Source organism: Xiphias gladius, chromosome 5, assembly GCF_016859285.1.
Source record: "Xiphias gladius isolate SHS-SW01 ecotype Sanya breed wild chromosome 5, ASM1685928v1, whole genome shotgun sequence".
Taxonomy (NCBI): domain Eukaryota; kingdom Metazoa; phylum Chordata; class Actinopteri; order Istiophoriformes; family Xiphiidae; genus Xiphias; species Xiphias gladius.
Window position 1 is genome coordinate 17565478 of NC_053404.1, and position 139863 is coordinate 17705340.

The 139863-nt window shown below is 40.4% G+C and overlaps 1 protein-coding gene across 3 annotated transcripts; it reads right to left on the minus strand.

Moving 5' to 3' along the window:
- Positions 1 to 6934: 6934 nt before the first annotated feature.
- LOC120789803 (cadherin-7-like) lies at positions 6935 to 91420 on the minus strand. Of its 3 annotated transcripts, none has more exons than XM_040126840.1 (11): positions 91184 to 91420; positions 61306 to 61600; positions 51647 to 51766; positions 40174 to 40341; positions 38139 to 38326; positions 35396 to 35649; positions 34182 to 34318; positions 31853 to 31974; positions 19192 to 19309; positions 15204 to 15452; positions 6935 to 7717 (listed from the first exon to the last, which is right to left on the minus strand). In XM_040126840.1, exons 1-11 carry the CDS (start codon positions 91418 to 91420, stop codon positions 7203 to 7205), a joined length of 2403 nt encoding a protein of 800 aa, XP_039982774.1. In that variant the 3' UTR covers positions 6935 to 7202. The 3 variants fall into 3 exon arrangements, with proteins under 3 accessions (XP_039982774.1, XP_039982773.1, XP_039982775.1); XM_040126839.1 differs by having other exon boundaries at positions 15204 to 15506; XM_040126841.1 differs by lacking the exons at positions 51647 to 51766; positions 91184 to 91420 and having other exon boundaries at positions 61306 to 61333.
- Between the last annotated feature and the right edge of the window lie 48443 nt (positions 91421 to 139863).

The window sequence follows — 139863 nt, forward strand, 5'->3', positions numbered from 1 at the left end:
AGCAAAAAAGAAAAAAACACTTATGCCTCCCACATATTCACTGCTATATCAAGCCAGGCTTTGCTAATGATGATAAACCTACATAAAAGTACAAAGTGCTGCTAATTAAGCCTATGTCGATTATGGCTCATTAATGCTGATGTTGCCCTGACATGTTTTTGCCAATCATCACTGGTGAGGGCTTCGGTGCATCATTTTCTAATTACTTTAATTCATCATTGTACTGATGCTCTAAGTGTTTATGGGAATTTGGGGGGGAGAAAAAAAAAAATGACCCAACACGAATGAAAGCTGGGGCTGTCGCTCGCTCTTATTGTGTATTGTGCGAGACTTTGCGGCAAAAGATTTTCTTTCAACTTTCCGAGGCAAAGACATTTGATGATGTAATAAGGTTGTATACTCGTCTTGGGTGAGATTTCAAGGGTCAAGTCTTTAACAGTCAGAGAAAGAGGGAAAATAAACCAAAATAAAAGAGTTCAGATACATCCTAAAATTTAAGAGTCACTTGACCAAGGAAAAGTATACTGGAAATAGTACAAGGCATAATTTAAATGACTGTATTCCTCTGGTATGTCAGGCCATTAAATCTGCAGATAAATTTGTATGAACTTCTTTTACACCCTATTGCCCTAATCTTGCCACGTTGACCTACTTTTCCACTCCTTGCGTTCCCCAGGCGCCCAAGGAGCGAGCTGTTGCACTCCCACTCACACATATACCTCTCAAGAGAATTATTTATATTGCCCAGGTCCAGGACCAGTCTAATTTGGGTGGAATTTAGAGTACACAAACCTCGGGTCTGACATTTCTCTCGCTGAAGGCAGGCGAACTGTGAGTGCTGCTGAGAGAGACAGAGAATAAAACATGCCGCTGCAACGGCCTTTGATCTTCCTTTCCCTCCCTTTTTTGTTTTTAAAGGGGACCACTGAGGAGTCGCCCAGCTGACGCCGCAGTAGGGTCCCCGTCTCTCTACGTCAAAAACAGGCACCCCGGGATGGACAACCAGCGGATTATTTATTTTCATTTCTGTTCTGTGTGAGAGCAGGAAACCGGAGATGGACTTTCTTTGGAGTTTTGTTTCATGCTGGGTAATCGCAGAAATAAATATTCACCTACATGCATAAATATGCAAGGACTTAGTCCCCAGTTGGCTTAGAGTTAAGCTTATATTTCAACTCATTTCTCAGCCACAGCGCTAGATAGGAGAGCATCTTATACTTGAGGTGAACGTCTGCAACCCCAGCAGAAAGATATTCCTAAATCACATTTTTACACCGTAATATCAATAATGAATTCGGCTCATGATTAACCGCCTACACATAAAAATACTTCTGTTTATGGTTTTTATTTAATGCATTATATTCTGGCACAGACACAAACATCACACGCTCATTTAATCTATGCCTATTTAGGTTTAAATGATGATGCTTTTAATCACATGAAAGTACGAACATTGCCGTTATTAACAGAGCACTATAAAGAGAAGAGAGTAATTGTATGATAAATGATCTCAGACACCTGTGTTGCACATGCAGCCAAAAGGCTACTGCAGAGAATAATTTCTTTCACAGGCAGCCAAGAGGTCAGACTCTATTAGTGGTGTTCCAGCAGACAATCTGCGGAAAAGCGTGTTCTTCATCTCGCTGAGAGTCTCTGAAAATGGGCACCCCTTTGTCAGGGCAATTCGTTGATGATGCATGGTTATGATAAGAATTGAGTGAAGTGTCTGCAGTTGCCCAGGGCCTTCCCTAGCCAAGGCACCGGGGCCAACACAAGTAATCAGCCGATGTCCAGATTGAGCCCCTGATAGCAGAGGGTCCCTGATTGCTCATAAGTATCCCCGGGCAGCGGGCATTTAAGACACTTTCTGCTGATTTTGACTGACAGCTGGTCAATCAAAATCAGCATCTTGTCGCAGCCACTATCAACGCTGGACTTTATATCAGATGTCTGTGTTCAAGCCACTAGCTATCTTCCTGGATAATAGAAATCTCATGAACTCTATACGTAATCTGCAAACTGTATCTAGCTATAGTATCACTGAAATCTGTATTGAGTTTACTCGTCTTGCTTCCTCATAAAACTCAGAAAACAAATGGCTTTCAAGGAGGTAGAGGACAACTGCATTTGAGTTTCGACACAACATTTTTAGAGTATATAAGTTTTAAAGCGAGGCTATGTAACTTTCAATAAACCGCAAGTGGTAGTTATGGGTTTATGCTAAGTGCTAACTACTGCTCAGCATTAGCTAAAATGCTGAAGTATCGTCACAGTAGCATAAGTTTTAAAGTGTAGAAGTTATAAAGCGAGACTACGTTGGCTGAACGGCAGCCGCTGTGCCTACATGTGATAGTTATGGTGCAGTAATGCCAGTCGCAAAGCAGTATTGACGTAGAATTTTTTCACCATTTGCTAACATTGGCCATCATTAGCTATTGGTCATACCAGACCAAATAAGGCGTTAGCAGGAAAGCACATGAGCATACTGAATTAAGAAAACATGCGTTTTATTGCTTATAAATCAAAGTTGTCCCGTAGAGTTTTCTTGCAACTTCTGCTGAACGGCAGCCGGGGATAGCTATGGGATAAGGCTAAATGCTAAACTACTGTTCAGCATTTAGCTAAAAATGTTAAAGTACTCTGACACTTGCCCAAGTGGGAAAGAGTCCATTAAGTCAGAAAACTGACTCAATAATGTCCATTATAAGGCATTACATAACTAAAGTTTGGTAACATTAGCTAACATTATCCACCATGAGCAACGTTGCTGCTTATCCAACTGAACCCATCACTCCCTTTAGCGTCCCACCACACTTCAGGTGTAGCAATACTCGCTGCATGTGTTTTGTGTATTTGTTTGTTTTTTTCATATATGCGGCATTTCTGGATTTGGAGCGTGTCCCCTTTAATGTTTGTATGTCCTTTGTCCTTACTAGCCACCGCACATAGCAGCAGTATGTTTTATTGCATATGAATTCAACTTTTTAATTTGAAAGCGAAAGAACGTGTTATATGTGAACAATGTCAGTTTAAATTGTAAAAACATAAAAATGTATTAGGCATTTACCTTTTTTTCAGGTCTCTGGGGGTGTATTTTTTTTTTTTTTACAGTTCACTCCAGAAATGATTGTATATTCGAATTTCAACTGATTGCATATCTTGTCCAATTCCCCTACAAGAGTTTTTCATTTTACTGATTTCCAAAAGAGCCCCTCTATTTGCTGTGTCTAGCTCTTGCAAGTGATCTTTATGGTTATGAATACTCAATGCAAGAGGCTATCATGTATGGTAACCCATGAACTTGTAAGAAAGAACACTCTGCGTGTCTCCTCCTGTAGGTTTGTGTGAACTGCATCATAATGAGCACACTTGGTGACCTTGATTACTCCTGACTCACACTTAAAAAAATCTCAGATGTTTTGTTTTTGCCAGGTTCAAAGCCTTAGAAACTGTGTCAATACCTGTAAGGAGGCGAAATATTTACCAAGCAAACATGCATAACAAGTTCCTTGCAATCTCTTGCATCACCACGAATTATACTGTCAGTTGTATTCATGAACCTCTGAGTGCTGTTGAAAGGCAGCAACAGCAAGAGACGCTAGTTGGTTACTTTTTAACTAAAATCTGACAGAGTTCACAACAACATTACAAGCGCTAGAGCCAACAAAGGCTTTATACTTAGCCAATAATTCAAAAAATGTATTTTCCCCTAAATTTTTCCAAACAAGTGCTGTCCAATCGACTACGTAGAAAGACCAGGGCCCTCACCGGCTTCCCGCCAGGGAACAACTTTATTACGTTGTACGCTCAACCACAACAAAGGTACTACTTCTGCGACCAAACATTTACCTTGTTTAAATCAGTTACTTACGAGTAAACTTCAATGTAGAATCACTGTTGTATCAGCAGCCTTTCATTTCAATTGTGGCTGTAGTACCACTTGTTGTATTAACACGGTCATCAAATATTCATTGTCAAAGGCCCCATTTTTCTGTCTTCTTGCTCTCATCTCAAAAGTGTTAGTATTACAGCTTTATCGACACCAAAAATGGTACAGAAACTGCTTTGGGAAGCAATCACCAGGCAGATCATGACCAGACCAAAATTACAGATACAGTTTAAGCAGTTGCTTGTATATATACAGTATATATCACATCTGGAATCCACATGTTCTACATTGTTGTCTGCAAGTGTAGTTAGGGCTGTAGTTGCCATTAAAGATACCAAGGACATGTCCTGTTGTCCGTGGGATCTGGGGGATTTTACTGACATGAGGAGGAGGTTACATTCTGCAATTACACACAGATTACGCATGGTACGTTTTTAAGGCTGATGCAGATATTTTTTAGAAACAGTATTCTTAAATTTTCATGTTTTTAGGTTATGATGAGGCCATTGGATCGGTATAGGGGGATAAAATTTACACAAAAATACATAATAATTTAAAAGTTGAACAAATATAGGCTATAAAATGTTGAGAAAAAAAGAAGAAGATTAAGAACATTTTTGCAGTCAGGGCCGTAGCTACACTGAAGACACAGAGGACATGTCTTTTTTACGGGAGTTAATCCAATGAGTAAGAGTTTAAATTTTGCAATCACACACACAAATTATGCATGGTTGGATTTTAAGGCTGATTCTGCAATGTTTTAGTTAATACTCTTAAATTTAACAGCTTAGAAGTTAAATAAGGCCTTTAAAAAAGCATTTAGTGCACTGTGGAGATCAAATTTACAGAAAATATAATTTAATAGTGAATCAAATGCATAAAATGTGAAACAGTGGAATATTAAGAAAATCCGGTGTGTAGTGAAACGTTTCTCACGGAGGGTGCTGGTACTGGAGAATTTTGAAATCCTGGCCCTGGTTCCAGTCAGATCGTTGATATGTTTTCCATACCACACACGCACCCTACGTACATGTTGCCTTGACAGTCGCCACAAGGTGCAGTATTTGAGCGCGCCTATGTCGAAGCTTCCTTTTAATGCACAACGCAGGCCTGGCTAACTGGAAAAAGGCTGCTCAGATGGCTGACGGTGAGCCCCGGAGTCATCACACACGTGACGAGACTGTCTCGATCAGGCCTTTCAACTACAAAAGCCTCATCAAAAAGGGATATGAAAAGAAGAAACAAATATTTTCTCCTCCTTCCTTTTCCAGCCCCCTCGCTGGTTCCGTGAGTTCCCTAAATGCACAGAGAACAAAGCACCCCTTTTTGAAATCATCGATCATTATTCTAAGATGTTGGTTGTAGTTTATTGTCAGGAATAACCTCTTTTTATTTACTTACTTCTCTCCCCATGTTCAGATGGACTGAAAGAAATCCCTTCAGAAAGACCAGGGCCCTCACCGGCTTCCCGCCAGGGAACAACTTTATTACGTTGTACGCTCAACCACAACAAAGGTACTACTTCTGGGACCAAACATTTACCTTGTTTAAATCAGTTACTTACAAGTAAACTTCAATGTAGAATCACTGTTGTATCTGCAGCCTTTCATTTCAATTGTGGCTGTAGTACCACTTGTTGTATTAACACGGTCATCAAATATTCATTGTCAAAGGCCCCATTTTTCTGTCTTCTTGCTCTCATCTCAAAAGTGTTAGTATTACAGCTTTATCGACACCAAAAATGGTACAGAAACTGCTTTGGGAAGCAATCACCAGGCAGATCATGACCAGACCAAAATTACAGATACAGTTTTTTGAAATCATCGATCATTATTCTAAGATGTTGGTTGTAGTTTATTGTCAGGAATAACCTCTTTTTATTTACTTACTTCTCTCCCCATGTTCAGATGGACTGAAAGAAATCCCTTCAGTCTTTTAAGGAACTGAATGTCAATTTTATTTTCAGCAAAAGGATAAAAACATCATTTGGACAATTCTGCCTCTTCAAAATAAATAATAATACATATCGTTTGTACATGTCGACACCCAATTTTAACATAATTCTGTTTAAGCTAGAAAAAAAACTGGCACAATATGATTATCATACAGGGTGTCCTTTCACCATCAATAAACAAACCATGAACATTATTGGTTTCATTTCTGAATGACAATATATGCTGGACTCTGCAAACTACAGAAGCAAAATCATTTACTTACAAACTGCAACTTCACGCAGGTAAGGACTGTCACTGTTCAGAAAAGAATTCTTTTTTTTCTAGAGTCTAGGTGGTGTGAATTTCGCAATCAAGCACGACGAGGATGGATCCTTCAGCGAAGCTTTCTGATGTAGCAGACGCAACCCCCCACACCCCACCCCCAAGCCTCGTACAAAAGCAGAACTCAGCTCAGAAATCATACATTGGACTTGGCAATAGAGAGGCGGAAGAAAAAACAGACTCAGACAAACACTACATTGCAACATCTGCAAAATGTATTGTTAGGAGAATAAGAGAAATTATATGCTTTCCCGTTTCACGCAGTGGAGACATCAAACTGACAGGAGTGTCATTCTTTTTATTATTTGCACAACTTATGTCTTCACATTACTTCCTTAGCACATCTACTACTTGTTTATACTGTATGTGTGCAGTTGCACTTTTCATAATTGGTTGAGAGGTACGACTGAGTCCATGAATAATGTGGCTCTGTATTGAAATGTTTATGAAAAACAGCCCCTCATTACCCCGCCCACCCCCCAAAAAAGAAGAAGAAAAAAAAAAAACGACATAAAAAAAAATCATCAATTTTCATATGAGTGAAAAGTGACTACTGAATAGTTAAGTGACTACTGATTAGCCGCCAGGGACACAGCATTTCATGAGAAACTTTCATGTTTTTTTCATAGCACAAAGATAGCAAAGGAATGCATCAAAGCAAGAGTGCTGGGCCCGAGCCCATCTCTGGAATGAAAGGACAGGTGCCTCCCCGTAAAAATGCTCCAACATGTATGCATTCTGCAGTCAATGGTTGGACTCAAGCCCAAAATCTGAAACCTTTAATGTCTTTTGCACACAAGGTTTCCTCCTAACTCAAGCCACTTTTGAAGTCTGTGTCAAAACTCACCATGGCACGCTTTTGAAAATCCATACAAGGAGGTAAACAAACCAAAAACCTTTGAAGTCAAAGTGTTTATCTTTCAGTCTCTCTTGTGTTGTCTTTGAATCTCTTTTCCTCCAGCACACAAAGGCAGACAAAATCATTTCTTCTGACAATAAATGACTCTTACCTAAATGTTAAGAGAGACATTTAGGGGCTATGAGAAGACACTGGTGCCATCGCTGTTGCCGTACAGGTCGGCCAGCTTTTTGAAGCGGGGCCCCCAGTTGCTGAGATAGTCATAGTTCTGATCTGAGTCTGTACTTAGTGACTCCAGTGAGCTTAGTGATTCTGCTACCGAGCCACTGCCCTCGAAAGCATATGTCTGCAGGGAGTCATACGGGGGAGCTGACGGGTCCACATCAGCGTCCTTAAGTCGCTCCCAAATGAACTCTCGAAACACCACGTTGTCCGGCAGGGACTTATAGGACGGGCGAGTAGCTGATGGGTAATGAAAGAAGGTCGGTGTATCTGGTGTGACATCCCGCCGTACGTTCGGGTCTCTGATGACGTTCAGGTTGCGGAGGGTGACCATGTCGAAGGCCTCCGTGTCCTCTTCTCCCCCGCCCTCGTCGTCGTAACGGACAATGTTCTCTCTGATGTCCCTCTCCTCCTCAAGAATCAGAGGCTCCTTCCTCCTCCGACGCATTGTCACAATTAGCAGAACCATCACTGCGGAGAAAGGAAAGGATGTCTGAGTCAATAACCTGACGACAACATCGCTTTCTGTGCTAGTCTGCTGAAAAGACGCAGAGAGGCTTTTCAAAGAGCCGGATATGACAGTGATTCCCAACCAGGGACACTTTGTACCACAGAGGGTACGTGCACAGTGGCTTAACTAAATGAAAAACATCTATAAATCACACACTATATTGCAGTTAAAAGTGTTTAAAACCTAGTTAGCCAGTGAGCAGAGGTCTAAAAAGTTAGCTAAGAGTAATGGATAAATGGTTGAGACATCCACCTTCAGCAAGTGGTACAAATGCAAACTTGACCAAACCCCCCATAGACAGTTTAAACATTATTGTACGCTAACACTATCCACTATTACATAATCAAAAGTGTTAAATAACGTCCAGTTTAAAATCAGTTAAAAAATCAGTCAGTGTCTGACAAAAAAGGTTAACTAAACCTGCAATGTAATATATTGTGCCCCTCTGTGATTTCCACCACCTGTATTTTGCTTCAGGACTTGTGCAAAACTGCACCAAACTGGAATCTGTGGCCCTCTGAGAGCTTACCAGAAGCTCTTCTCCAGCCCCTGCTCCCTCTGCCATACATTATTGCTGAAAATAACTCCACGCCCAAGCAAACTGGCAAATGTCTAATGATCCTCTATCCATCAATGTCAAGCCGGTGCCAGTGAAATATCGTTCCGTGGGCCCATATTTCTTTTCCCTCCCGGCGTTGAGCTCCTGCAGGCAGCAGAGAAAGGCCCACGAACCAAATTCAAACACCGCTTCACATTCTCTAATAAGGGAGCAAATGGAGGAGATGGAAGGGAGGAAAAATTTCACATGGAAAGGCCACAGGAAATGAATGGGTAGCTCTCTGTTGGTTATTTGGTGCCTGCTGGTACCCTTCAACAGCAGCACTGGTATCACTGCTCAACAGTTTCTTTGTTATACTTGGAATATTGCCTCCACTCTACTGATATCCATGACGCTTTTTCTGTGCTTTGAGATTGAAGATTGTTTCCTCTGAATTTAGGAACGCGAGTCCCTCTAAATTCTTTTCGATTCAGTAAGGCTTCCACAAAGTAAATTAAAAAGTGGCACGTTGAAATAGAATATTCTCAGTGCTTTCCAGCAAAGCTCTTTAGGGTTTAATGCCTAGAAGGCAGCCACAATGCATCACCGACTGGAAAGGGGCCAACATCCAATCACGTCCTGCTAGAATGAGCAGGTGGATGGCCGAGCATACAAATAGTCAGTCTATGTCACGTACCAAGTGTCCTGTGAGAAATGCTTTCCAGCCCAGACAGTTTAGCAAACACATAACCGTGATGCAACAGGAGTCCCACTCTTCATAACACACTTACTGATGATGTACACTAAATGAAAACCAGAGGTGGATCAGTTTAGTGTCACAAAGGCTTTTGCTGTAATTGAATTGTTTAATTGATCTATCCCGCACAGTCGATGGTGAACGAGGTGAGATTTCTGTGCCGCCGTTTCCTTACCAGCATGCTTCATGGAATTCACTTTCTCATTAGAGTGTTTTTTTATGCACTGTGTGATTCTGGTGAACCTGGGACTTATTATACACTCATTTTGTCACCCACACACTTCTAATGGCTCTGTGCTACAGTGCCATTTCTAAGAGAAGTCTTAATCGGCAACTGCGACGTCTGAACTGAAAGGAAGTTTTATGTGTAACTACTAATTCCCTGCACAAAGATCCCGTTTAGAAGGCCCTAGAACCTATTTTCTGAATCAGCTTTTAGTATGAGTGATAACTGGTCCTACAAAAACACAATTTTCTGCCAAATTTGGCACAGTTTGGGTTATTTTATTTGATTGTGAGAAATTCCAGTATTTGTGGTCTTTTCACTGGTTGCAAGTGGTCAGGGCTCAGTCGGAAAATAAATAATAAATAAATAATACTTATGGATGACAAGTAAACAGTTAAACATAGCTAGGAGTCTTTCATTGTATTCTTGTGGATATGACTGAGTTGTGAATATTCTTTTGCTCTTAGTGGCTTTGTCTACCTTTAAAAGAATATAGGCTACACAGTGTCATATGGGAATGATTTGTAAAAAAAAAAAAAAAAGTTCCTATCTAATGTCCCAGAGGGCCCCTTTGTATAATGTGAGCCAATTTTCTATAACATGGGCACATTTATTATTTATGTTTACAACTGTAAGAAGTCAGCATCGCTTTTGTTTTTGTAAGTGCGTAACTGATTGACCTTAATTTGTATGCATACCAGAAAGTGTTGCGGGCGTCCTCTAATTGACAGATTTTTCACGGCTGAAGGCAAACAGCCTTTATGTTTATGGTGCTGTTAGCATAGAGCTGTTTGTCTGTATGAATTTCTGCCTGATAAAGGTCTGAGGACCTGAGTGTTGGACAGTGTGTGGGATTCTTTGGTTTTTTTCTTAAAAGCCAGGACTTTGAGGTGTGCAAGAACTTTTCTGAAATTACGACCCTCAAAGTGCAACGACTAAATTTACAGTCTTAGAAATTGTAACAAGGATGAAGAGAGAACAACACGCATGGAGGAGAGCATGTACTGTGAGAAAATAAAGGTGTCTGGACAAATGAAGGTGTCTCGTGCCTCCTGAAGAACATGACAGATATCACTCTCCTGCAAGGATGTCATTGTGCACCATGACTTGATAAAGGGCACAGAAACAATCAGAATCAGAAAACACACAAAACCTCCATGTTACTGGCTACATTTTATTCGTTATCAGTGCTGTTTTATGTTTGCTTCATGATTCAAATAGCTGTTACGGTGTCTTTGGTGTTGCTGATGTTATCTGTCATACCGTTGACTGTGTATTTGTCTAGTTTCTGTCTCAGTTTGCTGTCTTAGCAACATTTCTTTTTTTATTTTCTCTGTATCCTTCTGCAAGCAGTTTCCCCCCATATCCTTTACAGAAGGTCTTTTTAGCTTTTGCCAGACTGTCATTATAACAGACAAATTTGCTCTTAATTGACTAGCTCAGTTAAAAAACCAAAAGGCTGATTTCCCTTTTCTGCTTTCTTATTTTTTCGCACATCAACCAGTTGTAGGGATAGCAAATAATTACACGCAAATCCGACTTGGCCATTCGAAGGTTACAATGTGCACAGTCGAGCTTAAAGACCGGCTACGAGGAAGAAATTGTCTGCCGTCTGAATACAGACACATAAATATAGACACAGACAGAGGGCTAACACAGGAGACAGACAGTAAAATAAGAGACAGATGAATGGATGTGGTGATTTATAGAATGAGTCTGATAAGCAATACTCAGACAAAAATGACTGTCTGGGGATTTGGAGGGCTACGTAATGTCCTAATTGGCCCTCTGGAGGATTGAGCAACATCTGACCTGCACTGTGGGGAAAAAGGCACTGGATCCTAACAAAGTAATGATTGTGTCGGTAGTTTGGATGTATCATCCAAAAGTGACTGTATCATTAAAAAAAGGTTTGAAATGACATTTACACAAAAAAAAACTTGCGCGTAGGCATTTTCTGGAATATTACTGCAAGGAGTAGGGGACACGCTCAGTAATTAAATCTAAAAATATCAAGCTATGATTAATGACCACTTAGCTTATGAGTATGTACAGCCAAAGCTAACAAGCACACAGCTCTGTGTGGTTTAAAGGCAGGAAGGTGGAAACTGCACACTTCGTATCATCTGTTGTGACTGAAGTTCTCAGACGCAACTGATGAATACTATTCAACATGCACTGTAATCATTAGACAGATATCTGGGAACTCTGTTCCTCTCACCCCATGAGAAATAGAGAGACTGATGGAAGAAGGGGGGAAGAGAGAAAAAGGAGCAAGTCTAAGGGGGCTTTCACATCAGGGACCCGGGCCTGGATCCAAGTACACTTGACCCCACGGTCCAGTTCGTTTGGTTAGTGTGAACACTGTGTACCGTACCCAGGCACGGATCAACGAACCGTGCCCGGGTCCAGTGGATAAGGTTGTCTCGAGTACGGTTGATGTGTGCACGGGTACACTTTGCATCAGGTGTGAAACATACTGTGCCAAAACACGGAAGTGGACTGCTATCTCAGGATGTGATCGAAAGTGTACTCTTGTTCTTCTTTGCGTTTAATGGCAGATTGCAAACCAACTAGGTGCATTACACCACCTACTGTATTGGGGTGCCTAGATATGCAAGTCTAGATACGCAAGCGTACTGGGGTACAGAACAAGATTACGGATGTGAAAGCTGAGCGGCGGGGGAGTGGAGGGGGGAGGGCAATCGTACTTAATATAAAAACACCTAAAAACTGACAGCACCTGAGGATGCCAGCAGTGAGAAGCTGCTTGGGTCTTATTCCAGCTCGTTTCTCATCCAAAACAATGTAATCACACGCAATGACAGCCTCAATTGCTACCTGCAGATTGAAAGAGGTCTTGAAGGAGCACCATCAAGAAAGATGAGAATACAGGATTGGGCGGAGTGGTCGCACATGGGCTGTTAATACAAGGGGAAATGGGGGGGTTGCCCTCGGAGAGTGGGAGAACTAATATGCACAAAGAGGAAACAGAGAAAAGAAGCAAAGAGGCTGATCCAATTGAGCAAAACAGAATGATGGGGACAGCTCAGGACACACACACTCAAACAAACAGAGACAAGGCAACGTGGAGGTATATTAAACTGGAGGCCATTAGTTCTAAGCCTGTGGCCGGAGGCAATGCCAAGCAGAATTGAGCCAGCTTTCATTAGCGGTGCCGGGTTCAGGGTTGCGCAGCCACGTATTTCCCCCTGTTGCTCTTTTGAAGTTTTCATTTATCACTAAAAGTATTCTCAGTCGCAATAAAGGGAAGGCAAACTTCAAGGGGACTGGAATAAAAGCAAAGTTTGACCCCATCAAATAACTAATTTCAGTTATTGTATATGCTGCTTAGATCCTCCTGAGCTCACAATGAAGATCACCTAGGCGTTAAACTGTGACTGTGCCCTGAAGGGGTAACGCTTTGTCTGTGGGTTTTATGAGCACTAATGCAGCCTGGAGGTGATGGCTCAGTGCTGCATCATCTTTAAGGGTATGTTAATGAATTCTCATTTACAAGTGTCTTTACTAACATCTTAACATATGGTGTAACACTACAAAACAGAAGCAGTGCCTGTCCTTGAAAAGCAGTATTCCATAAAGTACTTATCACCCCGACCTCCATGAAATATTGTAATTCGGTTAATAAAATACACTGACATTTTTTCCTGAGAAGGAAAAAAAGAAAAATCTAAAATCTCATCACTGACGCAGGCTGCCTTCAGACTCGGCTTTCTCTCAACGAAAATGCAAATCCGTGCGCTACATTTTTTAGTATAGGGTGCTCAAAACGCAGGAGGGGCTGGCCGTCATGTAAATGACACATAATCATAATCGGCAATAGAAGGCTTTTAAAAAAGTTCCTGGAGAATTAAACATTTGACAAATAATGTTATTTCTATTATGTCCCTGTAAGGTTGGAAAAACAGAATTAAATATTTGATATGAAGTTAAATTAACAAGCCTTGGGTGACCACATATTCAATCTGTTTTACTTGTAAACATCCCTGCTGCACACATGTATTTACCAAAAAGGAAATACAGGGTGAAGATACCTCCTCCCAGGTTTGACCCGTGCAAGGCCTCAAGATACAGCTCTGTTGTAGCAAAGCTTCTCTCAGATACCCAACTGCCTGAAGAATGCAGAACAGCGAAGACAGGTGTGAATGGGTTGTAAAATACCGAGGTGAGCAGTGTCACAGTGTTGTATACCTGCATTACCTCCACTTAAATCCGAACTTAAATCAGCGAACTGCATAAATAGGGTGTAAACCCAGATACGTCTTTGCTGCATCAATGAAAAAAGACAAACAAACAGAAAAACCCAATGGAGCAAACAGTTATTTATATAAAACTAGCCGAGAACTATCTTTGGTAAAAGACCTAACAACTCATTAACATCTGAAACATGACAAGGGGCCCCAGGTAGACACTACCTTTCTAAGGGGTGACATCTTCCAATCTCTAATCTTTAACAATGTGTTGCATTTTATAAGCATAATCATATGATTTAATGTAAAAATCATAATCTGCAAAGTAACAAGTTACTACAATGTCAGATAAATGTAGTTCAAAGTACAATATTTGTCTTTAAAATGTATAGTGAAGTAGAAGTCTAAAGTAGCATAGAATGACAATAGTCAAGTAAAGTACAAGTACCTTAAAATTACACTTCAGTACAGTTCTTGAGTAAATGTCCTTAGTTACTTTCCACCACGGACATGTTCTGCTCGCTACAACAAATTGCCAACACACCTTTTGCATTAAGCTGGTCCATTTAAGTTGTCAGCGCCATGTCCATTCTGTTGATCTGGTAATGTCACGCTGCTGCTGCTGCAATACTAAGTTGCTAACCCATATATAACACGGCTGCTGGTTATATATTCTACGGCCGACACGCAAACAGTTCAGTCATAAAAATTCACTAGAGCTTTTCCAGAGGCATAACCATATTTGTGCTGTGCATCCTGCCGCTACTTTCCTGCCTTCAGTGACTTGGTCCGCTTGTCATTTATCACATTAGCAGTTACGGCTAATCAGCTTGGCCACAAACGCAAATTTCAGACTGAAAGTGTGGTTTCCCTGCTCTGTTGTCAGACGCTTGCGGCTGCAGTGACTCTTCCAAAGGGTTTTACTCTTCACTAAGATGCTTTCCGACTGATCTGCTTTTTGGATTGGATGTCTTTCCTTTCGCTTTGTGCAAATTTCTGCTTTTATATGCTGCTGCCATCTACCTATGTACAGTAACTGCATCGACATTAATTGAATTAAGTTCTTTTACCGAGCTGAGGTCATTTCATTTTAGTTTTTGTCATTTAATTTTGTGAATTAATTTGTTAGTTAATTGCTAAGAAGTACATTTACTCAAGTACTTAAGTAACTTACATGAGTATTACTATTATATACTACTTGATGCGCCTACTTTACTATATTTTAGTTACTTGTGTCAGTAATAATTAATCAATAATAGAATACAAAATAATATAACACTCATGGGGGTCATTTTTCTGCATACTGAGTATTTGTACTTAAAGTTTTGATACTCTAAGTACATTTAGCAGATGATACTTCTGCACTTTTACTCAAGTACAATTATGAATTCAAGACTTTTACTTGTAATTGAGTATTTTTACATTGATGTATGGCTACTTTTGCATAAGCAAAGGATCTAAATACTTCAACAACACCATGATCAGATGAGTTGTAAACAAACCCCCAGTGATGTTGGTGAATAACCACATTTGAATTAAATAAAATGTCATATCTGATAGGATCAGTGACCAAACCTGCAAAAATAAAATCCATCATTGACCTCTACAAAAATGAGACACATCACTCTTTACATTAACATCTTCAGCTACAAAAAAACAGCAGCAATTGTTACATGGACTTACATCTGTGACAATGAGGTCATATGGGTCTTACCCAGAAGTGTGATGATGCAGCCTAAAATAGCCAGGAGGGCGCCGGTGCTCAGGCCAGTCGTGGTGTGGGGAACAGCTCCACAGGACAAGGCCACACCGTCAGAGTCACAGTCACACACACGCACTGAGAGTGTGTTAGTGCTGCTGAGGGCAGGATTTCCGCTGTCCACGATCAACACGGGCAGCCGATAAACCGGCTGCTCCCGTCTCCTGAAACCACCTCGCTTCGTCATTATGGACGCTGTGTTGTCTGCAAAATTGAGTGATAGCATACATCGGTCAGACGTGCGAGAAAAAGCCTGGACTTAGTTTGGATATCAAGTTTACTGGCTTCAAATTAACAATAAACTGCATCTGTATATGATTAGCAGGAGGATTAATTTCTGTTCTGTAATGACTGCAGTGCTCTGGTTGTGCAGTTTGAAATTATTTTACAGTATTATAAGCAGAAATGCCAACAGATGGTGTCATTAACACAATTCATTACATGACACACCGTGGCGTCTCTGCCTGGTCTTGACCACCTGTTGGCTTATAACAGCTTTGGTTTGATGTTAAGATCTTACATGGAGTCTCTTATATGAAACCTCATGATAGAGAGACTGAGAGACAATGAGGCAGCCAGAGGAGAACAATGTGCCATCACAGCAGCTAAAAAAAGCAATTTTATGACAACTATCAATAGATTGAAATGCACTTTCAAATGGAGCAGTCACAGTAGATTTTGCCTTGAAGGACAATTGCTTTGTTTGTCTGAGCGATATTCAGATTGCTCTCTAAGTCTAAGAATGTGGTGAAAATGAATATATAGAGACGGGTTCTTTTGTAAATGCCACATTAGTAAAATCAGCAAAATGTTCTTACGGGTGAAGAAAAGCACACAGTTGGTTGATAACAGCTGTGATGGGTTTCAAAATGAAACACTTAAATATGTTCTTGTACTAAGTGTGAGACATCTGGTTGTGCCTGTTTTTTGTCCTCCAGGGACATCTGTCTGCCACAGGGCAGTAAACACATACAAGTTAAAATAAGACATAAAGCTACATGGCAAAAGTATATAATCACCCAGGTGTAAAGCTTATGTGACTGATGAATAATTCATTCCAAAAACCATGGGCTGCTTTAATTGCCACCACTCTTCTGGTTTCAGGCTTTCCACAGGATTTTGAACCCTGGCTGCAGGGATTAGCTCCCATTTGGCAAAAAGAGCGTTAGTTAGGTCGGTCACTGATGTTGGCAGATGACGCCTGGCTCAAAGTCGGCGTTCCAGTTCATCCCAAACGTGCTGGGTGGGGTTGAGGTCACCAGACTCCTCAAACTATTTCTTTTTGGACCTCAATTTTGCGCAAAGGGGGGAGGGGGGTTTCTGAAACTATCCTACCATCCGACAAGCAGTTCGGACGGAGTATAAAACCGGCTTAACTCTTCCCCAATTTTCAACAAAAGTGTTTTAACCTTAAAGGCCCTAAAAACCATTTTTCTCCATCAGTGTCTTACTGTAAGTGATTAGTTCTTCCCTGAACACACTGTTTTGGTTACTCCACATGAGAGATTTCTGTCATTCTTGTTTTCACTATGCTCCTCTCATTGATGCAACTCCATAATATGTCTGTTTTACTTTGACTGTCGCTTAATTAGTCAAAATATATAATATTCTTTTACAGTTTTTTTTGATGCTTTAAGCATTTCTTTAAGGAATAGTTTGGCATGTATGGAAATACCTTTATTCGCTTTCTTGCTGAGAGTTATATGAGAAGATTTATATCACTGTCATGTCTGTCGGTTAAATGTGAAGGTAGAGCTAGCAGCCGGTTAGCTTATCTTAGCTTAGCGCAAAGACTGGAAGCAGGGGAAACAGCTAGTCTGGCTCTGTCTAAAGTTTAATGAAAATAAAAAAAAATACACCTGCAAGCACCCTAGAAGCTCACTAACTAAGACTAACAGCTTGTTTGTTTAAGCTGTACACAACCAGAAATGTCAAAAATGACTAGTTGTCGTGTTACGGGAACTGTTTCTTAAGCAGGCGCAAGGGACTAAGCTAGGTTCATACTGAACCGACAGATACGAAAGACGTATTGATCTTCACGTCTAATTCTTCACAAAGTGAATAAGAGTATTTCCCAAAAGTCTTTCAGTTGCTTAACCTTAACCATACTGTTCTTGCCATGCACGAATATTGTAGAAAGAAAGAATTTTGGCATCAAAGGAACACGAATGAACATAATCGGGGGTTTTCGCAATATCGTCAAACAGCTACATTCTTGCCCGGTGATAGGGGTATATATATGTACTGTACATACACATACTCATAGTGTAATCAAGGTAAACACAAGGTGGTGTATGTTCCCAGAGAAACTTTCCTCGACAACACAGGTCTTCACTCACAGGGATTACTGTGGCAAAACTGACTGCTGCCTATGAAATGTAACGAGGCAGCAGGGCAACACAGGGCATTATTTCAGAGAGTATGTCAGCTCTGCACATGTTCTTAAAGCAGCAGGGATACATGTAAGTAAGTGATGATGACGTCAGGCACAATTTTCCCATGTAAAGCTACAATATATGCCTAATATCACTTAAATTTTTCTACAAGAGAAGATAATTTTCTTCATCCACCCACTGCTTTCTGTGTACGTGGTGAGCAGATCATTATAGTCTTTTTTCATTTTGTGTGCTAAGGTTAAGTTATCCTGTGTTCTAGTACTCAGAGACCCTGCACTAAGCAGAACAAGGTTGTGGCGTAGGGGATTGTGGCACACATTGAGTTATCTCAGATGTGCTCCAGTTGCAGAGGAAAGTCTGTTTTTGCATTCAGTCCTGATGAACAATTACAAAAAAAAGGGTAGCGAGGGCATTGTCATAGCAGAGTTATGGTTTCATTTGGCATAGCCAGGCACGCCGGGAGACACCGGTTACGCTGTACTTCTTCTCCAGAGTCAGATTGCAGAGAAGATTGTGTCCAGATGCAGGGCAGATATAGAGAGCCAGAGTGAGCAATGGCCAATGGGTCAATTGCATTGCTGCCAGGCTCCATTGGAAAGAAGTAAGCTGCAAATACACCGCACCTAACTTGACCAACACCTTTTACAGACTCAGAGAGCCACTGGCAATGTCTCAAGGGAGGTTTTGATTTAGCTGCTGCATACAACGGGGCTGATCTTAGAAATTTAGTGTAAGTTTAAACTAGTGACTGGCCTCAGGGTTTCTGTAGGGGTCAGTATGTTAAATTTAACACTTTTGGTTTGGATCTCATTTTACATGATAATACTGCAACTTGTGCAAGAGATTTATAATCTTGTGTGCTTAAAAATCATCTTGGGGACTTCATAGTTGAACCCTACTTTTACTTTAGATACTTATAGTACATTTTGCTGGTAATAGTTTTGTACTTTTACTCAAGTACAATTGTGAATGCAGGATTTTTACTTAATATTATTTTTACATTGTAGCATTGCTACTTTTACTTAAGTAAAACCCGAGTACTTCTTCCACCACTATTTAAAGCGTGTTTCATGATCATACTGTCCAAAATATGCAATTATGTTGGAAGGCCATATCGTCAATGTTGGAAAACCAACATTGACGATATGGCCTAGAACGATTTATTATTATATCACATTTTTTCAGTACTTCCCAGCAGTATATGACAAATATTCCTAATGATATTATGAATGCGACTTGGACCCAGATAAGCAGAAGAAAATGGATGGATTAACCAATGATTTATTCATTTAACTTAAGTTTTGGCTTAAACTGACACTTGCCCATCACTAGACGATGCTTTTCCTAGCTTCTGCAGCTAGCAGTGGTGACAATGTTTGCAACTGGTCAGGTAGGTATTCAAGACCTGCAAATACCCCTGGATATACAGATTTCTGTGTGAATTTGGCTGAGAGACACTTCCTGATAACCGCAGATAATCACAGAGTAACAGTAAGAAAAGGTAGCCTGAAAGCAATGTCAAAGCATTTATTTAGAGGGCGTTGCACCTTTGTTATCTCGCAGAGTGAAGTTGAGGTTGCCGGCAACAGGTGCAGCGAGGGCGAAATAAAAGCGGTGACCGCTCAGAGGTTCATCCTTATCCACCGCACTGATGGTCTGGATCACCTGAAGACAACAGGAACACAAGAATACTTTCAGGATCAGTTACCTTCCTGATCTCTATCACATCTCACTGGCTGATTAGGCGTTAACTCAAGCTGTAAATTGTTTAATTTGTGCATGCAGTAAGAACTGGCCGTTATTGTCCCTCATGGTATCAGTTTGAGGAAAGCAATTGCTGCCAAGCCTTTTGTATATGCATTACTTTTCACTCTGTCATAGATTTATATACACAGAGGCATAAATCTTTCTTAAAAGGCCAAGCAACAGCGTGAGTAAACTGGAGAAAATCAGCTTGATTCTGATTGATGGAAAAGATTTTCTTTATAATGTTTGGCTGTGGTTTTCTGTCGTTTATCTCTTGAAGTACAGTAAGTGCTTATTTGGCAAGAGCTTTTCAAGCTCTGACGGATGAAGGTTTTTTTTTTTGTTTTTTTTCCTTTTGGGAGGTGATTTCTCCAAAGCAAATCATTGTCAAGCAGTTACTCTCTCAGTCCTAGTACCCAGACCATAACACATTTAGTGATAACGTTTACTATTAACGCTTAAATAATGCCACTCAGAAAATCTAACTGAAAAAACATTTATTTTTTGCATCTCTTAGTTCCTTTGGACGCTAACAACAAAAAGCAGTTATTATTTTTTTCAACTGACCGCACTGTTTTTAAATTCTGAGCCTCTACCAAACAGTTGAGATGTACATTTATGGTAAACGTACATCTCTACCAAATGGTGGGGATGTCCAGTTAAGAGCAAAAGTAGACTTTTAACAGTCTGCATTAATTTTCCTTTAAGTGAAATAAAGACATTTTAAAGTTACAGATCTCTTTTTATGCCTTATCTCTTGGTTTTAGTAATAACTCAGGAAAAATAAAGGATAATACATATAATAAAAAGAACCTTAATTTTTTTTAAAGATGCAAATAAAAGTAGTAATAGTCATTTGGTGCAATGGGTTCTCTTTTTGTGGCAAGTATACCCTATACAAGTCAATCGGGACACTCCCTTCGGGCAGCAGTTGCAAAACCCCAGTGATCAGAGTGAAAATTGTCAGTGTCTACAACGTTTATTGGCATAATTTTGCTTCCCTGAATCACTATTACCAACATTATCAGTATCACCCTGTATTTACTTCATTACTGACTGTAAAAGCTTCACAACAACATCAAATACACAATGAAATAACATTATATTGATCATACCGACAACTGTTTATAATCACAGAACCTCTAGCAATTGTTACAAATGCTACCTCTACCATTTATGCACATTTCTACCCATTTGTAAAGAAAGTTTTTTAAAAATTATTACAAAGCTATCGGACTATTTTGGGTGTATTCGATTTACATCATCCTGCTCAGTCAGTCCTCTAAAATCAAACAAAATATAAAAACATGTTAAATTAGTTATGGAAACTCAATTAATGTTACAGGGTGAGGAATTAATTGTTATTTAACTCATCGTTCCAGACAGCATTTTAACTTCCAGGAATTTACAGGATATGCTCTGTAATGGATGTAGACGTGGTCAGCAGGACAAAGCTAAAAGAGAAAACCAAAAGAATTCCAAAAGCAGGGTTGAAGATTTGAAGGGCAGGCGCATGGGCAAAGATACTGTGTCAGGTAAACCTCAGTCAAAAATTGCACTCATTCTCAAAGTCATAACTCAGTCAAATCTGAACACACAGACATGACGCATGTATTAATATAATTTACTATGACAAACACTTAATGGGGGTATCGTTGTCTCTGATATCCATCTTGAATAAATGTCCATAAATCCATTTATAAACAGAAAAAAGACGCTTCAGTACTTGCCTGAAAACCATCACGTTTTAAGGTTTCTTCAGCATCTAAGTCATCCAGTGATGGTTGTCTGTACATCAATGGGTATACTACAAACAGGAAATACTAATATCTAACTCGACATGCTTTTAATGGTGCCACTTTGCCAAATGTAAACAGATATAGAGTAAAAATTAGGGCTCAGAAGAGAAGATCAGTTTCTACCTGTAGCTGACATTTCGACAGCACATTTGATGAGCTTTTACGGGGTCTCGCACTTCTGATGGCTTTGATTTTTTCTGTTGTCATACCGGTTCCTAAATGGGCCTATGTGTTGGTGTTAGCGTGTTTCTATATTAACAGAAACATGTCTGATGTACTTAATTTTCACACAAAAGTCAATATTTCGCTGGCCTGATCAAAAAAAAAAAAAAAGCATAGAGAAAAGTGGAAGAACAAATAGCTCTTCCCATGGGGAAGAAAAAAAATCCATTTTAAAATACAAGTACACCACTCTGGAAGGGGCTTTAAATTACAGAAGGACCACCAAGTTGGCTGAAAAACAGTTTGTAATTACAGCTGTAATTATCACTAGAGGGAGGATGAAAAATTACCCACATATGCACTCTGGATAGGATTAAAATAACTGACCAACGCAGGTAACGTCAAGATCACCCCACTTCCCCTGGAGAAATAGATTAAGTCTGAATGTGGTGTAAACGTGGTTTCTCTGCGGATAATATCTTGGAATGCAGTCACCTGGAAAGGACTGGAGAACTGCTGTGCACCCTGGGCCTAACGTACTTCAGTCAAGTGCTAGAGAGGGTTAAATCCAAATCCATCAACAAGACATCACAAGTCAAGATGAAAAGAACTGAGAAGACCATTAAAGGGTTAGTGCATGCATTACACACATTCTTCTTATTCTAACATCTAAAATACAATGAGACCTGCCTGCTTTGACCATATAAAAAATCAATTCACAGTCAGGTCAGTCCAATGAATGTTGCACGGATGCTGTTCAAAATAAATGCATATGTTATGTAGTCAGGCAGTCCTACTTCATTATTACAAGTATGAAAATGACTCATGATAGGAACTGCTCTTGCCTGAGGCAATGCAAGATAAGCATTCATATCTCTGAGTTAAACAAGTGAATGCTATTTTTTTCAGCCCACTTTATTTTGCCTCTGAACCCAAGACAAACATAACCTTACTTCCTATATTATATAGCAGTGTTGATAAATATAAATAATGCTGAAAATCAAATGACCAAAGTAAACCAATTTATTTGCACCCACCAGCATGTGTTTTAATGATTTTTATATTCATACAAACATGTAATCTGAAAATGAAGTTATCTCTTTTCAGCAAAAAAAAACCCAAAAAAACCCACAGAGCTTTAATTTCTGCATCGTCTGTGCAGCAGCACTTAGCTGCAGCAGTTAAAAAAAAAGAGCAATCTCAATCAGTACATGCTGTTCAGGGGAAGCATATCACACACAAACATGCCATATGGACGAAAAATGATAGCCAGGACGACGGCCATCAAAGTGGGTGTTACTGCAGCAGTGTCCTTATAAATTTAGATCAAGCCTCCTGAATCCTTTGTAGGCAACCTAGAAACTCAACCCTGTGACAACTCACACCCGTGGATGGGATCCAAGGGATTCTTAAAAGCAATTCACACTAAATTATCACATATTCCAGTCCCAAACAGCTCTGTGTCTAACATCACGACAATAAACACAATTTGAAAAAATAAAAAAGGAGTGTGGAAGAAGGGAAATAGCAAATGATCTATCAGTGTTGAGACATGGATTATCAGTTGTCAGCTGTGATTAAATACTGCCGGTTACAAGCTGTCAGGTATTAGGGGTTGGTGTAGGTGGTAAACGACATCCTGCCAATTATTAAAACTGGCAGGCGGGGCGAAAAATTCATGAATATTTTACTCTGTTTCTTAACAAAATTAAAATAGTTGCTCTTTCATCAGCAAAAGTAATCACCAAGTCTGCTTTTTTTTTTTTTTTTGGTTCCTGTTTGGTATTGCAGCGCAAGGGGAAATTTTCTACGGGGAGCAGAAATGCAAAAAGGTTATCTGTACTTGAAGAACATTTAGGATATCTTGTGTATATACAGACAGAAGTGATTTTTGTGTCAGCACCAGATCAGGGACAGGTAGACGCAACAACTGAGCACCTAAACATGCAGCGCAAGCATACTCGGCTGCATATCATGAAAGCTGCCATTGATTCGGGGATCATAATAACTCACATGCCGCTCACTCTGTTATGGAAATTTCACATCTGATAGAAACCATTCTCTGTGGTTCGTACACCGATGATGAATCCTATACACAATTTGAACCTTTTGATGTCCTTTGAATATTGCAGATGGATTCGAAGCTTATCTCTAGGAAGGTTTTCATTCCTCTCTGCTGAGGGAAAGGACTAAATCATCCTTAAATCAAACACTTTGTAATGTATAATGCCTTTCATTAGTGTGGCTCTGATGCAAGGCGTTCCAGAGAACCTTTGGTGGAGAATTCTCTAATGGGCTGAGTGGGAGACAGGAGGAGAGAGGCATGGATGTAGACATAAATTCTTGCTGAATGACATTAACAGCGGCAGCAAACTAGTGCCTGTCACAAGGCAAGACTGAGGAGGCCTATGAATCACAGAATTAAAGGTTTTTTGAGTTTACACATGGCTGCGCGACAGACCAAAGGGGATATAAAATGGACAAAGGTGTCTCTATTTGTTTCCTTTGTGAGGGAGGAGGAGAATGTAATAACCACACACACACATACCTGTACACGCTCACTGGTACTGCAAATCTAGTGAGGATATATGGTCAACTTACGTTAATTCGTCAAGTTTCCATCCAAATTTGAAGCGATTTATGTAGAAAAACTCAGAAAAATGTGAATTAATGTACATTTCCATTCACTGCTGTTATGTGAATATTAGGAATTGTGCAAAATCGAGATAAACGGTTGGTGGCGCTACTTCTCCTGTCATGTGCCATTGAACCACTGCAGGAGAAAACAATGCAATGAGATGACATAATTAACAGAGCGCCACAAAAACTTTGTATTTTTTAGCAATGTTATGACTTTTTTCCCCAAAATTTCTGGTGTTTTCACTCAGGATTTTTTATGTGTAAATTTAAAATACATATGAGGATACATCGATGGAAACCCACGCATTGACTTTTGTATTTCAACTTCAATGTTACACGTAAGGAAATCTGCTGACAAACAAGCCACACAAAATCAATTTCAATATATTGGCCTGGCTGATTTATCGGCCCAGCTCCAATGTCTACCTGCGATCCCTCATCAAAGGTTGCATACTTTCACTGTACCAATTATCACCAGTTCAACCAAAAAGTTATATTTCCAATTCATGTATTTTTTAGTTTTGAAACAATCTTAAAGGGGCACTCCCCCAATTCCACACTTTACGCGTAACATGAAGAACTACTCATGCTGGGAAAACAGTTGTGTAATGTCCTCTGTGGCTCTACAGGGAGCTACCCAAAGTTTGAACAAATAACTCTGAATATGTCATCAGGGTTATCTTGTCTCGGGCTTGCGACTTAAAATCTGCATTACAAACTGGCAAAATGTAGGTTGAAATACATCTAATGAAAGACCATATTCAGCAGTATAATCTAGCGGTTTTGGAAATTTGGCCAAATATCTCAGCCCCTACTGTTTCAATTTAGACCATTTCTTTTTGGCTGGACTGCAACAGCCCGGCAAGACCTATAAACGCAAATGTCCGTGACTCGCAAACTGACTGAGTGATAAAGTTACACCATTGGTCAACCGAATGCCACGTGACTGAGTGCTGACATCACACCATTGGTTTGCCGGCCTAGTGTCGGGGTTTCCTCAAAATGTGGGGTGCAAACAGTTTTTATTATTTTATTATATTATCCCAAAAGGACCTAGCAACAAATCTAGAGCCTTTTTGCACAAACCTTAAACACTTTCCATAGAGGAGATTCACCGGTATTACCCTGCGAGTGTGAGATTGGGCTTTCCCTCCGGAGGCACACCTCTCTATGCGTCTCATTCAATTGACTGCATGGCATCTGAACCAGACGTAAATGAACTAACTTTCTCTCTGATGGATCATTTTGCAGGTAAGTACAGTCGAAATCACAGCACAGTCGTTCTCTTTAACTTATGTGGATAGTAATTTTGTCCGACAATGTCACGACAATAAAATCAGGATTTTAGCAGTGCAGAGCAGCAGCGGCTTGGAAATGGCTTGGAAGTGACTGCTGGTTAAGATGTAGTCTCAACGGGCTGCGTTTCAGTCACTATTTCATACTTGTTTCATTGTCCGACAACAGAAACAGAAAGGCATGTAAATGAGAAAAGCTTTATTGGCTGTGTTAAAATATTGTATATGTGAGAATAGACAGTAGAAGAGAACAGAACAGATAAAAGCCATATACTAGGTTTTGACCTCGTCTGGTTTAATCTGTCTCAAGCGAACCCCCCCAACTTTATGTAAGTGAAATGCTAAATCACAGGAGTAACCCTTTGAAGAAAAACTGAGAGTCATTTGCAAACCACAAAACAATTAAAACAAATTCCATAAAAGAAAATGAACATTTTTGTTTAGCAAAAACGAAGTTTTCGTTTCTAATTTACTCTCCTGTTAATCCAACGACCCCCAAGGTTTATCTTGCAACCCCTATGGCACCACTATCCAAGAACATATAGCACAACAATGATGGCATTTCGGAGCAACCTAACTTAACCGGAATATAACAACATATGGTATACCCAGCTAAGACACGAAATGTTCATTGCCATAAGCCTGTAAATAAAGTGACTGTAATACAGAAGTTTCTGCAAACGCAAACTCGAACAAAAGGGACAGCGCCTCTGGTGCCACATGTGAAGTAGTTTCACCACGTAGTGATCAACTAACGTGTAAGTTGAAAAGTGACTACACTTCTTTTAATGAAGTGATGAATAGAGGGCACTGACATTGTCAACTAGACAGGTGACACCTGACAAACAGTTATCAACACTTCTCACTAGCAGCCTAAATGCATTATTTTTAATTGTTGTACCACACTTCATCATGCCAAATGGCGTCAAAAGAAAACTGACTAATTTTAGATATTTTATTTAGGCAAAGCTCTTGACAGTTTAGCGCGTTTTGCTTAATGAAAAACAAGGATTTTCGTAGAGCTGTTTATGTATAATCTTCACACTAAGGTGCTATAATGATATCGAAGTTATTCAAATGACACGCAGCCCAAGATATGAGCTTGAAATATAACTTAAAAAAATGCCTTTTTCCTTAATCTAAAGCCAAATTCTTGGTTTGGACTCCAGTTTCAGATTCACCCTTCTCCAAAACATTGTACCATCTGGATGATTGAGCAGAACCTTCACTCGCAGTAATTCAACAAATGATGAAACTTGCCATCTAAAATGTGTCCGTGTGTTTGTTCTCACCGGTGCACAGTTTAAAACAATCAAGATTTAATTCTCCTGAAAACACACCTGAAGGATGTTAGTGAGCTACAACGACCATAATTCACAGCACCTATGAAACGTGGCATCTGTGCTCCTTGGAGCCACAGTGTGTCTGTTCCCCCACAGGCTCTGACCGGAGAGGCAGTTAGAAACGTGGCCGCTATGGTAAGGACAGCCATTTCAGCTAATGTAGCATGGCTACACTGAGACTTCGGTGTGTGAAAAAAGTCGGAGCAACAACGAGCTTGAATAACACTTTCCTCTATTTGGCAGCAGCAGCAAAGAACACACTGCACTGACTTTTAAAATCAATTCCTTTAGTTTCTCTAAAATCTAAAGTCTAAAGTGTTATACTCCACTTATATCTAAGTGGAATTATCAGGTCCGATTGTGAACTGGGTACGACTGAGTCTTTCATTTAAGCCACCTAAAGCACTGCTGTTAGATGAGTCACACAATAAGATCAAGCCAGCCACTTGAAAGTTGAACTAAGAGTATAAATAAGCATTGCATCAAATACAGTAGGTGGCACTCGTTGCCATGGCGATGTGACAGCTGTCACCAAGGGTAGTGCTGAGGAAGGAAATGCTGGCCTGCGGTTTTTCACACCCCTCGCTCTCCACTGCTCCGCCGTGGCTCCCTTCGACAGCGACGGCCCAAACATCACCCACGTGTGTTCACCAACAGATCAACAGGACGCGCTCACACATCCCAGCTTGCCGTCACAGCACACACACACGTGCACACACACACACACGCACGCACACAGGCACCTTTATAAATCTTAATGGCAATCAGTATTTGCCATTCAACAAATGTCATCTCTCAGTCTCTTTTTCGTCTTTCCCTAAGCCGGCTCTCTCATTTCTCATCGATTATCGGCATCGTTCGCTGAGATTCATCTTGTCACAAGCATGTTTTTTGGCATGATCCGGACAAGCCGGAACTGGTGAGGCTGAAGTAATCTCCTGGTGAGATGTGAGACTAAATTTGCTCCAGGTTCCGTCTTTATATAGAGCAGACACTATGATGCACCACACTCACGTCTTCCGTGTCCCCTGCACCTTGACATGTCTGTTTTACTACCACCATCTACCACCTTGATGCAACACCTCTAATGACAACTGGTGGTGTGAGGATGGTTTTTTTTTGTTTTTGTTTATGTGATTGCGACAGTTGAGGTAGTAGTTAAGAAGGGGTATGTAAGATACTTTTGACCGGGGGGGGGGGGGCATCTGAGCCTCTTGACAATAACTGACCACAAACTGTATCTTTGGATCTTTTTTCCACTTCAACTCTCACCTAACAGTTTGAAAACGTCCGTTCTTGACTACGTCTAGGGGATGCTGAGCCTCTTCGGGGATGCTGCAGGAGTGCAGGGAGGGGCAGGGTAGCAGATTGGCGGCAGTGGAATGCCAAAATCCACTCATGTATGTAATGGTTACACTGAAGTGATTGTACAACTCCCCACCATCCCCTCTGCTCCTGCCCCCTCCACCCCACCATAATATCAGTTAATATTATGGCAGAAGACAGACACACCGATGATCCGTAACAAGTGGCATCTCTGGAGAGAGCCAGTGCCACGAGACGGCCTTAATTAGGCCTGAAAAATGGCAGGTTATTCCATCCCTGCACTCCCTGTTAATCTGTGCTACAGAGCCACAGAGTCAACTCTGGCCCCGACTGGCAAATATTATTTCATCTTTGTTGCAGCTGTGAATTAGCCGATGGGCGTGACAGCCAGTGGGTGGCCTAAGATTTTTAACAAAGCTTCCAGGGAAACAGACAGAGCTAAGACAACCAACTGTTCATTGCTATTGCTGGACATACAGTACACAACGGGAGCACTTTAATTAATTAGGAATCAGGGAGGTGCTGGAGCACACATCTGACAGGTTACCCGATGCACCAAGTGTGTCTGCTAACAGACAGCCGACATCTAGTTGTAATTCAAACAGTGTTTTTGCATTCAAATGTCAACCTCTCTCTTTCCCTTTGCTCTGTATGTGTTTTTGGGTGTAAATTTCATCATGAAATTTTCATTTTGTCTGCCTTCATTATTCAATCTGAAGGTGAAATCCCGCTGGTACACTTCAGTGTTGCCTAAACAGAGGACTGTATTTGAAGGGGATGGAATAGAAATTGGAATTAGTAAAAAGTAATAATGAGGACAAGAACTTCTTGTCTGTGGTAGTCGGTCACTCTAATGCTAAGGTGAAAGATATGACAAAAAAACATTTTTCACATGTGAATTTATCCCTTGAAACAGAAATTCACCTCGGAATTCACATACGTTCATGATATTGTCACACGGAACTTTGAATTATTTGACAGGTGAATTGTAAGAAATCACATGTGAATACTGAATTTCACATGTATTATCATATGTAAAACACATCACATGTCAGCAATTCACATACAGTACATGTGATTTTTCGAAATGTGAAATATCGTATTTCACACATTAAAATTTCACTTGTGTTATTTTGCCTTTTTGGTATTTGACCATGTAATAAAATGGTTATCTTTCCTTTTGCTGATTCAAACTCTCCGTATTTTCTACAAATTTTTATAATGTGTAACAAATTTGCATTGACACGTGATTTTCATATATTTCACAGGTGAAATCACATATGGTTAAAAAAAAAACCAATGTACATGTAAAACACATTTTAAATGTGACAACTTCATATATAGACATAATGTTTTAACATTTCACATGTGAAAAAACAAACATAAAAGAGAAAAATGTTTTTTTTTTCCACATTTTCTCACCTGAAATATCATATTTTACATTTGAAAAAATACATTTTATGAATTTCACTTATGGTTTTGTGCTTTTTTTTGTATTTGACTATGTAATAAAATATAAGACATTATTGACCAAGCAGTTAGAATGCTAAATGCACATCCCTCTTTTTTTTTCTAAATTTTGTACCCTATCCCTCTCTGTATTTAATAATAATTTTTTAGAACATGTTACAAATTTTTTTATTGACATTTGTAATTTTCCAAAAATTTTACAGGTTAATGTAAGAAATTACATTTGAAAACAACAATTTCACATTTAATATCATACGTAAAAAGCATTATACATGATAGAATTGACACAGCGCATGTGATTTTTGGACATTTCCCATGTGGGTTTTGGGCATTTTTATGTGGGAAATACCATATTTTTACATATGAAAACATGACTTAATTTTTTGGGGTTTTTTTTTGGTACTGGTATGTAATGCCTCTTTTCACTTTGTGTGGCCAGTGAACCTGTCTATTTTAAATCTTTTTCAAAAACTTATAAAAAATAAGTCTGTGTATGTGGATGTTCTGTTTCTGGTGACTGTTGGTGAATTTAAGTCAAGTTCTTAACTAACTAACTTGATACCTAGCTGGCTGACTGAAGGACTAACTAAATGCCTGCGTGTAGCTCATTGGTTAAAAAGAGGAAGCATTTGTATACTTCCATCACTCTAAAATTCTTCGGAACATTTCACTTCAGTTGAATGGAAATGAAGTTAAAAAACATTTCCACACACACTATTTTGTATGTTGAAGGTGTCCTGACTGTTAGCCTGCTAAAACTAGCTCTGAGCTATAGCAGCCCATTTTTACTACACCACTTTAAGGCTATATGGACAGATTTTGAATGCAGCACGTCAGCTCGCTGGGTGGATGAGGACAGAGGCCTCGGTCACCAGCAGATCCTCACTTTACAGCAGAGTAGCTCCTAGCCACACCTAGGGGGGACCCCACAGCTCAGCCATCACTGGCATTGAGAAAGAAATCTGTCTGCTTCAGCTGAGTAATTACAGATTTGCTGTGCCTTTTCCTGCTGATGATGCTGTCATGGGCCATGGCTGTTGCTTTGTCCTGGGGGCCGGTTTGATTGTTGGGGAATGACTTTGTTTTAGTATTGTCATAGTCTCTTTGCCATAATTTATCAGGCGCTAGTGCGGAGAAAGTACGAATTTACTTTTTATTTACTGAATTTGAAAACTTAGGGTGTACTGACAGGTGATAGATAGTTGCTTGTGTTGCTCTAAATTTGACTTCACTGAGCAACAATAATCATCTGACGGTAAGTGGCAGGATCATTAACCAAAAATACACACTCTTCAATAATTACTAATATAGATACAATATTTATTCAAGCAAATACTCTGTACTCTAAAGGCTTGAATCTGATTGATTAAATTTAAATTTAGCAATATCTCAAAATACCTCAAGGTAGATTGAATTGTGTTTACTGAACTTTACTTTGATTTTTGTGATTTTAACAAAACTTATACGAGTCAAAGACAAACATACCTCAAAATCTCAACGCAGCAACCAAAGCCTGAATACTCGGAATACCTGCAAGGCACTGTAACCTCATTGGAAAAGAGCTACATTGTGGTCAAGCATCATGCACACAGAAAAAAAAAAGTGCAAACATGAAATATAGTCTCTCATTTTTGCAAATGAAATAATTTGCTATTTTTGTTCACCCTACCATGAACACAGTGACAAACAACTCCAAAATATGAATGCAAATAACATATTTAAAAGGGCCTAATAGCCATTTCCAAAACAATGCATCATTCTGATCAATTGTAGTTATTCAGGTCTGCACGCCTCCTTTACCATTCGCCTCTGATTGTATTTTCCAAATGCCAAGAGCAGATGAATCGCCGCCTCAGACACACAAGTCATTTAGCAACAATGAGGCCAAATGCTAAACATAGGGAGAATGCAATACATGGCTACAGCTTCTTTTCTTGGACCAAAGCTCCTAGCCCTGAAATCTCCCAGGTTCCCTTTTTCATGATATTGTGATGTATTTTCTTCCCTTCTGCCCTCCGTGGCGATCGTCTAATTACAAAGGGCTTCAGAACAGTAAGTCAAACCGTCGCAGAACACTACTCCATCCCAGCATGGGATATTACATTACGCTGTGATATTATTGTGGATTAAGACCACAGGCAGAGTCATGCACTATCATTAATTCAGTTGGCTTTGACAGTATGGAATGAAAGTGACACCTCTAATGAACGATAACACCTACAATAACTGCTATTAAATCTTAAGGATGTGCCTCATACTAATGATGTCGTCTCCCTGGAATGACCTCGAGCTGTGGAGTGGATATGTGCACAGTGGGCTTGTTTTGAGGAACAAGAAGGGTTAGCAGGCTGTCAAACTTCAAATGAGTGTGGGAAGAGAAAAAGGGAGGGAAGCTGGACCAGCAGCAGAGACATCTCAGGGTCTTACCTGTCCTGGCATGGCATTTTCGCAGAGGATAGTTTCATAGTCTATGGCAAAGACGGGGGCATTATCGTTTATGTCCAGCACTGTGATGAGAGTGATACCTTTTCCAATTTGGGTTGGGTCCTCTGAAAGAGAGAGAGAAAAGAGAGTCCCTGTTTATGTCACAGCAATCAGCAAATTTTCTTTTAAACACTTTAATTCTGCTTTAACTTTGCGATGATGCACTTTGCCAAATTTTGGAATATTGATCTTTCTCGTGTTTTTTAATTAATCACAAAGGAGGAGAAAAAAAATGCTGATGTTTGCTTCCAATAGCCGGCATCCTTACCCATTCTACTGTGGATAAGCCAAAGTGATTACAGTCAGTGTGGGGTTGTTGTCGGGGAAGGCCACATGTGCTAACAGTGGGCTTCACGCCCCTGTCTGCCTGACACACACTGATGGCTAAATGGCTGCGCTTGAGTGCAAGATGATGATTTAGCTTGGCGTCGCCGCCATGCCAGCCAGAGATGACGCGCTGACATTCGGGCTGGCTGATTTGATGGTGATAAAAAGGACGCGCAGAGCCTCGGGCCACAGACTTGTTGTCATTTGCGTGGTCTGGGCAGAGCGGATGAAATGTGAGTGACTGCAGCTCAAATGCACAACATCCCTCAACCAAAGCCTCCCTGCACCCTCTTCAGTTACAAAGAACCCATTTACTATAAATACTGTCTAAGGGCATACAGGGCAGTGGATTTTGTTGCCAGTCCATGAACTCAAAGATGTTCTCAGCCGAAAACAGCGCCCAAGTGTCACTATGTGTCAGAAGCCAGTACCTCATGCATGAGGGACCGTTGTGACATTTCATATGACTATTATTATATGCTGCCTTCTTTTTGTTGCTATATCCGGCAAGCGCTCACACTCGGGAATCAACCGAGTAGTGTGTCTGTGTGCCGTTAGATGTAAATAAAAACACATCTTTGAAGCAAAGAGTGATAAAAAGGTTTTGAAAAAAAAATGAATACCCTTTTTCACACTGTGCTCAGTCTGAAGATGTGAAAGCAGAGGAACTGCCAGGCTGACAGGCTGATTGTCTTTTTCAACTTATACTGATGTGATGCAGCTGTCTAAAGTGCTCAGCGGATCGGGTTCAGATGATTGTTGCCCATTGTGTTTGCGTGATGTTTGAATGCAGGGAGCAAAAAAAAAGGCACTGATGTCCTTGGAGCCATTGAGAGATGAACAAAAAGGCACCCGGCACTTCTTCACATCAAATTAACATAGTTCACCCGTGGGTGAGATCACCCACCCTTAGTCAGCATCTCGTCCCCACGGCTCAGGGACACATGGAGGTCAAAACAACCGTCCTGTGCGTGAATTAACATTCCCCGACAGCCCCACAACGACCCCAACAATTGTGTTGTCCACAGCAGAGAAGGCTATGGGACATTACGGAGAGGATAACAGAACAGACAGGATCTAAGGTTTCATATACTTTCTCAGGTGACAAGCTAACAAACTAATTGACCGTTCGCTAAACCCTAGTGGCAGATTTACAACTCTAAATTCTTAATAATTTTTGAAACCATGGGTCTTTGATTTCAGTCCTTTCATTTCTAGCTGGCAACCGTCAGTTTTGCCAGCTAAAAAGACAACTGTCTGGTGGCATGAGTCAGTTGAAAACACTGTCTCCGACTGACTTTTTCATGTTTCCAGCTGGCTTGTTTTAAAATGAGATCTTGCTTAAGGCTTAAATATGACCTTGATGGGTACAGACTTATCTTACTATACTTACTGGCAAGAAGCCAGCATCCTTACCAGCTGATGATCCATGTAGAAGACACGAAAATAAAGAAGTGTGTTACACTAGATCAGATAGATCAGGTAATGCTGGCTGGGTTTGCTGGACTGTAATCTTCCCCAAATCCAATAAAGAACAGCACAGAGTTGCTAACGTTAGCCTAAACTCGAATAGCATCAAAGAAATATGCAATAATAATAATATAATATTGTTAAATATCTGCTATTGTGCTATTGTTTTTTTTTCCTTTTTTGTGTAGCCTGACTCCTGAAACTAATGTGTTTAATGAAATACTATCACTTTTAGCTTTTAGCTTACTTTAGAGCAGATAAACACTGTCGTAAATCTGTTCCTTAAACTTTTGTACTAGTTTTTGAAAGATTAAAAAAAAACACTACCCTCCACACTTTTTAAAATCAGAGTATCATCTTACTTACGGTTGTTAAGCTATGATTGATCAGTCAATGTTAGGCAGAGGGGGTTTAGCGAACAGTCAACTCTGACTAGTTTTGCAAATTTCAGAGTGTTTGCTGTAAGTAAACTTACGGCTCTCGATAGCAAAGATGGTGAGGTTATGGACCGAGTTGGCCTCTCGGTCCAGAGGCTTGGCTGTGCTGATGACTCCACTTAGAGCGTCCACGTTAAAGAAGCGCTCCAAGTCTGTATTCCTGTCTATGGAGTACCTGGACACAAAGAAACAACCACACACCCACACACACAACCGTCGTACTTTTAAAAATTTCTTTTGGACAATGGTATTGATCAGACAATTTAGTGCTCTTGTACTTGTAAGGGAAGATTATGATAGTTTTTGTCTATCACGCTGCAACACTTTTTGTTGATACATCAGAAGCTTTAATCAATTATCAGTGAATTGTGTTAACACTTTATGTAACATGTATGATTTTTCTTTTATCAGTGTCCTAAAATGACAAATAATTAACACAAGTGCAGATATTACTTGAAATTCAGAAATGCAACAGGAACTTGGAAATTTATAACGCTGGTGAAACAAAACCCTATTAAATTTTGATAAAACGGAAGGCTGTCTACTTGTCCCTCAGCACACAACACTGATCAAACGCTTTCAATACACAGCAACTTGAAAATTACAACTTCAATTAGCCTACATCCAAAGGGTATTATTGCAATGTAATTTGACTCTTGTGGCTGCATTAGTTCCACTATAATTTTAATTTTAACAGATGTAGTGAAATATATTGCAGATGCTGATAACAGTCATAGGAGCAAAAAGAGGCAATTTACAGCTACAATGGTGCAGTAATTTGATTTCTTGAACAGACCAAGAATACCATAAAATATTCATTCAATTAATGCAAAATACGTAGGGATCTTGAGAGTGATGCCGCACAGATTGGCAACGTGAGTGCTTGTTTTGAGTCATAAATGCCATGGCCCAATTGTTGAGCCTTGACCCTCCTGCAGGAATGCCCTTCTCTTGTTCAAAACGGCATTTCACTTTTGCAAATGCTGCACTCCTTGGCCCTCCCACCATCTGGCACTGCCTTTGTGACAGCCACACCAGGGCCTTTCGAGGGGTCTACAGATTCTTTGTGATTGTAGATAATGTGGAGTAGTTAAATGGATTAACCAATTAGTCTCCTTTACTTTGGTTTTATTGGGATCCTTTGGGAACGTCAGAGTACATTTATTCTATAACACACAGTTCAAGAACAATAGTCTCATCAAAGTGGCTGAACAGATAGATTTAAAGTAGCATGTCAGCAAATCGTTAGTACCTGATGGCACTGTTGGAGTTATCTGGGTCATAGGCAGACACCCTCCCGATTGAGGTGCCCACTTTGGCGTCCTCCGAAACAACCATCTTGCTAAGTGGTGCGGAAAAGATGGGTGGCTCGTTCACATCTTCCACCGTCACCTTGACTGATGTTATGTTGCTAAATGGGCCCAAGCTCAAGAAGTTGGAGTCAATATTCCTGTTTGTGGCCTCAATTCTCAGAGAAAAGCTGCTCTTTGTTTCAAAGTCTAGAGGCTGAAAGAGACAGACAGGAAGAATACAACTTATGTGAGAGATCTTCACTTGTCAAAAAATGAGGTGAGCTATGAGGTGGCAAAAAAGGTTTTTGATGGAAATGTAAGGGCTACTGCTATAGGTACTCTACATTTTCAGACAGTCAAGCGTGAAGGAGCAGTTTATATATGTATGTATGTAAATCAGTAAACCATTCATGAAATGCTGAGATATTGATCCCAATTAAGGATGTGGACTCCAAATATCCATTACAATTTAAAACACAGTCAGAGTTAAACAAAGTGATTTGCTGATGGATTATTGCTACTTTGTGCTGTGAAAGCAATTATATTGATTTTAAGAAAGGCACAACATATTGTGAAAAGTGTTGTGAAATGAATGCTTTTGAAACATTTTGTCATTTTGTCTGTCTTATTGAACTCTCCACTGCAACACATAATATACTGCAGGAGAGCATTGATTTGACACTTTCATTGTTGGTGACTCTATCCAATGTTGTAATTGTCTGAGTTTGGCGCAAAACAAACAAAGGATCAAATTGGTCCATCTGAAAAGAATTGCTAGTGCCCAACAATGGCTCTCTCTCTCCTACAATAGAACTGCAGCAATGAAGTGTCACATCCATGTGGCCTGAGGAGACCATTTCAAGTCCTCTGACACCCTGAAAATGGGAAGTATGACCCATGAGCTCTGAAACATCCAAAAATGAGGCAAAAATGTCCAACAAATGTTTTGGCTTTGTTACAGATTTAACTTGAGAAGTTTAATTTATTAATGTAAGGTGGATGTCGATGACATTATTTATGGCATCTTGGTTCCCATGGTGAGAGGAGTTTTTTCTAAGCATTAAAACCTCTGTGTTCCCTTCATCAATCACTACAGTGATCTCTGTACTGTCTGTTGGTGCTATAGATAGTGTGAGTCTGAAGCTGTTGTGGTCGTAAACCCTTGAATGACCATGGGATGTTTACTTCGATCAAAGGTGTTGGAGATAGTCAATGCTGATCTGTCATTCGTGATTATCACTTAATCCAAATGCGCAGAAGATGTTTTGAAACACAGTGAGACAGAATGAAGAGGAGAAAGAAAAACCTGGAGAGGCAATTAGGCTACTATTCTCCAGTAAACACGCATACGCTGCCTGGTGCTTACAGATCACAGTGGATCTAGAGATACGTGAAATGATGCCAACGTTTTTAGATTATTTCTGTTTATAGAAACAATAACAACAACAATTTCTTGTGCCATTGTTTTATCCAGAACAACAAAGATCTGAATAGGCAATTCTGAAGTTCAGCTAAATGCTTCATGTCATTGTGTAGAATTCAACTACAATGTTTTTGAAGATTAAAATAAGTTTTATACCTAAGCCAGTAATGTGGTAGTCCATCTTGACTTCACCCTGTCTGTAGCTCTCATCTCCAAGCCTATTAGTTCCTACTGAAGATGTAAATCTTTAAAAAATGGCCACAAATATATAGTATCATTTTTAAAAAAGGGCTCAGTGGGTTCCTTAAACCGCTGGGCAATGTATTTTTCTGGAAAATATTACTCAAACAGTAGTAAATGGTACATTTTTCTAGGGACAATTTTCAGCTGTGGATTGATACACATTTGGTGCTCTTGTATGCATTTACAACAGCAGGATAGTGTATGTGGAACTGACTCAAAACCTACAGTGCCTGTGTTCATCTTAATAAAGTTTAGTGTCATCTAGTGCAAGGGTGTTTTTGGATAGCAATGGAGATTTTTGGTACAGAGGAATAAGGTACAAAGGGAATACTTGTTAAAAGGATCGTTTCATTGTTGGTTTTGGTCTTTTCATAGGATTTGTTGATGATAAGAAACAGAAAGTATTGCAAGTCTTATCTATAAATATTTCACCAAGAAAGACAAGATATGTATTCATCTATGGGTTAGCTACATTACTTTTTCCACAATGTAATATGTAAGCCATGCCTTCCGAATACAAATAATTAAATATAGCTTTCAACAAAGTTGGTGATGTTGCCCAAAAATATCCAAGATGTTAGAGTTGGACGAAGTGTATGTAATACTGAAGGTCTAGAATTCAGTAGGTACAGTAGTAGTGTATGAATAGTGATAGTAGATAGCAGGTATGAAAAATGTAGTGATTTGATGTTGTGGTATATTTTTCAAGCAGAAAAAGGAATCAATTGTACAGTGTTAACTGTATATTCATAGTCACACCAACTATATTCCAAGCAACATTTAATGCCATACCAGCTACTCATGTACAGGGCTTTACCCAACAGCCTGAAAATTTTTCCCTATGTCTCACTGACTTTCAAAAGGGACGGTTCAGTGCCATTTATGGGCAGAAAGTCACGGTACAAAGGTTTCATTGTCTGACAAAAATATTCACCACAGGCTCTATTCACAGTCGGACTGAACTAGCATTCTTAATTCCTTACTGGTATATTTTTTTCTATTACGTTGTAAAACCAAGTCTGTTGTTCATGCTGTACCTTTAGCAGAATGATAACCCCCTCTTGTGTATCCTCATCTGTTGTTATGTTGAACACGCCAGGCCCGTCTCCGTCCATGATTCTGTAGTCCATCTCTGCGTTGGAACCTATATCAGCATCCGTTGCTTTGATTCTGGCGACCACAGACTGCACCGGCAGTGACTCCAGCACTGTATACTGATAGATCTCTGGAAAAGGATGGACAGGAGCAGATGCTGGTAATGGATGTGCTTATTTCGCTACCAACTCACCTTCAAGCAGCTCAGCTTTTGTTATACCCCTTCAGCTTTGATTTGGCTGTATGGCTCCTCAAATTCATGTTGCATAACACAGACAGACGGCAGTAGTGAAACATATGGGATAAACCACTTTGCTTCCACTTCACACATAGACAGTGGAGAATGCAATGGAAAGGCAAAAAGTGAAAGCAAAGACCAATTTCTGTTTTTACGCATTTCAACTTTTACAGCTCAAAGACTATTTTTAGCACAATATAGAACGTCCTAAATGCTGTGTAATGGGTTATCCCTTAAACCAAAAAAAAAGACAGCAAGAAAAAAAAATTCACAGGTATCACAGTTAGATTCCTTTGGTACCGTTCACAGGATGAAATGTCCACTCAAAGATTCTATTACTCCAAAACTCTCCATTGTGTTTCCTGAGCCTTTGGCTGACCCTTCTGATTTAAAGAACTCTTATAAGAATAAAGAAGGGAATCATATTCATAATCATAATCTCCCCAATCACCATGGCAGAGCTCATTACCAGACCTTTCTGTGTTCCTCACAGTGTCTCCCTCAGCCACCGTCTAAATGCTAATCTGCCTGACATTGTTTGCCGCCATGTAATCTTTATAATGGCTTTTTAATTTGCCGTGGAATAGCAGCTCTTTAAAAGACCAAAAAATTGCTTTCCTCCCTCCGTTTTCCCCCTGAACCTACCTCTTTTCCCTTCTACCCCCACACTCCCCCCAGCCTGTCCTCTCATGCAACTAACCTTGGCTTCCTTCCCCTCGTTTCTTCCAAGGACTAGCTATAGCTCCTGGACCCCATCAGCTCTGATGCTCCATAATGGTCTATCGAATCTGACCCATGACGCTGCTAGTGCAACAGCAGGAGCAAAACCCGGAACTCCTCCAAAGTCTCTTTCTTCCCAGCTTGACAGCACTGGGTTAAAATGGCATTGATGACTTGTTGTGCGAACTTGAACCTTTCTTTCCCCCCAGGGGCCAGCAAATTGACTTGGCTTCATGGCAGTCCAGGGGTGAGCGCACCAGCCAGACAGTGGTTGGGCTATCAGCGGTAAACCGATTGGTGGCACTTTGGATTATCATGAGAAGCACTGCATGCCTTTGAATCCTAAAGCTCGGCCTGGAACCCATTAGAAGCCCGTGAAATAGGCTGACAACAAAAAACGGAGACTGATTGATCCTGGTATCCAAGGCCAAAGCAGCCCCCAGCTCTGATGAAGAGTAAGGCAGGGAAGTGCACACCTTGCAGTAAGGCCGTTTTTTAATTTGGTCATAAAAAAAGTCCAACTAAGTGCTGAAAATAAAAATTGAGGGAAGTTACAAGGAAAAAGACGGAATGGGGCTAGGAATCCGGTTAGCATAACGTTTTAAAACCGTTAATGACGAGAATTTAATGAATGTGTTTTGCTTTTAAGATTTCTAAGTATTTTCTGTTCAACTTTATTGTACTACACATTACAGGAGAAATGATTCTACAGTGTTGTTACAGATAATATAGTAGATTTAATATTTTCCAATGATTCCTGTTCAAGGGTGGAATAACAGCCCAGTCTTTTCTGTACCACCGCGTTCATTGTATGCACTCATTTGGTTCTCTTGGTTCAAGTGTTTTTTCTGCAATAATTGGTCTTTAAAAGCCCATTCAGCTGGGACAAAAAACACTTCAAATGAAGCAAGGACCTCATGATTTTATTCTGATTGTTGAGTAATTGTTGAAAAAATGGCATGTACTGTACATGACAAGCTTGATCAACCCTATAGGTACAATCAGGAGTGGAGTCTTACTGTGAGTGAACCGAGGCGGGTTGTCATTGACATCAGTGAGCGTGACAGTGACAGAGGTGGTGCCGGAGAGGCCGCCCATCTGGCCGACCATGTCTTTGGCCTGGATGACAAGCACGTACTGGTCCCTTGTCTCCCGGTCCATGTTGGGCAGAGCTGTTCTGATGACACCTGAAGAGAGAGGCAGAGGGGGAGAAAAAGATGCTTTAGGGGTTCCCATCCCTTTTTTTGTCAGACGTACCCCCCCGGCCCTGGCAGATATGAGTTTAAGTACCCGTTCATCAACACCACCTGTCATGTTCCAAATTGTTTTTATCTTAATTGCCTTTAAACTAGATGACATAAAAGTGGATAGCTTACAATAATGTTTTCATATGTAGAGTATGAACTAAGGTGTTAGGTATATGTTTCAACCATTTTTAGCTACTTTATATTTTAATCAATTATCTTGTTAGATATTTGAACTGTTTATAGAATACTTTTAGCTAACTCTTTCAACTGATTACACCTATCCTTTAGCTAACTACATTTTTGAAATGTTAACTTTTAGCATCTTTTTAAAACATTTATCCATTACTTCTAGCTAACAGTATCAACAGTTTACCTATTAGCTATTTCAAACCTTTATCCATTATTTAGCTAACTATTTCAATTGTTTATCCATTACATTTTGCTATTTCAACTGTTTACCCAGTAATTTTAGCTAACTATTTTAACCATTCATCCATACTTTAACTATTTCCATCGCTTATCCATTTAGATAACATTTTCAACCATTTAGCCATTACTTCTAGATTACAGTTTCAACAATTTATCCATTAGTAATACTATTTTTTACCATTTTGTACATTCATTTTTGTTAACTACTTATTTATTTATCCATTACTTTTGGCTGACTATTTGAACTGTTTATTCATTACTTTTAGTGTATGTTCCAACCACTTATCAAATACTTATAACTAACTATTTAGTTATAAGTAAGTTTTAGTTATTTATTTTTTCTGCTGGCCAACCAGTTTTCACACTCTCTCAACATCTAGTCCTCACAGCTGACAGAACATCTGGACTTTTTCATTATGTTTTTAATCCATTAGTAATTTCTTTTTCTCCAAATTAGTCTTTTCACATATCCACTGTCAACTGCAGAAGTTAAATTACTCTTAATGCTCTGAAATTATTTAAACTACCAAGCTATCTGGCCAGTAGACCACTCAAGTACTGGAAAGCTCTATTCATGTCAAAATGGATGGTCTAAAAATATGGATTCAGACTGGAAAAATCTGTTCATATCAACCCTGTAAGTGGCAATTACAAGAAAACATGACTTGACCATAATGACTGGTAGCTTGTTTACACAACAGCAATGAATTGTGACTCTTCTGTGCCCCCAAATGCGCTGTCACTCCAAACAGTTTAGTAGTCTGACATATGATGAGGTTAATGTTAAGACGCTGTCAGAAAAAAGAAGACATGCAATGGGACATTTTAGCCGCCAGGGAAGGCATTATCTGTCAGGATTGATCTGTATCAGAAAAGGATCAGAGATGTGACAACACTGGCATCAAATGACTGGCATTTGTCTGTAGTTGTCTTTTTGCTCCTGAGCTGCTGCATGTAACAACTAGTGTTAGGCCAAGTTGTAGTACACATGCTCAAAACACAAAAAAGCTTTAGATAAATCTTTTCATTAATGGCATTTTTCTAATCTCAATTTTATCTCTTGACTACAAAGATGATAATTCCAGAAAAATTAACGCCAGACATTTAAATGCAAAGAAAAATGTCCTAATCCTTCAAAAGCAATCACTGTTGCTTTCAAAGTTAATGACTTACCACACAATGTGTTTTCATTCATTAAATGGCAGTTATTAAAGATTCCTACAGAACATGGAAGATTACTCATTAAGAACCTCACAAAGCCACAGCGTGCAGTTCCCGAACAAATGAACGTTTTTAGTTGCTTTATCGCATCCACAGCCTGATGAAGCAGATCAAAGGAGGGCGCTTGCTTAGAGTTTGCACCTGAAGAATTTCTTATAATCCTTTAAATTACACAGAAATTTGACGTGTAATTCAGGTCCACTCTCACAAGGAAGAAAAAAACACTGTACTTATTTGCTCATTACATGTACTGCAGAATTCTCAATCAGCTGTGCCCTTGACAAGGACTGAACATTGCATTACTGTGAATGTTTGCAGGTTTCACTGACTGATTTGAAGAAGCAGAAGAAGATTTATACCTGTCTTTTTACTTAAAGCTGCGTTAATCAACATTTTCTATGAACAAAGGGTCAAATGACTCTACATATTGTGGAAGGTGTACCTTGTCAGGGCGTATTACAGACACTAATCATCCAACTGTGCAGTGTTTTAGTGGTTTTCATTTGCTTTATGTTTACGCCACAACTTTTTTTACTGTTTTGGGACATTCTCGTTAACCTTGTTTCTGGCCAAAGCGGTAAGCTGATTTCAGCGAAAAACCTCTGATAAACCCACTGTACACTACCAGCCCAGCACCAAACAGCAGCCAGACAATGTTAGTAAGTAGATGGTGAACAAAGTGGAGCATTTAGCCACTAGAGAGCCAGATACTTCCTCCAGGAGTTGGTGGAAACCAAAAGCAGAGAAAAAAGGAGGGTGACTATTGGACATAAATTCATCAGCTCGCCAGAAACACAACTCAAAAGGAATGCTCATGTGGCTCTGTATCTGCTGCTTGCTAATCTGTAAGACTTGATGACATGATATACGTCGGCGTAGTGTTACAGCTTGTTACGCTGCCTCCCAGGGGCAAAGCAACAGTCACTTGGCTTAAATACTGCTTTAAGTGTACGTATGTTTATTTTTAAGGAAACACGAGTAAATACAAATCATTGAACAGTAATACCATAAGTTGGTATGTGAGAGGTTTACGCAATTTGAAATTGTTTGGGATTTTTGCCTGTGTAGCTTTAGACTTTCAAAGCAAATATCTGTCTATGAGTAGATAACAGATACGAATGGCATTCTATGCATTAACACCGATGTTGACACATTAACGCTAATAATCAAAAAATGTAGTGATAGTTTAAAATGTCGAAAAATTATTTTCATGGATTCTGTGACCCATATTGTTTTTTTATTTCCATTTGCAAATGAATATGTTCTGAGATTTGGCCCTACAGTTCCCATACCTCGAGTGATGTAAACAATTTTACTATGGTGTCAGTGGGTTAGTTGACTGTAGGTTACACCTGAGCCATTCTTTTAGCCTAAATTTGTTTACATTTGTAGTTGTATGGCAGTATGGAAAGAAGTGCTGCATTAGCTACTTCCAGTTCCTGTCTGCTCTCAAAGCATGGATGTAAAGACAACTATAAAAAGTATTGCTTTTAATACTGAAGAAAAATTCCAAATGTGATAACTGTGGGGAAAAGGCTAATTACATTGATTTCTAAATGAGTTTATGTATGTTAATCTCCAACTTGGAGGAAGACACTGCTATCGCTAGCATGATTAAGGTTACCCCAATTCCAGCCGTATTAGTAGTGTGTGTTCCGTTTTGACAATGACTCTAAGAAGGACAGGTGCAATTTTTTATGCCCAATGCATCATTTGGGGTGCTAAGGGCTACTGTAAAATAGTCTGCTTCTCACAGGAATAGACACACACACACTCTCTTTCTCACAGACGCTCACATAGAATTCACAATTAAGCACAATCCAGGAACAAAGCAGGAAGGACAAACAAATCATGAAAAGTGGGTCAAAAGACTTCAAGAGAAAAATTAAGATGCCTTTTGACCGTCAATCACGGCTGTGCTTGAAAATAAACAATTCCATTAGGTGTTTAATTTTCTCTCTCTGCCATCATTTATTAATGTCATTACAGTCCCTCTAGCTGAAAACTGTTAATGGCTGTTTTAACTAAATGGCTCAGTTAGCTAAATGATAGTGAGCTGTCCGCTCCTTTTCTCCAAAGTCTCTGCCCCTGGGCTTACAGTGGGACGACTGTGGTCAATAAAGCAATAATCTTTTGCTGTTGCTCTACAAAACATGACAATTCAGTCCTGCATCAAATAATGAACAGTGGGGCGTTCTCATACAGCACAGAGGGAAAACACAGCTGCATTTCTGTCCTTTGGTTAAGCCTCAACGACAAAGTCAAAACACATCATCTTTTTTTCTTAGTTTTTCTTATTTTTTTTACACCTAATGCTTTTGTGCTGAGAATTCAGGCATCTATCTGTGTGCTGTGGATAGTCACACATCTGCTCCGTTTATCCCTTACATCCTTCCTTCATCCAATCATTCATCATTGCGCTGTTGCTTCTTTCACAGTGTAACCTCGTAGCCAATTAAAGAGCACCACCACTGCTCTGGTGCTTGCTGCTGTGACACCTGTGAACCTTGTTTACTGAGTTACATCAGAAAGGTTACTTCAAGCCTTCTATCCAGCATGGATCCCTTAATACAAGCTAGCCACAAACACAACAAAACTTTTCTGTTCTTTACTCCATACAGCACCACCGCAGGGACAGAGCGTGGATGTCTAGACTTGAAAGACGCATCTTTAAACATTCGGAAGGAGTAAAGCTAAGGAGGAAGCTGGATAATGGTCGGCTTATAATAACATCTGCAACGGATGGCTCCTAAAAGGTGAAATAAAAAGATGTTTGTGCAGCCAGCAGTGATACAAATGAATGCTCTCAATAAACCATACATAAGCTTCAAACACAATTGATATACTTATTTAATATCAGCTTGGTGTGCTGAAAAATAAGAGATATTGGCTGTGGCTAATGATGCCATGAATCCTGATTCTAGCCCGCAAAAAAAAAAAAAAAAAGCGTCATGTTTCTCCTCCTGCCTGGCCAGAAGCGTACACTTCTCACTGAGCGACACTGCTAATCCACACGGCGATGTTGCAAGGCTGTTGTTTGTCTGCTGGGTGCCAGCCCCCTCACTCTCTATCTCTGTTACCCCGTGCGGCGCTGGTGTCATTCCTGGGGAGAGGCGATGATTAAAATCCTTCTGTCGCTATCATGGCACAGCCTCGCATTGCGCCGTGACTCCTTGCCTCCGGTGCAAGCCAGACGCATTGTAGCCAAGCATTTATCTAGCTGTCTCCACACCACTGGCGGCAGACGGGTGGGCCATGCTCCCTGCTAAAGCCCAGATACTTGACATTTGTCTTGGGAAGATGAAATAAAAGTGCAGACTTTGGAGGAACCCTCTGGCTCTGCGTGCAGCTATGAGAGGTACTGATGAAGGTGATGAACACTTAAACATGAAGGGTGCAGTATGTGATTTGCTGAACCCCTCAGGCAGTCCACTTACAAGGAATAGATCCCATAACACAAAAACAGGCCATACAAACAGGGAATAAAACCTCCAGACCAGGTAGTTTATTACTGAGTGACATTTAGGGATCATGCTCTAATCATCGGTCACCATACCTACCCACGGATCCACGTGTGTGAAAGGACCCCTGGATGCTATAGTACAAAGGACCCAAGTGTTATAGAAAGATATCATTATGTCCAGCATGTTATAGAAAATAAGATCCATTCATTTGTAGTGTTAAGATGAAAGAAACTGTGTTTGTCCGTGCACACATCCACGTGTGTTTGTTTTTTGTGATTAGAATTAAAAAATTGAACCTCTCTATATTACCTGCCCGAGCAGCAGGAGGCAGCCAGATTTATATCTAGCCTTCAGCTGTAATGTTCTCGATTTAGTGCAGCCGCCACAACAAGAGTCTTGCACAGAGCCACAACCACACACAGCTGTAAAGATGAAGCTAAAGAAAAGCACACAATACTCTAAAAGGGCCATGCTAATATCTTAATCACATGCTGATCACAGCAACCTCGTCTTCTCTTGACCTCAATGTCAAAATTTCGCGTATGATGAGCCGGAGCAGCTATAAGTGGGGAAGGACCAGATCAGGCCTTTTCCTTTATTTGAGTGTTTTCAGTTTAATTAGATTCTCAGGCCGAGACAAAGCTCAGTCTGTCCAGCCCTCTATCACCTGGGTAGCTGTCATATTCAGATGTCATACTCCTGTCGTTTTGAGAGGCAAGCCATGTCACATCTTAAATACCCCCTTCAGAATGTAATTAATCCTCTCATTCAGGCACCTGACATTTCCTACTAACTAAATTCTTCTTTTTATTATTCCAGCCACTGAGGTTTGCAAGCAGGCACGCATGCTTAACAGTGTTAATGTGCGTGGATAATTGTCTCTTAAGGACTCGCCATATCGCCAAGGTGTATGGAGCTGGAGGCAGCTGTTCAAACCTCCTTGAGCCTGCTATCAATTAGAACACAGTCCTTAAAAGCATTACCAGTTCAGCTTCACCTTCAAACTAAACTACAAGCTATCAATCAATATATATTACAAAATGCTGTCTTAACTGAACACCTTTAGGTACTGCAACTTATGTATTTTGCCGACAATATGCATTACTTGGAAGTTATTGGAGCTATGCAGGATTAAGTACTTTTCCCAAGGGCACCTTGTAGATTCAATTTGGGATTAAGAACCAGAGTAAAGAGACTTGTTAGACGAAAGAGAGGCAGAATGCTATCCACCTAACACTGGGTCAGATGCATCCTCCTCCCCCTCTGACCATTAGCCCTCTGCCACTTAATCGCTAGTGCAGTATTGCAGTGTGGAGCTTAGAGTGTATTTGAGCCCGGGCACTTTGTCAAAGTCACCCTCTGCTATGGCCCAGGCGTGTGCTGCAAATGGGACTAATTAGTAACTTGCAAAGACAGAAGCACAATGCTCATCCCACAACAGTCAATCCTGGGCAGCTGTCTAAAAGCTAGTGTCTAGATACATGGTATTGACAATATGTTAAAAAACTCAGGGTTAACAAAAAAACACAATGTCGTCCCTTTCACAGCCAGTACTGAAGGCAGACACAATATTTAACACCTTTGGAATGTAATGCCATTTAAAGTAAGATATGAAAGTGAAAAATAACACAATCCTCCTCCTCTTTGAAAAGTAAAATTTGAAAAGCAATAAAATGCACTCTGATTCAATGTATTTCACTCAGGGGTTTTGCCGCTGCAGCCTTACTTGGTCTGGTATGACCAGGAGCTTATGGTGGCGGATGTTAGCTAATGTCAGCAAACTTTAGGCATTGTGTAACTGACATTACTAGGTCACTTTGCTGACTTTATGACTCTACTACTACTCTCACTTTATGACTCCGCTTACTACTCACTACTTTTAGACTATGTCTTAACATGCCATAGATAAACATGCCAATGGTATTAACACAAAAAGTAAAATAAGCAACTAACTCAAGAGAGTCTTGAATGACGGATTATTAAATATCTCATTATGCTGTACTGTCATTGCCACTTGGGGCCACAGTGGCCGCTGTTCAGTAAAAGTTAGTCTTGCCTTACTAGATTAGCCCTGAAACAAGCTACTTTCTGTGACTCTTATTCAAGAAATGCTCTGCCACTTTTTGAGACTGTCAAATTAACTCTGTAAAAGAACACAGGCCACTAAAAGTAAGAAATTACAACCCATTAAAAACTTTGAAATATAAACCTTGGGATTTAAAGAATCCACTTAGCTTAATGAAAAACATGTCACCAGCTCAGGTTGTTGAAGTATGAGCTCTGGTCACTGAGCTGAATGGGTCTAAGAAAAACATGATATGAGAGTAATGGGCACTTTATGGGGCAGACATGCTGTGTTAAACATCACTTGTAAATATCTGCTCTTTTTCTAATTGGTATTGGTGTCATGAAGTTTCACTTGAGACTTATCGATGGGTTCAAGTGTTCTCGCAAATTTTGTTAAAGATCATTGAACACCAAGAGGCAGGTGTTCAAATTTCCATCAGTCCTGTACCAGTTTTAGAAATTTATGCTGAGAACTACATGATAAATGAAGCCCCCTTGTTCAAGGTCTTCATGACCAAAATCGTACTTTTCTTAAAGTAAGAAGTAGCAGAAATTAGGATGTATTATCTAACAGTGGATTACCAATATTCAAATAAATATTTTCAAGTGAAATAAGTCAGTGGCAAGTTTGAAAAAACGTGCAGCAGTGTTAAATGTTGATGACACAACAGGATCATGGATTTTACAGGAAACCAGCAGAGCGTTTTCAGTAGCAAAAATTTTTATTTCCCCAAGGTAGTTCTTCTTGAGAGGTAACTAAATGAAGATGAAGACGAAGGTCACTGAGTGAACACTAATATTTCCTTTAATTACAGTTGTGTCTCATACTTTTTCAGGGAGCAATATAAGTGGAAAAAGCTAGACGGTAACAAAGCCTGCAGGATTTCCCCTTCGACACACAAGTTACTGTTCTATAAGCAGTTTTTTTACACTAGGTTGTATTAAGCTTACCCCTGTCAAAGCAGAGAGCATGTCTTCATGCTCCCCCATGTCAAGTCCCACATGTAGTCACACCTCTCTTGCGGCCATCCATGCTATTCAATTCTGACTCCAATATTGCATCTCATAACCATGAGATCCAATCACCTTCAGTGTGGATGGAAAGAGAGCCAAGTATAATCAGTTGTGGTCAGGCAGAGACGGGCAGCAGACAGCCGAAGCGCTGGCAGGGGCCCAAGGGCTGTATCTGGGTGCACATGTAGCTGTGTGTCTGTGTCTCTATGTGTGCGCTTGTGTGACAGGTTAATAAACCAGCCATTGTCCTACAGAAAAAGTACCAATGTGGGATTTATCTGTGTGCTTAAATTTTTAGGCTTAAAGCTACACTAAGCAATTTTCAACACTTAAACCTAAAAATTACTGGGCAGACACTTTTTTGAAAACTGACTTTTCCCTTCATATACACATCGGGAGCAATTAAAGGTTGTTTTGCTCAAGGACACTTTGACATGTGGGCAGGAGGGCCCAGGAATCAGCCAATTAATGGTCAAACCACTCAGTTTCCAGATTCAATAAGTTTTTAGGTGCATTTCCACCACAGGAATGGGAACCTTTTGAGGAGGTCAGTGAAAGGCATCTTACAATATGCGCGGGGAATTTTTACCCCTTGGAAAGTACCTGGACATTAGTTCTTGGGAAATTAAAATTCCTGGAACTTTTGGTGGAAAAGCACCTTTCAGTCAAAAGCTCTAAAAAACCCCTGTATACTACCTGTCCAGCACCAAACAATACGCAGACAAAGACAGTGACTAGCAGGAGAACATTGTGTCGCATTTACCAGTTAAAGAGCAAGATATTTCCCTTAGGAGTTGATGGAGACCAAAGCAGAGCTAAAAGAAAAGTGAATTTCGGATGTACACTCACCAAGTGGCCGGAAATATCACTATAAATTAAGCTGTTTTTGGCTAAAACAGCTCAAAACAGCCCACTGAACACTACCTACCCAGCACCAAACAGCAAAAGGTGATCATATGTCAGTATTGTGTTTAGAGCTTGTTTCTGCTCCCCTTAATAAATGAAGGTTTAAGAATTGAGAGGCAGAATATGTAATATTTAGTCTAACAGCTAGCTTTAGTTTACAATTTTGTACTTCACTTTTAGAATTAGTTGTCCTGTCAGGAGAGGATGTCTAAGCCAGCACTAGAAGTTCATTTGTGCAAATGCAATAAATATGTAGAGTCAGAGAAATGGGGCGCTTTAATGATGGACATACTACCAGCCACATATCATTGAAGACGAACAGGGCATTTGTTAAAAAATGTTGGAAATCGGTTCATTAAAAAGACTAATATTTTAAAAAGTTACTCAAGGGGTTACTTTAGTATGTATGAACTTCTCCAAAATATCAATGAAACTGGATGGTTTTTCCAATGTAAACATGAGGCTGTGTAAAATAGCCATACAGTATGGACTGAGATGGTCCATCTTAAATTTGGACTAATACAGTCAAATTATTACCAGCTATTTTTGGGCTTAATAATGACTACGGAGAAACAGGACTGGATTTGCCAATATACATGGATATCAGGTGCTTAATCACCAGTTGAATTCACAGAAAAGGAACTGAGGAAAAAGATTATAGATTTACAACTTTCAAACCAAACTCATCAAGGTGATCACAGCTTTTTAAGACATTAATGAGCCCATGGAAGTTGTAGCTTCTATGGAACCATTGGGGAATCCTTCACTTAAAATCAAAGATGTACAGCCTCAGAGAGGTCCCAGTGGACCTGTCAAAGCTTAAAGAGTATCCATGAGGAACTTTCTCATTTAGAGTGTATAAAACATGTAAATGTTAGCCCCATGGAAACATGGAAACATGGAAATGTTTCCTAATGAAAGCTGCAGCGGTAGGCTTCATTAGTCGAAGGTCTCTAGAAAGTGAAAAACAACATAGAAATTCGGTGATACTTTGCAGGCTTCACAGCTAAATGTGCAGAAATTTTGATGCTCACAACATCTTTCCCTCTTCAGACACCATATCCATAAGGCCAAAACAGTGTGAAGTCACTTCCTTTCTTGTGATAGACAGTACATTCATTTTTCCTGAGTGCTCCATTTTCTTCCGATGGTTAGGTTTACTGGATGTTTAGAGAACCCTACAGGTCACCATGGCGTTTTTGTCATCGAGCATTTCTCTTATTTCTGTGTCTGCCTGAGTGTGAAAAATAAACAACATAAATCCCTGCATTGCAGTCGCTTTCACCAGTTCATGAATTACAACTACATACATAAAATCCAGGTATGTGTGTATGTGTTGCTCTCAAAGCAGAGGACGAATCCTAATATTATGGGATGGCCCATATCTTTCTGTTTTCTTGCAAGAGTGCTTTACATGAAGTAGCCGAGCCTCGGCAGGGCAGTGGCTAATGAGGCAGCTATGAAGATGTGGCGAGGACTGCCGCTGTACTTCTCAGGATAAAACGGTCCACAAGTCAACAAACATCGTTAAATCTTATCTTGCAGCTTATTTAACCACTTTTCTCAGGCTGTTTTCTAATTTGATTGCTCTTATTTCTACTACACCAAGTGGCAATACTTGATAGATTTGGTTGTCAGCTGCATTTTATACAACTAATATGTCGACTGCAAAATTAAAGTGTCAGTGTTGTTTTCTTGGTACTAAGGGCAAGAAATTTTCAAGTAACTAATGTTAGGTGTACTTTCCAGTATGAGCAATGCTTAAAGTGACACTATGTAGCTTTGAAAGAAGAAACCAAACAGTTTTGAAAAACTGACAATGGTCTGGTGACACAGGCTTAAAACCCAACAACTGTCATCACATTGATTCAAGTATTGTTCAATTCTGATTGCTGCATGGAAACACAAGACATCACCTTTTGCCACTGAATCCTGCCACTTCAAACCAGTGAAAGGATACAAACACAATAAAGAAATCTATTATGTGGAATAACCAAAACTGTACCAGCTGAAGAAAATTGTGTGTTCATGTGGTACCCCATCACTCTTTGTAAAAATCTGATCGAGAGCGTTTTTAGGGCCTTTAAATAACAAATGTGCACATTCAATCACCGCTACTTTCGTCTGAAAAATGTTGCACCCACCTGTCTTGGGCTCCACTGAGAAATATGGCTGTCCATGGATGATGCTGTAGACCACCCTGGCACTGTTCCCATATGTTGGGTCATCTGCATCTGTGGCTGCCACTTGCACTACCATGGTTCCTGTGGGCAGACAGCCCTTCATTAGTTTCCAAGACAACATCCAGAGGCCAAGTCAAACAGAGCTAAATGTGGAAATAGTCATCATATCAATTGAGTGTATGACAAATTCTACTTGAAAGGGGGAAAAAAAAGGGAAAGGCTATGAAAATGTAACATCTGAGGCGGTAAATAATCTCGTTAGTCATTAGTCTTCCTTTGTTGGAACTAGTGTTTACTTTAGTTTTGTACTGATTTTCATTTTTATACACAATACCTGAGTTTAAAGCAGTTTTCACTGAAACCTTCAGCAGCACCAAAAGATCGGACATGTGCTGTGTACTGGCTCTTGGCCTCAAATGCTGCTAAACAAATGACACTTTCAGTTGTTACCATCATTTGCAGTGATTCGGCTGCAGAATCTTTAGTGATCATTTTGTTGCCATGTTACCATTTTCCGCCCGCAGATCAATTAGCATCATCTTTTCTGGTAACTTCAATCTGTTGCTTCTAATTCGGCAGCCAAATGGGTTCTACAACCAATATGTGCATGTTAAAAAGGCACTTCACCCCCTCCAAAAAAGACAAAGCTAAATTACTATGTATTTCACATCATTACTGAACAAATGCTGCAGCTTTTTTTTTTTTTTTGGTTTCAAAAGAGTCAAAGTGATTGAATTTGTCCCGTGGTGTACTAACTGAGCTCAATAAAGGTCTGTAGAGTAAAGAATTTTATGAGACAAAGTTGGGAAAACATCTTTGCTTTCCTTTCTTCCCTTTTAAAAAAAAAAAAACGCTTATTATTTTATTTTCTAGTTAAAATCTCTGTTAACATGAACAGATGGTAATCCATCCTGTTACTGATTACGAGTCCACAAACTGCTTCCGGAGAAGATGCTCATCTGTAGAAGGGAAACCATGTAAACGAAATTATACCTGAGGACAAGAGACAGGTTTGCAGTCTTTTAGGATGTTCTATTAAATGCTGGTGGTGCTAGTGAAAGGCTGATCATCAAGTTTAATGATTTGTTCCAGTCTGATGAATACATTTTTCTGCTTTTAGAAGAGTGAAATAGAATAGAATTTAAAAAAAACAAGTGCCAGACATCCCTTAATTTCTCTATTAATTTAAAAAGAGACCTAAATTCAAAAAGCCCTTGTTTAACAAAGTAAGTACAGTTTATGGGGAATGTGGCTTTCCCTTTAACTTACATATTAATTTTATATCAGTTTAAGGTGTTACTAAGATGTATAACGGGTTCTTAGAAAGCAAAAACCAAATCATTTAAAACTCCTCAAGGTGAAGACTTAATCTAATGAACAAATTAAGTGGATTTTAAAGCTTGACTTTTTTTCCTTAAGTTACATGTTCATTTGATGTTGCTAATACAAACGTTAGACTAATGTTTTATCAGCTTTCTCCTACATAGCAAATTGGCCTAAAAACGGTGGCTCATTTCGTTGGCCAGCAGACAAGTCAATAGACTAATCACTGACTGGGGTTTTTGTCCTCTTCTCCCATTGGTCAGCGCTTGTCTCAGGGTCGGCTACAAAGTTGCCACGCCATGTCTCCATAGCAACTCCCACCCTCAAGAGTGCTGCTTTCGATCTAACATGAGATATTTTTTTTCTAACTCCTCAACAGTCCGCTTAATGCCAGAAAGACACTCTAAAGATGTGGCCCGATTTTAATTCTGAATCGGTCGCCACCAAGTAGTTTTGGAGATGGGCCGAATTTCGGCAAGATCGGTTGTCGTTTAACGTGCAGTTTGAGCAGGGTCCTGATGCCCGATTAATCAGTCAAACGATCAATGATCTGGTACCCTGTCTTGCAGCGTTAGCAGTTCGGCAGCCTGATTTACCACATGACGGGTTTCAAAAGGATCTGAAACAACCTGTGGTGAGCATGTTTTACTGTTATTGGAGTAGCATTTTACATGTTGTGGCTAAAACTGTAGTCTTGAGACTGCTGTGATATAAAAAACTGAGCTTCGCTGGACAGCAGCCAAAAAAAAGCTGACACTGTGGGAACTAGTTTGAATAAACGTTGCTGGGAGTTCAGTACGAGCTCCGCATCGTGGCCAATTGATCGACACGTACAACGTGAGCAGAGACGTAGCAGCTTCTGGCCGTGAAAGGAAGGCTGATTATGTGTCCACAGCTTAAAGGGTGTTTGGATGCCAATAATGAGAAAATACAAAAACAAAATTTGTATATGGTTGAAAAAAATTACCGCTGTGGAGGAGTTTACAGTCAAATTGTGATCAGGGAAAGCAGCCCTTTGCTGCATATACTTTATCAGTATAAGCTAGCGCATAAGGTAGGAGTTAAGATAAGCTGTTGCTATAAATTAGAGTAAACAAGGCAGACCTGACATTTACATGAACACACTGATTAACTTGTGGGTGGTATCACTTGTCACATCTATGCTATACATACTGCATATACTTAAAATGAAACACTAACACTATCACACTTAGCGTATACAGAATCCAATGTGTACACGGTCATGTACAATGCATAAAAAGACATAGACACAAGCTTATGCACACGTACACACTGCAAATGAGCTTTAACTAGATTGCCCAATATGCATGAAATCTGTCACGTTACTTATCCTTATGTGACAGTGTTTCTCCATATGGTCCCTGTTAAATGATAAAGGGAAAAAAAAGTAATGATTTAGTTTATTAAAAAAAACAGGGCCAAACAAAAAGTCCAAATCCATGTGCTGGTATTACATATAGTGCACATCAGTTAGCGTTATTAATAACTTAATAATAACATAATAATAACAGAAAACAACGGCGGCCTTGGTGTGATAGAACGGGAAGGAATCCGACTACAGTGTAAAATAAATGTTTTATTTTCAGTTGACCTGGAGGAAATATTAGTTATTGTCATTTATATTACTGTAGTCTCAGGGAAAAACTGACATTATGCAGTGGAGTGCTGCAGATAAAGTTATAAAACCCAAGCTATAGAGCCTGATTTTGTTTTAGTGGCCAGCAGTCTCCCCAAATCCCAAAACGTCCCTCCAGCTTACAAGAAGGAAATTTGTTTTAAAACTCGACTGAGAACTCTGCTGACAACTCACAACTGTCGTCTCTACCTGCAGTAGAGTATTGTCCTCTTCCACTGTTCCTCCAAGGCAGAGAAGAACACATCAGACATGACTCCTTATGCATTTCTCTTTTAAAAAAAATACCGGGTGAACGCGGCTGATATGAACTGCGCTGACAGCCGCGCCTTGGAAGGTAAGGCAGAAAAGCGTTTGAAGATTTCACGGAGAAAACATAATCAGTGGAAATCGGTGCCAGATCATTTCAATAGGTCATTCATTATGGTATAAATGAGCCTTGTTGCTCCAACTGGGCTCATTTCACAGTTACATTTTTTTATTTTTTTTTTCAGGCAAAGTAATTTTAGGTCAAAAAATTTATATCCATCTAATAATAAAGAGGAAAAGCCATGTAATAGAGTTTTAAATTAACACAAGCAACTATTACGGTGCAGGCTATTTTTTGCTGTTAGACTGTACGTCAGTGGTGGTCTTAAAGCTGACGCCCTCAGTAGTCTCACACTTGGCAACAGTGAAATCATCAACAAAAGACATTGTTGAAATAACCTTGAAGAAGCACCATTTTCCATGAGTGTCTCTTTTCCACGTGGTCAGATGAATAACTGGTTCATGCCTGAATATTTTACTTTATTGGCTAGCAGCACATGCTGTATATGTCCTATCTTGAGCTTATAATGTAGCATCGGACGGAAAGTGTTGTCTCACAAGTTGGTGATATTTTACTTCGAAGCAAACATCCTAATAAAAATCTCACTTTCTAACATGAGATGTATTTTACAGGCTTTTACAGAATGAAGTGATCATGGGGAATTGAAGATTAGAGTCCTCCATTCTGGCTGTAAAGCAGAATTAACAGGCTCTGGCCCTGGATGTGAACAATATAATGGAAAAAAAAAAAAAAAAAAAGCTTGGTGAAGTGAAGAAGTTATCACCGGGCTGGTTGTAGAAGGACACCTAGATTATATCATCACCTCTTAGTCATGACAGGTTATATTACAGGTAGTTTAAAACACCAAGGTCAAAGGATGACTGTATGAAAGAGAACTCGGGCGACGTCTAAATCTCTATTACAGGTTGATAGTTAAAATCACTTCACACAAGGCGCAGCAGACGAGGCTGTAAATTAACATTCAATGTGGACTCAGATGGAGCACAGCTTTTAAAGGTGTAGTTTTTAGCTTTAGAACTACCGGTTGTTTGCCCTGTGAGTCCACCGAACATCCCGGTGTAACAACAACGCCGGAATGAAAGGTAATACCAGCGGCGTGAGCTGGTTGTCAAAAAAACCTGATGAACAATCTGAAATTTGAATAGATTGTTTCTGCTCCACGAGGCTGTCACCTGCTACTCAATTTGCCCTGTCCGTGTCCCTTCAATATTTGTCCATTTTCATTGATGTGATGGATCAGATCTTCACTTTTTTTTTTATTTATTCCCGGCAGCTGTGTACAGAACAGGTTTCCTAATCAATTCGGTATCTTGGCTGAACAACTGTCATCTGCCAGTGATGAAAATAAATGTGGCGTGCTTAATCTGAATGGGAGACAGGTATTCTTCAGCTACCGGCAAAAGACCATGTCCGACTGTCAAGTGAAACATGTATTTCTGAGTGCACACTCACAATGCAAATGTGTTTTGTTTTGAGGAATGTGAGCCTGATTGCAACTTATAACTTGTATATTAATACAAACTGCATATATTTTCAAAGGAAGTGCCATCCTCTGCATGTAGAAATACAAATAATTTTTCGTGCGACTAAAGGTGAACACATTTGAAACCAAATCTGTGACTTGAGAACTGATCTGCAACATACATATATTCTAAAAAAAAACAATATTAAAACACGCCATTTAAGCTGAGTAATTTTGCAATGCCTTCATGAGTATTCAAAGAAGGCAGCGGTGATTAAGTTGATTATATTCATGCACATTCACGACTTCTCCCCACCGTTTCAGATAAGCAGGGATTATTGCTTAGAGTTCAATTCACATTCATTTGTGACTGCAAAGCAAAAATGAATTACAACACTTTCAAAGAAAGTTACCAACTGTGTGTGTTTTAACATAGCATCTCACTGTCAGCTTTATTAGGTACACTTGTACACTGTAATACAATCCAGTACAACTGTTCCGCCATGAAGTCTTCTTTTTTGATGCCTATAATGTTTAGATTTTTCTTTTTCTTGGCACTCTCACGGAGGTGTTGAGCATCATAAAGACAGATGTTACTGCAGGACTGTTGTATTGGGTCGCATTAGATTGTACAGCCGTACCTAATAAAGTGGCCACCGAGTGTATATGTATAACCGACAATGCAAAGTAGAATCAAATTGGCACCAAAGCTCCACTTATGAGGAGAAGAAATAATGTGAATCAAGTTTCTTTTCCGGAACACCTTTTTTTTTTTTTTTACTTTCAGAATGAAACAACTATCCCCTCCTTGATCTCCACTCTCATGAATTAGACAGGAACAATGACAGCTGGCTATAGGACTCGTGAGTAGTAAATTCAAGAGCTGTGGCCTTGGGTCGACATTACATTCTTAATGCCTGTAATGAGCCCTCGAACTGCCCCTTTGGCCCTTCACTGTGCAGCGGGACAGAGTCGAGGATCGAGATTTTCACACCTCCAACTGTCCTCAAGCCCTCTTGTCTTTTATTTGACATCCCTGCTGTGATTAAGACAAAAGCCTTCAGAGATCCTTGGGCCAGAAGGTCTCCGTGTGTATGGACGAGCAGTGCCTCTAATTACTTTAATTAATTAAATTCATGATTTCCTCTAAATTGAACCCATTCATCAGCGGTGCAGTGCTGTGACCATTAATGATTTAAAGACATCTATAAAGGAATTATTGAGGACAAGAGGTGCTTGGCCCTTCCCTGTTCCTTACTGCATTGATAATTGCTTTGAGCAGATATTTACAAAGACAGGCAATGCCTTATTCTCCTGTTGTTCTCACAACTTGTGACAAAAGCCTTCACGGGAACCGGCGGAGTAAATAAAGTGCGAGGGTGACCCTGCATCTCAGCGCTCGTGGTGTGAACGCATCCTCCTCTGTGGTTGATGTACCGAGTTGCTGTCTTATCTCTCGTCTCGGACACCACAAGCAAGCCCTTGTACTCCTAATCCCTGGGTTTCTGCCTGAGCTCTGTACCCCCCGTTGACAGTCGGCTGTGTAATCCTTCAGAGATCTCTGTGCCTGTGTTGTAAGCAAAGCTTCCCTTCCTGAACCTCCCACTCGCCTTCAGAGATCTTTTGACTTTGAAGGTTTAAAGCAAAAACCATATTTCCCTCAGGGTTTTGGTGGGGGGGGCTGACAAAATGACCCCAAATGAATGCTAATTTTGCTCCATATCTGCTGGCTGTTTAACTAAAAAGTTTGAAAATTAAAAAAAAAAAAAAAGCTTTCAAATGCAGCGCTCACTCTCCCACCTCTCCCTGGTCACCACATGTCCACTAACACGTGACAATGACAGTTACATATGTAAATGCAGTTTCGTAAATTCTTGATGATGCCAAAGACTGTAAGAAAACATCATAGACTTCTGGTTTTGATCTTCTGTTCTCTTTTGATTTTCTCTTAAAAGGGCAAGAACCGCCATTACAGTTTACCCTGTAGACTGGTATGAGAACATGTTGATAGTATACTGAAGTGAATGTACATTTAATTCACTAACTCGAAAAAAAAGTGGATATATTCTTGAGTTACCCTTTACAGACATTCTCAAGTACTTGCTGATGATGCCCATTGTACTCTTGTACTCTTGCATATTTTAGCAAAGTTATGCTGATTGTGTAATGAATTTGACATCATTTGAGCAAATCTGCATCCTTTCAACATCCTGAGAGGACTGATTGCTGGGCCCCAGTTCTGATAATAACTATTATTCCGCCTGCAGATTGCACTGCCTGACAAAGTTCATTTTTGTTTGTGTAAAGAATCAAATATTTGAAACAGTATGTTTCATTTCCTATTCTCCCAGAGGATTCAAGGTGCCACTGCATTCTGACTATGAATGTTCATGACCTGAAGAAGTTTAAAGAAATAATCAATAACTGGAACCCCTCAGGGGAAAATAAATGTGACTCATCATTCACATAAAATAATCTCTAGGTTTGAAGTTATCTCAAACTTTGAGCTTGTATTTTTTGAAAATCCAATGAAAAGGTCATATAATCTTTTTTCTGTGTATAGAGAGCCAAGTTCATTTCTCTCTCCAGCCCATCAGTCACAGCTCACTTGTGATTAGACCACAGCTCCCAGCGTGCCTTGGAGCACCTTGGGAACCCCGAGGAGAAAACGGAGGAAGTTAAGGATGTCTGTGCTGCTCTGCTTTCTGTGCTGCCACCGTGAAGTGGCAAGATAATGGATGGATAGAAATGTATTTGTCTGTATCAGACATTTTTTCAGACACACTTTCAGCCGGCAGGTATGTGTAAGTACTGGCTACCATGAACTCTGAGCCCAATTTGTGCCAAGAATGCCTATGGCCTTCAAGGCTGATTCAGACCTTAAGTTTGCTTGACTCAGTTTTTATACATTCATCAACATTTCCAAGCCTAGAGGTCTGTGCTGGCATACTGTATGTGAGGTGATAAATATGTAAATTAAGATGCTTCAGACTTCACATTACAATACAGTGAGTCTGGCTCAATAAACTCACCAGGAAACAGCATATTGAAAGCATTTTAAGCTCAGAAATACCTATTTCTTGTTGTCTAGAATTTTAATTTTGTGTTTTAAAGTTTAAAATTCATGCTTAGAAAGAAAAAACAAAAACCCTCCAAAATAACCTAAACCAGCTTCGGTAGCCTGATCAAATAGTTTAAGCGCCATGTTATGGTCCATACAAAGTCCACATAGGCCATGGCTTATCAGTATGGAGGTCGCTCTTTCTCACTCCAGCTGTGTTCTTCCTCGGGATGTTGTTTACTCACATTTTGAGCTTGAGCATGACCCGCTCAAAACCTCGGAGGAAATCTTGACCCTGCAGGCAGTTCAAGACAGGGTCTGATAGGGTGACTTCCCACAGAAGTGCATTTAAAATAGACAGATAAAAGAAATATCTGCAGTAATAAATGCTAATGTAATCAACAACTTATGACCTGCTGAGTCCTTTGAACAACTATATTAGGCTTTATAATGTTTTTAGCTGCAGTAGCTCTAGGTATGGCAATGTAGGTCTTTTGGTCTGTTGGCTGGTTGGTCCACCACTTTAGTGGATGGACTGCAATGAAATTTTGTATGTCAAATTTTGTATGTCATGTTCCAAACTGGTTAAATTGTAATAATTTTGATGATCATCTGACTTTTCATCTAGCAACTTCATGAGGTCAAACTTTTAATTTCACCAATCCTTGTCCAATAGTTTATGACCAAATTCCTGCACAACTCATTAGCGTCAGCTGCACTTTATGTTTACTGCTAATTAGCAAATGTTAGCATGCTTACATTCTAAACTAAGATGGTGAACATGGTGAACATTATACCTGCTAAAAATCAGCGTGTTAGCATTGTCTTTGTGAGCATGTTAGCATGCTGACGTTAGCATTTAGCTGAAAGAGCTACTGTACCTCAGGAGAGCTTCACAGAGCTGCTAGCATGGCTGTAGTCTCGTACCTACAAACAGTGACTGCAAATGTAGTTGACGGGAAGCTACTTTATTCCATTGACTTTCTTATGTCAGTTACTAACCATGTAATCTCATAGTTTAAAGAATAATAAAACCCATTCACTTGAATCGGAAAGTGGTCTCAGACTTTTGGACCCAACTGTAATTCTGATTTCTACCCACAATATGAGCCCTACAGACATCTCAGGTTATCTGCCACTTGTCTGCTTATTGTTAGATTAAAAACAGTGCAGGTGAAGCTGCTTTCAGCTACTCTACTGCACATCTGAAACCTAAACTTCAAGAAGATTGGCCTTGCCTTGTCTACAATTCCGAGGGCATTTTGGCAGTTCAATCTTTGTACATCATTACACTTTCAAAAACTACACCAATTGTATTTAAAAGCTCAAAGACCTCCTGAAGAGAACAGTCCAGGGCCTTATTTTTCAGAATATTGGTTAAAAAAAACAAAGAAGCCGATAAACCTGTATGATCTGACTAAGGGATGCCAAAATCCAAGTAGTATAAACTGGACCTCAAGTGATGTGGAGCTTATGTACAAGAAGAACCTAATGCAGTTTAAATTATGCCGAATGTGATTAGAACATATTGAGTCTTAAAAAGCAAACACCCTGGATTTAAATTAACATTGCAAATGTTCAGATTCTCCCCATGATTTAAAGATTGAGAGAGATGAAGACAAATTCAGTGAGATGGAAAAATTTTGGAATGCAGATGTTTGAGTGAGGGCAAATCAAAGAGAAAGTCAGAGTATGAGAGAGAGCTGAAAAGAAGGATGAGTGCAAGGATGCAGAACATTATGGAGAAAGGGGGAGCTGTTATGAGATTGTATTTAAAACAAAGGCTTACCTAAGGGTGACATCTCTGGTACCCCTGCCAAGTACGGCCCATCGAGAAACTTAGGCTCATTGTCATTGATGTCCTGGACCTTGACCACGAATTCAGACTTGGGCTCTACCGGTATATTAGTGAGTCGGTCTACAGCTTGAGCTTGGAGGGTGTAGTAGGCCTGTGCCTCCCGATCAAGCCGCTTTGTGGCGTGGATGTCTCCTGTGTTCTCATCGATGGTGAAGATGGAGGTGGCACCCTCGCCAGATAACACATACTTCACTTTGCCATCTCCTTTGTCCACATCTGAGTGCAGCTGTCGGAAGAAAACATCAGTTTAAAGGTGGACATATATGACAGTAAATAATTTATTGGAGCAAAACTAATCTAAATATTTTAATGGTGATGCTAGACTTAATAAAGAATGGCTTGAAGGCTTCTGTCTGAAAGCATTGTTCCACTAGCAATTATTAAATAATGATTACACGAATGAGGTTGCTCATTTCACTTATTCAAAGATAAGAAGCTAGATGATTGAACTGGAATATAAACTTGGTTGTATTTTAGTATATTTCATGGCACTTGTCTTATTTTATGTAGGGTATAAAAATCTCATATCAAATACTACTAAAATATGTGAATGCTGTTTAAATATTTAATATTTACACCATGTGAATTTTCCTTTCCATATCAAGCTTATATGAACAGCGCATAAAAACAACACAAGCAAATACACATCATGTGTATTAGACAAACATCTAAACTGAATGAAAAGATCAAAACATGCACCATTTATGCAGGCATGAATTTTGTTACAAAATCCCATCATGATTTGCATTTGGCCACAAATAATGGAATGAAATGAAATGCTGCGACTTACTGTAATGCCACTGTGATTTCCTAATGTAGTGGCCATTACAAATGATCAACATAACAAGGTAACAATTTTTCTATTAAAACCTCCAGCAATAACTAGCTAATCTCCCATAAAAAAACATACTACAGCTGATACAAAATGTGTTTGAATCAATAAAACTATGATGAATCATTCAACAAATGGACCTGTGTATATTATGTTTTCTGGAAAGAAATCTGTCCTTAGTAATGTCAAGGTAAAATTAGTACTCAGAAAACATTTACCATTTACATTTTTGCCAAAGTTTTATTGTAAAGCTTTCAAAATGTGCTTCATAAAGATACACTGGGAAACATTTTAAGCAAATATAGAGTACGTCTGTCCCAGTGGAGACCCTATACTTCATGTTTGACCTCTTTGCTTAAATGACACTGATGTCAGGTGTAGTTACTTCTTAGGCAGTGAAGAATCCAATATTGAAACCACCACTTCAATAGGAGTGAGTGAATGCACTGTTGAGTGAAAACTAGACTCAGTGTTCCATGTTGCTCTTCTTTTCATCCATTTTCTTCCCTCTGGAATAAAAGGACCTCAGATGATTTGATAGACGTGAATGTTATCTGTGCAATTTCTCAATTACATGCTGTATTACATGACATCTGTATATTAAAGCTCAAATATTTTCAGCAGTTCCCTCTCATTGCCATCAAGCGCAGCCAAAAATGCAAAGTGTAGTTGAAGTTTATCCACTATTGATAGCAAAAATGATTCTGTAGGGTTTTTCCCTTTGAGGATCAATAGTAAGAGCTGAGGTCATGCACCAAGAGCCATGCTGTCAGATCAGTCCTTTTTTGATGGCCATATAAACCATCCTTCCCTAAAACTAGTGGCACATGAGTTAATATCGTCAAATCAAATCTTTTTCAATTCAAAGAATGTGGGTTGACACTATGAAATTCAAGTTTTGTTTCCTAGAGCAGCTAGAATAGGCAAAAATATTAATAGAAGTTGTTATAAGGATTCATAGAAAGACATACAGGTCTACAAAGAAGTCAGACAAGCTACATTTTTATCAGTGAACCTTTGTAGTCACTACAGCAACCCTATGCTTATGACAGAGGTTTAATCTCAGAAGAACAAGTCACAAGTTTAAAGATGACTTTAAGACCCCTATTCAAAGTACGACTGCAAAAAATAATCCTTGAACAATTCTAAAGAAAGAACACTTGAAGCTTCTTGGAACATTAAAATTACCATGACAAGTAACCAACCTTGAATAATCCTTTTTGAAGTCAAAGCTGTCTGATGGCCATCAATCCCTTCAATGTGCTGAACATCAGAGTGAACACAGAAATTTTCATATATCTTACTGGAAGGCTGTTGTTCGAATTTAAAGATGGACAGATGGACCATTTTTAACCGTCATCATTTAGCAGAGCGAATGTTTCTGTCTTTACTCTATCACCTCGAACATGACAAAACACCTTACAGAGCAAGCTTTTAGTGGATATTTTCAGGGAATGTTTTTAATGATTCTCAAGACTTGGTGTGAAATGTGTATAGAATAAAGCTTCAATTGAAGCTGCAATATCTACACTTCAATAGTGTTCTTAATCAAATCAATTCTCAAAGACCAGGCTCAGTATTTCCATCTGTCTCTGTTAAAATTGCTTTTTCGAGCTAGTTGCTTTCCCTACTTATTTGCAAGCCAAGCTCTCTCCAGCCGGTTGCACAAATGGTTTCTGCAAAGTATCAGTACTAACTGCCAAGAATCACAGTGTAAACCCTGAAAACTTAAAGGGGCACTCCAGTGATTAAGTATTGCACTTCCATTTAGTTGGAGGACTGACAAGATGCTGCAGAGGCTGAAATATCCTGACTTCAAGTCTCAAACATGGGTCAACTCCTAAAACACTGCATCCCGTTGCACTACAAACCTCTATTGTTTCAAACTCATGTAAACCACCTCAAGACGAGGTGGATGCCCCATGAAGCCAACAGTACCACATTGTCAGCAAAGAGAAGAGATGCCGTCCTAGAAGGGGGGCAGTATACTCCGTCAGAACGGCTTGTCAAATGGTTGAATAGAATTGAACAATAGAGTGCAACACTGTGGATGCTCTCCAGGAGACATTGTCCGAAAATGCGTGCAGTAAGCCCAGTATTTAAATTATATCACGTCTTCCCCCTCTCAGTGAAGGCTGGCTTCTCACTGTGCCTTCGAGTGTGGCAGTTTGGAACAACTATAAACCCTTCTGATTCCTGATGTGGTCAGACCACATGTTTGAACTAGTTCTGAGAGGGCATAACCTGACCGCTAAGATTACCAATCAGGAGACACTCAACTTCTTAGCTGTGTGCTTGAGATTTTGTGCCCCTGAAAATAACAAACAAAAATTGATGACAATGCAGAGTCCTCACCAAAAGTGCTCCACGAAACACATGCAAACTGGATGGGAAAACTCTAAAAAAAATTAGAGTTTCCATGTAATTGGGAAGAGATGATCAACTGTTCCAGGAGTGGGAAAGAAACCACATTATTCCCCCTGAAACTGAGATTCTTCTACCATTTGAAATCACCTCGTCATCACCCTTGTCAGACTTGTCTATGTTTCCTAAAGGAGCCTGAGCCCCTGTTCTTGAACTCCAAGTGACACAGAATGACAGCCAGAAAACAGCCAGAGTCTTTTGTGTCTCAAGGCGAGGTTCCTCCACGCCCGGCGCCTTGCAACTGTGGCAATTTCTTACTACTACTAAGCTCTGGGAGGGAGAAGGCTAAGGCTTAGAAAAAGTCTGCAGATAGGTTTTCCTCATCGACATGCCATTTGGGTTCAGGATTTCTTCGCTGTATTCCTACCCCTGCTTGATCCCCAGTTGAGTCCAGCAGCTACCTATCAATGATGAAAGGGCAAAGGCCTGCCCTCTCCCTTCTAGAGTCGTCTGATGATTTGCAAAAACCTCCTTGACACTATGTGATTTTTAATATCCTTACAACTACTGACCCAGTGATTAAGAGGACAAAAAGTACAGCTACTGCATTACACTGTGTAGAAATTGTTTATAGAGAAGATTGATTATATTTGAGCAACTCAATTATTTTTATCATTATGATTATTTTCTTACTGTCAAAATGGAACAAATGAGTAAGTAGGTGCAAATCATATACAATGCTTTGCAAATAAGTATTGTCTCCTCTTGTTTTTTATCTCATAGAACAATGAACGGCATTTCTTTTTATAGTACAATGTAGTCACACAGGATTATTGTTGAAATGCTTCTTTCAATTTATCTGTAAATGTCAACATCTCATTATGGGATAAATAACAATGGTATTTCAGGTTCCAAGCTTGCGCTGCAGGGGTGGAGAATGATTAGGTCAATATTATATTGGTAGCGCTGAAGGGGTACATACTGAACAGAGGATATAACACCAAAGGTTTTTTATTAATGGAATCCATCAGCCGGCTGATGGATGCCGTGTTAGGGCCATGATGATTGCATTGGTTGTGTCCTGAAGCCTCAGTATGCATATGCCACCTCGCTTATGGAGCTCACCATTGTTTATTCACCATCTCCTGCTGTCAGGAGCACACTTGAGGTAAATTGTCAGTCATGGAGAGAGTCAACATTTAATCTTGAGGAAGCCATCCGTGGCGGTTTGTTTCTGGTAAATGCCATGGACAAGGAGGACAAAGCTGACCGGGCACAAAGCATGCAAGCCGGGTCGGGGGCCAAGCACACTATGTGGTCTTTTCAGTGAACTGTTTGGTTTGCTCCATTTTCTACTCTCTGCCTGGCTGTAGAAGGACACACAAATGCAGCAACTGGCTTCACATACTCCATCTCTAAATCTCATCAGCACTGAGGACCACATAAAATATGTATAGCTTGGCAGAGCTTATTAAAAGTATACCCTGGTCAGATATGTTTCTCTCTCATTAATCTAACCCATTTTAAAACCGTCACTGCTCATTTTCAGGTGGTTTTTGAAGTTTCAAGTCTTATTACTTTTACTGAACACCATAGCTGCTTCACTTGCAAAAATGTAAATACTCCTCTGTAATTCTTCTCCCTGCTTCCCTTGAGGTGAGTGTAAGACAGCATGCAGCACAGCGCTGCACGGCGGTGTAGCTCAAAGGCGCTCCCAGGGATTGTGAAGGTGGGGTGGGATATGAACACAAACCCTTCTGAAATCAGTGCTGACACTTATCATCCCTTTGTATGCAGGCAGTTCTCCAGGGACTACCCTGTTAGCTTTGTGTTTGCTTGTTTACCTCGTAGCAAGGGAGAAGGGTAAAAAGCATAAAAGAACCCATAACAACCCAAGATACATGCTTTTCCTATCACCAGAACTACTGCGAAATGTGTTCAGATTGTTCTAACATTTGAATTTTCAGTTTTGACATTCTGTGATACATAAAAACTCATGTTGGATTGTGTAATTCTATTTTCTTCCTCTTTACGTCCATTTGGCTTGGCTCTGTACAAGACTGGAAGTAGGAAAATGTAGCGGCCTCAAACAAAACAAAAAAATAAAAATAAATAAAAAGACTCAAACCGCAAAATACATTTTATGCTTTGTTTTTGCATCTCTCTTGAGGAGAGTACAACTTCTTCTATTCAATCGACTGTGCACAATCCAAAATGGATACAAAAGTCCATACCTACAGGCAACCTGTGAGCAATCCTTGATCCTGGAGTACACTAAAACAGCCTCTGCCGCTGCTCAAGAGCCCTTAATCAAGAATTGCCCTCAAGATATTTCACCGAGCAGCTTGAACGGCAGTGCTTAACTGGAGCTCTACAAGCAAGGTAGTGAAGTATGTGTGACAAACAACCCAAAAATAAAATGTGAAACAATGAGCGTCTGATATTGTTTTCTGTTGAGAAACTGATAAGAAACCTGCAATTATTAATCCTTACCAATGTGTAAATCATACACCATAGTTAATTTGCTATATCCCACTGAAATAATACATTTGCCAGTGAATAAAGTTAATTTTTATGGCACCTAGTATGTGCCATATGTTAAGCCAGCTCGGACTACATAACCCAATAATACATACATGAAGCTGAAATAAAAGAGGAGAGCAGAAAAGGGCAAAGAAGGGCCGTTCTGCGACCAAAAACAGCTAAAAATGGTTTCAGTGCAGCTCCCGACATTGTTGGCTTTTCGTCTATTCACTTGGCCATGTTTTGGTGAGTAGCCATGGTACTGTGCTAAGAGAGAGGCTCAGTGGCTCAGGCTCTCCTCTTTCATTTCAAGCGGGGGGGGTCGGGAATTGGCAGTCACCATGGAGAAACTGTTCGCTATCACACAGTGGTGCGCAGATGCATGGGATCTGTACACATTGGTTTATCCTTATTCTCCTTAAATTTAAAAGATTATGTCTAATTTTTACACTTTTGACATTTTTTTATATTATTTTATTAACTCTTTAAGTCCCCCTTATCTTTTAGACTCTTTATGGTCTGTATATTTAGGTTTTTGTTTGTTTTTAATATAAATCTCAATGGTTTGACTGTGTGGGTATTTGGCTTTATCGCCTTGTAGAGCACTTTGGCGCGGCTTTTAGAAAGATTTTTATTACTGTCATATCTAATCAAATCAGACATAAATTATGCACACATATGCATGCATATAAACACACAAAGACACCTGACATTACACGTGATCACGGTATTTGTAGTAATTACTGCCATAGGAAGTTGATTTATTGAGATGGGGCAGATTCCAGAGGCATACCCTGATGAGCAAAAACATTAAGACCACCTGTCTAATATGTTGTTGGATCAGAATAGTCATGGACTCTACAAGACTTCTGAGGATAGTGTTCATTATCCATTTTGATTCTGCAGTATATGCTTGAGTTTCATATGATTCGACATTCAAAAAATACAAAACTAGAAAAGGCTTAAAAAATAATAAAGTGTTTCTTATTGTGCTGAAAATCCTAACTGCAACAATAAAAAAAAAGAGTTAATTCTTTGCGTGTGAGATATTATGTTTACGCATATTATGCAGTTGCAGCTGAAGCACTTAAAAGAGTTGAGGTGTCAGTTGATGTTTAACCACTGAAAAGAGTTAGGATGTCAGCTGAACTATTACAGGTAAAAACAATCAAAACTAGAAAATGCGCTCAGTAGAACGCACACCTCTGCCAAGGCCAATGCCAAACAACAGACACCAGACCTCAGAGAAAAAAATTCAAATTAATATCAAATGATCTGGATCCGCCCCAAAATTGAACGGGTTCTTCCCTGGCTGATGCCCCATCCCTCCACCAAATTCAGCGCAAATTGGTTCAGTTGTTTTTGCGTAATCCTCCTGACAAACAAACAAACAAACAGACAGACACGGGTGATCACATAACCACCTTGGAGGAGGTAATTAGAATGGCATTCATTACAGCGCTCACCTCTAGCAAGGCCAAAAAAATCCTAGATATCTCTGTCTAGCTCTGGATCTGCACCAAATTGTACCAAACTCATAAATCTCAACACCATAAATATGATATGATTCTTTTTTATTACCTCCGCCAAGGAGGTTATGTCTGTGTCTGTTTGTCTGTTTGTTTGTTTATTTGTCAGCAGGATTGGGCAAAAAAGTACTGAACCAATTTGCACCTAACTTGGTGGACGGATGGAGCATGGGCCAGGGAAGAACTGGTATATATTCTTTAACATAAGCTTTGGCGGAGGTCTGTGCTCTGCTGAACGCATTCTCTAGTTTCCTGAGAAGTTGAAGAAAAAGTCGAAAAAGACCCTAACCCGCAATGTTAAGGAAAGTAAGAAAAAAAAAAATTCCCGGACCCGCCCCTTTAAACAAATCCGCACCAAAATTGAACGAGTTCTTCCCAGGCCCATGCCACATCCCTCCACCAAGTTTGGTGCAAATCAGTTCATTACTTTTTGCATAATCCTGCTGACAAATGAATAGACAAACAGACAGACACGGGTGTCTGTTGAAAGTAAAGTTTTAGAACTAGTGCACAGTTAACAGTTACACTGGCAGTTGAAATCGAAGTAGTTGAAAGTGTCACTTTAAAGAGTAAAAACTTTTTTTTTTCCCAACAAAAGAGCAAAACATGCATTTATTGAGCAAAACTGAATTTGGAGGAGGAATTCTGTTTTCCTAACCAAAATAAGCTGATTAAGAATTTGTCAAAAAGGCAGTTTAACAGACTTAAATTTGCAACAAAAATGCGTGATGGCTTGACGGCAGGTACAATGCGAGTGCAAATAGGTCTTTCTGGGGGATAAAAATGAAAATGCAGAGAGGCAGTTTTCAGCAGGGTTCACTGCTCTCTCTCTGACGTGGCGCCTGTTCACATAAGGGAATCGGCTTTCAATCAAAGTCAGAAATTATTATTTTTTTGGAATTCTGACTGCCATTTATACACTTTGTCTCCAGACAGCAGCAGCTCATATCTGCACCCGCTGGCTAAATCATAACACGAAAGAGATAATGGCTTTTTTTTTTCCATGTGGGGAAAATGAATTTGTATTCCATAGAAATAGGCCCAAACAATTTTATTCAACATTGTTTATGCAAGAAAACTGTATATACACATCCAAGTTTTAATCCGAGAATGTATTAAATCAGCCATTCATGTTTTTGTCAGTATTTTTTACATTAAATCAAAAGCTAACATGAATGTGGGTATCAGTTACACATATTCATGCTTTGGCCTGTGCTTAATATAACCCTGGAATATAATGCACTCATAGCCTGCAGTGAATAAGAGGCGCTGCTTCTGAAACAATCAGACCTGACAGAAAACAATGGAGCAGCCCGTGTGTTGTGTTGGTAAAAGTTACAGAGCCAAAGCACTTCTCAGTTTTTACAAGGAATAACTAACAGTACTTTGACTACTGATTAACGATTGTTGGATACAGTGAAATATAGAAGATATATAAGATAAACATGCATTTTAAATGCGACTCAAATGTTCCTAATTTACTTTAGCACTATGAGACCATGTTTGGAGTCGCCCTTGACACACACATCTTAATTAAAGACATGCAGGAGTGCTTCCCGGGCCTTTCAGCCTGGTGCCCTGCTGCCTTTTCTGGTTTGCCAGCCTTGCCACCATGACGATTTGTCATCCCACATCAGTGAAAGTAATCAAGCTAGCAATCAGGGCAAGCTTTCACTTTATTTTTTTATTTTGTGACTCTGTGTGTGTGTGTGTGTGTGTGTGTGTGTGTGTGTGTGTGTGTGTGTGTGTGTGTGTGTGTGTGTGTGTGTGTGTGTGTGTGCAAGCACGCGTGTGGCATTCAGCTGCCCTCATCACAGAGATGAACATAAACGGAAGACAGGAATAGGCATCCCTTTCAAAGTATAATGGGGGAGAGAATCAAAGCCTTTTTGTCACAAAAAAAGGATCCTCAGATGCAATCGCTGGGAGGACTGCTGGTTTTCTTTGTCTTTTTTTTTTTTTTTTTCCACGTGCAGGTGAGCGCAGGCTAGAACTGACACCCTATTGATGGATGGATCTAAATGTAAAGGTGAAAACCAAGAAGGAAAGGGTATTTCAATATCAAGCTGTTATTAATACAAGAAATCATTATTGCATGCTGGACACAGAACAGTCATTATTTCTCTTTTCGGCAGGTCAAAATGAAGCAAAATACGATGAGAGAAATCCTGGTGAGAGAGAAACATTATTGATCATAGGGTTAAAGTTTGTGTCAGTGTAGAATTAGCAAACTATTTACTATAAGCTCTCAGTCCCAGGACAAAAACCCCACAAACAAGTTGTCAAAAGCGATAGCTCATTATAGACTCGTACCATAACCAATCAGTCACAGCTGTGAAGCGTTTTGCGAGCCTGACAGCTACTATGGGCCTAGAACAGCCTCACAACCAATACATCCAACAGGCGAAAACTGATAAAGTCAAACAACACAGATTCACACGGAGTAACTTTTTTCTCAGGTTTCAACTCAGATCAAACCATGACGCCAATCCTTCCGACTGCACAGGGGTCAGCGGTCAACTCTTGGAATGCGGATTGTTTTTTAAAAAGGTATCCGAAACCAATAAAAAAAAAAAAACGGAGGAAACTATTCAGTGAGCTCTTCACAGGCTCTTTCCCCCATTAGGTAGATTGGGACACCACCCGACTCTGTTGCTCACACGTCGGTTGGGTTGCCATAACACACAAGGGGGAGTACCTTGATAGCTCATTTTGCTCATAAGGAGCAAGGGCTACTGGATACTGCACGCTGGTTGACTGTGCGTGCAGGCCTCATCAATCAGCCGAATTTCAATTACCATGTTTGCAAAGTACACTCCAGTAAAACTAGAGAAATTTGTTTGGCTGACATTGATACGTGCACACACGTCGCACAGTTCAAGAGGCTACAGTGGGCTATAAATATCACTTGAGATAGTGTTCTGACCCTCTGATCCAGGTCTTAGATTTTCTGGGTCCAACTCTGCTCATCCAGAGTTACAACCCACTGAATTCACTGCAACACTGTATTTCTATAAATTTCCTAGTGACTATCGTCCTTGGTCATGGATTATGAATATGTTTTACTTATTTAAGACAATTTGACACATTATACAGTATTTCAAAGCTATGATTGCCTACTTAAAATGTAAAGCTGAAAATCAATCTATAATGTTTGCACAGCACTTTTGACAACTTATCTGCCTTCAAATGTGTTTGAATAATTCATTTAATCGGAGCACTTAGGGTACGTGTTTCAGTAGAGTTAGAATTTCAAGTAAAATAGAGTTAACAAAGACAAAATTGGACCAGGGTCTAACTATTGTGGAAGATTCAAGGGACAAGTTTCAATAGTTGTATTTGTCAAATGCTCGTACAATAGATGCAGTGAAATGCAGAGTGGCATGCTCTTGAGACTGTACTAAAAGGCTTTTGTGCAAAAAAATATTATCGTAAACTCTTGGATAAAATGGAAATAATTGGAGTGAAAGTAAGATTTAGAAAAAGAAATAAAAAGGATCAGAATTCCAATATATGTAAATACAAGTGTTAAAATGCTAATGTGTACACTGGCTGGGTTTGCATGTGGGCTGTGCCTTTATTTACCTCAAAAGCAGTGATAACCAGGTCTCTATGTGAGAGACAGGCTTTTATTTATAATTTTCATTTATATAATTTGCATTTAATGCATTTGTTTATAAATGTACATGCCCTCTGTGAGAGCCTACATTATATTCTAACCAAACACTGAAAGCTTTCTATAGGCCTCAATCTCACTCTACTTCCATCTGTAGTGGGTCACTGTGCATTAAGTCTTTCCTGAGTTTCAAAAAAAAAAAATGTTGCAACTGTCTCAGTTTTCTATAGAAAGGCCTCTGTTATCTGACAGCTTGTTAGAGTCAGATCAAATTCTAGCTAGAAAAGGCAGAAGTAATATCAAAGAAGGTAATAAACACTTGTGCCCTCCCTCCGGGTCAGAATGAAGTGATTGATTCGTGATTCTAATGGTGGTTTGTGGGTGCAGTTTTTCATGGTTTAGAATTTAATTTTGTCTATAGTCCTACACTCTAGGAACTATACTTTCACATTCGATATGTGACAGAGTAAGGTTATCCCCATTTTGTTCGGGATCTCTATAGAAAACGTTTTTCTATTCATCACATAATGTGCAAAAAAATATGGAAAGGTGACTCATAAAAGGTGTTCAGCGTTCAAAGAAGCACCGCAGCGCCAAAGCAGCTACTACAAACTTCTCTACTTTGTTTTTCCGTCCTTGATGTTGCTGTAATGTGACAACCATGTCAGGTGAAAACCGTAACACTTCTTCCTCCACTCACAAAAACAGCAGTGCACAGTCCACTTTGTGTGGTCTCCTCTAAAAAGTTAAAATGTTCGACAACTTTAGAAAGCGCGCCGCTCTGCCAAAAAAGATGGCAGTCCCTTCCAAAATGGCTGCTTTCCATCTGTCTTGCAGCCACTCCCCATTGGCTGCCATATGAAAAAGACCCTGGCAGTTTGAAAAATGCCCTAAAACTGCTTTTTGGAGGCTAAAACTGTAGATGTACTTTTTGTATACAGTATATATATACTGTATGTCTTGTTATATATATTTTTAGTGCATCTACTTTTGCCGTTTTAGGTTTGCAAGTCATCTAAAAGGCCTCATCAGTTCTATTGACTGATGATCATGGGGAGTTCCAAGACATTTAAACCCCCGCAGGTGGTTTGGGGTCAATAAGATCACATGCGAGGTCGCATGGCACTCTTGAGAGTCATCAGGGTTGCGTTAATTGGTGTGAGCGAAGTGGTGTGAAAACTGCTTGGGAAGGGATTTCGGGACAGCACGTCAGCTACAGTCCTGGTTGAAATTATTGGCACCCCTGAATTTTAAGTACAGAATTTTGAGGATCTTCAGAAATAAATGCAAATTAACCAATTTTGTATAATCAAAATATTTTCATAAATGTCCAAGGTTACTGAACGAAAGAAAATTGAAAAAAAAAAACTTGAATTTGTTGTTTTCCATTTTTTTTCGTCACACTTAGCACGCCTTTCATACTGATGTATTTCAATTTGCAACCCAGTGTCACAGCAGTTTGTGAAATTTGTCACAAAATGTAATATATTGATTTCGTGACGGTAAAATATCAACTTGTAGTGACCACAGAATTATAACACTTTTTTATGGTTATGTTTAGACTCTCACAGTGGTTGTTTAAGGTTAGGGAAAGACCGTGGTCTGGTTTAATAGAGAAAAAGTTCACAGTGACTTCCGACACAACCTGTTCATTTAAATTTAACCAAAACCACAATCTTTCACTAACCTTAACCAAAGTGCTTTTGTTGCCTAAACTTCACCACAGAGGGGTCTCTGGATGTGAACCCCGGTCTCTGGTTTAACGGTCGTGCAGTTTGTACACCTGCCATCCACCCGAACCGCTGCCTGGCGAATCCACTGCCATTGAATGAACGTAGCGAGAGTGGGTTGGGTCTGGTTATATAGTCTATGAATAACTGGAATGGTACTTAATAGAAAGCAGAAAAGAAATGTCTGACAACATTATCATGTTATTGTCATTGTAGCCATGTTAGCATGCTGAAGTTAGCATTTAGCTCAAAGCACCACTGTGCCTAAGTACAGCCTCACAGCGCCCCTAGCATAGCTGTAGTTATGTTAAGATGTGAAGATCCTCTTGGATCCAGAAGTAAGAAACTCATTCACATGTCCTTCAATCGTTAATTCCCATTTTTATATTAACCCTATGCATCCCAGTTTGCCAATAATGTTCAATAATCTGGCCACATTGATCATGTCATTCACTCTCCTCCTTGCAATGCTGTCCATCTGCATAGACGCGTTTTGTCTATGATACCGTATGTGCACGGCTTGTGTAACCCAGTCAACATATATCCAGCCAGTTTAACAGTCATTTAACAACCAGCTTTAAAAATGAAATTTGTTCATGTGCCTTAACAAATAATCTCTGTTGTCAAAGAAAACATATATCACAGACAAGAGCTTCATTCATAAGAAAAAATAAATTATAACTATAAAATGAAGACATACAGTATCCTCACCGTCGTTTAAATTCCCCTACTAACCTCTTTTTCTTCATTGATTTTTACAAACAGTGTTTTCATTCCGTTCATACATTTTTTTGCATGCTTGGTGGAAGCATAATTGCCCATGTTGTTGTTTACTCTTGTATTTGACATGCACCCAGGCTCTCCACAGCAAACGCTGGTGGTTTCGATGGTGTCTGACACACATTATTTTGATTAAAAACCTGTTCAGTGAAGAGTACTCATCGCTGGGAGCACTCTGAGGTGACCGCCTGATGACAGTTACATCAATAATCTCTTCTCAGGCGCAAGTCACTTACAATACATGGATGAAGATGACCGACAAGGACAATGAACAATCCAAATATTGGAGATGTGGATCTGGAGAATGTTATCCACCTTATTATTACCCATAAATTACGCCATATCTGGAACTGGGGACTGATATAAGTTAACCATTTATGACTATTAACAGACAAAACTGTTTCTTCAGGGCACCCTGGCCTATACTGCCTTGGGGTTTGGGACATTGACATGTAGTTGTTCCAAGTCATATCCCATCTCACAATCCTGTCATTTCCTGTAAGCTTTCAACTGTCTACTCTCTAATTAAGGCAAAACAAAAAGCCCAAACATACTGTATACTTGAAAACTTTGTCTTTCAAACTGACATTAAAAAGATCGATTTGATATTTGCCCATCCAGACTTAAATTCGCATTCAGTTGCCAGTTTTGAAACATCCTAAAACTAACAAATGAATGAAAGTGGGGGGAAAATAAGGATGAATAAAAAAGATAATTAATTCTTACATTGCAAATATCGTGCTTTTTGGATTAAAAGTGAGAAAAAAAGATGTTGTCTGACCTACACCAAAATGGCAAAGGAAGAAATAAAATGGTCAATTTATACAGTTCTGGTAATGAAAATCATTGCATGTACATTTTTGTAAATAAATATTTCTGTTATAAGAAAAGGCGCTGAGTAGAGTGCAGACCTCCGCCAAGGAGGTGTATTGAGTCTTATGAAACACTGTTAACTAAGTTATATTTGGTTGCAAATATAAAGTAAATTATTACTTAACATCACATAAACTACAATGTTATTAATTATGAAAATAATAAACATGAATGACATTAACTGCAAGCCTGGCACTTCATTGTGATGAAGCTCAAACCCAGTATTATTAGTCTGCACACTACAGCAGTGCACCAAAGTAGACTGAACACAAATGAGTCAATAAACCTCCTTGACCGAGGTTTGCACTCTACTGAGCGCATTTTCTGGTTTTCTATTGAGTCAAATTAGATTTAAAAATGACAATTAATGAGAACAGGCTTGTGGCATTGTTTCAGTATCGGTATCAAGAAATTTGGGCACGTATCATATCAAAGTCATAATTTTGGTATCGTGACAACACTACTACTAGTAGTTGTTCTACTTTTGCACTGATACAAACAATTGAACAATTACATTGCATTAGACAAATCTAGATATTTTCCTCTATTTGCTTGCCAGGGAACCATTCATGTATCCATGTATTTGCATTTCTTTATGTGAGTTTTGTTGGAGCTGCTTTTTGTAGAACTGAAGGAAAAAAAAACACGCCTATTCTAATGTTGGATCACAGGTACACATCAAAGGGGGGAGAGGGAGAAAACTGCTTACTCATAACTCTGATGCAAGATGTGCCCTTCCAGAGCTGGTCTTTGGACCCAGGGTGAAACAGGTCCTGTTCAGTGATGGGATGGGATGGGGAGGGGTTCAACGTTTGGATGAGCGGGACATGGAGTGAAAGGGCAGGCCTCCTCAGTGGTGGGAATAAATACTACCATCGCCAGTGGGAAATGCTCCATTTGTTTAACGTGCCATTTCCGAAGTGGAACCCTTGTAATCCTACAGACATGGCAACCTCGCCATGTATACCACCCCTCTGAAATTTGATCAGAGCTAAAGCTGTTTACCAATGTTTGGAGCCTGACATTTATTGAAAGTGGCCTTTAGTAAAAGTCATAGCTAAAGCGTGAAGGGGTTTTCTGATGAGCCTGTGAAGTTTCTCCATCTTCTGGGCCAGTAAGCCAGACTCTGGTGTGCTAATGGAGCAATATATCAGTCACATCAGCCGAAAAAAAGGTGCCCTCAGAGGGCTTAACTTCCAAACACTTATAACTGTATTTGCTTAGACATGTGCAAATCAGCAGTGCAGAAAATTTAGAAAGAAGTGGAGGTGCTATTTAGGGCTTGGCATTGCACCGAGACACTTTCGGGAAGTTGGAACAGGAAGAGCTTGTGGAAGATGAAAAAATAAATTGAAGTGTTTATAGACGTGTGTGTGTGTGTGTGTGTGTGTGAGTTTTTGTAAGTCTTTTTGTAACACACCAACACAATGCTAGGACGGCAACGGCGGTCTGTCAGTCGGTCCACCGCTCTGTGGGTAAAATGAAAATGCGCGTAAAAACATGGATAGAAATGCACTTAATGTGAGCATGTTAGCAATTGCCAATGGGACCATTTATCTCAAAGTACCGCTATGACTGATGATGCGTTAGTCGCATCACATGCTGCTAACGTGAATATTTCCCATGTCCACCACAAATCCCACACTAATGCCATATAAACATGGCATTGGTACATCCTCGGATTCCCTGAATCACCTTATGCAACCTGAGCCTGAAAATGTGGCCACTACATGTGAGGGAAACACTCAGCAGTGCAGACAACCTGGGCATTCACGCGGTCGATGTGTTTCCTTTGTGTGTACATACGGTATTATGGGCTACTGTGCTCCATCTATTGCTCACATGACACTTGGGAATCTCGCTGTCAAGAACAAGTGAACTTTGATTTCATTTGCTGTTTGTGGAAAACCGATGTGTTGTTCCAGTCGCTGTGCTGTTGACATAAGTACCCCAGACAGCACCAGGGTGAGCTTGACATCTCTGCTGTATATGCCACCATCTGCTGAAAAGACCCAGAGGCCAAGAGATGAAGAGTCAGCAAAATTTTGGGCAGCGCGGGGATGTCATGACTCCTCGTGGTCTGTGACTCTAAATTACTTCAGAAACGCATGACTTGGCAACATGTATCTACATGTCATCTCATCATTTATCTGATACAGGGTGACTCAAACATTCCCTTGCTTACACGAAAGAAGCTTTTTTATGCAAAAAATGAACCTTTCAATGGTGTCAGGCAAGAGAAAGCAATGGGAAATTATATTTTTTGCATTTCCTAGTTCCCTTAGGCAGTCACATTTCACCTCTTAGCTCTAACAAACAGTTCAGATATCCATTTAAAATAAAAGTACACTTCAACTGTCTGCCCAGATTTTTCTCCATTAAAGTCAAAACAAATTATTTTAGGCATTGCACTGGTCCATAAATACAGATGTTCAATTTTTAACAAAAAAAACAATAAATAAAACATTTTACGTATAAAATAAACATGAAGCATTTTCTAAATCAAAAAAATAAATAATTTTTATCTAATGGTCATATAAAAGCAACCAAAAATCATATTACCTGGATCACAGGATTGTAATTTCTGAGGGACTGCAAATACAAGGTCAGGAAACAACTGGCCACTGATTAAATCCAGTGGAGCTAACACACTCTACCATGAGACCCTCAAGGAGTGTGGTTGTGTTACATGAGCTTCTTCACTTGATCAGCTGGAATTACCTTGACTACGTGTACATTCCAGTTATAGAAAACATTTTCACCTTGTCCCAGCTTTCCATTTACCCGCCATTCTCTGTGTAGCACCTACATACCATAGCCAACAAACACGTCCATTGACCACCCCTGGCATTGAAGTATACTGTATAATAAGATTCCTGAGCCCTGTGACTCAAGGCTTCCTTTAGTTCTTTGGGATACAAATGAAAAAGTCCACCTGGATTAGAAAATGTAACCCAAGCCCGGTACCGGCGAGAAAAAAAGGAAACACAAGGATAATGCCATCTCTTTTACACTACCAACTGTGCTGCTGCGATCCAAAGGGATTATAAACAACTCAAACAAGCAGTACTACTTCAAACAATAAAATACCTTATTAAACCCCAACATGAGAGGGCCTTTGGGAAGGAAGACTTTTGATGTGTACACAATCCCTGCAGTAGTGAATATATTTAGTCTCGCACCAAGAAAAAGAGCAAATCACTCTCCTGACTCTATTCTTCATTCTGAGGGATATCAGGAGCCAAATTCAATAACAACCTTAGATCATAGCCCAATCCATCTCTGAATCATCCCATAGTCTTTGCATAGCCTTACCCCATCGGCATAATTTAACACTGTCAGACTATGAACTCATCTCCTCCATAGAAAATGAATGGGCCGGGTTCCAAGAACAGGATATCTTCACAGAAATCCCTCAAACTTCTCTAGAGCCACTAAATTTAGCTGAATTTGGGCTGTAAAGTGATATCTACTGGCAGGGAAAATATGGACCAAAATGGAATGAGGTTTGGTCTGAATCGAGGGGAAGTAATTCCCCCCGCATCTTTAGTGTACATTATGAACACTGTAGGACATAACAAATCGCCAGCTTAAGGCTATGGTCCTAGTGTAAGAGAAAAGAAAAGAAATAAGAAAGGAAGAAGAGAAAAAAAAGAAGAGAGGGACTCAAATGACATACTTAAATTTTACACTTCGAAAGTGTCCTTGGATTTTAATGGACGTTAAAAAAAAAAAAAAAAAAAACTACAGTCCAGTGCCAGAAACTAAAGAACCACACAAGATCCATGTATCTCTGTTGTCCTGAAAATTGAATGAATGCTTTGCAGTAATAGAATGAAAAGAAACAGAAATTGATCAAGCCAAGAGTTCTTTTCAATACAGTTATTGTGCTTATGTTTTTATGAATTAGCCTTGGGCTCCCAAAGTTTGATCCTAACTGGATAAAACCAAAATCAGTCGTGTGGAGTCAGTAATGAGGGGGTTTAGTTTTGTTCACTGGAGCATCAAAGTTCTGAATTGAGTAATTATGCTTTTACAGCCATGCCTGTACCTCTGATGAGGAAAGAGAGCAGCAAATTTCATGATCCAGTGTCATTAGTAGATGGATACTGTAATCTGTGATCTGGTCCACCACTTTGTTCCAGACTGAAAAACCGCAACAACTATTGAATGGACTGCAATGAATTGTGGTTTCGAGCGACACATCTCAACAATATTTGGGTTCAGACATTCATGCCCCACACGGCACGAATTATGATAACTTTGGCAACTTTTAATTGGTGGCAATTAAAAGTTAATTTTTGCATCACTCTCGTTTATGACCAAACACCTTAATACCAAATACTTTGTTCACATTACAATACCAGGAATGTGTGCTTGCATGTGTGATGTCGTGTTGCAGGAGGCCCCCTTTGTGTCAACAGACTGTCTCCACTCAAATTAATTCAGTTTTTCACGCAGGGCTACTGTTGGTCTGAACGTGGCCTTAGACCCCATTTACCCCCGGCCCGGGAAGTTGAAGGTTCACACTAACTCTGCCTCTTGCTGCTATCATTAATAAGCCTGTAAGTAAGCAATAAGTCTTGGGAGTAGCTGGCAAGTCTTCCCTCGTAAAAAAGGATTTATTGCTTCCATTGATCTGGGACAACCTGTTTGTTTGCAGCTCACCAGCCCCACCTAACTACTTTGCATATTAAGATCGCGATAACAATGGGGCAGAATGGAGAGTGCGAAAGCTTACTCATACCCTGTGCAAACGCAAAGACCCGCTGATTGATTGTCATTATCCAGATAATGTATCCAGACAGAGATATACATGGTAATACCAGGTGTAAATGGAGCCGTGGTCTTGTTTTCCAAGAGAAAGACATGCAGTCGGGGAGAGAGTGTATTGTGTACCAAAAAACACCATCCGATCCGCCCAGATGAAAAATCCGTTTGGCAGTACCACGTGATTAATAGCAGAGGCCCATCATTAGGCAAGAATAGAAGCTTGAATTAAAAGCTGAAATTTTACATTCTATGATGAAATTAGTGACTATGTGCAATTGAGTAAAAAAAAAAAAAGACTGTAATCAATTCAACACAATAATTCAAACACGTGAAACAAAGATAGAAATCGTAATTAACGGTCCTCCATGCATTGCAACCCAGTGCACTCTGTCTTCTCTATCCGTGGCCATTCAAAACAGGAAAACAAAGTACACATTATCTCTGTGTTCTCCTGCTGCCAAGTGTATTTTTTTACACAATGAACCAGTGACAGTATCTTGGGCTGCAACCAACATGGTCTGCAAATGATAGAATACACCTCCAAGAGCAAAGGTAGAGAGGTACCACTGTGAATCACCAACATTAGTCCAACAACTGGCTCAGACAATACCCTAATTGCCTTGTGTTACTATGCACAGATTCTTCTCCACAGAGCAATGAGCCGTTATACATCACATTGCTTGTCACCAAACATGACTTGACCACATTATTAAGAAATGCTCACAAACTGTGGCATGACTTGCCGTGAATCTTTTGAAGCTGCCACCTGAGTTCGTTAACTACACCCTGTGTGATATATGCGTACAAATGAATAGCACTGATATGGAAATGAGCACGTCGCACAAGTCATTTACTTTCAACACAGCTCAAAGTGAGTTTTGTGTGTGTTGGTCGTATTTTCAGAGTGGATGCCAAGTAAGAAAGTTGTAGTAGAAAAAGGCGATACTAAGAGCTTTTGCTGTACATGTAGGTCATTTCTTCTCCCTGTGGAAATATAGCCAGTTTTAGGATTAGAGGCTATGATTCATTATGACTGAATTTAATTACAGTGAGAGGTGGCCAATGCATCCCCGGTTTTAGCATATTAGGGTCCCTTCATCCATTGGATGGTAAATGTCTAGCATAGAGCATGGGGGTTGGGTTGGATATGTGTGTGTGTGTGTGTGTGTGTGTGTGTGTGTGTGTGTGTGTGTGTGTGTGTGTGTGTGTGTGTGTGTGTGTGTGTTTATGTGTGCGAGGATGGATGGAGAGGATGGGGGAGGAGAGGACGTAGAAGCCTTCAGGTTACTTTAGCAGAGCTGCAATTTGGACACGTTTACAGGGACACACAGACAAACACACATACACGTAAAAGCAGATTACTGAGTGTAATTACATTAAGGTGAGAAAGTCGGATAACTCGTTTATGTATTTCCCCCTACCCTTTCCTAAAAATTGTCTGACGTCACAGCAGCCCTCAGTTCAAAACTGTGAACAAAGATAAAGTGTATGGATATTATTACAATGACTTTCTATCATTGATATAAATTTCCATTAGCTATACCGCTTATCCTTTCAGTGTCGCGTGGTCATTGATCTAAATCACTATCCTAACTACCAGTTAGTTATAGCCAATAATTACTGCCAATAGGAGATGGGTTAGTGTAGAGTATCCCAACCTTTTTTGTCTGATGTGGGGGAACCCTAAGATGTGAGCACAGTCCCAGAATGCGCACACAGCATTTACCCATGTGCAACCCGAAAGAGACAGACAGGGAAGGGAAAAACTTAATGGATTTTTTGACGGTCCACTGGCCCTCATTATTATGTATGAAACTGCCAATCAGATTTACTTATTAATCGAAAGGTGCCGGAACGCTGATTCGGAGCGCTCCGGCCCACTTTAACCCCTGGATGTATCATTATAGCCCCATCAAATGAGCTCAAGTACCCCTTCTCCACGCCAAGTCTTAAATTCCAAATCTGTTCATCGGAATGGATTTTAAACCGGATGTTATGACTGACTTTTAATGCGGCACCACCATGAGGATGACATTCTGGATTTTTATTGAAATGCCCCGACAACCGATGGATTGATAGCCATGAAATTTGGAACAGCTAACCATGTCGCACCGAGGACGATTTGTAATAACATTTCATGTAGCGCCAACGCTTTATGACCAAATAAATGCAAAAATAATGACACTGTGTTTAATGCTAATTAGCAAATGCTAGCATGCTAACACACTACACTAAGGTAGTGAACATGGTAAATATTGTACCATACCCGCTAAAAATCAGTATGTTGGTGTTGTTATTGTGAGCATGTTAGCATGCTTACGTTAGAATGTAGCTACAGCCTCAAAGAGCAAATAGCTGCTACTAACACTTGGAGTGGGAGAAGCTGCATATATCAACCATTTATCCATTGCTGCTAGCTGTAGGATGTCTCTGCTTGCTTTGCTAGAGAGTTTTCACATCCTCTTCGTGGCATTATGTAGTCTTAAGTTGTTACAACTGACTCGGGCGTGTAGGATTTGACTGGCTGCAGTGACCACAAATATATTAAGGACCGGCCTCGAGCCAATTTGTAGGCCCGCTTGCTTTTATTTTCCGTATGATCACAAATATGTAATAATATACTTTAGTCTGCCTTTTTTTTTTTTTTTTTTTACCAAATCTTAATTTCTGCCCAGATTTTCCAATTAGCTGTGCTACTCCACAATCTTTTCATGTACCCCCTGATTACTGCATAAGTACCTCTCCAGGCACAAGTACCCCTGATCTGGAACTATTGCCGTCGTGTGTTCCTTCAGAGGTACTTGCCAAAATGATGTTACATGCAACAACGTCAATAAACTAGGATATGGTTACACTGTGCATGGTTTAGTAATCAGGTTTCACCTTCACAAGCTGTGTAAGCCAAACCAAATTATTCTTCCTCCTGTAACCTGGAAAAGGAAACCTGGTTTCTCACTCAGACGGACGTTTCTGGAATTAAACTACTGCTAAAAGTGGGGGATAATCAGATAACTGTGGATCTTAAGTGTTTGTTAGAGTCAAATTCAACGGCGTTTGATAGACTTTGAACCCGGGGTCCCATAACCATCAGAGGGTAATACATAATGAATCAATCTCAAAACGCACTTGACACAATGAGCAACCCCCTAAATGCACCTGGAGTAAAGGAGAAGTAACAGAGATGGGGAAACTCAATATCTCTGTAATCTTAAGGAAACATTTTAAATGTTTCAAATCTCTCGTCTGCCGCTGTATCACGCTATATGAAAGCCAATTTCAGATACACTGAGAACAAACTGCTTTCATTTCATTCAGATATCCATGTTAAATGTAATTAGTCAGTCCTTGAAAAACGAGCACCGTTCTATAATGCCTCATTACATTCTGAGAATTGGCCTCTGCACACGGATGCCTGACCAACGTCTCTCTCCTATGCCTCTCACATCATATCCTTCAGAAATTGAACCAACTTCTTTGTATTACATGAATGGTCTGCCTGCAGTTGAACCCTGCCATGCTTACATTATTCCCTGAAGTGGAGAAGAATGCCTAATACCTCCATTATACCAAACAAAATAGTCTCTGGGCCACCTGTTATCCACTTTGTAGGGGAAAAACGGCGAGATCTGGAAACTTAACTTTTTGTGTGTATTCATAGTATGTCTATACTCTCAGCAGAGACTGAGGGACCTCTCCTGAATTATTCAAGATCAGACCTGTTGGCGATGTCGGGAAATTCAACACATCAGCACTTCAGGAAACGTCAGCAACCAAGTATTTAGACAAAAAAGGCACATAAAAGAGGAAAGAAAAACATAAAATACACAACTTCAAACCACTTCGCAACTCCCTTTCCTCACCATATCCCTTAATATTTAATTAAGTTAGAATATTACTCGCTACAAGAAATAAGGTTAATCTTATACAGCGCATCCAAATGCCTAAATGATGTACCTCTGTTTTTACCAAGCCATCATCAGACCAACATAAATTGGAAGAACATCGCTGAGGGGTGAGATAAGGGGAGCGGGAGTAAATCCAAGCTCTAAAAAACAATTCAAGTTTGGCATAAAGACAAATAGCTTCTGTAATAATTGTAAACATATTAAAAGTATATAACTGTGCAAGACTTTTTTTTTTTTTTCCAAATGTCTGGGATCTCTTTGTCTCTTTGCCATGTTTATAATGTTTGGCTGTTGTTCATTGTAGTTCATCGGACCAACGTTTTAATTTACAGATTTATCAAATTTAGAGTTAATTCTCAAGGGGCAGGAAGTCATGAAGCCACTCGCTGGAGAAAATCTGGCTTTAGACTTTATGGGTTGAAGCAGCTGCGAGCCAATGCAGACCCACAGTCTACCCAACTGGGGTGCTTCAACTGATGCTGCCTGATTGGACCTTTCAAAGGTCTCGGTGGGGCGTCTACAAACTGTGCTCGATTGACAGCTCCCAAACTCTCCCGTTAGTTTTGTTGCAGGTGTCAGGGCAGGACAAATTACACCTTTATCCTTCTCATAAGTACATATAGCTTGGTATCAGCACGTTATTCTCAGCATAGCCCCACCCAACTTCCACCTGACTGGAGGTCAAATAAGCCATTGCAATTGAAAACACCTGTATGTAGGGGCTATCTTGCTCAGCTAAATGTAGACACCACTTTTAATGTGAAAGGTTTAGCGCCTCTGTGGCATGTAAGCCATCCACTAATAAATAGTTTTATTATTGATTTTATTATATTTTTTCAATGAGTTGATTAAGTATTTAATCAATAAAGTCTCAGAAGATAGATCAACACAGTTTCCCGGAGACATCTTCAAATTTTTTGTTTTGTTCCAGGAACGTGTCAAAAAACCCGAAGATGTTCAATTTACAATGATATAAAATGTATTTCTTATTGGAATATTTGGAATTTTTCCTTGAAAATTGACTCAAAAGATTATTCGATTATTGAAACTATTGATATGTAATTTTCAGTCAATCAACTAAATCGATTAATCAATTAATTGTTTCAGCAAGGGTAATTTTATGTTTATTAAAGCTTGATCGGATTCGTGTTTTCATTTCCTAAAACGTCCGGTGGTGTGCTACAGTACGAAGCGGGATGATGGCACACTGCTCCATTTGCAAACACAGGATGCACTGAGTCAGTGCAAATTCACAAGCCAAAGCTCAGTGTACTTTGAGCCTGACCTGCAAATTTGGCGTCGCCAGCCGAGTCTCGCACCAAAACAGTTTTCGTCAGATGAATGAGCCTCAGTAGAAGTGAATTAGAGGTGTGACTGAGCCCTTGGCTTGATAATCTTACATTTTCCCCAGTAAATCTCTCTGCAAGAATTAGCTGGACATGGAGGGGAGACTGCAGATTGTATAAACAGGCCTACTTCTCTGTCGAAACTCTTGCACATTTACAGTTTTTGGAAGAAATGTACACTTTATTGCCTGTTTTGATCACGAATCACTCTCAGTTTACGCTACACAGCCCCTGACTTCATCCTGACCTCTTTCTGGACTTAAACTGGAGCGTTGCTGGACAAAAATTGCCTTGCCGATGTTGATTCCAGCCCTGGCCCTGAATGTGAGCGAGAGTGCAAGAGTAAACAATGTTCCTCTTCTGTCCCTTCCCCTATCCCACTGATAACTACCCTCTAGTCTAGTTTACGCTGCTGTTGTCATCCTCTTTGATTCCCCGGCTCAGATAAAGGCTTTCCCACCATCCCGGAGGCCCCCAGGATGCTTCATGAGTTCTCCCTCTGTGAGCTCTTGTCCCTGGGTACTGTGTGTATGATGTCCCCTCCTGTCAGCTTAAATCACCCTCCTCTCCGGCTCACCACTCCCCAGCTGCGCCCGATGAGTTTGCGGCACCAGCGAGTGTGAGCAGATGCTATTGAGACTGACCTTTCCAGCGACGCCCTGTGCTCTATGATTCTAACCCATTTGACAGTGAACGTCTAATAGAATGCTAATGAAGTAGCTCGCATAGTAACATGTTATGTTCGCTCTGCTGTAATTATCTGCGGGACTGTCCCTGATGCCCATGATGCATATTGTTTGATTATTAAACTGAATTACTGTCAAGCACAACACCAGGTTCTTGTTACCAGGTCAGATATTACTCATGATTCATGCTCACAAAAATGTCGACGGTTGCTGCAATAAATATGATCAAACGGTAGCACTTGTTGCAAAGAGGGAAAAAACATTTACTATTTCCTATGCGGCAATTTTTGACACGAGTGATTTCCTTTTTATTTAGTCACACTTGAAGATTTGACAGCAAGCTATAAGAGATTCTTCCCTCAAGAGATGTTTTCCATTTTCTTGGTTCTCCTTGAGGTTCTTTTATTTGTGTTGGAAGAAATCCCTTTGTAAGTGTAGCAGGAGACTGCGGGCTACTATCACCTGAATGCGGCCTGAATTACAAGGTGAAATGAGCCCATCCATTACTCAGACGGTTCGTCAGACTGGCAATTTTGAAGACATCTTAATAAATGAGTGAGATTCGGCATGAGGGCTGTGTCTTTGTGCCCCCCGTAATGTGAATTTCTCCAGTCACTTGAACATAACCAGATGTATGAAAAAAAGCCCCTAATAAGCACGTAACAGTGGCTTTTCAAAAGTTACTGAATAGAGGAAAAAATATTCCAAAGTGTAAAGCAAGGAGAGCTGTTACCTTAACAACGCAGAGAGCTAAACATTGAATTTCCACATTTATGCGGCCAAAAACAGCATGTGTACCTGCTAACACGATGTATTTGGCAGAACCTACAGATGGGTACGTTTCAACGCGTACAAATACTGAGTCACATGAATACCCTGCAGGAAGTGTTAACCGCAACCACGTCTACCGGCGACCGTTTGTTAAGTGGACGAGTTTGCTCCCGCGTTCCGGCTTGTTTCAACATGTGCGTCAACAATTTGCGGGCGGAGGCCGGGCAGCTTGAGGTTCTTAAATGTATGTTTCCGCTGGCTTGATGTGACTGCAGCTGATTCCAGGCCAGTACAATTACCCCAGGCAGAGTGCCAAGGCATAATGAGACATTTGGTTGTGAAATTCAGAATCTGACAGAATGCATTAAAGCCAAGCAGACTGCAGATGCAAAGGCAACAGCCAGGCCAGAGTGATGACTTCCCATTTCCTACTGACTATATCATATTTCCCTTTGCTTGCAGCCAAACAAATGACCAAACTGTGCTGCGACTGTGCCTTTGTTTGGACACAGATTCCTATTGTTTGTCATATTAGATACCCGGATACATCTGACAAAAGAAATTACTGGTCATGTCACTTGGCATTTTTGCCTTTAACCTGCTTGAAATTTTAAAGCTGAGTATAAAAAGCTAGATTCTGCTGCATCTGTTTTTGTGTGTGGGTGGGTGTGCGTGTGTTTTTTTTTTTTTTTTTTTTTTTTCCAGAAGCTACATAAAGAATTCATTTCTGGTAAGGTCATTTTATTGACATGGCCGGACCTTCCATGTCGCTCAAACTGAGTCACAAGGTCAGGGTGTCCCGCCCAGACTTTTTACAGCAGCAGCGTGCCCTTGTGATACCATACCATAACCCCCCCCCCACAGACACACACACACACACACAAACACACACTGTGTGACAACTATGATATAAGGGAACAAATAATGTGACAGCTTCTCAAGCTCCCAGGCAGCCTGTTCTGCCCACAGGGAGTAAATGAATCTGATTTTACATACTTCTGAAAGGGTTAGACTGAGCTTCGGCATGAGGTCAGATGTAAAGATGTAGCCAGTCTAACTTTTTACACGTCTGCTGCTATGTTTGCCTTAGACTGCTACTACTACCAGTATAAAGCCAAAAAATACATAAAAACATAAAAGATCAATCAATATATATATATGGAACAAATAAAAAAGACTACTTGTTAGAAAGGGGCTAGCAAATGACTTTGTGTATATTCCATGTGGATAAACAAATCTTTACACATCTATGAATCCTGTGGGATTTACTCAGAGGAAAAGCAATCAGACTCAACCATGTGTAAAAGAAAAGAAGCTCTCGAAAGTCTACTGTACTGGCCCCTCCTCTCTAACTTTCAAACGGGCAACACAGGACAAGGACAAAAACATTTCAATCAGAGAACACAGCACAGATGTTCACAAGCAAAAAAAATACCCCCCCCACACCACCACCACCACCACCACGAGTCAGATATGAGATATGTGAGACAGTATTTTAAGATACCATAGAAGCTCGGTCAACAAATAACCTTTAGCTCAACTCCAGCGTTGCCACAAATACACTCATTTTGATTTAGATGCTTTCCTCCAACATCCCTCTGGCAAAAAAGAGAGAGGAGAACAATAGGACAGTCAAATGTATCCTAAATCCAGCTGGAGACGATAATCCAGTTCAGAGAGAGCAAGGAAATGGGCTTGTGAGAGCAGACCTGGCAAATACATGCAGATGAGAATGATTATCCTGCAGATGAGCGGAAAGATGAAAACTAATTTAATAATAAGACCAGAAAATTCTCCAAGATAACAGGGATCTAGGGACCAGTCCAAGACCCATCTGGCCTGCTCTGCACACTCCAGAGCCACTTTCCAGGCAGGAACTGTCCATTTACACTGTGGTGCTGAAAGCTCGGGAGCAGCACATGACACAAACGCTGTGATGTAAACCAACAATGTTACAACAGGCAAGTTCAACATTAGTGTTTGATTTAAAAAAAAAAAAAATAGAAGTTGTGGCTCTTGGTTAGATATACATTAAAGCAGAGTTTTGAGGTACTTGTACCTGTTTTTAATGTGGGTATTTCCATCCCATTGTACTTCATACTTTCACTCCACTCTATTTCGGAGGGAAACAGTGTACTTTTCACTCCACTATATTTATTTGACAGCTAGGGTTACTTGTTACTTCCAGCGATTATTCAGGTTCCTTACTTACCCCTTACTTTCCGTACAGTTTGACTTAATTGTGCCTGTATTTCATCTGAGTATTTCCATTTCTTTCTGCTCTATACTTCTATCCCACTCTATTTCAGACGGAAATAATGTCCTTTTTACTCCACTACACTGATTTAACACCTACATTCACTAGTTCTTCTCAGTGGTAGAATGTAACTAAGTACATTTATTGAAGTTCTGTAATTACGTACCGAATTCTGTCATTATTTTACTCGAGTCTTTCCATTTTTCTCTACCTTATACTTCTTCTCAACTACAGCTCAGAAAGAAACGTTTCGCTTATACTTTTTATACTACATTTAATTGACAGTTACAGTTACCAGTTACTTCCTGCAGTGGAGTGTAACTGAGTACATTTACTTAGGTGCTGTACTTAAGTACATTTTGAGGTACTCGTACCAGTGTTTTACTTGACAGTTTAATTTTTTTTGCTACTTTTTACTTTTAGTACATTTCAGAGGAAAATAATGCATTTTTTACTCCACTATATTTATTTGACATTGAAAGTTACTTGTTTCAGATTAAACTACCCAGCAGTGCGTGAAGTAGTTCGAGGCAGCTCCACCCTGAGCCCCTTAAACAGTACAATGCTGCTGACACACTGAAATGCAGGCAATTGCAGTCCAAAAATATAGTAATACATCATTTTTGATACTTTAACTATTACATATAAAGTGGTCTGAATACTTTTTGTATACAAAAAAGTACAATCAGCTTATAAAATATGAAGCATTGCTGTAGGTTAAACTACCCGAATGTCTATAAAGTAGTTAAGTATTGGGAGTTTAATGTTGTATTGCATAATGGGAAACATCCCGGATTGTCTTTGTGTATAAAAAGTGTGCTATATTGGTTAATTTGCTTTGTCTAGTTAAATTATACTCTCTAATGTGCTTTTCAGTAAAATGTGTACTTTGGTAACACTTTTTAACCCCACATTTAACATTTATAGGCAGCATATAAACACTTAAAGGGTTTATAACACACTGTGATGTAGCTGTAAGCAAAGTAAAAGTACAGTAAAAGTAGATTTTAATCCTGTATCGTATAAGACACGTGTCTACATTTTGTGATGCAGTTCGCTTTTAAAAAAAAAAGTTTCAGTTTTTACATTGTGTTGTCCCTACTTTTATTTGAGGAAAAAATATCTAAATACTTCTTCCAGCGTTGGTCTTTACCTGAGGAAAATATGATCCGTAACAGAATAGCAGCATTACCCACATCCCGTAAATGTATGAGCAGTCACTTTGTCGGTGTGCCCCCGCGTTAACTGTGCCATTTGTGCCTCGCTTTACATGTCATTGGGAGGGTTTCATACTTGTGCACCTACCAAAACAGGCATTACTTTGCTCTATCTGCTTGTACTTAGGCAGAGCAGCGACACATTTGAGTAATAAATACCTTTTCTGGGGACTGATTAGAATGCAAATTACCTTGTCATGCCGTACACCGGCCTCTAAACTAAAACTGCACATTTGTACAAGCACATGCTTTAGCCTGGCTGGAATAAAACACAAAATGCCTTCCCAGACTGTCTCATCATTTGTCTAATATTATATAGGGAATATATACAACTCTGTAAAACTCTGCTGCGTCCCAGATTTTGCAGGTCATTACGGTAGGAGGTTATTAATATGTGTATTGCTGCACTAAACCTGGTGCCAAATCTGCAAAATTAGGGTATACGTGCATTTGTGGATCAGCTTATCGCAAGATTGTTTTCTTTTCTTTAACTAGAGATAGGTTTGGTCAAAAATGATCGTTTCTGCAAACGCACTCTCTTGTGTATGTAACAATACATTGTTAAACCATGCTAATGCTGACCCATAAACAGCCACAGATCACTTACCTTGCCAACATAGAGTGGTTCATTTCCTGTGTACTCCTCCAATACGAAGAACTGGTTCCATACCCAGCTGCGTTTGTGCCTGAGCAGGGCCTCCCAGGGGTCTGGATCAGAGTGCGGGGACTTCTCCAGATCCCCAGAGCTGGGATTCAGCCCCGAGCAGCCCCTTTCCCGCAAGGGAAACAGGAGCGCCAGGAGAGCCAGGGCTCTGCATATGTCTGGGCAACACCACCCCATCATCTGGGCCCGCTCCAAAAAGCACTGAAGCCAGAAGAGGAGCAAAAATTTACAAAAAAAAAAACAACAACAAAAAAGGACAGAGAAGCTGAAATGTCAAAACCCTCAGGGTTTTATCCACACAGTCCTGACCCTGTGTTTCACCAGAAAGCAAGAGCAGTCAGACCCTGAAAAGTGCACATGGGTTGAAAAAGAGTCAAGCTCTGCATTTTGCTGTGTTGCTCTTCTTTTTCCCTCATTGGAGACTAAAAGTGGAGTACTTCCCTCCACTTCGGAGCCAGGGAGTTGACATTAAAGCTGGCTAACAGGGTCAGTGGCGACCGCGGAGGCTTCAACACAGAGGCTGTATAATTGGCACCTATCAGAACAGAGAGAGAGAGAGGGAGAAAAAAGAGAGAGAGAGACAAAGACAGAGGGGAGAGGAGAGAAAGTACTGTCAGCAAAATTGCCTGCGTGACCGCTGTCACTTTAGACATCAAGTGATGTGCCTGCTGATGCAACCCTAATGACATTTTTCACCAATCATAAAGAAATTGGTCAAAAATGAATAGACAGTAAAAACAATAAACATAATGTCCTTCACATGCACACTCTCACCTACACACATGCCAAAGGAAAATTGGGTGAGGTGAAAAATGTTAATAAGGGTAAGATGGAGGGGAAAGGGACCTGGCTTTTCAATGCACATAAGCAAAGAGATATCACAGTGAATGCAACAACAATGGCTGCACGGAATAATAATCAAACGCCATTTAGCTGGCTCCCAATTATCTGGGCTTTACCTCACCAAGGTCATTTTTTTTTTTTTTTTTGGTCCCAATTTCTTTGTGTAAGATCTCTGCATAACGGTGGCGGGGCTCACCGCTCAACGCTAACAAGCCGCATGATCTGCGCGGCGCCCGCCCTCATCACGGAGATTAAAAATAAATCTGAGCTGTCGGCAGGCATGATGGCCCGACCGCTCCCGACCTCTACTCCGACCACATGCACGGCGATCTGTCTCCATGCCACCGTCATGCTGTGACAGATCCCCCGGGACGCCAGAACATGAGGACTTGTCAAAGCAGAGAAAAGCCCCTGACAGATAATGTTCTTCATGTCACAACATGTCCTTGCAATCTTGAGCAGTTAAGCAATTACATAAACTTCACAATATCGCTGGTATTATCTGTCTAATTGGACACGTAACTACGACCACGACGAAATTCCCACAGTAAATATTTTGAAGGAGGGTCGTGAAAACAGCCAAACCCAGAGCAGATGATGTGCAGCAGAGCTGGCCGGCAACATGTATGCAGCATCTTGGGATGATACTGACTCAGAAATGCCATTTAAACTTCAGGAGGTCTTCTGAAAGCAGACGTTTAGAAAACTGAGAGCTTGCCCGCACGTTTGTCGGTTTCCGCGCTGACCTCTCTCTCTTTCTCCTCAATGCAGAGTATTGGCAGGGTCCTGGACAAGGAAGGTAATTGCTTTGGCATACAGTGACCTCTTTCTTCCCACACAGATTCTCCAGCTCTCATTTAACTTCCTCTCTGTTCCCCCTACAAAAATAAAAAACAGCAACACCACACTTCCTGTGGAAGTGATTTGCTGTACTTCTCCATGGCAAAGTCATTACCCGGTGCTAATAATTAACGCAGATATAAATAACGGCGGCATGATTGTCACCTCTGCAGACATTTTTGCGAGCAGGATCATGATCATTTGAGAATTATTTTTTTTAAAAAGCCTCACCTCCAAAATATTCAAAAGCATCCCCCCCTACAAGGCAAAGCTTCATCCAAGAAGCCACGAAGCTGTGGAAACACTCATCCTGATCTGCTTCTGCGTCTAATATGAAAAATATATATATATTTATAAAGCAGAGATGATCTCTCGATGAATCAATTAGGCGATCGACAGAAAAGCAAGGCAGCAACTATTTTTATAATCGATTAATCGTCACCCAGTCATTTTTCAAGCAAAAATGGTGAAACTATGCCAAATATTTCCTGTTTCCAGGCTGTAAAATTAGAGGACTTTGTGCTTTTCTTCGTCATGTATCAGTGTAAACAACATATTTGGACTTTTTGGACGAACGAAACAAGATGTTTGAGGTTTCGGCTCTGTCAAGTTGCGATGGGCACTTTTCAACAACTGTTCAGACTAAACATGAATCAGCAGATTAATCGATGATGAAAATATATATGAACTAGTACAGAGCAAGAACACACACATTAAGGCTGCAACACCTGAACGTGCACACTCACACACACACAAACACATTTACGCACAGATTCAAAGTCACTCCATCTGGATAACAATTTAATGGTAGAGGTGGAAAGTGGAGCAGATCTGGCTGCAGGGCGGCAGGAGTTGTGAAGGCAGGTTGCAGCATGGTATTGTGGGAAGCGGAGATCCCGTCAGGGACGCAGGGTCAGTTTGAGACCATCAGCCAACTTAATGCTTCTCATTTCACTAAACAGAGAAGAGATGGGATGCATACAGAGAGAGTGAAGATAACGCTAAATTACTTGTGGCTGCAGTTGTGTGTTCAATAAGGCCAATATTGGCTTTTTATTGAATGGGTTTTTGCTGATTTGTTGTGTAGTGGATTTGTTCAAATTATTAGGCAGTGCATGCTGCAGACAAATCCATTTTCCAATACATTTTAATGGCTCATCATTTAAAAAATTAAAGCGTACTGCTTCAAACCTAGCTTGAAATTAGCTGCTCTACCGGCAAAACGAAGGGACGATGCAAGACGATACGGGAGCGTTTCATTGGACCGCTTTTCCCATTTCTTCTTCCTGTTGGCGTCAGGTGATTGACAGTAAGCAGAGGGCAACATAATGCAGCACTGATATGGAAACACTCAACTCCGGCACAACCGAGTTACAACAAAACAGAGAATACTGTGGCAGGAACCAAATGAAGGCGTTCTGTGCACTGTGATGAATTATCTCATTGGGTAGGAGTTGTGTTTCGTATTGGAAGGAAGTAAAAAAAAAAAACCAGGCCTGACGTCTCCAAGTGTGCTGACTAACTGTGCAGCCAAAAACTGGGAAGAGAGAAGAGGGGCAGCCTCCAGGACTGGCACGAACGTGAGAAAAGGGACTATGCTTTTACGACCAGATATCAAACTGTGTATTATTCTTTATTTAAAGGCAGTTTAACCCCTCCTGTTGAATAGCTGGGGTGGCTCACACTCCCTTAAAGCACCGGCAAATGTGTTTGTTGCCACATGCTCTAAATGCTTCAGTTGGTTTTCCACCCTGCAGGAAAAAAAAAACAAACAAAAACAAACCCTGGTGCTTTTCCTTATCATTTAAAATGCTCAGGTATCAGCACAAAATCTCACCACTGGGCCGATGCAGTCAAACAATACCAGCCGTTCAAAAGTGGTCAAAGTCCATATTCGAGCTCCTGTGGGGGAGAGCAGACCCATGGTTGGCCAGTGTCAGAGTGATGACGCTAAATTAAGTGAAACGTGAGATAAAGCCTCGGATGTAAAGCCTCCCAGTCATCCCCGGGCTCTGTTTCTCTTACACACAGCGTCCTAATCCCATTTGCCAGTCTCACAACAGGATTACCAGTGTTACAGCGCTCAGTAACCAATCACAGGCTTCCTCTGATCCATATTCTCCTCGATCGTTGTTTACAGCGTGGTCTCACTTACGGGGCCAGAGTACACAACACAAACTGCCGTGAAAGAAAGTGAATCCCGGTGTGGAACACTTTGTAACGGCAGTTTATGGGGTCATTTAAATATGTAGTATGTTCTTCTTAATTTTGAACAATTTGCTGAAGGAAACTAGCATGTAGATCAACTTTTTATGTGCTTTAGGGACATTTGAAACTCATAAAAAAAACAGCTTTTTAAAATAATAATACAATTGCACTACACTGATTTTTCTGGGATCTTCCCTCTTTGTTTGTCTCTTTCTGGGGAAAAATTAGAGCGACTAGGGTCAACTACTGTGCAGAGAGACCGTAACAAGAGATGGTGTGGTCCTCGGTGCTCTGCCCAAAGGACACTACACGTGCAAGTGCCCGCAGACCACACTCATTGCTGACGCGGGCGCTTGAACCCGAGTCGTCTGGTTGCAGATTTCCTCAGACCTCGCCTCGCATTCATCCGAATTTCCCCCTGCGCCCCTCACTAGTAGATCCGAAAGCTGACTGACACCGGTTTACCTCTCTGACGCTGCCGGGCGAAAGACACAATGCATCACCTGCGAGGGGATGTGTAGCTGTAGATGGCAGTGATTCCTCTGCCCGTAATGCCGGCAACAACAGGAGCATGCCCTCGTTTTGATGTTAAATCCCTCTTTGCAATATGCTAGAGACGCAGAATGAAGCACTGTCTGTCAACAGAAACAGCGACTGGATAAGGGGATGAATTAAAAGGGTTATTCCTTTCAATTCCTTTTCATGTGATGAAAAAGCCAAAGCAGCGCCTGCTCAATGAAGGTTTGTTGTTGGAATCATTTTTCTTTAAAAAAAGTCCTTAAACTGAGACTAAAGAAGTATCCCTCCCTGTCCTTGCGGCAACGTGATAATATCAAGGAATATCAGGATAGGTCCTGCTGATTGGGTTGTGCAAAAATAATATATCACACAGCATATTGCACTCACTGTGGTAACCACGGGGCTTTTTGCAGGCTACGAAAAATACAAGCAGCACAAGAAAATCATTCTTGCCCAGTCAGAGATCCCGAACAACTCGATGCATTGTTGCTGAAAATAAACTTATACCTGCACCAAATCTCCATCTTTCTAAGGCATTGTGTATTGACCCATAACATCATTTTCTTCCCCCCTTCTCTGCCAGTTTCTGGGATGCTTCCACCTATCCCCACCGCAGCTCTCAGTTTCACGCATTTCCTGAAACATGTGGGGCATCTCAACGTGGGAAAGGGGCAGGTTTTTTTTTCACTTTGGTAAATTCTTAATGCCTGGTCCGATTGGAGATAAGTTCGTGCGCTACCTTGCGTGCAGTTTTTTCACTTGTTCACAGAGGCGGAAAAAAAGAAAAAGAGGAGGAGGAGGGGGGGGATTTTGCGGCTCAGTTCTGCACTCAGAGACTCTGACGTGGACCCTTTGCGATGGAAGTCAGCAGGTACCCCTCTGGCCGGCCCTGCGCACTGATGTGACCTGACTGCCTTAACCCTCCTGTTAAGTATCAATCATTGCGCATTAGCTGCCAACCCCTTGCACAGGGCAGAAAAAAAAGTTCCCAGGGCGCACCTGTTCCCGAATCGATAAGAGACGCGTGTGTGTGCCCCCCCCCAGAGAAAAAAAAATCAAAATAAAATAAATAAAACCAGCACGCATCATTAGCACAGATCGATGAAAACATCTTAACAACTTCAAGGGGGTTTAGAGGAAATGAGGCAGAGGAGGACGGAGGATGGTGGCAAATAAGCAGTTGGACGGGAATCGGGTAGCACAAAAACACCGACAGTAAACATCTCTCTGAGCGACCGCCGCAGGAAACCAATGTCCACGGAATACTAATTACAGAACAAGCGACGGGACCACACAAAAAAATGCACAGAATACCTAAGCGGACCATAAATTAACGGAGGCGCGTCGCGGGGATGAAAGACTCGACACCATCGCCACCGTCCTTCGCTCAGATGCCCTGACACGCATCGGAATTACTCACCGAGGGAAGATGGAATAACTTCCACCGCCGCACAGATGGTGTCTGCTGGTAAAAGTTGAGCCAGTTTTGTTTTTTTTCCTCTCTCTCTCTCTCTCTCTCTCTTTCCCTCCGCGCACCACACGGAGAAAAGCGGCTTATGTCGAAATAAAGAGTTTCAAAGTTCTCATGATGAAATTAGTCCTGGTGGCGGAGCGGGGCTGCCGGAGATCGGCTACTGGATCGCGCGTAAATGCTCACCCTTGGCAGTGATGTGGCAAGTCTGATTCCCTCTCTTTCTCCCCCCCCCCACCCCCCCTTTCCTCTCTCTCCCCTTCCGTACATCCTGCGCAGTGCCGCCTCTGTGCAGAGAACCCCCAGCTGCAGGGGTTTGGGGTATGCGCCTGTCTCTCTCTTACATAGGCAACAGGGGGACGCGCGGCAGCGAGGAGTCGGAGCACCGGACGAGACAAGGGACGCTCTCATCTGAGCCAGGTCCTCGCTGAGTGCAGCGGAGAGAGCCTATCGAAATAGTTCGACCGAAATAAGTTGGCGAGGAGGGAGCCAGGAACACACGCAGCGCTTTTGGCAGGGGGGGGGGGGGATGAAGAACCAGAATTTTCAAACCTGCCAAGTTTTTTGGCAGCAGATGGCTTGTGGACTGTTAAATGGTTGCCTTGCTGGTGAAAGGAGAATCAATACAAAATTCTCCACACATCGACCAATGAGGAGGAATTTTTGCACTCACTCACACACACACACACACACACACACACACACACACACCCATCACCTTGAGAGTTAATTAAATCCTGAAAGAAATCAAGGAAATGTTCAAATAAAAGAGAATAACATCTCATGTATAGTCTCACTCAAGGTTCTATTTGACATCTGTCCGTAGTTTTGTTTTTATAATTCACACTTTCCAAATGGAAAATTTTTCTTTTTTTTCTTCCTAGTGCACCCCTGCATAGATATCTGGGGCTCCCACCTAGTTGCAGAGTTTTGTACACATCCCAATTAGCTGCAAACCGAGCTCCGGTGACGGCAGAAGAATGCAGCAGGAGGCCAGCCTCTCTAAACTACTGCACCCCTACGCTCACGGACCTCTGAAACCAACCAGTATTAGTTACGTTCCTAATTAGGGAGAGTGAACACACAGTGTGCACCAGCCTCTCCGGTTAATAACACATGCATTCCTCAAGCAGTTGTCAGGGTAAACAGTTCTGTGCAGGTGGCTTATACTTACTAAGATTTTTTTCTAAGTATACACACCTGTTTTCACATTAAATTTCACTTTAAACAAACCCAGGGCATTAGTCACACATGCATTATGCGGCCCTTTTTTTATTCTTCTCCACGCTCTTTGCATTTCTGAGACAGAATACATTACAACAGGGCTGCTTTTTTTTGGTCTCCTCTGCTCTGTCATTCAGGAAGGGAGCACTGACCCAAACTAATAGAAAGAGCAGCCTCTGTCTGTCATACCTGGAAGAGCAGCTAGCAAAGCTGGAATCAGAGACACTGGACAATGCACAGGTATAAAATACACAACAGTCAACTCCAGTGGACTAAAAAGGAAGAATCGTGTTGTTGGAGGCAGAGGGAAAGGTGCAAAAGAGAGGGATGTTAAGGGGGGATAATGCCAGGATAAGAGGAAGGAGAGCATGTAAAGCTGGACTAAGTGAGAACTCAACTTAAAGGATGTACGGAGACAGAGTGCAGAGGGAGAGTGGGTGTGTGATAATAGAGGGAGAGGTGAAGGGGAGGAGAGAGGGGAGGTTTATCGCAGGAGGAGGGGAGCAGGGGGAGGGGGGCGGCAGTTCAGCGGTGAGAGTTATTTAATTGGAGAGTGACATTGGGAGCTCGGCTCGTCAGCTCTTCCCCATCAATCACGCGCGGTCAGAAGATGCCTCGGGTGATGTGGCCCGCGCCCCGCTCCTCCTGGATCCCGCGGCCGGCCCCGGCATTTAACCGCCATGCCTCCATTACATCCCCTCCACCCTTACCAGACCCCCCGCCCCTCATCAGGATGCTCTGACCTCCGCTCACCTGGCCTACAGTTATCTGCTCCCCTGTGACTCACCCACTTGATGGGTCTTTTTGTTCACAGACTAACAAGACAAACAGTGATGGGATACTGTAGCAGCTTATGGACCATTAATAAAGTATGACCTCCAAGGACAATCAGGTTTGATTTTGTCACTATACACTACATCTCAGCAACCGCAGAAGTTCCAACTGGTTGGATATTCCTGCTCCAACTGACATATAAGACATGGATATAGATGGACTGATACTCATAACAGCAAAATAAGATGATAAATCGATCGGTGATGTTAATTGCTGGTCAATCTCTGACCTGCTAACAGACAGTTGACATTATAATTCCAGTTACTGCCTTTCACTGTCATTGGAAACAGATGATTGTAACATTGACTGGCCAATTTTCAGCTCTAAACAAGGTATTGATTCCCCCAGTGGGCATTTAAAGAAAACATGTTGCTGTGCTCGCAGCTAAAGAGCTGTCATACCATACGTTAGAATTTGAGAACATGACTACTGAGACGGAGCATTAAGCAGAGTCGGGCACAGTAAACAAGAGCAGGGGAATAATGATGAAATAGCCACACGTGATCCGGTTCCTCTTATTATGCAGATGCAGATAAGAAAATCCACAGTGATATATGGAAATGTCCTTGTGCTCCAAGTTTAATTAATTTTGATTCCAGTTTTTTAAGTTTATGAAAATAGAATTCACCACACTGCATTGGCCTTCAGGTTCTTTAGTGCTGGCGGAGCAATGATTCAAAGCAAGTGACCTTTTTCACACCGTGATCTTGACAGAGGGATCCTGATTTATCCTCAAACTGAATTCCATCTAGTGGTTGTTCTAATTCATCTTTGACTCCATCTCTGCTCCATAATTGCACCGAGACATTTGCCCACAAGTTAAAAATGCCCCCTTAATTTGTTTTTATTTTAGTTTAATTCTTTTTTTTTTTTCTTTTTCATTTTTTCTGTAAGGCTCAGACACATCAGGAGCAGTGTTTGATTCAGCAGGGCTCAGCCTGTGTGGGTTTTGCATAGCACAAAGTATGTGAACATGCATTTCACTGCATGGAGTTCATAGGGCTGCGGAGAGACGGGGATCAGAGGCAGCAGAGGGGCCTTGATGTTCAAGGGACAAGGCCAGGGACTTGACGTCCCCCTGACTTCACCACCATGACCAAAATACAAAAGCCCGGCTTATTTGCATATGCTGCATCAAAACATTCCTGCTCCTCCTCTTTGAGAAGCAGGGATTTAAACTAATCATCCAGCAAGTATTGACTGATTACATTTTCATCAGATGCAATGTAAGAGGGTCGAAAGATCAAGTGAACTAATGGATGACCTAATCATGGTGGATTGGCTGTATCGATTCAGATGGCCATATCCTCATTGTCTGTCATGGCTGCGGGAGGTAGAGGCGGGTACAATCCCTCACTGGCTGAAACCACTATATTCAAGAAACCCTCATTCAGATTACACTAATTTAGCCCATACCTCTCCTGTTCCCCTGAGGGTTAAAAAGATAACAGGGGAGGAATGGCAATCTTGCTGAGTTGCAGCTTAGAACTTGTCTTCCAGAGGGTTAGACTTCGAATAATTTACTGTAACAGGTTTTTATCAACCCCACTCCCTTCTTCGGTATTTTATTTTTTTCTTATATTTGCTCACGAGGAGATACTGCAGAGAACGGTACCACTGCATACACCCTCCATATATAAATTGTCTTAATCCTCATTGATATACAGTGTGTTGGAAATGTTGTCATGCCTGCAGATGCAATTTTGCACGCAAGCAAAATTATGACATGGTGGTTGGTGACACTGGCTGCCAACACTGCAGAGACCGTCATTCTTCAAGGACAATCTTCTGCATCTGGTTGAATAATCAATGTTACTGAAAGTTTATCATGAACTCGAGGCATCTTTCATTTAGCATCAGGCAAAATCATTCCTGCAAAGCACATTTTAGAAGTAAAGTGACATTCATTCTTCCTCCAGAGGATCGAGACAGAGGAACCTTAAAAGGCAAAAAGAAATCTAGGTAAATGCTCGAGATTGAGAATAGGTGTAGATAACAGACAAGTACAGAGGTCATTTTCAGCAATTTCCCCTCCAGATGCTTCACAGCAGGTTCTGAAACAGAAACGTCTAACTGCAGACAGACATGTTCATTCACCTCAGTTTGTGTCGACCGAGACAGCATCCTGATCCGAATCCTAATGACGCACCAACTTGCTAGCATTCAGCACTCTGTGTGTCACAGAGCAGGGGGAGCCGTGGCAGCTCGTGCTGTGCTTTCAATTTATACTCAGATCTGCACCTACAAAATCTTTACAAAAGGGAAATAAGGCTGTCAGAGGAGATCCTCCTTGTCAACACAGCAACTATAAAATACTGTTATATACACTGCATGGAGCTGAGGATTAAGGATTCTAGGGTTAAAACTCTACCGGCTGCCGTCCATTTATCACTTACCCAAACTAATATGAAATATTTGAAGCATCCAAAATGGGTCCCTGCAACGACAAACCCACAGCAAATTACCACCCAACTTGCCACTTCTGAGCTCCGTGTTGCTTTTGAACCTCTCGTAGCTCACTATTAAGGCGGCCCACGAATTCCGCTCTCATTTACATCACAAAAAACAGACTGACGGAGTTAGCGAGTTTCACCTTGCTGTCTAGCCGGTTGGCCCAAACTTTACTGTTGTTGTTCAGGTTCACCACTCTCATTGTGTTGCTTTTGCGGGCAGCTGTTCTCAGTGAAAAATCTCTAAAAACCCAGCACCAAATGGCAGACAGACAAAGTGAACAGCTAGCTGATGAACATAATAGAACAATTAGCAGCTGAATAAGATCCAAAACTGTAAGCGCTAACGTGGCTAGTGACAGCCGCGCACAAAGTCAATTCAAAGGGGAAACATCAGAACCACAACTTAAGGCATAAGCAAAATTTAGCATGCTATCTAATGCATGAGCTAGGCTAGAGCTGTTCTGACCATGAAACAGCAGAAAGCAGGTTAAAATGAAAGCTTGAGAGGATCTTCCATGTGCACTGAGATAAAAAAGCATTTAGCCATATTAAGGGCTATCTATGAAAACCGAGCATACAAGATGAAGAGCAGAGATATTGAGAGATTTTGCTGCAGGAGATATTTCTATTGATGTTTTAATCATTAAAAAAAAAAAGAAATAGATTCCTTTTATGCATTATAACTGCTGTTAATCCAAGAGAACTACAGCCGCTACCATCTGCAAAGGAGCTACAACTTACACATACCGGGGATGATTTTTTAATACACAAAGGAAGGAATTTGGTGGACTATTACAATCAAAATTATCAGGTGAAATTCTGTTTTGTTTCACCATATTAAGACACACAATGATTTGAGAAAGCTCTTCATGGTTTGCATATTAGGTCACGTCTGTATTCATTTTTAGTTTATTCATTTCTAGTTTATTTGTTGTACCTCCAGAGCCATGGTTTTCAATTAGGATTTCCTTGAAAGGTGGCAAATATTCCAAGCTTTGACAGCCAGCCTTGACTACATATCATCCAGATGCTTTTCTTTCAATTTTGAAGAAAGAGGGGAAATAATGTCACCTTGTGTTACATACAATGGGAAAGAAAAAAAAAAAAAAACAGCCAAACAGAGAACAAGCACAAACAAGACAGAAATGAGGACAGGATGAGACAAAGACATAGAAGAAGAGCAGGAAAGGATAGGAAAAGAAAAAAAGGGGCAAAGGCATCGGCTTTGTCATGACAGTCTCCTCTCCCATGGCGGGGAAGATGTGTGTTCACATGCTCCAGTAGTCAGGCTGAAAAACCCGGGCCTGTTGCATTCACTCCAGCAGAGCAATAGCACTCATGGTTGCCTGGTTGGCAAAGAGCTTGTTATCCTCCACCCTTCATCTGCTTGTGCCTCTTCTTTCCCCATCCCTTTTTCCCGCACCACAAGCATCTGCATTCTGTTTGCTTCAACAAGCCCCCATGTTTCCTGGCCACCATGTAAAGAGGAAACAAGCAGCGCCTTTTTATTTTTCTTCCAAGACACAGGTGAACACAAACAGCATCTCCAACAACCCAGGTGGTGTGTTTGTCAGGTGAAGCGCCTGGATCCTGAAAATCAAATGCAGTCATGTCAAGCGAAATCTGGTGCTACCACATTGTGCCTGAACCGTCCTGCTGGTGACAGAAGTGAGTCCCCAATCTCAAGAAAAAGGAAATGAAAAGAGATAATCTAATGGACTCGATCAACCCACAAGTGTCAGATGGGAATACACAGGCAAGCATGAGAAGCTGGGTTGACTGAATACACTGGGTAATGAATGCCAGTGGAAAACTGAGAAGTATAATAGGTCTTACTCTTCTTATCGGTCATATTTCAAATGTTTCTTATTAACTCCAGGAGTTTCTATTCTCTCCCTTAAATTTTCTCTCCATCTTTATGTGAATGGGATTGCATGAGCCAAGAACACTTGCTGAGTCAGTGGGTGGAGGGCAAACAGAACAAAATACATTACCAATCGGTTTTTACTTCTTGAATACAGAAAGTGAATATAAAGTAAGGAATTGTTTTAAAAAGGCACAAAGTAAAAAAAAACTGACTTTACAGCAGGAGCAGAAGATCGTGTTCAAAATTGGAAAATAGGGACAAATATTTGCTGTTAACTGTGGAATACCTCAACTTGTTAAAATAATGCTGCTTCTTAATGCTGCCTTATAATGGAATAAACTTTTTAGGAGCAAAAAGCATAATTATAAAACTACCTGTGTCGCTGAAACTGCCAAAAACCATCTTTAGCAAATTTTTAATTTCCCTTGTGGCCACTGCCTTTAAGTGACAGTCGAGTAACTGTGATTGTCAAAGTATAGCTAAGCAACCTTAACTGGGGAGGACAGGCCTCATCTTTGGGTAGGCAGACTGATTTAATAAGTCTTTATTTAACCTTTCCATCCTTATGGAATGGATTAAACAATGTGTTTATCTGCTCTAAAGTAACATTAGCATGTTTGGCTAACTAGCTTTCTAGTAAATACTAGTAACCCGATCCAGCGTTACTTCTAAGGGCAAGGAGCATTTCATGCTCTATTATCTTGTGAGGTTTCCAAAGCCAAAACCAAAACTACAGAGGCAGAAGTGTGAGGAATGGATTGAACAGCGTGTTAAGTGCTCCAAGGTTAGCATGTCCAGCTAACTAGTTTACTAGCAACAGAAGTAAACTAATCCAGCGTTACTTCCAGGGAGCATTCCATACTATATTGTTAGAGGGACTACATGTTACGTAAAAGAAAACCTGTGGACTTCTAGCAGATCCACTGTGTATTATTTCTCCACTGTATGATAACGTTAGAAACTATGTCCCGGTCTTTGTTGGATTTAGGGAAGTTTCCGAGCTAGCCTTGCATCCGCAAACGCATTGGTTAATCCCCATCCTAAAGCCTTTTGTCTTGTAACGTTTCAAGTTTTGTCACGTTTGTTCAAGTACATAAGTGGAGCAGACAAACAGTGCTAGAAGGAAATAACAGTCTGACCTAACATTTTTCCTTTTTACACCAAAAATACTAAAAGACTAACCAGCTCTATTTAAAAATCGAGTGATTAAAATAATCATTTTTCAGGGTTTCTTGCTTTAAAACAGTAAGCTGGAGACATTAAAAAGTACGCCAGACAAAGCATTTTCAACCAACTCATGAAGCTAACTAAATTAGCTAACTAGCTACAGCTGATAAAATTTGCAAGCAAGAGTTGTCATTTCAGCCTGCAAAACTGGCACTCGCCGACTAGAAACTACAAGCTTGCTTTTGTCTACCTCTGTCTGAAAACCAAGGGCCCATTGTTTAAAAAATGACTAAGAATTTTGAGTGAATTTCCACCACAGCTAACATACAGTACGCGTAATGCGAGAGCGGAAAGCAGTAACTTATAGGAAGGGGGTTAGTGAGCAAGCTTTCATTCTTTATCCTCAGCTAACCTCAACAATCACGGGTTGTAAAATCAAAAGCTCTATTAGTCAGTTTGAAAATGACAACTAATGTCCACATCTAAATGAGATTCTACTCACATAGAGAAAAAGAAAGAGGAAATAAAAAAATCAAAGGAAGATGACAAATGTTGATTTAATCAATTGTCTGAAAAATGGGTGCAATCAGAAAATGGAATATAGATTAAGCAACAGTGAGTCCCGTTTGATTATCAGTGTGACCAGAAAAAAAGTCCTATAATTCACATCACAAAATAACTCATGGTTCATTGTACACTGTTCCTTGTTTCTCTCTTTTACTTAATTTTCCTTTGTTTCTGACTTTCACCACTATGCTATCTCATGTGAGGACAGAACCACATTTGAAATGAGAAGTCCTCCACTGGAGGACTTCTCATTTGCAGCAGCAAAGCACAGTCCAGAGCGGCACAAGTCGACTGAGCTGATAGTGTGAATGTCTGAAGCCCTCTAAGTCTTTCCGACTAAGGCCCCCATGGGTTTTGCATGGTTCAGGAGCGGGCGGGGGCCACACTGGCTCCAGCTGACAGGACCCCCCTCAGGTCCCGGCAGCTGCCAGGATGAGGAGAATGAATTGTGGACACACGGTGACAGGAGCTGATGTGGTCGTCCGCGTCCGTCACAGCTTTCATTTCCTCAGCTATGCCGTTGATTCCCCGGCCGGGTGACATTAGTGACACTCTCTTTTAATCTGTTGCAAAAAGCCTGACCTGTGGAGCATGTCTCCCAAGGATAAGAACAAACTCCTGGCTACTGGAACCCAAATGGGAACTATCACTTTCCCCCTGCCTGCTTCAAGGAAAACCTCTTCGGGGTCCGGGGGTTGTTTTGCTTTCACAAAGAGAGAATCCATAGGGGAACATATGCCTGGAAAAGAGCAAAAGTGAGCAAATTGCAAAAGTAAGTGGGCAGAAAGGGGAGGTTATCAGTGACGAGTTATTAACAGAAAAAAAATGATGGAAGCCGTGGCTCTATAGGGAGGTGTTGACATATCATTTTCTCATGTATATTTGAGATCTCAGAGTTACTTCAATTTGAGCTTTGATACACTCTGCCCAGAGGAGCAGTCGGCCTCCACCGTGTGTTGTCAAAGCGGTTTGACATATTGTTTCAGTGGCGGGAGCGGGAGGGTGTGCCCGTGTAGACACAGGCCTGCATTTGGCGAGCAAAATTAAAGGTCATTTTGAGAAAGTGAAAATTAATGTGCGCTATCAATTTCAGCCTTTAAAAATGTGACATATTTCAGCCTGACACATTTTAATTAGGCCATCAATAGTATGGCAACAGTGGCTAATGGTGCAGAAGACACAACCAGGATAAGTTGCCCTCTCTCTAACTGTTTTGGACACATTTAAAATGGCAGTTAAAGCACTGTCTTGACACAACCTGATTTTTTTAGACTGTTTCTTAAAAATAAAAAAATAACTTAATTGCCAGCCTATAGCCACCTATAGCAAATGAATATCAATATCAATACTGACTTGCTATGTAATCTCACTCTTTGGATTTCATTTTTACAAGTGACTGCTGGAGCAAAGTGGGCTGTCTGCATTGATCTGGCGCACTGTAATTGATTTAATTAAAGTTTTTTTTTTTTTTCTAGAAAAGCAAAACAACCTTCCACCAGCAGATTTCGGTTTTCCAAAAGGAGGAACCTTCATTCATTAGCGACTCAGTCTTGAAACTGTTCCTGCTTTTGTCCCCCCCCCCCCCACCCCTCCTTTCTGCCCAGAGAATAAATAAGATAACGGAGAGCAATGAACGCATCCATCATTCAAAGTGGAAAAGGGTAATTTAGCTTGGCCCTCCTGACAGCTTTACAACTTTGCACGCTATTCTATTTTAATTGGCAATCATGAATTAACTGAATGAGAGCCCTGTTCACTGCCGATGTCTTTCTCATTGCAGCTTTTAATTGGGTTGACTTGATGAGTTCCTGAGATAAAACCAGACAATATATTCTCATGATTGGCAACTCGTTTGTTGCCATATAATTAGGCTGCAGACAAATCAAGCACACGACTGTTTCCTCCTTAGCCAGGCCCCCTCTTTTCATCAGACACATCTCGCTGAATTGAAGGAGCACTACCTCCAGTACAGTGAAGTGTTACGTGTGACATGATGAATATCTGGTGCAGAATTCAGAGAAACACGCTGCGCGAGACTTTAATCCGTCATGTGCTCATCCGGCTCGAGCAATTATTGATCCTCCAGAAAGAGGTCGCCTGGTCACGCTACCTGTTTTCTCACCTGAACATCCCAGTGTGGTCATAATTTTGTAAAACAAAAAAGGGAATAGTCATACGCTGCAATGATCTGATTTGAATGAAATGTAAACCCGCTCCAATAGAGCATTGAGCAACTTCTTTTTTCATTTTCTTGCTGCTGGTTCCTAATGATTAAGACAATCCCTGAGGCTGCTCAGACTCACACTACACTTTTACATATAAGGTCAAATGTTCAAAGCTTTTCCTCCACTCTCCCTCCATTTTAAAAATAGGGGAAAAAAAGGAATTAAACATTAATGGGCTGATGAATAAATATTTTGTGTCTCCAGGACTCAGCACTTTCTCCCATTCCTGCAGCCGGCTTAATTAACTCTTCCTCAAGCCTTTTGTAAATTAACACATCTCTTTCAGTGTCCTTCGATATTGTTATTCTTTTTTTTTCTCACTCTGCTTCTTGACTGTCTTTTTTTTTTTTCTAGTGAAAATTAGTTAGGCGTCTTTTTTTTTTGCATGAATATGTCACACAGAAGGACGCATAATTATTCGACCTTAGAGTCACTATTTTAACTTACAGTGCAGATTTTTCCCTTCAGATGCAAGTCAGACCGTTCGCTTGAGGCAACACCACACTTGGGATGTTTTTGTACTCGCCACATACTATGAGAATCACTTCAGAATATAAGACTTTCATTTCTGATATTCAGAATACTGCAGACCAGGAACAAGGGCTACATTTTGGACAGTTTAGTGTCTTGGTCCAGGAAACTCATCTTTTTCTGCCAGTTGGATACCGCTGTCTCATATCCTATGACTATTTCTGTGTGTATTTTCTCAACCGTCTTGCACAGAGACACAGGTATCTTCCTAACAAGAGCTCAATAGATCTATTATTATTGAATATTCTCTCCTCTACTATTCCCGCAGATAGCAGTAAGGTGAGAGGCCCAGCCTGCAAATGCTTCCATGCTTGGTCCTGAGCTGTCAAAGCAATGAATGAAAATTCCATGTATTTTATGATGGTCTGACTTCAAATGCAAATGTCCCCGTTAGATACCGTTGCTGTGCCTGTTTTACTTTCCACTCTAGCACAACACAAATACAGATCACAAAAACAGTGGCAGATTTACAGTAACACTTGAAATTCTTAGAAACCTGTGAAACAGTGGGTACTGATTGGTGATTGCGCCCCAGAGGTAGACAAAGGCAAGCTTCTCATTTCTAGCTGGTAACTGCCAACTGATTTTGCAGGCTGAAATGACAACTGTCATTGGTATCAGCGGTAGCCAAGCCTACAGGAGCGGAGCTGGGCTGTGAAGCGATTTTGCCGTAGTGGCCAAACCAGGTTACTACAACACCGCGTTCACCACATGATGCACAATGACCAAAAAAGCATTTTTCCGCAACACAATCATTGGTAAATATCCGTGTGATCTTCATCGCCCTTGGAAGTAATGCTTGGTTACTTCTGTAGGTAGCAAGTTAGCCAGACTTGCTAACAATTGCAGTTCAGTTAGAGCAGATAAAAACACCATCTGACCCATTCTTTACACTTTTGTTCTTGTGTTTTTGTTCTCCAGAAGACTTAAAGAATGGCACCACCCTCCAAACTCTTGAAATGCTGAATGTCACCCTCCCTTTAGGCCCATTCAATTCAACACATTCACCTTTACTGTTGCTTAGCTATGACTGGACAATCGTTAGTCCTGGGACGGGTTTAGCAAGTGGTCAATTGATGCTGTATCAGTAGGACCAAAAAAAAATAGACTTTTTTGACTTTTTCCCTTTGAAATTCCAAGTCCTGACTGTCCTAGGTAAATCTCTCCTATTTGGGGTGCCTGCAGAAGAGATTTCTGCACGGTTATTTTGGGGACTTTATCCTGAATTACTCCCGCTGTCAGTCAGAGTGCAGCTCCTCTTCCTGGCTTATATTGTTTGTTTTTTGCTTTGGCCTATGCCTGCCCCTCAGATTCCGCCCCGTCACATCTGCCAGCAAGTGATAAATGTGACGTTTCTCCATCAGAGGATCATTAAATGTCAGGTCCTGCCGTGACAGCGGAACGTCATGGCAGAAAGTCAATGGTGTCGGGGAGGGGTTGCGCGAATGGAGGAATTGCCTGGTGGAAGAGCCTGCTGAGAAGGATCAATGGCTCATCTAACACCCGCATGCCCACTGCTGAACTAGGCAAGACCACTCACACCAGTCACACACTCCCTGCCTGGCAATGAGGTAGTCCAGCTGCTCGGAGATGAGTGTGCGCAGCCAGACGCATCCACTTGTGGTGATTTGTTGATGTACCACAAGGAAAGGTGGTGACAAAATGTGGAATGTGGACTTTCTCACTCTCCTATACTTCAGATTAAAATGAGCTGTGTGGAAATTTCTTTACGGAGACAAAGCAGCAGATTCAAGTGAATGATCAAAGGAAACACCAGAGAGGGAGTGGCTCAACAGGAGAAAACTTGACATACCGGGCTTTAGATTTTTTTTATGTCTCTTATCCCTCTTGTATCCTTTCATTTAATGTAATTCTGTGTAAAGTTCACCACCATCATATTGATTGTGGGTATCGGATTTAAAACTTTTGGAACACCTCTGGGTACCGTAAGGAGCCTCTAACATGCAAAGTTGACCTGTGTGGATGTGGAGGAAATCTCACCAAACACCCTCTTCAAAGCGATATTTATAACTTCTCAGTTATAAAATACAATAACGCCAATCGTATTGTAACCATGTGAGCAGAAATCAACTAATTCTGCATTTATCTCACTGAATCTGGCTCAGTTAACATTCCAGTAGTAAAATAAGCCTTCTTTGTTTACCTGCAGATGCAGCTGTGTTCAAGGTAAGTTGTTGGAAGATATTTCTTAGGTTAAAAAAGAAAAATAAAGCAGAGAATACAGGTCCTGGCACCTCATCTTTGCATAATTGTATAACGGGCATAGAAGGCGGTGAGAAGCTACTGTAAAACAAGATGTGAAATTACTTTTGCAACAAAATTAAGATCTGTAAACCTGTGTATATGTGTTTGACCTTTTTTTATCAGTTAATGTTTTCTGCTACAAGAATCATCTCTCAAAGAAAAGATTTCTGGTTATTTTTCTTCTCCTCTGTCATGCTTCTGTATTCCCCACACACTTCCTTGATACAGCAACACAACACTAAAGTTATGGAGATAGCAAAGAAGACAATAGATGTAATTCCATAAAGGAATAGTTCGACATTTTGGGAAACCAGCTAAATTGCTTTCTTGCTGAGAGTTAGAATAGAAGATTAATACCACTCGCATGCCCGTGTGGTAAATATGAAGAGAAGGTTACCTTAATTCAGCAGAAAAACTGAAAAGCGGGGAAACAGCTAGCTTTCACAGATTTAAGACAAGGAACAAGAGATAACATTATTCTTGAGCTTAGGAGGTGCTGGTAGACTTATATTGTTACAAAGCCAGGCTAGCTGTTTTTCCCTTGCCACCGGTCTTTGTGCTAAACTAAGCTAATCGGCTGCTAGCTTAGCACAAAGACCGGAAACAGGGCTAGCCTGGCTCTGTCCAAAGGTGACATAAAAAAACAAAAAACAAAGAAACAACCACTCCATATGTCATTTGTTTAATCCATACAGAAAAAAAGTGTTAAAATGCCAAATTTAGCTTTTACAGAAGGTTACATATGCACCAAACTATTCCTTGGCAGGGAGCAGTAACTTCCACACCGTTTTAATGTTTAGGTTTTTGTACAGATTAACCACAGAAGACATTATGTGTTAATCAGTGAGCTTTAGAGGTGCTGGTTGCCAAATTTTGTTACCTTTGGACAGAGCTAGGCTAGCTGTTTCCAACGTTTGAAGGCTTTCTGCCAAGCTAAGCCTTATTAAACAGTTTACTGACACTTACTCAATAAGCACTGAAGATTTCAAGGAATCCCTGTTCCATTTATCCAACAGTGCATATTATTATTGTTACTGCAATCACACATAGGACAGAAAGGACAATGCTCATGGAAAGTAGCACCAGTTTCTCACGTGGTAATGGTCTAAAGGCTATTGAAACAGTAATGCAGCTCACCTCAAGGAGTGCAAACAGCAAGACAGGCAGACGAACAATAGGGATTCATCAAGCAGCAGCCTCTAAAGCCCCAGATCGTGACAGAGTTAAATGAATTGGTCTATCAGTGGGACACCTGAGAGACAGTATTTGGGAGTCTGTCAAGATAAACTCTTAAGGATCTCGCGGAGGGTGCACTGCAGCAAGGGCATCGTCACATTGCATCAAACAAGAGCTGGGAGGAGAGCTTTTGTTCTCTTGTGTGAAGTCCCATTTGCCAGAGGTAACAATTAAGACTCATCTGTCAGCACAAGCTAATGTGTTCATTCGTGATTCCACACTGGAAGTCGTCACTTGCTCATTTATAGTTTCATGGCCATCATTAAAGTCCAAGGTTTTCCGGCAAATGTTGTGACCAGAATGCAGCAAAGTCTGTCATTTGGAGCGGCTTTTTAACAGCTATAATATAGTTTAAGTTATGGGTTTACTGCCTTTGAGGCCGTGACATCTACTTTTTTTTCCAGAGTGAAAAGCGTATTTCAGTGTAACACGAGTTTGGCACAAACCAATCTCCTGGTCTCCCTGATGTCCCTGGGTCGCCCACTTGGTTACAGTGAGCTTTATCAGATCTGACAGCTTTGGTCCAATAAAGTGGAGGTCTTTAACAAGTGTTCTTTTAGTTGAATTTGTGCAAAGGCTGAATGGAAGATTGTATCTCCCGATCTTTCTTTTTCAGATTCCTGTGTGGTTTGATGTTTTATCATAGCTGAAGGTCAAAGTTGGCTGTCAAAGGTTATAATACAGTTACTTTACGCGCATTTTATTGATACAGAAACAGATTGCCACAGCACTATTTAGACTAAATTATAATGCAAGGAATATAAAAGCAATATATACTTGAATCTGAGCATATTTCAAGCAGTAATGAAGTTGCACTTGAATGAGAGGGAGCTGTTTGTGAACAGGCGTTTGGGAATAGCCGACTGCGAGTCAATTCCAGCAGGTCTGTCAGAGAGTGTGGCGGCAAGATAAAGGCAAGGCGACATTGTTTAAGTCTTGATCCTGATGCCGCTCTCCTCTGCTGGGGGATTGCACTCTAATACATTTACAATGTAGAAATCAGCCTCATCCTTTGTCCTCTTACCCCCACCGCGCAAATGCAGAGAGAATCCAAACATTTTCCCTCCATCTCAAGATTACACTTTGGCTGTTTTCTTGCCCTGCCTCTCTACCCCTCCCCTGGCCTCCTCTCTTTGAAACTCTTTCATTTCACAAACATCTGTTGGCAAAGGGGAATCACTAATCTCTCAAGGGCTTTCTCTCAAATTTCATTATTGAGACAGAATGCAGATTTGAGTTACTGCAGATGCTCCCTTGTTTTTTTATATTTTTTATTCTTCACTCTGTTTTAATGGATTTATGAAAAAAATAATCCAATGCCCACTATGCACTAAATTACTAAGGTTTCGATTCTGCTCTCTAAAAAAAACATTCTGATGGCCTCTGTAATAATTTCACTTGATTGTTGTCTGCTCAGGCTGTCTGTCACCCATTATCATTATCTCTGAGAGGAATGCTTGGGGGATCAGCTGATGTGGGGATAGCGATGCAAAACAAAGATTCAGTAAAGGCTTAAAGGAAAAGTTCAATATTTTCAGAAACAAAGGCATTTGCTTTCTTTCTGCAAGCTGCAAGTTGAGTTGCAAGTTATTATTAACTATTAACTTAACAACAACGCATGAAACTAAAACTTGTTCTTTTTAGGTTTAGCAAATAAGTGCATTTCCCAAAACACAATATAACCATTCCTGTAAAATCAAACAACTGACTGATTTTAAACATATAATAAGTAATTGTTTGACCAACTGTGGGGAGTGGAAACAAGACCGACATGCTATAATATCACCTTCTTAAGCTGAAATGGTGAATTTTAGCAAACATCTACCTCCAAATGACTGCAGCATTAGCAGTCATTTGGAGTTGTGTTTGTGTCCACCTGGCTAAATGTACTGTAAGTCCAATATTCACTCTCCCCTTAGCTCTGTTTTAGTCTCCAAAAACTCCTGAGGGAAATATCTGACTTTTAAGTTGCTAAATGAGCCGCTGTATGTTCACTAGCTAGTCGCTAACTTTGTGTGTGTGACGTTCGGTGTTGAACACGGGGGACTCTAGAATTGGGAGATAACTCCCCGTGGGTTTGTCACCATGATCACCCCTTTCCCATATAAGTGATCTGTTGTTAAAATAGAAATATCAATTATATCCCCATTAACCTGAGAAAAAATTCTGTAACTTTGTTGCTATGCCACAAAGGCGGAAAACGCCACAGTCCAGCAGTTACTTGCATCGATTGCCTTAACAAGAGACTCACTGTTCAAAAGAAAAGTGTGGAGCCTCTGCAAAAGAGTGAAAGATGGAGTGTATTTGAACTTTAATCAAATAAAATAAGCTCTATTTTACAGTTGTGTTATTAGTTTTGTCGAAAGTAAAGCCCGTTATAATTATTTTAATGTAATTTTTCTATTCATATCCCAGGAATCAGCAAAAGGCTTTACATCTTGATGAAATCACCGCTTTGAGTATTAGTGGTTTTATATTACGTCTTTGGGAAATCCAGTTCCCCATCATACTGAACTGCCCTAGACAACGTGAAAGACACATTTGATTGTTTAAATGGATGTTAAACCCATACTGAACTATCGGATTTTCTATTAAAAAAAAAAAAAAAAAAAAGTGAAAGCCTGACTGCCTTCACTGGCCGCCTCATCGACTTCAACAAGACAATTTGTGACGAGAGGAAGGCAGCTCCAGCCTGTGTAGACCTCACAACTCTCCCTTCGAGGACTGAACAAAGCTATGGCCTCCCTCCCATATCAACTGCATCGCCTGGACTGGGAACATAATCGGGAAGCAGAATAGAGAGGCTGGAAGGATGAAGTCTAAATGGGGGTAGGCAGTTTTAATAGAGTCTCATGACATTTTGAGTAAAGAGAGTTGACGAATTTGTGTATTAAAAGCACATTTTAGCTTGTTCTTCCACTACAAACAAAATTAGGTGGATTCTTTTAAGTATTTTTGATGTAAAGCTTGAAAAAGCTTTTCATGTGCCAGGATGTTTATTTGTTTGAATGTTAAAAATCGTATATCCTCACAAAACCGCACCAGAGGAAATAATTCACTGCCAGGGAACATTTGAAATATCTGAGAAATTAGCCATTTTGACATCACATATTTTATCTCTCAGAGCTTTGATAAACATGCTGATGCTATTTATGTACAGGAGAATGACTGAAAAAAAAAAAAAAAACCAACCAAGTTTCTTGTTCATTTTTGTTGATTTGTTCATCTTCCAGCTCTGGCTGCCTTTCCAATGAAATAAGCAGATTCCAAGAACGCAGCCCACTCATGCCAAGATGGTAACACTTCAAATTCTAATATCAGTCTTGAATTAATTTGCTTCTTTTATCCGTCAGGACCCATTGTGCCTTCTGTTAATGACTGACAGTGACAGCAGAAGCTCTCACCCACACAAATAATAATAATAATAATAAAAAGCAGCAGCAGAAGCAGGGAAATAGTACAACACCATATTAGGCAAAGTGAAACATGAGGAGGTGTATTTCCGAGGTGATTTTCAATATATAATACAACAGAGTCAGTATGTGAAAGTGTTTTTATTTTAGCACTAACACTAACACTTAAAAAGGAAGATGCCAGCAGTTTAAAAAATTTACAGTCAGTATGTTACTTTAGTGCCTCAGGACTCAGTTCAGTGTTTGTGAACTTGCAACGATCTTTCCAAAAGAGGGAAATCAAAGCGAAAACCTTGAATTTGTGCAGCTCACTGGGATGTAAAATCAGCTGCTGCACAGAGACAATGAACGGGTCGCTAATTTTGTGGAGCCATAAAACACCAGCTTGAGGTGTGAAAAGAAAAAAAAAAAAATTTCACCTTCAACTGGACCTTTTATCTCTCCTCCGTTCACCCTCCTGGCGAATGTGATGTGATGACTCTATTCAGCAGCTACCAGATGACAGTAGGTGCAGTTGCAATGAGAGGAGGTTGGCCGGATCCCATGATGTCCAGCAACAGGTCACAAATACTTTCCAATGTAATCAGAAATCCAGTTTTAAAAAAAGCTCTAGAGAAACAAGAAGAGCTTATTACAATTATTTACAGGCATTTGTTCATGTTTTTTTCTGTTTATTAGCATTACCCACCTGACTTTACACTGACAACCAGCACCCAGCAAAGCCTATCAGCGATGGAAAATCTAATTTTTGACGAAGCTATATAAAATTAGCTGTTAATACTGGTACCATACTACTTACACAAATTTGCAAATGATATCACAGGTACAGTAGCGGTCATGACATTAGAGTGTGTTTGAAAGACGTATTTTTAATCATGAATAATTTCTGATTAAGTTAATTACACTTGCACTGATGAAGAGGCCTCTGATCTATGGAAGGCCCTTTTCTGCTTCATGAAATATACTGCTTTGTCATACTCGGCTGTAATAATAATAATCCACTGCAACTTTTAAAACATCTAGCAGAGCATTAGTAACACCGGCCACATTTTTGTTACTAGCCCCCACTAAACACTAAACCAACAAATACATTTTGTGAAAGTAAAATAGTGTAAAGCATAACGTTATTATTTGGTCACCCGTTCGTTCGCTCTCTATGTGCCTCCGAGACGCCTCTCTATGCGTATGCCTCTGTAACTGTGTTGTTTTAAAAATACCAACCGCTGGTTGTGTATACATTCTTAGCCCATTGCTGAAAAGGGGCTTCCGGAGGTGGGATCTTGTCCTAGTGACCTGATGCTTGAGATAGGTTGCCATAAAGAGATAGTTGATGTCTATCTCGACTCTTTCTAAGGCTTGGTAATTTGCCATTGGATGATTATCTTACTTAAGCAGTAGAGGGCTAATCATGTGTAATTTTGTCTTTGTTGGAATACTATAAATGCTGAAATCCGTTTACCCTCTGGAGAAGCATATTTTTCTGACTTCGTTCCCCTATGAGGGTATTGTTCCCTATGTATATTGCAATATATGTATTTATTCTTCAACCCGTCAGTGTTTTGTGTATTATTTCCAGAATGCTGCGTCTTTAATAACATAATCTCTGTCACAATTTCCCCTACTGTGATTGGTTCAATTGGATCTAAGCAGGTGTTCTTTCACAGAACTAAAAATGGCTTTATGATGAATCCTTGAAGCCATGAGTACATAGGTCAACCTCGCCGCAGAGCAAAAATCTAAGTCAACATTACATTTACAAAAAAATGATTTTACTTGTGCTCTACCTAATACTCCATCTGGAGATGGAGGGAAGCGACGGCTGAAGAGGCTTCCTTCTTTGTTGTGTCCTTTCTTTGCGGGTTGCTGAGTGCAGACCTGAGCTGTAAACTGTCCCTGCTATGGGTTTGTGGTACTTTTGGAGCCAGGTGACACAAAGCTGTTGCTGTTTTTTAATTTATGCAATGAAATACAAAAAGTTACAGCCTTTTGTGTGTTCCACTGGATTCACTTTCAAAATCCCTGCAAGGAAAAAAAAGATTAATACTGAAAGCTCATGTGCCTCTTTGATAGTTTTAATGAATTGCATATCTCTCATCAAATCGGTTGGGAAATAAACTTCAATTTATACATATAATTTAAAATTTATGTTATTAAAGGTGCAGCCTGGGAGCTACAGTGACTCGCTATCGGAAAGTGACTAGACTGGCCGGCTGGGCTGTGACCAGCGGGTTAGCATGCTAACTTCAGCAGGAGAAAAGAAGTGATAGAAATAGAAGCAAAGCAAGATTTAACATTGGCTTTGCTTGTCCACCGCTGGAGACAGCTCTTGGCGAGTAAAGGAATGAAGTTTGATGCCGAACTCGCAACTTCTCTTCTAGACTGCTAAGTAAACAGTTGTTGATGCTAACGTTGGCTTTGTAGTGATAGCAAAAATGTACACATAGCTCCTTTAAGTCATTTAATATACATTCTAAAAATTAATTTTAAGTTGTTTCATGAATTCTATTGCCTCCATATGAAGTAAACATCTCTCTTACATTTACACATGGCTTAGCTGTCACTGATTTCCCACCGATAACTAAAAAACCACAACAAGGATCAAGACAGTTTAAAGAAGCCTGTCCTCTTCTGATCTTCGGCTGATATATCCTCAAAAAATACACCACATATTTTGTCATTTTAATGCCATTTGATTTGATCCTGAAGCTAATTTCACATGTAACATGTTGCAAATGCATTTCTTTATTAATCGTTTGCATTTATTGTGCGTCCTTCAAACAGAACTTTGTAACAGCAGTCATGTTGTGTAGTATATATCATTTTTCATCTGCTAATATACTATTTATGACTTGTTATTGTATAATGATCAAATTCTTCTAATGCCATTATACTTAATTAGTGGTCTATTACTGTTGACAATGATCCTGCAGTAACAATCTCCTTTAATATTAGTTTATCATATATCATTATTATTAGTGAAGCTAAAAGCATTGCTATAATTTAAAAATATTGCTTTTTCATCAAGATAATTTAGCATAAATGTCATTTTCTGGATGCCTGGATGCAGTATGTGAAGCACTGTTGTGAAAAACAAACACAGGCTTGCAGGCTCAACGCACTGTTGATTTTCTGTATTTTGACTTTAAAAGCAAAGTACACAATTTGGTTTGATTTTCCCCCCTAAATATATACATAAATACAACGACTGACTTGTAATTAGCTGCTGTGCAGTTATCCACAGGGGTACCACACAGCTGCTCTGCACGAGCCCAGACACAATGGAGAGGGTGTATATTTGCTATATTCTTCCGAGCACTGGGCCATTGCTGTGCTCATTATACAGTGTCATGCTGCTGATAACCACCTTCGTAACCAGGGAAGAGGCAGGAGAGGGGGTGTCTCCTCTTCGTGCTGTGCTAATTCCCCTTGAGTCTTGACTAAGTGAATGTACTGGTCGGCTCAAATGAAGGGACAACGCAGTGATTTGTGCTGTGTGTATCTTATGGTCAGTTGCCAGGACATTGAAGTAATTGGTGACCATTCAAAAGAAAACAAGCCAGCTGGGTGGCCTATCTGATCCCAGAGAGAATAAAAAAAACATAACAAGAAGTAATTGCTTGTAGTTTAAATTGGCCCCATATAGAGTACAGCCAAAGTTATCTCAACAGTGTCTCACCACTGCGGATTCCCCCTGTAAAGACATAAAAAAATTCTCACTTTGGTATGGAAATGAAACACAAAATTACAGTAAAAAGGGAGGCATTCATTTCCTAGGAGTGGGTGTGGGCGGCGGGCTCGGGACAGGGGTGAGGCAGCCAAGCAGTTTAACCCCTCTCCAATTAGCTGTGAAATTCCTTTGATTTTAACGCAGCGCTACAGACCAGCAGTACAGTACATGTCCCTCAACCCTCATTATTCCACAGCGTAATTTTCTGACACAGCTCGCCGTATCTCCCCAGATGTAATGCTGCTGTTAATTACCACTGCAGAGCCGAAGACGAGCGGTCTGAAGGACGGAGGAGCAGTGAGAGGGCTGGAGAGCGGCAGGACCGAGGAGTCTGGAGAAGCAAGTTGACTCCTTATTTATTGAATCTGTGGTATAACTGCAATGAATCTGTGAAAATGTATCGGCGTGCAAATCATCTAAACACCACCAAAGGGACTTGTGCAGTGGAACTGTATGCAAATCAGGGCTGTGTTCCCAAAATAAGAGCACATAACTTAGAAGATATTTCTTGTTCTACATTAATGGCCATTGGGGAGAGTGTCTCATCTGACTGTTGCTTAAAGGATGAATGCGTACAGGGCATCTCTGTGCACCTGAAGTCAGGAAAAATAGTTCTTCTTTTTCTGATTTAGAACTCTTATTGTTAACTGACACCGTACATGACAAACCACATCAAAGTGCTCAAAACACAACGCGGCTCGGTGACTCGTGGAGAAATCCCGAACCCCAAGTCTTTTGATTTTATCAAGGTGACATTGCTCAAAAAAAAAAAAAAAAAAAAAAAAAATCCTTCTTCGTCTCCGCTGGGCAGTAAAGTCCTTTGTGACAGCGACTGGTGATCCAAGCACTCTTCTTGTGCTACTGTGGTGTACAAGAGCACAGCTAAAAGGCAAAACACGGGAGTTTCATTATTTAAATCACTGGAATGAATACACAAAGTAAAAGGGCAGGTCTAGGGGATGCCTGGCCCAAAGTTACTGAAAAGCTCATAAAATAAAAAACACCAAGAAAAGCATTCTTTCCCACACTCCCTATCTCATCTCCCCACTTCATAAAAGTGCCAAGTGCAGCTATTCTAGACCCGGGTAATAGACCATAACTCCATGCAATTAAGGCCAACTTAAACGGGTGACACTTTTGTGATAAGTGCATTGTTATGGCGTTATTACAGGATTTTATTCAATTATTACAACAATCTAAGTGAGGATAGTTGCGCCGGAGAAGTTCAAGCCATTATTTTGTAATTACAAAGGTCATAAAAATAGCTAGACAACTGTGAAGCGCATTATGCAAAAAAGGCTGGCGTACACATGTCAGGACCCACAGTATATTCTGTGATCGGTAACTCTGCCTTCCACTGTTTACGGTTTTTATTTTTTAAACAATTAGCAATGCATTAATATGTTATCAAAAGAACAGTTTAAAAAAAAGAAATGTTGAATTTAATTTGACTAAATGTAACTAAAACTAAATCTGAATTTGCAGTATAATTCTATCAAATATGACCTATGTTGCTGGTCACAGTCGTGACAGCGGAGTGCTTTCTCAGTTCTCTTTACATTACAGCTCTGTTTTCTTCCATTATGAATATAAATGGGTATTTCTGGCATCAAACAGTTTAATTATACCCTATTCTCTCTGGTACATTTGCGAGTAGAATAACTTCCTAATGATATATGACACAGTGTTATGGTTTGGAGAGAATAATATAAGCCTGCAACCATATAAAACCACTGTGTATTATCATCAACACTGTGTGTATTATGAGCTAAGGTTTCTTGAGATTATTTTACAACTGACTTCGAAGGAAACAACCCCATACATAAAAATGATTTCTGGAGGACAGGGTTGAGGGAACCCACTTCAACATTTGCCATGCTCGTGAAACGAATGTGTGTGTCCTGAAGACTGTAAATGTTTATGACTTGTATGACCTACGTAAATGACTTGAAGCACTTGAGGCATCGCGGTTTTGGCTAAATGTGAATCAAGTTGCCATCGTGCGATTTGAGCTTCTAGTCTCTTGACTTTTCAATGCTTTACCAGGGCCACAGTCTCATCCGAAACCTCAAGTGAGTGCCGTGAGTGCCCAAACAGAAACATAAAAAAAAAAATTGTTAATCAAACTTTTGCTGCTACAGTATGAGTTGATATTATATTGCAAGGGTGAGTACTGTAGAAAACCAAATGAAATACAATGTCACTGAAAGTTTTGCGCTATGTTTCCCTAAAAATTTATTTGGGAAAACAAATTAGTAGTATATAAGAGTATTATCTGGCAGATTGAGGATTGAGGGAAGACACTGTAAGTTGTGCCAACCTCATGAAACAAATGTATATTTTTTCAAAGACTGGAAACACTGTAAATATTATGGGGGCTCTCCTTTTGCTAGTCTCAATATCCTGGCATTTCACTATACCAGAGTTCTGAAAAGGAAAAAGTAGGAAAGAAAATAATAATAATAATGATAGCCGAACTTTATGTATATAGGAGTAGTCATTTGAGATTCAATCAAAAGCTAGAGGCAGCAGTAAAGGGCTGTCAAGTGTCTCATAGGAATATACCACAAAATGCATGATTTAAATGGGTCATGCTTTAAACAGGTTTATTGAATCTCAGTAAATCTTTCTGTACAAAATCTATCTATCTATCTATCTATAAAAGCTTTGATTTTCACAAGGCACAAAGATTTCTGGAGGTCATTGCCTCTCCTCCAGATGAACATCCAACCTAATTGGTTTTCCATCATCGTGCAGAGACTCCCTGGGAGACCTGGGTGGACGGAGGACGAAAGGCCTGTGAGTTTCATAACTTTTGCCCCCTTCTCCCCTGCTCGCCTTCTCCGGCTGAAGAACTTAGCCTCTGACCTTGCATTTTCTTTCAGTTTCTGGCCTCTCTAACCCGAAGCCACTGTGCCCCAGCTGATAACACAGCCAGCTATGCGGCAGTAAGGAAAACCAGAGATGACTACATAATATATTGTTTTCACTGTCTTGTTACCGGCGCTATTAATATTGTACATTAATTTAGCCAACTGCCCATAATGACCAGCCTGCACATGTAAAGGTTTTGAAGGCTAAAATGGACGTGAAGAAGGTAAAGCCAGTAAATGAACAGTGGGCGTGTGAGCAATAGAAAGGGTAGGTTCACATTGGCAAGGTTACAAGTTTGCAATATCTATGAGAGGCCTTTCCATTTATGTAATATTGAGTTTTCACCGCAAGGCCCATTTGCGTCCTGTTCCACTACTCATTTTATCTGATTTACTAGGCTGTGTGTGTGCTATGGCATACTATTCATCTGTGTTTAACATCTCCAGGGCCAGGGGTTCACCTGCCTTCCCATGTTCCCACAGGAGCTTATTAACCGTTGTCGCTAACAGGAGCACTCCTAGTTAATTACATAAATGGATATGTACACGCCAAAATGTAGCACATCCTGGTTTTATCTCCTAAATCATCTCACATAAATCTGACTCGATGTCCCCCAAGTAACGGCTCCCGACGATGATTGCACAGTTAACTCCTGCTTCTATCAGGTTATTTTCTTATACTGGACTCCATCTCTAAGCTCACTTACTGTACTTTACTGTTGCATGGAGCCCCGAAACAGACAATTTATGTAGTAAAAGCTTCTCAGACAAATCCAAAATACAAATACACCAAAATGATAAATGATACTGTTAGTTAAATAATTTAAAGGGAATGTAAAGCGAAATATCAAGCTTAATACTCAGCAAAAAGCTTTTTTTTCCCCATTTAGGTCTACCACTAATCAGATGATAAAATTAGCTAAAAGTTATTTCACTCTTTTTATTTATCTTTCACTTTAGCTTGTTTCATTTTTCACCTCCTTAATTTTTGATGACTGAAAACACTACGGGGTAATACAGTAGCTAAGGCATGTTAGCCAGCAAGCTAACGCTAACAAAATAAGTAAGCTAATGCCACTTGGAAGTTCACAGACACCATACTTCATTACTTCATTACACTATCTTCATAACATTGTTGACATCTACAAGTGCGTGTCTCTTGTCTTCAGGGACAAGAGACACGCACTTTTGTTTGGGTGTAACATCAGTGGGACAGTTGAGAGGCTTTGTGGCTAGCTAAAGCAGCTTCCTGGGAACTGAAATTTCTATTTAGAGGTGAATTGGTACGCGACATACATACTTGCATTGCAATTTTTTTTTTTTTAACCACACGCCAACTTTGATAGACATATTTCAGCTACCATAGTACGTATTCCAGTGAGGAACAGCAGCTAGTAGCAGCAATAATGCTAAACGAGGCTGTGCACAAAGTTAGCTCCACAGATACAGAGAAAACATCAACTGACGCTTACGGGTTAAATGGAGGTTACGCACAATGTTAGCATAACAAAAAAATGTAACGTCACGCTGTAGTCATGCACAAGTTAAGGTTATTATATTTGTAACATTAGCACGTATGAAAATCCTGCCGTTGTCCCAAAATATACCAGACATGAATGTGTCCCAGATGTGCTACATGAATGCAAAAAAAGAAAAACCTCTTATTAGAGATGACTGCAGTTTAAACAGAGAGAGCTTCACTCCTGACAAACTGTGCCAATACAGGAGTTAATCATTATTATCAATCAGCCACACATGATCATGAAAAGAGACTCTGTACGTCTGTTTCATTTTTTTCCCACTGGAAAATTATAAGCATAACAATGTGACATATTTTTCATCCAAAGCCATCAGTCTGCTCCTCTGTCAGCTGTCACCGATTCCCCAACTGAAACTCTAAACACATGTCAAACACAGAGCCTAGGCACGATTCATTAAACAGCCTTAAACACACAGCAACAGTGGGAGCTGTCTTACCTTAAAACTGACACTTATTCCTGCAGTTCCAGTGTAAAATCATCCATAGCCTTCGTAAAATCCAGAGCTCTGACCTGATCACTGGAGCTAGCAGCCAATTCTGCACTATGAGCTAAAGGGCCGGTTTCGTTCTTGATATAGTGGACATTTTCCACTCATTATTTTTGCAATCCATGCAGCTATAGGCACAAAATTCACTTTTCATGTTGATCTCCTCGCGAACTGTCTGCGCACACCTCTCGCTGATGGCGCCACTCCGGAAACCCGTCTTTTGCCTGAACGTTCATAGCAGTAGCTAAAGTATCACAGCTGGCAAGCCAACTTGGACACACACAGGCCCTGGATCAGTGACTACTGTTGGACATCCACACTCGTCTCATTATCATAAATATTACGCCGCATTCGTGTCTTTCTGAGTTATCATAATTATAAGTTTCCAACTTGTACTGGTCACATCAGCATCTGAGTTCCTACCACCACTGGGAAAGTTGGACTTTTCTGAAAACTCCAAAATATCCAACTTGAAGCTTCATGATACCCAAAAGCCTGAAAACCATGCAAAAGTGGATACCTTACGTCAACCGAAGTCCATAGTTCAGAGCAGTTAAACCTCAATTTAATGGATATATTGTAAATTATTTATCATTATTATGTCATATTTTGACTTGTCTGATAACCTTGTAAAACATTTGTCAGGTTCAGGGCTCCGTGTTACAGTTAATAACTGGGTGGCAATAGATTGTCATCTTGTGAATTCAAAATATTCCACTTAACGGTACAGATTAAACAATACAGGTCTAAAGTGGATTCAGGTGAAGTACTTTTAAGTATGATCCAACAGTATTTATGTCATCGAAATTGTCTGGTGCATTTCCCCTCTAGTTGCACTATAGGGGTTGATAAATGGAAGGGCTTAGGTAAAACCAACATTTCATAGACAGTGCTTGATTGCTTTCAGAAGCTGTCTAACCTGCTTTACAAGCACAAACAACGAAGAGGTGAAAAGACGGATGAGCGGACTCACACGAGCACACTGAGCTGGCTGCGTTTACTTCAGTCGTGAATCAGCATTTTTTTGAGGCCGATCCATCACAGAAAATGAAAACTTAAAAAGGTAAAAGGTTTCCTCACCGGAAGCAATCAGAGGAAGTCTCCAAATGCAGTAAATTCTGTTAGGTGTGTGTTTATCTGCTTACCACTGCATTTGCCTTAGCTCATTTCTTAAGGGACTTTTAAAGCCCATAACAGCATGCAAAGTGACCAATAGTGAGAGTTATTAATATTTTCTTTTATGTTAGAGACGAGAAAAATTCCCACTTTCCTCTTACCCTCAAATAATGAAATGCACAACCCAATGCAATAATTAAAATTATTATAAATATGCTGACAAAACCCTTTGATGCTTAATCACATATGTTGCTAAAAAGTATAAATAGAAGTCACAGGAGATGGCATTCTGAAGCAACTTCTTCAATTTCACTAAAAGTCGCACTTGCTTTCGAGGTAAGACACAGGGATGGAGCTAAAAATATCTGTATTTTATGTTAATGTCAAAGGAAATATGTACAGATTTTTAAAAAATTTTCAGACAAAGAGAGACAAAAGGTTAAATGTGAGGGATTTTCTTTGAGATATTCTTTATGCTTTAAAAATTCCCACTAATTTGAGGCAACGGTAAACGAAAAGAGAGGTTCCTTCCATATTTTTCCGAATCAAGAGCCTTAATTGGCCTACTGCTGCGCCTGTGTAGGTTTTCAAAGTTCACTCGTGCTAACCTTATAGGAAAAAATCATTTATTTCCTCTCAGCCCCGAGGTGCTTAACACGTCCTACACTTCCATGCAGTCAGCGGCTACATCTGGCTGGTTTTCGTAACCAAAAAAGGTCCAAATAAATTGAGCAAACTCGGTGCATTTGACAAGTAGCCAAGGTTGAGACTTAAAACACCAAGGACCAAGTATGTGGGAGGGGTAAAGAATGGAAAATAAACACAGCTGTTTGTGACCAAGGATTCATCAGAAGAAAGCGGAAGACATTTGATTGGGAAGGTAATGGTTATAGTTGATGTTCAAGGTCCCTTTTTTCCAACCCAGCTTGACAAAAAAAAAAAAAAAGCCACCTATGAATATTGAAGAAGATGTGTTTAGACAGTCTCCCAACTGGGCGAGATGACCAGCTGATGTTTGTCGCCCTGCTCTGTTTCACCAGCTCTGTCAGACTGCAGGGTCACTCATGCAGAAGACCGAGCTGCGTCTGTCACTTTAGGCCTCACCAGCTCCACCGTTAATACAATATAATATTAATTTAACATTAATATTAAAATACACAATAGACTGCATTAGCCCAGGTATCATATCACCCCGTGGGGGATGTATTAAGGCGCCTCGTGCTAATCCTGCACCTCGCTTTCACTCGCTATTTTGTACAGAGACAGCGGTGTCATTCTTCGTGTCAAATGTTGTGCAAGCACTCAAGCAGGTGCAAAGAGTTTACCGAGGGCTGGAGGAGACGGGTTCAGCGAGAGCAGTTCATGCTGCTGAGAACAAAGAGTGTCGAAGAGGGTTTGAGCATGTTGAATACAACACACATGCACATAGCAAAGAGTAAGCAAAAATAGCTGCCTTCTCGCAGAGCTATTATTCAATATTCAGAGTCACTTGATCCTTTCCACCTCAAAGAACGCATCTATTTATTATTTCGTATGCACCATGGAGGGGAAATTGAACCCACAGATGCCTGCGTCCGAGCTCAGAACAATAGAACCCCTCGATTTTCTTGTCCAGGTGCTTTCTGTGGGGTATAAATGCATACAAAATTTTAAATGGAAAAGCACTATTCAAACCCTTTAAAAAACAATAACCCTTACCGCGATAGTCCCCGAGGGGAAAAAATGAGACACCTAAATCCTTAATTTATAGATTTGTATCATGTCACAGACTTATTGTCTTTGTTAGTTGTTGCCAAAGAAAAGCAGTGATCCACTTAAGCCCTGGAGATTTTCTATCAACTGTTAATGTGCTGCGTTGTCAGTCTGATGGGATTGTCACAGATAAAGTAATAAAAATGACAATGATCATAAAGCTAGAACGCAAAAAAAAAAAACGCAGTTCCTCACTCATTGTCACAAATGTACCAATCGATGGCTTGATATGAAAGTGACTTCCACGGGTCCTATTCCTAAATGTCACCCGGATTGTCTTGTACGTGGACGAGGTGGATTTTTTGTACATCTGCTCAAAGCAAAAGCCCCCCAAATGCTTATCTGATTAAGGCTTCATAAGCTTTGTGGGTTGATATAAAAGAAATTTTTGCTCCTGGCACAGCAAGCGGCCCTTTCACAGTCCTGCCGTCTTCGTTCAGACTTCACTGCCAGAGCATTTTGGGAGGCTTGGCATTTGCAGTTAACACCTGAAGGAATCTAATTAACAAGGGACCAGAGTATTTAATCACGTCTTACGAGTTCCCAGTGCACCCTGTACTTCATATATTAAAAGTATTATGATTTTAAATAAAGCCATCATTCACTGTCATGGCTCGGGCATTTTGTGCACACTGAAGGTCTAATCTTTCAGTGTAAAGAGTTTTCACAGCGAGCATGTGCGAGTGTTTAAGTTTGAGCTGTTGGACTATTCAAATCCTGAGGCCAGATCACTATTATGTCCAAAACCCTGCAGTGTAAAACCAGGGGTATGCAGAATTTACTACTGGTGGAAGTATATTTACTCAAGCACTTGAATACTTCAAAAGGAAACGCAAATTAATTTGCAGTTGGGGAGGGGGTGGGTTGGGGACACGGCAATAGAGAGAATCCTTACTAGAGTATTCAAATTAAATTTAGATAGATAGATAGATAGATAGATAGATAGATAGTCTCTATCTATCTATTTTCATTTTACTGGCTTTTACTGGATAATCCCATAATCACTATCGCTGATTTAACCCATATCACATGAATAAATGACCTTTATTTATGTGTTTTTTGCATTTGATTAATATTTAATGTGCACTTAATGAACCTACAAATAGATGGGGGTCTGAAGGGTGCATCTGTGCTTCGATGACTTTTACAGTGTCATTGGCTTGATCCAATCTGTTGAGCTGATTGAATCCGTATTAAACGTCTGCCATCAAAGTATGGTTTTAACTGTTCAGTATCATTCTATTTGTACAAAACACTGATGCAAAGAGGCGCATTACCTGCATCACATGATTGACTGTGAGCAGGTCTTAGCGCCTCTAACTTCTCACAGACTTGGGTAAAAAGGCAAAAGAATGGCTTTTTTTTTCTTTCGCAAAAAAGCAAAGATTGGCGAGATGTCCCCCCAAAAAAATCACGCAGATTTGTAGGACTTGTTCTACCCCATCAGTCATCGAGGGAACCTTTTTAGATTTATCTTGTGACCGCTTGGAGGGGCTCGAGCCCTAGGCTGGGAACCGCTGGACAAAACCCACAGAAACTGTATATAATGTAGTTAAAACCACAGTCACCCAACAGCCAATTGCCACTTAATTAGGATTTTTGAATGCAGGGCGCTCGCTTTTAACTGACTGGTTTTACGTTGTGGTATTTACTTAACTCGAGGTTCTGAGTAGTTATATATCTCGGCAATCAGTTTTTTTGGGGTATTTATGGGGTTCTATTCATAGCAGATTGAAATAGATATATATTATATGCTGCGTCCATTAATTATATCCAGTATGTTGGTTGCGTCATTATAATTGATTAGTAAGAGTGGCTCCTGATTTATTCTCTCCCGCACTTGTACCAGATGTCTAATAATCACAGATACATCGGTTCCAAAGTTGTAGTGGTACAGCTGACACCCATGCGCACATCTTCTGCTACTGGATCTGCTGCACAGATGCACGATTCACTTCCCGAATTAGTCTAATCAGTGACACATCTGAATTAAATGTGGCACATACATGCCGAGACTCTATGGATTTCTGCTCATGTACAATGAAAAGCCTGCTTCTGGAACCCTCACTCTGTACACATATAGCTTTAAATTACCGGGAGTACTGACTAAATGCGTCAAAGTAGCATTTGATGAGGATCAAATATGGCTGGTGCCGATGCAGTTTGCATTATCCCGGGTAATGCTTTAGAAAGGGGATCAGGAAAAAAAAGAAACTTAAGGTGGAATTTTGCTCATTTGTCCTTATTTTCTCGCCAGATGTGCACAAATTGTAATGGGATGTTCTCAGAATGTTGTATACAGGATACCATTTGGTGGATTATATGATCCAAATGTTTCATTTTACTAGGTGCTTGTACAAGAGGAAGACAAATGGAGAGAAACATTAACACGCGATTATCCAGTGTCTTGGGCCCTTGATTATTTGTGATTGGCAGCAGATTTTTGTTTCCTGTGTACAATAAACACACCACTGTGGGATAAATGAATGAAAGAAAACTCTGAAATAAAGGTTTATCTTAATTTGCTGAATTATGTGCATATTTGTGGTAGAAAAAAACAAAGTGTATTGTTGCAACCACAGCTGGACGTTCTGCAATAGTTGTCTGAAAAAAAAACAATAATAATTCTGAAAAAGAGAAAGAAAGAAAATCAAGAAATAATCAAAAGAAATGCCATGCATTAGTTACAAGGGGCCCGGGCCTTGGCGGGCATGCAGGATGTTACAGGCCAGTGACTTCCTCATTTAAATTATGACCAGGCAAAACAACAACAACCCAAGACGGGACCACTACCAAGGTGTATCAGGCCACAGTCCAAGACAAAAAGGTCCACAGAATTTCAGAATATACTGCTTTAACTCTTCCTAAGGACACTATTACTATTTCTGTGTTAATGTTGCCTATATTACTGCAGATTTAATCCTTTGATTCAGCTAGGATTAGTAGTAATCAGGGGGAGTTAAACATTTCTGCCCGTAGAGCGGTCCTTCACCCAAAGCCACTATGAACGCTGCCCGAAAAGAATGTGAAAGTGGACTGCACAAGTCTCTGCAAGAAATAGCCGCGGTTGAAAAACAGACTTGAAGTACGGCACTACAATTTCACACAATTCTAAGGGTAAGCGATTACTTTAATCACTTTAAAAATGAAGCTGATTAACAGTGCTGGTAGGAGGCACATAGTACAGCATATCTCCCTCTCCCTGCACAGCCTATTCTTTGATGTTGTTGTTTTTGTATGTTGCGCCGCCCCATCATTTGAATATCACACAGAGAGGGGGCTCCTGCTCGGCCACTTGCTGCGCCTTTGTTGCCGTGATTAAAGCAGGTGTCGCGCAGGGTTGTGTTTGTTAATGACAGTTTGCATTTAAATAGCTGTCACTCGTCTGTCAAGGGGAGGGGAGGAGGGGAAAATGTTTGTTTCCGGGCCCCCAACGTACTCAGAATGCATCTCTTTTACATAAGCTTAACCTAGCTTTGCAAATGAGCGGGCAAAGTTTTGCCGGAGTGTACCTGTAAAGAATCTCCGCTGATGTAGGCAAGTGATGAAAGCCCAAACTTTAAAGGGAGGGAAAGTGCAAGCTAACCCAGTTGAAAGTGTTGACTTGTAAGTATTTGTTTACAGCATGTAGATCTGAATATATTTTATTAATGCACATTGCTGTTGAGAAATCGGAAATCAGGGGCAAAGAGAAGAACCTCGTGATTTGAAGGACCACCAGATTTGGATAGCTGCATGAGCCTCCGTACCCATTTACCCAGCCAGGCAACCTGTTTAAATGTTCTTAACAAGGAAGTCCTCCAAACTAAATGGAAAAGTGTGATGATTTTCATGGCCTGCCAAAATGACAGATATGGCTGTTTGCTCATCTATGAGCCGGATAACAATATCACCGTAACAGGATTACTGACATAAACAGTTAAGATTTGTTGAAGTTTAGGCGAAACAAAACAATCGTCAAAATTAGGCGTGAATTGTGCTTTGGGTTAAAAACTGGCTCAGGTTAGGAAAAAATTATGGCCACGGTTGAAGGAAACCAACGCGGACGATTGATAGGATACCGGAAACCGAACACTTGTCACGCATGATAAAGACCTATCCATCCTCCCTGACCTCCTCCATAAGGGTGCTACTGGTGAGATAACAAGGCCTCATTACCCTGTAAAAAAAACAGGTCATAATTCACACAGCCACCACAGGTCCTTGCCGGGTAAACGCGAATAGAGTTCATTTAGGTGTTTGACCGGATGACAAACGCTGTGGTTTTTCTTGAGAGGACAGTCTTCATCCTTTACCACGACACTGAACCATTTTTATTTTACTTGATGCCTGTATAGAAAGTAAAGAAAAATATTTATTAAAAAACATTTAAAGCCGAGTTCTTTTTTTTTTTTACCTCTTTGGGGCAACCCCCCTAAAAAAACCCAAAAAACACTGACATTTTAACTACCTTACCAAAGTTGTTATGGCTGATGTGTTAGCAAACAGTTCCTTATTTACATAATCAGGAGACACGGAGCAACGCTAGCATCTCTCTCTCCTTTGAGTTCTGTTTTGGTCTCTTCCAGCTGGGGGAAATGTCTGGCTCTTTAGCTGCTAAATGCTACTACCATGTTCACCCGCTGGCAGCTGAGAGGCTGATGAGAGCGCTGAGAGTGAACCACAAAAATCAAAACAATGAGCTTAAAGAAGTTGCGTAGAGCAGAGAGGAATTGCAGGAGCAGCCGATACTTCTCTGGGAATGTGTCACTACAAGCCACGTCCTTCACATTACGCAGTCATTTGATCCCGTCTTGTTTCAAAATCTCAATCGGTGCAGCTTTAAGAAACATATATTTCAATGTAGCTCAGTATCTTTACAGTTTGTGCCATTTGTTGTGCACCAGGATTTTATTTTAATTTGGTCTGGTAAGTAATAAAAACAAGTTAGACGAGTAATTTTATTAAATTAAACATTTTACAGCTAAGTCCTAACGCTACCTTGGCTGTATTTATCATTAAGACATTTTGCAGACAACTTTTATATTCGCAACTGCAACACGATTATGTACTTCACAATAAATTTGGAAGCCCAAAAGTCTGAGATTTACTGTGCTGGAGTATTCATATTTCCTGAAGTTTTCCTGCATCTTAATACGGTGTCTAAAAACAAAAACAGAACGCGGCCCACAGAGACTTCACTGTGCCACAGTGCAGCATCCTGTCAGAGGAAAGTGAAAACCAGGAGGCAAACGTGACATTTTCTCTGCACCAAAACAGGTGATGTTCCTGGGTTGTAGATAAAGTGTGTTTTACAGGACACTGGAAGAGAGGTATCAAGAAGTCTGGACAAAATGGAAACTAGAAAATCAAAAGAGATGCCTCACTCAAGTATTAACTCTAATCAAGGCAAGAATGGTGTAGGACCCATATGTCAAGAACAATTGCATCGTCCTTGAGAAGCAAATTCCTCGTTACAATAATGGCCCCACAATTGCTCCGTTTGCTTGTTTAGCTGCCCTTGATGGGTCAGCAACAAACAGTTATTTGTGAGCCACTTTCATCATAACAAAAGTTGGTAAAACAAAGCGGAAGGGAGGGGGCTCCTGGAAGTAATTAGCCATAATCATGCTGTTCTGCAGCTATTGGTGGCATTAGCTCACCTTCGCTCTTAATCACTGTTTGTTTATAAGCACCCAAGGGGTCTTAGAAATTTAAATACAAGCATAGGAATTGAAACTTCCGACCTGGCTTCATGGATATGTATGGAACGTTTTTTAAGCAACGGAACAGAGGGCTGCGAAATGGCTTTTGGCAGAAATGAGCGCACTTTTACTTAGATTAGAATTTAATTAAGTTAAAATAAGTAAAGATGGCTAAGTTTTTTTGTCTCACTGACAAAACACAAAAAAAAACAAAAAAACAAAACGTTTTTTCTTCCCTAGCATGTCAGTTGTATTGAAATAGAAAATATTTAGGTATCTGCACCTTCGGAACCCCTTTCAATTGTTTTACAAATATGTACAAAGTCTAAATCTAATTCTGTTTATTAGAACGTAGAAACCAAGTTGCTTATTACACTCACCTATTGATCGTCTCATCCTGAGAGAAAGGAGATTAGCAGTCAACTTACAACACCTCAATCAATAATCATCTCCCTAATTGGGTATTAGCAACAAGAAAGTGGACTCGCTTGTCACACAAACAAGGAAAGAAAGGCTGAAATCCAGCGTTTCGAGGCAGCTGGGTTTTGGCCGTTATTCATCTGAAGCTTGCTCCCGTGCCTGTAACTTTAAAGAAGAGATCTTTTCCTGTTAAAGATGCAGCGTTATTGTTGTCGGAGAAATATCATAATCCAGGAGTTTACTGAACAATGCTACAGATTCCACAGAACAGAGGCCGCATGTTCTCATTCATTTGTGGACTTTCTTCTATGGAGTTCTGTTTGGAAGAGGTTTGGGAAGAATTTCGTACATATAATGGCCAATTCTGGAACAAAAACAAAAACAAAAAATCGAGTGAGGTCGAGGGGAAAAAAAAAGCTGTGTGACCCTAAAATGATTTTAGGGTGTCAACATGAAATTTAAAAACTAAAGTTGTTTTGTATTTTTATTATTTGCTCTTCATGATGTCAGTGACACTCTGATTGACTCCAGAAAGTGCTGAGGAGCCTTCGCAATCTTTTGGTGCGTATGGCATTTGTCTGTAATTGATTTGTCTCAGCCGCTGCGAAAGCCATACACCGCGAGCGCATTCGTCAACCCCCCCCCCGCTCTGTCTCTGCTGGCCGTGCTTCCCATCTGGCCTCCCATCCAATCAGAAGAGATTCAAGAGAGTTCGCAGAGTCGCACAGCTTCCCACTCCATCTAGATAATTGAAACAAATGCCCGTTTGAAACCAAGAGTGCCTGCTCAATTTACAGACAATGCAATTGTGAAGCATTTTTTTGAGGCAGCAACTATCCCTCAGTATGTCCCGTTCATAATCGCTAACGATGTAGCTGCACTCGAACCCAGTTTGAAGCGAGAACAGAGCATAATGTAACAGATGAAGATTTTCTCCCTTCCTGAGAAGTTGACGAATAAATAGAAAACAGTGATCAGAATACATTAGTTTTAATTGGAGTCTGGTCTTATTTGTGAAATGAGCACATTGTCTCAAAATCAAAATACATGCTCCGCGCTGGAAAAGTGTGTGTGTGTGGGGGGGGGGCAATTTTCTTGCAAAAGCTTGTGATATAAACAAAGTGTAGTTTGAAAGTGATGGTAGAAAGTATTGGTGTGATTGTGGGTCACTTTCTAACATGAGTTGAGTTTTAATATGGTAATCTTTAAGTTATTTAACTGTGTTAAAAATCTTATCCAACAATAAGACAACACCCAGGGCAAAAAAAAGTCGAGTAACCACTCGTGGTTCTGCTGCTTAAGCCCATTGACCTGAGCACGCAACGACTGAAGGTGCCTCAGATGAACGTGTCCGTGTGTTCATCATCTCTCAACTGGATTTTTTTTTTTTTGAAAAGCGAGGGGCGCACGCAGCCATTTCAAAACCGTTCACAAAATCTTGACGGGGCCGAGCTTTTCCTGGAGATGGAGAGTCCGAAATAGAGCGGGTTAGCTATGTTGCACCTTGCACCTTTTACTCAACCCTCATCTGCTAGCCAGCTAGCCGGCTTGCTCAGACAGATGGCGTCCCGCAGTATTTGTTGCTGAATGTTTTTAGTGGGTTTTGTAAAGCCCTTTGAATTGTTTCTGTATGAAATGTGCTTTACAAATCAATTTGCCTCACTTTTTCCTTCTTGATTGCAAATAGCTGCCTGTTCCTCGAGCCTCGATGCCATCTTTTGTCCTCCTCCTCTCCATACTCATGGTACATGGTACATCTTACAACTACTACTATCCTCCTGGCACTGTGCTGTTCAAGTAACCTAAGATGAACTCAGAATAATTTCAAGCTAATCTTCAAGCTAAAGCCTGGGTCCTGGCCAGACACTGCGGGGGGCAGTTATAAGGACTAGCGGTCCATGCCATGAGCCGCGCGCTGATGGTAGGGCAGCCACAGCACCCCTTCCCTTCTACCGGTTCACCCGGCTCCCAGAAGACTGCTGGTAAACACTGCACATCAACCCAGAGGCCAATTAGTCTGCAAGATCAGCCTAGTGAGGGGCCTGCTGGAAAGGGGAGGGGGACTTAATTCAAAGAGCAGACTCTGTGAGAGTTCGGCTATCCTAATCGCTAAAAGAGCTCAGGTCCCACGGGAACCATTCAGGCTTTCAAGGAAATATAAAGGAGTTTTATTGTTTGCAAAGAAAGTGGTGAAATAATGCACCATGGTGATTTTACTTAACATGAAAAATAACAAGCTAGAGATACTGTAGGTATCTACAGAGAGGTTGTTAGACCATGACCCTGAAACGCAGATCCACCCACAAACGGAGCGTCTATCCACAAAACGACACAGATTTGGTTTCTGCAAGTTATGCACTGATTTGCGAATTTGAATTTTATCAGAAGTTTAGTGTCAATCACAACGTGGCTCATACACTGAAATAGCGTAGCAAGTGTGGGAGACCGGGGTTAACAGGAGAGCATATGAATCACAAAACTGTTAATTAGAATCACACAGTATCCAAGCAACAGTAACAGGCCACTGAGTGAAATTAGCTGTTTAGTGGGGCAGCATCCTGCTCCTGTTGGCTCTCCAGTAGACCTCTGCCCTGGACATTTTCTCTGCCTGCCTCATGTTTTACTGCTACAGCTTTTTTTTTTTTTTTTTTTTTTTTTTTTTTTTAAAACATATACTTAAACCGTGATGCTACAACAAGATGCGTTGCGTAGGCGACGTGTGTGAGAACGGCTTTGCAAGATATGACACCGGTGATTTTTTTTTTTTTTTTTTTTTTTTTCTCCTCTCGGCTGTTTTTCACACTACCGCTGAATTATTTATTTCTTTATACGTTTATTTTTTCCCCAGCAGAAGAAGTACACCTGACAAAAAAAAGTAAGAGCCGACAAACAATGTTCAAAAACATACAGAACCAAGGATTTAAAAATACTGCAAATTTGTCACACGCAGTTATTTGAACTTTCATGGTAGAGATCAGATGAGGAAAGAAATCTGAAAACTTTATGTGAGATATCTATTCTTGCTTAGGAGCTACTAAAAAATATGAAGGACAAATAAAGAACAAACAAAACCTTCCCTCCTTAATATGTGTAAAATTGATTTATAATAATTGCATATATGCTACATTTTGTCTATGTAAGTCCTCCGTGGAACGTTGTAATTGACACTATACCGTAAACACGACATGGCAAATTAAGTAAAAAAGTACATTGTTCTCTGTTAATCCTTCCCACTGCAGTTAAGTATTAACTAAATTTTATCGTATAATCTCACAACTGTGACAATTTTACATTTTTATATGCTGAAAAATTGCACAGCCCACCTACACATCGGGCCAGCGTACACTTTAATGCATTTAATACTACACATATATTCGTATCTATATACGATATCTTATATATATATATATATATCTTTGTTTTTCATTTAATAATTCTTATTTTTACACTTACAGCATGGGACAAATAAAACCTTTAAATCTTCCAGTCTTGAACGTGGACATGTATATAAATATACATACTGTATATCTGTGTATTTTTTTGTCTGGGGCAGATTTTTTTTGGTCCCATAGCTCCAGTTAAGGGAAATCTTAATGCGACAGAATATAATGATATTTTATACAATGATGTGCCTCCACCTTTGTATCAGCAGTTTGAGGCACCACCTTTCCTGTCTCAACATGACCATGTCCTTGTACGTAAAGCCAGGCCAACACCTTTGGGGAGAACTGGGACACCGACTGTAAGCCTGGCCTTCTCAACTCCCTCCGGCCCCCCATCATGAAAGCCTCAAGCCACAAGAGTGGAGGCTGATATAAAACCCTATTAGCAGACAAGAACGTCGCCATCGGATGATCCTGCATAACCCTGATTTACATCAATTGCTGACATTTTTATAATTCTCACTCCCTGCACTATCTGCACGGCAATTATAGCATGGTTGAGATTAATGACAGACTATATTTTTCTGGAAAAGGTATGGTTAGGGTAAGGCCACCGAAATACTTGAAAACGCAAACGTTAATTGCAGGTCTTTGATGGGAGGCAAAGTGCGGTCTTCCTACATGAAAGTCAGACTACAGGCTACACAACCATCCACCAGCCCGACCTCGGCACCCTTTCGAATCACCTCTCTAGGGATACTGGGCTGTGGTATAGCAGCACGTTACTGCTATGGTTCTCGAAAGATGTTTACCGCATGTAGGTGTAATATTTGGATGTCTTTCTACTTATGGCCACGGAGTGCATTATGTAGTTCTTGATTGAAGCCTAATTTAAAATTTGTGACTCTTGTAAATTCTAGTTCTGCTACTTTGTAGTTTGCATATTTTAAAGGTGTATCTCTCCATTTTAATTCCACTTCTTCTACTACTCTGATCATTAAAAACTTATTGCCTGCCTGTCCAGGCTGGAGGATGAGGTTTTCCTTTCCTGAATTAGAGGTAGGATAGAGGGTTTTCTATGCTGTACAGATTGCAAAGCCCTCTGGGACAGCCTCTTGATTCCGGGCTGTGCAAGTAAACTTGACTTGGCTGAAATTGATTTGACTACCCACATTGATAAGTGAAAATGCGGAGGCCCGGCTCCTGTTCTCTCCTCCAGCTCTGTCCTGACGCTTTGCTCGAGGTCATTATACAAAAGTTTTGGGCAGCTCTTCAAACACGCTCAAAGGCTGCTGGGAAGATCCATCCAGTGAAACATTTTTTTTTTTTTTGTTATCCTCCTTGTCATGATGGTTGATTGTGGACTTTCTGCTCGACACAGGCCATAAACCTTCACAGACACAAGCAGCCTAACAAGACTTAACCATGTCTGCTCCAAGACACTGAACCGGTGGCTTCGCTCTCCCTCTGCTTCAGAAAATGAGAGGAGCTTCTCAAAAAATGTGACTCTATAAAAGTAGCCCGTGTATCCCCAAGGATACTGAGCTAGCACGGTCTGCCAGTCTATCACACAGGAGCACACTGCTTTTGTGACAAACTGGCAGACTAACATCTTTCATTCCTGTAGCCCCTCTTCTTCTTCCCAGACAATCCTCACAATAACCTCACTGGTGAGTGCATGACTACACAGTGTTCCCCATTGCTTTCAGTTGATTCGGTGCAGCGCACTGGTGGATATCAGCGCCCGAACACTCCATATTCATTAAAAAAAAAAAAAAATGTGTTTGAATACACAGCAGAGAGCCGTCAAAACATCACAAAAAGGTCAGAATACAGATTTAATTACTTTTCATTGTGCACCAAGCATGTGTACATCACTAAATAACAACAGATATCCCCACTCACCCCAAGATTATTTGCCTGCAGCAAAAAGCCATGCTTTGTCAAAGTTTGCAAGAGGACAGACTTCTATACAAGCTCTATTTTAACAGGTGAGTAGCCCGGCTATCCTTAAATCCTTCAGACGCTGTATCCATTACCGGATCCATGAGAGGTGGGTGAGAGGCAGAGAGCATGGAGGGGCTGCTTCACTGCGCACCGCACAACCTCTCTTTACACCCTAACCGGCAATTGTTAAATTTCGCACCCATGTCAGTCTTCTTCACAATCTAGAGCCCCGTCAGGTACCTCCTGACGGACAAACTTCCCTACAGTCACCAATGTCTCAGAACGGAACGGCAGAGCAATTCCATAGTTTGATGGCGTCGCTTTCTGGTTTTTTGTTTTTTTTTTCTTCACAACACAGCAGCCCTTAAAGATTCATGAGGGAACTTGCATTCAAACAAGCTTAATATCCATGCTGTTTCATACTAGTAACAACACAGTCTGGCAGAGGGGAGTGAATCATAGTGCCCCAGTGACTTGGAAGTGCCCAGATATGCAAATGTGTGAGTCGGTGCAATAGATTATTCAAATGCATGGGTGCTTCGCCTTTGGGGTCGCCCTGCTACCGAGCCGTGGTCAGTCCCCGTGCGTAATAGCCCCCTCGTGCTATGTTTCCTCCCCAGAGTCGGGGGGGGAGTGGTGACTGTTTTTCAGCCACACGGGTGACACGAGGTGACACGGTGTAGCCAGTGGCCTCGTAGACCGCCCACGCAGGAGTCGAATGGGTGAGCGGCTGCTTGACGTCCTGTTTTGAGAATTTCACCAGGCGTTGAGCTTATTGGAAATAAAAATGCACAACGTCATTTTGGCATAAAATAAGCCGTTTCATCCTCGTCATCAAATGCAATGTGGTTTGTCAGGACAGGCGCAGAGGAGGCAAAATCAAGGAACTGCCCTAAATACCAAAGCCTAAACCGTACCTTGACCCCGTGAGAGCATCATCATGGCGTGTATTATTCCCAAGATGAAACATCTCTCGGTGACAGTCTCTCATTTTGAAACTTAAAGAAAGATTTGTCGAAGAGAAGGAAGGTTTTGAAAACCTTGACTGTCTAAACCTTTGGAGCAATTGTGCCTTTCACCCTTAAGTACGTGTGTTCTACCAAACCTTGCTACATACCTCAGATCTCAGGAGACTGCAAATTAAAATAACCTCAGTTGTAAGCTTTTCAGAATATACTGTTAATACTGATAAACCCCCCAAAAACATGTTTTTGCTATTTATTCTTTTTTTTTCCCAATGTTATCAGATGCCGATTTTTTATTTTTATTTTCAAAATGTACTTTCAAAATCTTTCTATCTAGCCTATTATATTGTATATTTATATATGTATTGTACCGTGCACCATCATTTTTTTATAAAGGTTAAGTAATTTACCAAAACGGCTGCACAGTTTTTGTCAAATGATACCCAAGCATCTGTTTGGGAATGTTTTCAGCCATGGATTAATCTCCATTTGGTGCCGTAGCACAGCACTGCCCAACCTCTTTTTTTTGTCAGATGTACCCCCACATCCCTGACAGACGAACTCCCTCACCGACAACACCCCTATACGGAAGCCAGACGTCGCTACTGTGCTGTCGCATCAGGAATAACTGACGGTGTATGCAGGATTGACTCAAAATAAACCACGATGCCCGCGTTCACTAGGCATTGTATCAAAGGAACATGTGTGCCAGTGCGGTGGCGTTGCTCATTGGGTTTTTGGACAACGATAGAGCTCTTAGACACAGAGGAATAAGCGACACCAGGCTTTGGCTACACAGAGAGTACTTATTAGCTGGATCAATTCATGATCGATCTTGGTGTTTTCAGGGGACTTGTTCATAATAAGATAAATATAGAATATCACCAGACTTCTTTAATCCTTCCATTTAGAGCTCAAAACTTTCGTGAGATCCACTCCTATCAATTAAAAGTGCCGAAGTGCAAGGTGAGGCTGGTGCATTTTGCACGGTTATTTGTCAAATTAGCAACTAATAGGAAAACTTCCCCTGCTGCAGTTTGATCCATCTGCCACGGGTCTACGGCT

Excerpts from the sequence above, each read along its gene's own strand:
- LOC120789803 (XM_040126839.1), bottom strand. The coding sequence starts at position 91,420 with ATGATGGGGTGGTGTTGCCCAGACATATGCAGAGCCCTGGCTCTCCTG. Across the intron at positions 61,601-91,183 it reads AACCACTCTATGTTGGCAAG|CTGCACTCAGATGTGGACAA; the intron begins GTAAGTGATCTG and ends TTCTTCCGACAG. Across the intron at positions 7,718-15,203 it reads CTGCATCATCACACTTCTGG|TGATGGTTCTGCTAATTGTG; the intron begins GTAAGACCCATA and ends CTTTCTCCGCAG.